The 120872-nt window shown below is 36.5% G+C and overlaps 3 protein-coding genes across 5 annotated transcripts; 1 reads left to right on the top strand and 2 right to left on the bottom strand.

Annotated features, from left to right (window-relative positions):
• Positions 1 to 10122: 10122 nt before the first annotated feature.
• sybl1 (synaptobrevin-like 1) lies at positions 10123 to 22901 on the top strand. Its single transcript, XM_067390902.1, has 8 exons — positions 10123 to 10343; positions 13064 to 13234; positions 13320 to 13377; positions 13454 to 13591; positions 18294 to 18384; positions 18465 to 18532; positions 18624 to 18716; positions 22684 to 22901. Exons 2-8 carry the CDS (start codon positions 13089 to 13091, stop codon positions 22750 to 22752), a joined length of 663 nt encoding a protein of 220 aa, XP_067247003.1. The 5' UTR covers positions 10123 to 10343; positions 13064 to 13088; the 3' UTR covers positions 22753 to 22901.
• A 5998-nt stretch (positions 22902 to 28899) lies between these two features.
• si:ch211-274f20.2 (calnexin) lies at positions 28900 to 43982 on the bottom strand. The gene is made up of 13 exons (XM_067382490.1): positions 43733 to 43982; positions 43539 to 43612; positions 38763 to 38821; positions 38357 to 38498; positions 38191 to 38272; positions 37574 to 37766; positions 37196 to 37379; positions 33562 to 33694; positions 33327 to 33482; positions 31738 to 31857; positions 31547 to 31646; positions 31387 to 31465; positions 28900 to 29327 (listed from the first exon to the last, which is right to left on the bottom strand). The coding sequence occupies exons 1-12, from the start codon at positions 43796 to 43798 to the stop codon at positions 31389 to 31391; spliced, it is 1386 nt and encodes a 461-aa protein (XP_067238591.1). The 5' UTR covers positions 43799 to 43982; the 3' UTR covers positions 28900 to 29327; positions 31387 to 31388.
• A 1738-nt stretch (positions 43983 to 45720) lies between these two features.
• rps6kal (ribosomal protein S6 kinase a, like) lies at positions 45721 to 99858 on the bottom strand. 3 transcript variants are annotated; one of them, XM_067390877.1, is made up of 22 exons: positions 99610 to 99858; positions 84261 to 84317; positions 83402 to 83518; positions 68135 to 68216; positions 67962 to 68042; positions 67117 to 67196; positions 65422 to 65528; positions 65132 to 65169; positions 62157 to 62299; positions 60988 to 61058; positions 57507 to 57595; positions 57324 to 57388; positions 54743 to 54845; positions 54493 to 54617; positions 53594 to 53716; positions 53365 to 53454; positions 53066 to 53224; positions 52517 to 52696; positions 52365 to 52441; positions 49441 to 49558; positions 47063 to 47203; positions 45721 to 46982 (listed from the first exon to the last, which is right to left on the bottom strand). In XM_067390877.1, the coding sequence occupies exons 1-22, from the start codon at positions 99673 to 99675 to the stop codon at positions 46854 to 46856; spliced, it is 2241 nt and encodes a 746-aa protein (XP_067246978.1). In that variant the 5' UTR covers positions 99676 to 99858; the 3' UTR covers positions 45721 to 46853. The 3 variants fall into 3 exon arrangements, with proteins under 3 accessions (XP_067246978.1, XP_067246993.1, XP_067246985.1); XM_067390884.1 differs by having other exon boundaries at positions 45728 to 46982; positions 52517 to 52678; XM_067390892.1 differs by lacking the exon at positions 99610 to 99858 and having other exon boundaries at positions 45722 to 46982; positions 82869 to 83518; positions 84261 to 84292.
• Between the last annotated feature and the right edge of the window lie 21014 nt (positions 99859 to 120872).

The following is a 120872-nucleotide window of genomic DNA, read 5'->3' as shown; positions in this document are numbered from 1 at the left end:
TTTTAATTAAATAAATGTGGCCTTGGTGAGCAGACGAAACTTCTTTTAAAAACATTACAAATCTTAGTGGTTCCAAACTTTTGGACTGTACTGTATATAATATAATAATAATAATCCTTACATTTATATAGCGCTTTTCTGGGCACTCAAAGCGCTTTACATATTGAAGGGGGAATCTCCTCAACCACCACTAATGTGCAGCATCCACCTGGATGATGCGACGGCAGCCATATTGCGCCAGTACGCCCACCACACACCAGCTTATTGGTAGAGAGGAGACAGAGTGAGGAAGCCAATCAGTGTATAGGGATGATTAGGAGGTCATGATGGACAGAGGCCAATGGGCAAGTTTGGCCAGGATGTCGGGGTTACACCCCTACTCTTTTTCGAAGGACATCCTGGGATTTTTAATGACCACAGAGAGTCAGGACCTCGGTTTAACGTCTCATCCGAAGGACAGTGCTTTTTGTCAGTATAGTGTCCCCATCACTATACTGGGGTGTTAGGACCCACACAGACCACAGGGTGAGCACCCCCTGCTGGCCTCACTAACACCTCTTCCAGCAGCAACCTAGTTTTCCCAGGAGGTCTCCCATCCAGGTACTAACCAGGCTCAGCCCTGCTTAGCTTCAGTGGGCAACAAGTCTTGGGCTACAGGGTGATATGGCTGCTGGCTATATATACTCGAATTTGTGTTGAATTTTCTTTAGCAGGCACCATGAAATCATCAAAAAACTCTGCCGATTGACAAGTCAGACAGTACATTTGTTGTGTTTAGAGTTTAAAGGATAGTATTTTATGTTAAATGTTTTAAGTGTTCCTGTAGTTCAGATGGTAAAGTGTGTCTCTATCAACACCAAGGTGATGAGTTTTTTGTAGGGATGCAAATGCATCAGGAATGAAAAAGGTTACAAAGATGTGGAACTTTGTTGAACTTGACAAAGATGTGGAACTTTGTTGAACTTGACAGAAATTCCTTAATTATAATGCCTTATGATTGTCCCAAAGCCTTGTTAATGTGAATAAAGTCTTCATCCTTGTCTTTAAAGGGATACTCCACCGTTTTTTTTTATATTAAACTATGTTATTCCCTTTACTAAGACGAGTTGATACATACCTCTCTCGTCTCAGTGCGTGCACTAAATCGCTCTTTCTTGCGGCGAAACTTTGTTAGCACTTAGCTTAGCCCAGTTCATTCAATAGGGGCCAAGCAGAGAAGCTACCAAACACCTCCACATTTTCCCTATTTAAATACAGTTACTCGAGTAGTGTAACTCGACCTAGGACGGTGACACAAAACAAAACGTTGCGCTTTTCTAAGCGTGTAAAATAGATAACTACATTGTATGGCGGAATACCATAGCAAGTGCTCGGGAGCACTTTGACTTGGCGCAGTAATATCTTCACTCGTGAAAAGTCTCCCGCTCCCTCTCCTGTAAAAGTCACGTTGGTTCTATTGACGAAAATGAGATGAGAGGGAGGAGGAGAGGGAGCGGGGGACCGGTGAGAGGACTTTTCACGAGTGAAGACTGCGCAACGTTTTGTTTTGTGTCACCGTCCTAGGTCGAGTAGTTTGGTAGCTTCTCTGCTTGGCCCCTATTGAATGAACTGGGCTAAGCTAAGTGCTAACAAAGTTTCGCCGCAAGACAGAGCGATTTAGTGCACGCACTGAGACGAGAGAGGTATGTATCAACTCGTTTTAGTTAAGGGAATAACATAGTTTAATATGAAAAAACGATGGAGTATCCCTTTAAGAATGTATATTTTAATATTAGAAACGGTGATAGTAGTATAAGATAGATGCCAAATATATATATAAAAAAAAAAATATATATATATATATATATATATATATATATATATATATACATATATATATATATATACATATATATATATATATATATATATATATACATATATATATATATATATATATAAATATATATATATATACATATATAGGCCGTGTGTCCACCAGAGCGTTTTTAGCCAGCTGAAAACGCTAGGCACTCTGCTTAAAACGCCCGTCTGTGAGCGCTTGAGAGCGCTTCTGCAGCGTAGCGTTTTTCCGTTGAGACGCTTTGTTGCCATGATACGGAATATCCGCATCACTGTTACTTATAACCATAGACTGTAAAAATTTGCAGGTAATTTGTTTCAGGCTAAAATGTGGAATTACTTGCTGTGTATGTTCGGAGACCAGCAATATTAATTTCTCATCCATTTAGTTTCTGTTTGTTGATGTCGTTGTACAGCAAGAATGTGACAGTTGGCCGGTGTAGTATTTGTCCCGCCCCTCCTCCACTCTGATTGGACGGCTGGCTAAAAAGTTCTTCAACTCGAGGCGACCAGTAAAAAACGCAGAGCTCTCAGCGCTTGAGCGTGAAAAAGACGCTCAGCGCCTCGTTAAGGCCCTTTCACACAGGACGCGGTATGCGTTGCGCTGCGCTATGAAACCCATTTGTTTCAATGGCTTGCGCCGCGCGAGAACTGCGTCGACCAAAGCGCAGACGCAGCGGAGCGCAGCTTGCGCGCACGCCGCGGTCAAAGTTCAAAATAGTTCAACTTTTGCCGCTGCGCTCTGTGACGATTACCCGCGCGACCAATAGCAACGGGCATCCAAACAATCGGAAAGCAAAATGGACGAACAGCTATTTACTGTGTTGGAATTTCCAGAGCTATACAATACAAGTTTGCTGGTCGTATATTTACATCGGGAGAAAAGCTGTGTCATGGAGACATGACAGACATTGTCAAGAGCTGCTTTCTTTCTTCTTCTTACAAGCAGGGCTATTGCTATTGCTCACTTCTTAACACGGCCCGGGACATATACTTTACTGCTGACCGAAAGGTGGAACAACAATCAAGTGACTATGTATAAAACTCCCGCTACATGTTTGGAAAATTCCGCCTACTGTGCTCTGGCCAGCGCAGCGCAAATCGCTTTGTATCTGAAGGGCTGCGCTGAACCCAGCGGCGAGCGCAGCGCATGCCGCGTCCTGTGTGAAAGGGCCTTTACGCTCCTGGCGTTTAAAAAACGCGGCGCTCCCATTGAAAACAATTGAAAAAGTACGCTCGGAGCTGAAAAAAACGCTTAGGTGGATACACGGCCTAGGTAACAGCATTGTAACGGGAGAAAAATTAATTTGTTTGATTACTCGTTACTGAAAAAAAGTTAGTAATGCCGTTTATTTATAACGCTATTATTCCCATCACTGCCTTTAACATAATACAAAGTTATTAATTTATTTGCAAATGTTTAACCTTAGTTAAACATCAATACGTAATGAACTTATTTTTGTCATATGCTACTGTTTTTAGGATTGTGATGAAGTCAGATGTCAATCACCATACTGTCCATCTCTGAGGACTCTAGAACCATATCTAACTTACTTCTTAACCATATATAACTATGCTTCTTGATGCCACATCTACTGCAATAATTTTGGAAGGTACAATTGTAGTGGACTACCTGGAAAATCTTCCCCAAGCCACGTGCCCGCTGTTTGGACTCATTTTTGTTATGAAATTAGAGTATCCTCCAGTACTTAAGGACACCTTTTTTTATTCAATGGCTGATTTTGTCACTAAAAATATAATCTAAAATACACCTAAAATACAATCGCTAAGAAATTGTCTAATTTAAAACATGTCATCATGGTGTAATGGAGCATTTTTCAGTGTAATTGTTCTTGATTGACTATTAATAATTTAGAAAATGTTAAATCACTACTGAATGATGTATTTCCTATTCTTATTTCCAAACTAGCAGTTTGCTTAACAAAGTTAAAGGGTAAGATCACCCAAAAATGAAAATTGTCATCATTTACTCACCCTCATCATCCCAAACCCATGAGACTTTTGAACTTTGGCACACATCCAAAATATTTTTAATGATGTCTGAGATTTCTGTTCTTCCGTTGAAAGTTTATTCACCCAAGACTGCTTCAATGCTTCATGCTTCAAAAACATTCATAAATAGGTAGTAAAATAAATCAATTTGAAAGGAGCTTTAATCCAAGTCTTTTAAAGAGACACAATCTTATATAATGAACTTTATATGATGAACAGATTGAATTTAGGCTTTTATTCACATAGAAACATTGATTAGCATATAAAGTGTACAGCATTCACTTTTGGTTAACAGAAGTTGAAGCATGCTTGCTTGATGCCTGAGAACTAAAGGGGTTCTTGTGTGTTACTCAGCACTTTTGAGCTTCCTTAAGAACAATGAGGTTTGCTTATGCACATCAAGCAAGTATGTTTAAGTATGTTTTCTGTTTATGTTTGCTGATGTTGTGGTTATCATAAAAGTAATCATGTCTCTTCATAAGGTATAGATTAAACGGCTCATTTCATATGGATTTATTTTATGATCTCTTTAAGAAAGTTTAAAGCATCAAGGTTTTTTTTTTTTTGTGTGAATAGACTTTCAATAGAAAGGAATCTCTCAGGCTTGATTAAAAATATCTTCATTTGTGTTCCTAAGATGAACAAAAAGTCTGAGAACAACGTGTGAGTAAAAGTAAGAGTAAGAGTTTTAGTCTCTAAGACATTTTTTTTTTAAATGAACACTCTACTTTTTTAAAAAATAGGCTAATTTTCCAACTCCCCTAGAGTTAAACAGTTGAGTTTAGCTGATCTCTAAACTCTAAACTTTCAGCTGATCTCCAGGGTAGGGTTGCACCAGCCGTTCTTAAGTTCTTTCTTAAATTGGAACGTAAAGTCCTCACTAGTGGCTTAGTAACTACTAGCTAGTTTGTAACTAACTCTGTACTTTATTCGGTTGCACCATTTGTTCTTAAGGCAGAACGTAGCTAGTAGCTCGTAAGGTCTCCGTAAAGTAATGCATAGTCGCATAATATGACGTTTACCTTCAGTGATCCTTCAAATACAGGAACAGAAGTTGTTGAAATTCCATGAATTTCAGTTTATCCTTCATTCTGACTTATTTTGCCTCACGTAGCTAACATTAAAAATAAGTTCCCATTAAATATAATAGCCTACTACTTAATCATAAATGTTTTTATATGTAAATAACATTCATAAACTGTATTTGAAACGAAATTAATAAGGATCAATAAATAAATACTGAAACAATAACAACAACAATAAAAACATAAGAAATTACATTTATTGATTATGATGACTGATTTTATTTGACATGCACAACACGGAGTGATAGGACCGATGCACACAGCGCGGTGCGCTGTTTAACGGGTTCGTGTTGAAGAGTGGCTAACAAAGTAATCTTTTCACATGATGTTCTCTCTCTTAAAATTTAAGAGGGTGTAAATGACGGCAGCATCATATATGTGTAAAGAATGAAGTCTGTCAGGCAAAACAAGAGCTTATTGATACAGTTCAGTCAGTCTGCTATTTTATTCCAACCGTTACTCCTAATAGGAGGCATCCGTAAATATTTAGTGTATACGTAGAGTTACGCTTCAACTAAGTTTAATGGTGCAACACAAAAATATTTAGTAGTGCGTAAGTTGTAACTTAGTGCCCATTTACGTCAAAACTAGTCTACGTTGTAACTTGCGCACAGCTGGTGCATCTGGCCCCAGGTCTGGTGGTACCACTTTTAGCTTAGCATAATTCATTGAATCTGATTAGACCATTAGCATCTCACTCAAAAATGACCAAAGAGTTTAAATATTTTTCCTATTTAAAACTTGACTCTTCTGTAGTTACATCGTGTATTAAGACCGACGGAAAATGAAAAGTTGCGATTTTCTAGGCCGATATGGCTAGGAACTATACTCTCATTCCGGCGTAATAATCAAGGAACTTTGCTGCCGTACCATGGGTGCAGCAGGCGCAATGATATTACGCACCACCTGTGACCCCCTGCTTGTACAGGGAGCGTGCCTTGCAACCATGGAGACATTTGTGAGAGACGCTGCATAATATCATAATATCATTTTAAATAGGAAAAATATCAAAACTCTTTGGTCATTTTTGAGCAAGATGCTAAAGGTCTAATCAGATTCAATGAACTATGCTAAGCTATGCTAAAAGTGGTACAGCCAGACCCGGAGATCTGCTGAATGGATTCAAAAACGGTAAAACTCATCTGTTTAACTCTAGGGGAGTTGGAAAATGAGACTATTTTTTTTTTTTTTTTTAAAAAGTGGAGTGTTCCTTTAAAGAGAACTTTCATTTTTAAGAGAACTAGGAAACTTGTTCTTTACTAAGAAAATTGTTAATAGAGTTTCTCTATTTCTGCATTTCAGCACTGAAAATTGCAAGTCCTCACTGCTTTTTGTGTGGCCAAGCAAATCTAGATTTACAAGATGTCAGAAAGGGGATACTTAATATTTTTTATTATTATTTCCAAATTGCAGCATGTGCAATTTTTCTTACTGTGTTAAATTGTTGATTTGATTGCATGCCTTAAAAGTAATGACTTGAAGTAACATTGTTTATGGAACAAATAAATGTCTTGTTGTGCCAACAATCCATTGTCTGTCTTTGTATTAAAGGATTAGTCCACTTTTAAATAAACTTTTCCTGATAATTTACTTACCCCCATGTCATCAAAGATGTCCATGTCTTTCTTTCTTCAGTTGAAAAGAAATTAAAGATTTTGATGAAAACATTCCAGGATTATTCTTCTTATAGTAGACTTCAATGGGCACCAAACAGTTGAAGGTCAAAATTAGTTTCACTGCAGCTTCAAATTGTTCAACATGATCCCAGATGAGAAATAAGGGTCTTATCTAGAGAAACCATCGCTCATTTTCTAAAAAAAATAGTTTTAACCAGTTTTAACCATCTTGAACTAGCTCACTTCTTCTTCTCCTCTATTTGAATTCCAGCAGTGTAGACACTGCTAAGCGTAATACTGCCCTCCACAGGTCAAAGTTTGAACTAATTGCTATATACTATTGAACTAGCATATTGCATATAAAAATTAGTTCAAACTTTGACCTGTGGAGGGCAGTAATACGTTTAGCAGTGTCTACACTGCTGGAATTCAAATAGAGAAGAAGTAAGCTAGTTCAAGATGAGCATTTCTGGTTAAAACGTATATAATTTTCAATTTTTTTTTCAGAAAATGAGTGATGGTTTCACTAGATAAGACCCTTAGGCCGGGTTCACACCGCAAGCGGCAGCAGAGCAGAAGCAGCGCATATTTTTTCGGCATCCATGTTAACAGATGAGAGCGTTCACACCGCACGCAGAGGCTGCACGGCAGCGCGGAGCAGGAGCAGAGCAGAAGCAGCAGTGCCACGATCGTTTCGGCGCTGGGTCTATTTTTGCTGCGCTGCTAACGCTCAATTAAAGTGAAAGTACACCTTTGATGGACAAAATAAATATGATTTCACACAAAAAGTGCGCAAAATGCACAGAATAAGCATATCTAGTGTGTTTTAACAAGAATCGAAGTATGTCATGAAAGAAAATCAATATTAAAAAATATTTATAGAAGATTTACTCATTTAAACTTGTTTTTAATTATTCAGTTTGGGCTAAAGTATGGTATATTATAGAAAACTAGCCAGAAAATATGATATATAAACATTATTTTATTTATTACACAGACAGCAATATTGCATACCCAAATCAAACCCGAGTTTGCTGTCTTTTTCGCAGAGTTTGCAGTCTTGTAAACATGTTCATGCGTCAGATGATGTAAAACACAAAGCTTACCTCTTGTGTGCAGCAATTGATGACACAAGGCTTTTATTTATTTATTTTTATTTATTTCATGTTTATGTGAGTGTTGTACACCTTGCATGTTAACAAACTTTCAAGACTATCAAGTTTAACAATGACCAATTATAAAATTAAATTTATAGCTGTCTTTGTAAAGAAATGCTCACTTTATATGTAGCTTCAAGCCGCTGCTGTGACGCTGTACAAATGCTTCCAGTGTGAATACTCTGCAGCTGCAGTTCACGCTCACGCGCTGCTTCCGCTCTGCTGCCGCTTGCGGTGTGAACCCGGCCTTATTTCTCATCTGGGATCGTGTTGAACAATTTGAAGCTTCAGTGAAACTAATTTTGACCTTCAACTGTTTGGTGCCCATTGAAGTCTACTATAATGAGAAAAATCTTGGAATGTTTTCATCAGAAACTTTAATTTATTTTCGACTGAAGAAAGAAAGACATGGACATCTTGGATGACATGGGGGTGAGTAAATTATCAGGAAAAGTTTATTTAAAAGTGGACTAATCCTTTAAGAACTTAAATTTGAGTACAACTTACTTTTGAAATTTAAGGCAATCAGTTTCCACACATTTTTCTACAACCTCAATTGCAGAAGAGTTGGGACATTTTGTAAAATGTGATAACCTTTTCAACTGACAAAAGTACAAAGAAAAGAATTCCAATGTTTTCACTGACCAGCATAATTGTATTTTATGAATATAAACAAATTTTAATTTTGATGGCTGCAACACACTCCAAAAAAGTAGGGAGGTACAGAGGCGAAATAAAAGTGAAAAGATTATCTCTAATGGTCTAAAAGACCTTGGAAATGTGTGCTGTGGTCAGATGAGTCCATGTTTTTGGAAAAAACTGACATTGAGTTCTCATTCCCAAATACAAGAGGGACCATCCAGACTTTCATTAGCGACAGGTGCAAAAGAAAACATCTGTCATGGTATAAGGGTGCATCAGTGTAAACGGCATGGGTGACTTGCATTTGTGTGAAAGTTGACATGGAGGCATATATTTGGATTGTACAGAGACATAAACTGCCATCTTTCCTGGCTAGCAATACAATGCCAGGGCTCATTCTGCACATGATACATCAGAGTGGTTTCTAGACTATGGAGTGAATATTGTGCCATAATTAAACAAACAAATCCAGCATTTTGCAAACAAAAACAATCTGCTTTGTGAGGGAAAACTCGACTCGCAAACAAACAAAAAGTGATGTGCAAATACAAAGGTCAGTTTGAGTGAAAACACAGAGGACTAACAAATATATGTATTGTGTTTTACAAATAAATAAATGAGCCTACATCATATTTCACAATGCAAATGCAGTTGAGCAACTTCCTCTTCCAAAACAGCAGATGGTGCATTGCAATGGGTCAATTTACGCTAGTCTCCAGAGAGAAGCCCCAAAATATGCGTTTATAATAACAATAATCATAATAATAATAATAATAAACTTTAAAAAATAAAAAGTGCCTTTAAAAGTTGCATCTCAAAGCACTTTACAAGAAAATACAAAAGGGGAAAAAATAAAAGATAGAAACATGCATCAAAACACATTGAAAGACATATATGGGCTATATATAAGCCTATATGTCTTTCAAAGTGTTTTGATGTAGGTTATGTTTCTATCTTTTATTTCCCCTATTCCATTGTATTTTATTTGTATTTTCTTATAAAGCTCTTTGAGATGCAACTTTTAAAGGTGCTATAAAAAAAAGTTTATTATTATTATTATTATTATTATTATTATAAATGCATGTTTCGGGGCTTCTCTCAGGAGACTAGCGTAAATTGACCCATTGCAGGCTGGTGTTTTACCAAAAGCCATCAGAGGCGGACTCTTCCATTCAGACAGGGGAGCCCCGAATTTAGTAATTCAAGTAGTCAGGCATAATATTTTTATTTCTTATGCATATGTTGTAATTATTTTATGATTATTTTAATTCATTTTCTATGTAAAGCACTTTGAATGAACATTGTGTATGAAATGTCCCATATTAATAAACTTGCTTTGGATAATCTGGTTTATTTCTGGTATTTTTGTGTTGGCTAGTAGAAGTTTTGAATGGTTGGTAACTTAAAAATTGAATAGCTAAATTGGCTGGTGAGTGAAACTTTTATTTTTTTTATTTTTGTTTATTTTTATTTATTTTATTTTTTTAAGATTTCCCAACAAAAGAAGATATTTTGAAGAATATGGGTATCCAAACAGTAGATGGGCCCAAATGACGTCCATAGTAAGGAAAAGAAAAACACTATAGAATTTAGCTGTTAGGATAACAACATTCTTCAAAATATTCTTTTGAGTTCAGCAGAATAAAGAAATTTGGAACAGGTTTGGGAAAAAAACTTGAGGGTAAGTAAATGATGACAGAATTGTCATTTTTGGGTTAACTATCCCTTTAAACCAAGAACCCCGCCCCGGGCGCGTGTGTGTGACGCATTACGGACATCTTTTCGTGGTCGCACGGTGTGACGTATCGCGGAAAACAGTGACGTTTGTTCATTTCTCTATTTACACAGACCGCTGTAATTTTTAATAGTAGCATTTATTTAAGATTTCAAGAATGTTTGTCAGGCAATGAAAGTACTGTTTATGCCACTACCGTTTAAAGACATCAAAGAGCGGAGCACGAGCGGCTGTTGGATCATCAGAATCTCAGGTAACTTACACAAATCATTACAATCGACCATGTCATCAGATCATCTTATCTAATCCACAATCATTTTCTTATCATACTAATCTCATACAGGAAATGGTATTTTATGATTTCTCATCGTTTTGATTCCCTCTAGTCCATAATAACTAGCCCTATGATTGACAGCACCTCTCAATGTAGTTCGGTTGCTAACTTCAGCAGATGAAAATAAGACACTTTCCCACATATGACATTTGAAATTTACACATGTCATGTCATTAACTGTCTCAGATAGATGTTAAGTCAGATAAAAGCTCACAAAGGCAGGTGGTACAAATCAAAACACTGTATATGTTTAATGTAACAGTAAATGAAACCGCGACGTAATACTCTAATCAACTTAGTAGTACAAATGTTATTCAATACAAAACACATCCAGAGTGAACCAACCTTTCCATTATGAAAATTGGCTTGAACAATAAAATCTGGCTATATGTAAACAGCAAAAAAGACAAAAAAAATTCTTTGAAAAACATATAGGCGTTTTATAATAAACTCCAAGCCCCAGAGAGACACTTTATTATGATTTAATAATGAAAACTGTGAAGTAGATAAATCAAAAAATTAAAAACTGATTGTTGAAAAGATTCTCTTAAGTACTTTGGCTTAATGTTTTCTAACTATTTTAAAGACATTTTTAAAAAACAAAACTACTTATAATATCTGGGGAAAAAACATTTGTCTAGGGCAGTCATTATTATTTTGAATTAAGTAATTGGTTGATTATTTTGACGATTAAATGAGTAATCTGATTTTTTTTTTTTTTTTTTGTAATAAGAATGACTTAAAATAAGAATGAGGAAATAATTGGCTCAAATATAGTATCAAAAGCAAGTAATCATATTGTTTTATTGAACAACACTTAAAATAACGTAATATACATAATATAAACAATAAACATTACATATTATAAAAAATGCCTGCAGAGGGTCATTGTTGTTGTTACAGTTTTTCAGCATGATCAAATCTTTGTTTAATATTCGCCAAACAACATTTAATTAAAATTTCCACTTAATCTTTAATATTTGGGCACTTATTTGCGATAGAAATGCTGCAGCTTATTTAACAAAAACATATGGACATCAAAACATGCAAACTCAGAGCGAGGGTTTAAACTTTTATTTTGAAATCACGATAAACAACACTTTGCATATTTAGAAACATTTTGATGTCTTCTCTTGTGTTGGGGTAGGTTTATAAATTATTTGCATTTCAAATTTTGTGAAATAGCGCACCTTGCATTCCCAGATGAATGTTATGAGCAACCCAAACTCTTTCTTAGAAGAAATCTTGTTTTTGTAATGTTTAATCTTAAAGTCGACATTAACCGGAATCTGCGACAATCTTTTCTTCCCTAATGTTACGTATATCCTTGTGAAACGGCTTCTGGAACAAGGACAAATGTAGAGAGGGTCTTGATTTTTTTCCATGGGGAATTGATTGGAAGGTTGTGGTTTGCTATTGGTGGATCTCATGTGAATGACAGGTTGTCCCACCCTCGTAAACAAGTCATAAGAGAAGAGAAGAGAAGAGAAGAGAAGAGAAGAGAAGAGAAGAGAAGAGAAGAGAAGAGAAGAGATATTACTGCAAGAGAGAGGGGAAGATATTTGGATCAAAGAGTGAGGCACATGTATTTCAAATATTATAAATGTGCACGGACATGTATTATAAATATTATAAATGTGCACAGGTAAATCATTTATAATAAATTCTTCAATATTATTGGTGACTTTAAGAATAAAAGTCTCAGGAACTGGAAAATCCTGAAGTATGTGCTTTTTTATCTGTCACTCGAGTGCACTCATTTGACAGGCACATTTAGTGTATGTAATATATATCCACCGGGTAATACTCCATATAGTCTGTTTGACCCAATACACTACATTCTTAAACAGAATTTATTGTCTGCAGGAAGTAAGATTATTCATAATTGTTTGTTGTCTTTCGGAAGACTCCCACATTTCAGCATGGGCCATATGAATATGATTTATGATTGTTTATTGTTTAATATGTGAGTTTCACAATGTCTGTAGAAAAAAATTCAAACAATTTAGTTTCAATTTAATTTTTTTTTTATTATGAATTAAAATTAATTTTAATTAATTTAATTTAATTCATATTACCTTATACACAGCAAACGTTATTTACAGCAGTGCCATCTTTTATTTTTAACAGGAATGAAAGTGAGGCTGTGAGGGATAGACATACATCTCTTCAGTGGGTTGTACTGTTATTTAATGTGTTTCTGCTGATGAAACACTGCAAAAATATTTTCCCAAGAAATGTCAGTAGACAAAAAAAAACCTCCACACAGCATGAGCTGTGGAAAATGAGTGATCTTGATAAGTGATCTTTATACATCTTTTACAAGTCTGTCCCTCACAGCCTCGCTTTCATACCTGTCATGGCGCTGCTCTGAATAAGGTCTGTTGTCTAGTCCTGCATGAATTCAGTTTGTTTGTTATTGGTCCTTTGATGTCAACACTTCCTGTCATTGCAAAGAATAATTCACAAATATATGGAGATATACTGTATTATAAAATGTAAATTCTGATGAAATGTGTTGTATTGAAATAGAAGCTCTCTCAGGAATGCTCTCTGTCTTTATCACTTTAACGGTATATCGTGTGCATTTGTGATGTTGTCCATGTTGTCTCACATCTGTTTGTTTGTGAACTGTTCAGTGTTCGATCAGGTTTATTTGCGGTGATGGCTATCCTGTTTGCCGTGGTGGCTCGAGGATCGACCGTTCTGGCTAAACATGCGTGTTTCTCTGGCAACTTTCTGGAGGTGACGGAACAGATTCTAGCTAAAATCCCATCGGAAAACAACAAACTCACATATTCCCATGGCAGGTACAACTGACATTGTGCTTTTCAGCTGTGTATGTTTAGTGAAGTTTGTCTGTACTGATGTTATGATGCGCTTCTTGATTTTCAGCTATCTGTTCCACTACATCTGCCACGAGAGGATCGTCTATCTGTGTATCACTGATGATGTGAGTATCTGCCACGTGAGCAAGTGAGTTTCTCTATGGCTCCACTCACATACTGAGCTGTCCGTCTCTCTTGCAGGAGTTTGAGCGCTCCCGTGCATTCGGCTTCCTGAATGAGGTGAAAAAGAGATTTCAGACCACTTATGGCTCACGAGCACAGACTGCGCTGCCCTACGCCATGAACAGTGAGTTTTCCAGCACGTTGGCTGCACAAATGGTACGTGCATCTGCCGCATTTGAACGTGTATTTGTAAACACAATTGCCTGTTCCATACTTCACTTTTATGTTTGTCTCTGTGGTAAGACACAAAATGAGGTTTGCTCAAAAATTATTTGATCACCAGGATTGCAAAGCTCTTTTCTCTGAAAAGCTCCAGAACCGCCCTCAAGTATTTCACAAAATCATCCCACATATACAGTTGTAAACAGATAAACAGAGCCATACAGGTGCATTAGTTAAGGCTGTAACTTTAATGTGTACTTAAAGAATGAATTTGCAGTATTTGCAAAAAGCTCTCTCATGGTGTTCTGAAGTACAACTTCTTGTTAACCAGTTTACTCTGAAAGGCTGCTTTTGATTTTCTCTGCCATCTGGATGCTATTGAAATGATCAAATGTGTTTAAGTTGTATTTAAATAAGTAACACTTTAGTATGGGAGACAATTCTCACTTTTAACTAGTTAGGGCCTGAGCACCGATGGAGTGAGGACCCTATTGTAATTACTCGATCTATTATTATTCTTCTCCGAAATTAATAGCTTTTTTGAGAGCCTAAACATGCTCGGAAACTCATGAAACTTCGCACACGTGTCAGAAGTGGTGAAAATTTACGTCTGAAATGGGTTTCAGAATTAGGTGTGGCAAAATGGCTCGATAGCGCCACCTACAAAATTTCAATTAAGCGTCCCGTCACACTATGTTTCACGTACAAGTATGAAATTCGGTAGATACATGTAACAGCCCAATACCTACAAAAAAGGCCCTGGGAGCAAAATCTGAAAACCCAACAGGAAGTGAGATATTTTGAATTTTTGCCATTTCCAGAAATTGTACTTTAACGAACTCCTCCTAGAGATTTTATCAGATAAACATAATATTCAGTCAGTCTAATCTAAAGGCCTTTGCGATTGTCAAATCTTGAATTTTCGCTGAAGGGTGTGTCCATGGTGCCCTGACAAAATTCGATGTTTTGCCATGAATGAGGAAGTTGTTTTAACTCAGGCATACAATGTCTGATCTGCCCCAAACTTCACATGTTTTAGTATAATCCTGGCCTGAAGACATCTACATGCCAATATTCAGTTACAGTCATTGCACCACCTGCGGGCAACAGAAAATGTCATGTTTTACACTGTGATTAACTCCTCATTGAGATTTAACCAGAACAATATCATATTTTGGTCAGTCTAATCTTAAGGTCTTAGCAATGTTAAATTGCAAAGATCTTGAGTTTTCGTCAAACGAAAATAAAGTCTGATGTTTCACCATGAAACAGGAAGCTGTTGTAAGTCAGGCATACAATGTCCAACCTGCCCCAAACTTTCCATGTTTAATAAGAGTCCTGACCTGAAGACTTCTACATGCAAATATTCAGTTAGTCATAGCGCCACCTGTTGGCAACAGAAAGTGACGTGTTTAACACTGTGATGCACTGCTAGCAACTAGGGCTGTCAATCGATTAAAAATTTTAATCTAATTAATTACATACTCTGTGATTAATTAATCTAAATTAATCGCATACATAATTTTTGCTGTGAAAGTATTAAATATTTCAATTCAAATGAATCAATGCAGGGTTTTTTTCTGGGTCAAAAATGGTCTTCGGTGGTGACATAAAGTACCCGTCACTCTCACTGTAATACTTTCTTGCCCTCTTTGCAAAAAAAAAGTGATATTATAGCTTTGTAAGAGAAGATGCTTTTTTGCCTAACCTAAAAGTATTAAAAAGTAGCATTTTATATTAACTAATTATATAATTTTCTACCATAAACAATTGAATGCACCTAGCTAACAAAAACTTGCTTTGTTCTGGTTTCACCTCACTCCAGTCTAAACTAACTGATTTTATAGGTAGGCCTAATTTACTACACATTGTCATTTAAATAACCTGAAAATATTGTGGATTATTAAGGCTAATTTTACTAACCACTCTTGCTAGATGGGGTAAGCACAATTATGTTCTCATTTCAGAGTTGTTTGAGTAAATGATTCATTATAGACCGTGTGAACCGATCCATAGACATCATAAGTTGTTGTCATGATTCATTAAAATTAATCTGTTCAAATTAGTAATTAGGTCGCGAATTGGACATTAGTGGACGTTGACGCGGTTGCGTGCGAATCGCGACTGTTATTAGATACTGATACTGATATCGCAAAAGATTTGTCAACACAGAAAACACTTCACCACTGGATAGGATTTTCTTTTTGTTTACTGAAAGTGTGGTTTATGTCAGTTGCACGTGCTGGGCGCCTGTCAGAGAAGATGAGGTGACGTTCTTTTGAGCACTATTCACACCCAGCGTTTATTCAGTTAAAACATTCTCCGAATGCGCCTCGTGAAACATGGATTCGGTTTTACGAACTTTTAGCATTGTGTCAGTTGATTTAGATTATTATGTGTGAGGTAGAGAGAGTGCGAAGACGGTGATTACTTTGAAGAAGAAGAGAGCTCGCGCGTCCGCGGGAGGAGCTCTGCTCGTTCTGTCCATCAGCGCAGCAGTCATCTCCCTCCTTCATTTTACAGTAGAATGGTGGCTAGAACGGCTCCAGGTTCAAAGGTCAATACGGAGCGGATTAATCTTCGTTATTTTTTTTAACGCGTTATTTTTTCTCAGATTAATTAATCGAAATTAACGCGTTATTTTGACAGTCCTACTAGCAACATAATAAAATATGCAATTGAGTGCTAAACATGCTAGTAGAAACATTCTAAAACATGCAATCAACTAAATGTGATTAAGCATGCTATTATCGTCATAAAACAGGAAGTTGTTGTAACTCAAGCATACAATGTCCAATCTGCCTCAGACTTCACACATTTGATAAGTGCCCTGGCCTAACATCTACATCTAGACATCTACATGGCAAAATCGATCTAGCTTACTGCAGTGTGCAACAAGTGTCTCACAGCAGCCGCAGAACAAACGCACAGAGTAACGCTATAACATCATTTTCAACACACTCAAATGTATCTAATAAGATAAACTAAGCTGTGTTACCTCATACTCATGACCAGAAAAGCAGAAGCAACGCAGCGACTGTGGCATAATAAAAGTTCCGCTGCTCGTGAGGCGTGTGTTGCGCAATCGCTCCAGCGGCTTCGTTCAGCTCCCACAACACTCGGTCCTGCTCTACTTCATACTACAGTAACGTTAATAATCACATCCATGACCATGATTTCTTCCCGTGTCCTAGGGCTGGGCAATATATCGAATGCTTTTGTCACGCGCATTTCGTCAGTAAAGCCAGTACCCTGATTGCCGCTAAATCGCCATCACCTGCTTTCAAATGAAGTGGCATTTAATAGACAGAGCCGTAGTTCACTGATAAGCCACACAATATCGCGTTCAATATCGACTGCGATTCATATCGATATTGAACGCGATATTGCGTGGCTTATCAGTGAACTACGGCTCTGTCTATTAAATGCCGCTTCATTTGAAAGCAGGTGATGGCGATTTAGCGGTAATCAGTGAACCGGCTTTACTGACGAAATGCGCGTGACAAAAGCATTCGATATATCGCCCAGCCCTACCGTGTCCTATGCCGATTATTTTCCACCAGCTGTGATGTGAAGACCACATGTCCCAAGATTCCACACTCAAACTTGGCGTCATCAAGCTTCGCCTTTGTTTTGAATAGGCCTCTAGCGACCTCTAGTGGACAGAATATCCTACATATTGCACCTTTAATAAGCAGTAAATCAAGAGTTTATTGAGGCAAAAGTCATAGTTAATAGTGAATATGTGTTCCCCATACCAAAGTGTTATATAAAGCCAAAACGTTTTGTTTTTTCAATTTAATTCTGTGTTTTCCATTTTCTGCATTATTTTTTAATAGTTTAGTCGGTGGTTGAATGGTTTGGTCTGCCCTATCACTTTTAGAAGAGAATGATGGTCCTTGGAAATTCTAACAATTACAATAGGGTTTGAGCCCCTAATTTTGTTTTTGTTTTGTTTTGTGTGTAAATCTTGCGACCCACTAGTTGAGAAACCCTGCCTTAGACTACAATACTGTTAATATGGGTCATATATGTTTAGGATTAAGAGGCCTGTGATGATGTTGAGCTTTAGCTTAGAGACTTTATTGAATGCTTTTCACATGACTGAGTTAAGTATTAATTAGAGAAAAGTGTAGCCTATGGAAAACATAGTATGCATCTAGCACACACTTTGAAACTTTCCACAATTCAACAGTGATTTTCAGTCGTCCTGGAGTAACCCAGCTTCAGTGGCATTAATCCGCTGCACTGATATAGAAACAAAGTTACTCTTCGTCATTTCGTCACAATTTGAGAAAATTCCAGCTTTTGCTACAACACAACATAAGCATCCATAGACTAGTGAGTCAGGATTAGTTGTGCTTTGGGAAATACACTTCACTGTATGTTTGTTTGATTTCGAACTGATCTGGCTCTTTCCACACTCTCGAAATGTAGTTTAGTCATTTCTATATCAGAGCATATTTCTATACCAGAGCATCCTTTTGTGTAGAGGTTCCATAAATGTCTTTCTCAAAGGCACAGTGTTGTTTGTCATCCCGGGTTTCTGGGTCCAAACACATTTTCAGATCCCATGTTTTTTTATGCATTTCTCTATCTTCTGCAGAACTCAAAATAATTCTCATTTTTGAGTAGCTATGCCCAAAACAATATTTATTTTACATGTATTGACATGCATGTGCTTTGCTGTTGTTAGAAACATCACTCAGATCCCAAAGGCTCAGACAGACTGACAGAAACACAGATGCACGTAGACGACTTGAAAGGCATTATGGTCCGGAACATTGGTGAGACTGAGTCACTTTAATCACTTATATTAATATCAGTGAACATTTAAGTGAATATGTGCTGCTTTGTACTACTGTAGATCTCGTAGCTCAGAGAGGAGAGAGGCTCGAGCTGCTCATTGATAAAACGGAGAACTTGATGGATTCTGTGAGTTTTGATACTATTTCCTGTTTGAAACATATTTGTTTATGTCACTGTATGGTATGTATGCTGATGAATATTCCTCTTGTATGTGCAGTCTGTCACCTTTAAAACAACAAGTCGTAACCTGGCCCATGCCATGTGTATGAAGAACCTGAAGTTAACAGTCATTATCGTAATAGCCGTTCTGGTAAGTTCTGGAGCTTACAGTAGGTTGAATGCCAGTACGTCACACTGCAGTAATGGACATGCCCAAAAGTGACACAGCAATAACTATATAGCAAAATACTATGTCTCAATCTGTATGTTTTTCTTTTGAAATTGTGCAGAAGATGTTTTCTGAGGTCAGGCACAAGTTTATAACTGAGAATAGGCAATCTCAAGACTATAAGCACATCTGCAGAGACCTTGATGTTCTTGTTTCCACTGTATGTGATGTTATCAAGACATTTAAGGCCTATAAAACTGCAGCCAAGTGCTTTCCTCATCTAACACTCCCAATTCAAGTCTTACAGTCTTGATTGATGAACTGAATCAGGTGTGTTAGATGATGGAGACATCAGAAATGTGCAGTGTTGGGACTCCTCCAGGACAGGATTGAGAAGCACTCCTGTAGCCAAACTCACTGGCTGCGTCCGAAAACTGGAAAATGCTGCCTTCTGAGGACACATTTCAAGGTAGTAAGGCATCAAGGCACGTCCGAATCCAATGTTAGCTTCACTTCCTGTCTCATGAGATACCTTCCTCAGATTGTTTTTTGAAGGAAGCATGGATGTATCCTTAGCTGCCTTTGATATCCCACAATCCTGTGCTTTCCATTCTGTGACAGTTGAGCTAGAAAAATAAAGATGGCGTCCGAAAGTTGCGTTTGCTGCTCATTTTGTGTATAAATGTACGATTTTGACCAACATATTTTAATTTTGATATAATTTCTATCAAGAAATTACTACTGTCATAATTAAATATTTGTTTAGTTCTCACCAAAGCTCGCGCTATATTGCTGTAGATCATTAAACTCTTACGCTGCCTCAGAAGTCTGTCCGAAATCAATTTCGTGAGGTACCTTCATGCACAAACGCTGCCGTACAAGTCATTCTCTTATAAGACAGCGAGGCAGCAAGACAGCTACCTAGGTTTTCGGATGCAGCTACTGAATGCAGCCACAAGAGAAAACTTTATGTAAGATACATACAAAAGTCCAACTGCTTTTGTAGAGACACAGAAAAACATGCCTGAGGACAGATGTTAGAGTGGACCAAATTAGTGTGTTTTTTTTTTTTGTGTGTTTTTGGTAAACCACACAATTTCTGTGTGTACAGAAAACAAAATTAAGCTTTCAAAGAAAGGAACACCTTCCCTGCAGCTAAACATGGAAGAAGGTTCAGTGATGTTTTGGGGTTGCTTTGCTGCCTCTGGCATTGGGTGCCTTGAACGTGTGCACGGCATAATGAAATCAGCTAAACATTACTAAGGAATTTTGGAGCACAATGATGGACCCAGTGTCAGAAGTTCATTGGTCTTCCAGCAGGACAATTACCCTAAACACACTTCAAAAAGCTTCCAAGAATGGCTGGAGATAAAACTCAAGATTGTTTTAATGTGACTAGGAAAAAAATCCCATTTAAAACAGCAGTTCTGATAAGACACTTTTTGGTAACGCTTTAGATTATAGCACGCAAAGTACTGCGTAATTAAAACAAATTTACAGCATAACTTTTGGTAATTATACTTATAAAGTACTTACGTGTAAGTATAAGGGAACAATATGTAAAGTTTTGGGAATAAAGGGGTAACAACCAGGAAAATTAACAAATTATTTATACTGTAAGTATTTTAGACGTACTTATACTTACGTAAATACTTTATAGGTACACTATAATTAAAGAAATGTATGCTATAATTTCATCTTAATTACGCAGTACTTTGCGGGCTGTAATCTACAGCATTACCCACTTTGCTAATATGTGAGAAATGATGCAGTTTGCACAAGAGGAGCAGAGGCAAAGAACCACTTGACGCAAAACTGGGCTTCCACAGAGTATTATCCTGAGAGATTTATCCTGTTTTTACCATGATCACTTGATAAGTTCAAGCTGTCACTGACTAAATGCTTAACTTTTGTTAGTTATTTTATCTATGAGGTGTTAGATGTGGAGTACAGAAGTAAAATAAAGTGGTGTGTAAGATTAAGTGTGTTTAAGTAAATTTGAATGAATTAGAGAAAGCGAGTGTATGTGAATTTCGTGCACCTTTTTGGTGTCTTAGATTTGTGTGAAGTGTGTGTGATATGGCTTCCTAAGTAGATCTAGACCCCATATTTAGACCCCCATTATTTGCCTTTATTTAGCGTCATCCAATTGTGATCCAGTAGACAAAAACACATCTTAATACCAGGTGTAAACAGGGCCTATGGTCCTCCATTGATGGATCATGGAGATAGTGGTATAAACGGACATGCTTTGGCAGAGTCACCTCAGAGTTGTTCATTTCCGGAGGCGTGCACAAAGTTACAAAAAATGCCATGCACACCACCACATGAAACATCAGCTAAACATCAACATCATGAAATCAGCTAAACATTACCAAGGAATTTTGGAGCACAATGATGGACCCAGTGTCAGAAGTTTATTGGTCTTCCAGCAGGACAATTACCCTAAACACACTTCAAAAAGCACCCAAGAATGGTTGGTTTGTGGCACTGGGCAATAATCATTAAGACAGCTCACCTTGTTTTTCTATGGCACAGATATGATGATGCTTTTAAAACAGTTGGGTACAGTTGAACTTTTTAAGGAGGTGTTAAAAATAACTGTGAAAATGGCAGCCAGTTGCACATTGGCTTGAATAGATCTAATCCATTAGAGTTTAGATTCGCTGCCATATCTGATGCATGTCTTGAAGTGCAATCAAACTGTTATTCAACTTTTGTAATGTAATAAATCACATTAATCTGTTTGGAACTATCTGTACATTAGTTTTAACACACCTTCCAGACAGTCACATCAGAAATAAAATTAAAAAAATTCTGAGTTTTGGTTAGAGATGGCTGAAATGGAGATGGCTGCATGGAGAGGTTCTCGAGACTCCTGAGACTCCAGCAGCTTCAAATAGCTGTCTGCTGCTCAACAGTAGCCTTTTAATACAGTTAATTTGTTTGACAGAAATGTTATCTGACTTTATTCTGTGCTCTACAATCACTATATCACAAACCTTTTGACAGTTCGATAATCTCTATTCAAGTTTTTGCAAAATATTACTTGTTTTCATACCTTTTGCAAGATATTGCACCATTTCATGCTTTTCAACTTCAGAAAGATTTTTCTAGGTTTTCCATTTACCTAAGTAGACCTGGCAAACTATTTAACAAACCTGTCTAAGATTGATACAATAAACAAACACTTTCTTTGAAAAACTAAAATATGAATGTTTATTGTACTGAATTCCTCCTGTATAATGGTGTAAAGGGTGCTCACAACAAATATTGATTTGATTTAGTTCATAGAAGTTAATTGTTAAAATCTATTTATGATATTATTTTGGAAAGCATCCTCACTTTACAGCATTTTTTTCACGACAGCCTACAATATTTCATCGTTCTATAACTGTGCAGGTAGACTAGATTTTTTTGGAGGTTGTGATATTGCATTTTTTTTATGATGTGTGTGTGTGAGTCAAGAAAAAATGTCATCATTTATCCATGCTCTGTTTTGCTGTTGCATTGAAGGATTGCAATTAATACTGTTAACTGTCCTCAGTAGTGCTCATTGGTATTTAGCGAACATTTTGACATCCTGTGGTGTCGTAAAGAGAACATTTTGTAATGTTTATTGTTCTCCAAAACAGACCTGGGGGAAAAACTTATTATTATTAGTATTATTATTATACATTTTATTTATAGGTGCCTTACAAACACAATAGAACAATCAACATTAAACAAATAATGTTTATTGGATACAAACATAAAAGTAATCACATAAAAGCTTGCCTAAAAAGATGGGTCTTTCACTGTTTTGCACATCCTGTGGCAGCAAGTTCCATAAATGAGCTGCATGACTAAAGGCCAGGGACCCCATAGAAGTATTTAACTGGCTACATGTAAGAAGGCCAGATGTACAGAAGACAGTGATTCTAAATAATATTTTGTCTTGTCCTCTCAGGTGGTGCTGTATTTTATCGTAACGGCCGCCTGTGGAGGACTCAGCTGGCCAAACTGTCGGAAGCAGTAGTGAACCTTTGATGCTCCCTTAGTATGCAAGACCACTCATCCTGCCCAACTCACCATGTCCTTATTGGACTACAGAGACTTACAAACACAGGACAACACTAAACTCCTGCAGTGTTTCCTGTACGGTTCCAAACGATACATCGTCTTTTCATGTTGTTGCTAATCGTATGGTTTTGATTCTTTCAGTTCTTTTCAAAGTGTTGTAATGCAGTTTAACAAGATGGAGAATTTAAGAGTAGTCCACCAATAAATGTATATTCTGTCAGCATTCTTTTTTCTTTTTCTTTTTTTTTTTGTTAAAGTATTAGTTCACCCAAAAAATGAAAATTATGTCATTTATTACTCTCAACCTCATGTTGTTTTACACCCGAACACAAATTAAGATATTTTTGATGAAATTCGATGGCTCAGTAAGGGACTCTATTGCCAGCAAGATAATTAACTTTCAGATGTCCAAAAGGGTAATAAAAACATATTTATAAAACAGATAGTTCCGGCCCTTGATTCTGATTGGCTAAGCAGCGTTCGAAGCCGTTGTAAAATTCCCGAAAACATACAGCTGACCGTAAGTATCGCTGGGTCACTGTATGTTGCTGCATCTGTCTTAGCAACCACTCTTAGCAATGTAAACATATGATTGTTCTCTATTGATTTTGTTAAGCTTACTGCATTATGCAGAAGAGTATTAGGAGAGAGATATTGACTGACTGAGTGTATTACCTGCATTCAAATTTTGCATTTTCCTTCAGGTCAGTCCTGTTCATAAAAAAAAAAAATCAGTTTGAATGTCCGCTGCGGTCTTGTCCTTTTAACATTTAATGGGTTCTCCCGTGCCCTGCTGACACTGACCGCGCTGCTCAAAGCATTTGCGTCTTATTCTGTGTTCACAAGAAGTTTCAATATAAAAGTCTTTGCAACTGCGTGACTCGCTCATTAAAACAATCTTTGCCACCATCTAATGGCATAATAAATGTAACTTCTGTTGCTGTTCACGGTCAGGGACTATTAATGATTTTACTTCATGAAAGTTGCATTGATACATATTTTTTGGCTTTAACATTTGTATTGTGTGGTATCCGTTAAGGGGGTTTTAGGCACTCCGCTCCACGTCGTGCTTAACAATGCCCCTTAGCTGTTATAAATTCCCTGCAAACCATGGCTTCTTGGGGCTTATTGCTTTATTAAAACAGTCCATGTAAGTACAGTGGTTCAACCTTAATATTATAAAGCGATGACAATACTTTTTTGTGTGCAAAAAACAAAGAAAATAATGACTTTTCAACAATATCTAATGATGGCTGATTTCAAAACACTGCTTTGAAGCTTACGAATCTTTTGTTTCGAATCAGTGGTTCGGAGCACCAAAGTTACATGATTTCAGTAAACGAGGCTTTGTTACGTCAAAAGTGTTTGAAAATTTCAATAGTTCACGTGACTTTGGCAGTTTGATGCGCGATCCAAACCAATGATTCGAAACAACAGATTCGTAAAGCTTCTAAGCGATGTTTTGAAATCGGCCGTCACTAGATATTGTTGAAAAGTCGTTATTTAGTTTTTTTGGCGCACATAAAGTATTCTCGTTGCTTTATAATATTAAGGTTGAACCACTGTACTCACATGAACTGTTTTAAGTGTTAACATCTGAAAGTGTTAATTATCTTCCTGCCAAAAGAGGCCTTACTGAGCCATCGGATTTTATCAAAAATATCTTCATTTGTGTTCCGAAGATGAACGAAGGTCTTGCAGGAGTAGAACGACATGAGGGTGAGTAATAAATGACAGAATTCTCATTTTTGGGCGAACTAACCCTTTAATTCATGCTGCTCATCTCCATACTATCAAACTAGAAGAGGATTTATTCTGTTAAGTTTTAAAAAGTGCCATAAAAGTATCATAAAAGTTGTCAATATCACTCATGCACCCCATATGCAGTGTTTTCTGAAGCCGTATAATCGCTTTGTGTGAGAACCAATATTGAAGTTGTCATTGACAGACTATCTTTCCCTCTATCGTAGCACTTAATTCTCATTTGCTGTTGCATCTTGAAGATATTTCACATCCCAAATCTGACACTTTACATGCAGGACACTTTATTAGTTAATTATGAGTAAATTAATTAAGCCAGTAGTTACCTACTCCATTCATGTCTTAAAGGAGAAGAGCATAACTGTGATTAAATAGAAATCCATGATTTTTAATTATGACTTGGCACATCTGTTTGATCTTTATTTTAATTATATTTGGATATATGCTGCCTGCAGTATCAGAATTTGTATGTTAATCTTTCACATTTATAGTTTATATTCTAAAAACTTAACTAATGTCAGTCACTAAGATGGCTTGTGTTTGTTTGATTGATTGAGTAGCATATTTGTTTTAAAGTCATCTTTATTATACAGTATCCATGTGTGATATTGTTCATGCAGCACAGAACTAGTCTAATTCACATCTTACATGTTTTTGGGTGAATCTCACAAAACCTGTCAATAACATGTTTCATGCCAACATTAAATAAAGATGAAACTATATTGTGCATAAAGAAAATGAATACGATTTTAGGACCATTATTATTTTGCATTATGACATTTTCCTAAAATTACCACAAGAAATAAAAATCATGTAGAAGCTTCCAGTACTTACATAAAAAACAACAGCTTCACAGAATAGTAAAATAACATGTATATAATACAGAATACCATAGACAGAAGACCTGTTATATACAGATACATGTGAGTATTGAATGTAATATGCAGAAGTGGCAAGAGTATGTACAGGCAGTGTAAATGCATTTGAATTTACATAATGTATTTAAGATTAAAGTGCTGTGAAAGTTTGTACACACCATAAAAAGTGGATTTGTTTTTTGTTTTGTTTTTCCCCAACATATTAGGACATACAAATGATACTTGGACTGTACATTTTGTAATTGTGTACAGCTTAAATAAACAGAAATGTTCATATCTTGTATGAAAAAATTAGTTCATCCTACATGAATTAACCCTTTAAACATCTTATTGATTTTTTTCCTTGTTGCCACAGTCACCGTTGTCTAAGTGCTCTTTGAAACAGCGTAGATTGTGAAAAGTGTTACACAAATAATTAAAATAGTCCATGTGACTACAGCGGTTCAACCTTAATGTTATGAAGCGATGTGCACAAAAAACAAACAAAAATAATGACTTGATTTAAATAATGACTTCTCTTCCATGTCAGTCTCCTATGCTGATCACATAGTAAACAGTGCAGCGCTTCCAGGTCGTAAGACTAATATGAAGCTATAAAATGCCCCAGCTTTACGAGTGCATCTATTCGCTCCCTCAAACTGCTTTTTGACTTTCATTCAGGGAGTGTGTTTAACCATTTTTACTGCCAACTGCCAATTGCCACTGCTTTGTTGACATTCACCCATGGTGTTCAGCTAGGTCCGGTAGCTCAGTGGTGCTGTGACGTAAGCGAGACACTCATGAAGACAGCAGCAAGACTGTCTGCTCTCTTCTGTCTGTTTCTCATATCCCTCTGCGCATTAAGGGTGATGGGAACAGAAATTGTCTTTGTGTTCCGACCAGCCTGTGCAGCACATTAGGTCGAGATATATCTATGCTTATATACATATGCAGACATATACATGTATACACTAAGAGCTTCAGAATGGGAGCTCCTCCTGCTGTTCCTCACTCTTAGTATGGCATCTCCCTGCCTTCAAGCAGCGAGTTGGCGAGTTGTCATAAAGTTCTTTGGCCTTGATCATGTTACATGGAAACGCTATCAAAGCATTCATTCAATCAGTGCATTGAAAAAGACTCTCGCACATGATTGGCCAAGGGACTGGATTATGTCAGTGGACCTGAAATATGTCTACCTTTTATCTCAGTAATGTGGTGTAGAACATGGGACAAAGGCCTGGTGGAAATTTGCCCTGTCAATAACTTTGTCTTTTATGCAAAAAAATACTAACTTGTGCTGAGCACTCCACTTGCCCAAAAAAAAAAAAAAAAAAAAAAAAACGCATAATGAGGCTTACACCTAGACATGGCTATGGACTTAAGTGCTCTCAATGCCATTCAGAAAGCTAAGAAAGGCTTTCCGATGTCAAAGCAGATGCTTTCTCATTGAATAGTAGAAGACATCTGTCTGGCCCAAAGGGTGAACTGCCCTATAGGTGTTTGTGCCCACTCCACTAGGGGTTTAAGTGCATCTTGGGCTTGGGCTTAGATATGTCTATTACAGGACATTTGCAAAATACCTTAATTCGATTCTACTGTATAACCTTGAGATCCCTTCTTTACACTGCATGTGCTCTCTTTGTAATGGGAGATGGGTGAGCCAGCTGAAAGAACTTGTGGCCACATCACAAGTTGGTGCAGAAGAAATTTTAAAGATGGGGCTAAGCTTGTTGTCGTTATCTCCGTTTCAGTTTTCAAACTCCCAAAAATTCACTTCATGCAGAACTTCCTTGTTTCTCGCTTGAGTCTTGAGAGAGCAACTTCACAACTCCATAATGTTTGACTTAGCTTAGTGCACCTTGGGACCAGAACCCTGAACCAGAACAGGAACTGGAGCCTGGAACCTGGAACCAGAACGGGAAACTGCGGCAACCCAGAAACTGGAACCATTCTCTGTCTCAGAGACAAGCCTGAGAAGGAGGGAAATGTATACTGGCACCTTTCAGATCTAGTGTTTTGGTTGGCTAGTGCTGTCAAAGGTGGCCTCTTGCATGAGGTTCATTTGCATAGCTTAAAGTTCATGTTTAGAAGAATGTCTAAGGTTTTTCCTGTGCATAATTCACTTTCCAAACCAATTTCAGATTAACATAGGCATTGTGCTAAAAACATAAAGACCAAACATCATTGGGTTATGTTGAACTTTTACCTATGCATTCATGTACAGTGCATGCAGAATTATTAGGAAAGTTGATTTTCTGATCATATTTTTTTTTTTTCACCAGGCACATCTTACCAATTCCAAACCACATTAATCTTAATAACTACTAATCTTAATAACTTCATTTTGTATATAATTATTTAAAAGTTATATATAATTGTTCATGAAGGCTGGAAATGAAAAACGCCTTAGGTGTGCATAGTTATTAGGTATGTTTTCTTTTCCAGACAAAATGAACCAAAAAAATACATTTAACTCAGACGGAGAAGTCAAAAATTATTAAATGCCCATGAGAAGGATGCAATACTAATGCAATACTGGAAAAGTGCAGTTAAGGCATGACCATTGGACAGTGAAATGTTCACTGGTTCAACAGGGTCAGACAAAAACAGGTGGAAAAGAAAAGACACGTTAATTTAAGTGAAGAATTAAGTATGAAACTATCAGGAACCCTTTAGTCTCCAGCGCCACCATTTTCCAGAATTGCAACCTACCTGTAGTCTCCAGAAGTGCAAGGTGTCAAGGATCTCAGAGACTTAGGTTAGGTAATTTGCTCTGTAATAACAGGATATGTTCCATATTTAAATTTCACGTTTAATAAATCACAATTTCAAGTAACATTTAAATTAAAGTCCTAGTGGCATAAATATTATTCAATACTATTTTAACTCAGTATTAAATCCTTGTTGGGAAGGGGATACCATTTGTAGGGGCCTTCCAAATGAAAGTGAAAAACTGAATCCCTTCACGAAGGGCATTTACACAAGTTGGTAAGGGAAGAAAATATGCAATGGTCACTTCAAGGAAGTAATTAAATCATTTATGGTCATGTGACAAGCTGACAAGTCCTTGCGATTTTTTTTTAAATCTTGCAAAGTGCATTGGAATTACCCATATTAGCACTGACATTCTTAAATTGTTTTTTTTGTTTTGTTTCCTTCATTGATTTTCTGTCTTTTCAGCAATGCACTTTTCACTGATTTTGCTTCCTGTCAATTTTGTCATTCATATGTTAAAATATATTTTAAAACAGATATGATCAAAAATGTTCTTGCACTGTCTTAGAAATACTATTAGTACAAAGCTCAAGTCCCTGAAGTGACTCAACAATACATGTAATGTCACAAAAATGTAAGGTTCTGTAACAACAGGAAACTTTCAGTGCAATGATACCACATTACAATTTAAATTCACTGCTTCAAATGAACCATTAATGGAATGAGAGAAAAATTTCATCAAATGTATACTTTATGAAGATAATGCATACAGTTAGTGTTGGCAGTTTGGTTCTGGTCTGGGCAAACTCCACATGCCTGTCCATGCAGCTATGCCTGGACAAAGCAGGGAGAGCAGCAAGTCAAACCCTACATATACATAACTACAATTCACAAAATTTAACACAAGTTGTTGTAAATAAGCCAAAATACATGAGGAAGGATGATTACAATGTAACTTAATGGTATTACTTGAAGACAATCACAAGACAGATATCAGATTAAATCACAGATCTCCAGGCTAGGCGGAGTTGGGAGTTAAATTTAATGTGCAGCCAAGCAATAAAAGAGTGGTTGAATGAATTAAGATTTAAATGATCTGGAATTGGTAAATGTCAGAAACAGCTGATTGTCAGCTGATGCAAGCTTGACATGTGGCCTGGCTGAAGTCACTGCTGAAGTTTGCCACTGACTCTGTGAACTGTGAAAATGAAAGAATAATGAAATATACATTTAGCCATTTTGACTGTCAGCATTTATGGAATGATAGAAATATCATGGGTCAAATCCCATGAAAACAAGTCTATATTTATTTGTCGTCCCAAAATCAAAGAATTTTTTTTTTAAATCATTAACAAAACAACATGATAATTTTCCTCTAAATTCACATTACTGTAATGACCACTTAAGTAAAAGTGACATGTAGCCAACTTTTGATCCTTCATCATTGTTTTTTTTTTTTGTGTGTTTATGTTTTTAAGTGACTAAGTGACTACCACTTAGTCACTTAAAAACATGAACACAAAGACGCTGAAGGATCAAAAGTACTTTAATATAACTCTTAGCTAACAGACACACAGGGTAACTTCCACAAAGCATAAACGAGGCAGGACATAATTGAACAGAAACAGAGAGAACTCAAGTACTGGCGATAATGGGGTGCACACAGCTGAACTAAATGACAAGTCAATAAACAACCATGACAACAAACTAAGGGAAACTAAAGTGAAAACAATTTCCAAATGGTGTGTGAGAGTGTGACACTGTCATTGCAGCACTTCCAGGTTTTGCGTCAGAACCCCGACACTCAGCCAGCATTCTGACATAAAATCTGGAAGCGCTGCAACATAAATAGCATAGGAGAATGACAGGGGAGAGATTAATTTGTTGAATAAAGTCGTTATTTTGGGGGGTTTTTTCGCGCACAAAAAGCATTCTTGTCGCTTCATAACATTAAGGTTGAATCACTGCAGACATGTTGACTTTTTGATAATTTTAACAATGTTTTTACTACTTTTCTGGACCTTGAATGTGATAATTCCGTTACTTTCTATGGAGGATAAAAAACCTAATATCTTCAATATCACAAATATCTTAATTTGTGTTAATTTGTTTGTAATTTGTGTCATCCGAAGGTCTTACGGGTGTGAAATGACATGAGGGTGAGTAATTAATGACAGAAATTTAATTTTTGGGTGAACTAACCATTTATGCTTTGAAACCGGGGGCATATGTGCCAAATTCTGCATTGAATACATAAGGGCCCAGTTTCACAGACAGGGCTTAGACTAAACCAGGATTAGGCTTTAGTTCAATTAGGATATTTAAGTAGCTTTTTATAAACATACCCTGGAAAAAAAAAAAAAAAAACATTACTGGTTTGCATCCTGAGACAAAACAATGGCACTGACATATTTTAAGATATGTCAGTTCATGTTTCTTTCAGTTAAAAGAGATCAAACATGCATTTTAGTCTAGGACTTGCTTAAGCCTTGTCTGTGAAACCAGGGTCAAGGGTGTTAAAATATAAAGTATAAAAAGGACAGGGAACTTCAAAATGTCTCTCAATTTTGATTATTTTGTTAATTGAGTATATGGCCAATTATTTTGATTATTAATAAAGTGATCAGATTTTTTTAGGAAGTGATACAAATAGAAATGCTACAGAAATTAACACCTATGAAATATACTGATGTATTCACATATTTATTTAACATAATGAGAGATAATTTTCCTTAATGTCTACTTTCCACTAAATGACGCACACTAAATTATTTATTTCTTAAATACACTGGTTTTAATTGAGAGGGTGAAATATAGCTTCATAACATTTAAATCTTCAATCCTAACATCCTACTATGTTTTGGTGTTATGAAGTCAGTCGGAATACAATCAGTTTCTGTGTTGGTCAATACAAACAAACAAAAGAGTTTTTTTATGAAGACCCCATAAATAGTATTGCAATGCAATTTTTAAATACATTTTGAAAAGTGAACTTAAGAATTTTTAAGGACCTGTGGTACCCTGTACATTTGAGTTTACTGTAATGCTCATTATTCTCAGTGGTGATTCTTAATGTGACAGTAATCAGCTCCCATTTAACAGTAATACAATGATTCTGACAGTATAAGGCAATAGCAAATACTACCATAATGTATTAATATTTTGCAGTTAAACTAGTCTGATGAAATGAGAATCAATCTTTTTTTTGGCGACAAGTGACCAGCACATGAGATTCACCCTGTCTGTATCATACTTACTGTTAACTTGTTATGTCTGAGTTTCTTAGAGCCCTCTTGACTGCTCTGCTTTTAGCCTCAATGCTTGTTTGATTTACACCTTAAAAAAAAAAAGACGTAGTGAATTTTATGACTACTACTAGCACAGTGCAGTTTTGCAGGTCCTGTAAACAACTCTCACCATCATTAGGAGTGATGTGGTCCTCCATGTCCTGATGTCTATCAGCCTGAGGCTCATCTGTTTTTTTATAGTAATAATCTTGATCTGGTGGACCAAACCGCTAAAAAATACACACACATACACAATACTGAGAGAGAGAAAAAAAAAAATCAAAGTAATATTACTTTCTGAATATGTATTTATTTACCTACCTTATTAGGCCACATGAAACTAACAAAGAGGATGATGGGAAGGCCCACAGTGAACACATAGACACCCCAGAGCCATGGCCGCTTGACTGTTGCCACCAATAGCTTTTCAATCATTCCAGGCTACAAGAGGACAATGTTAAATAGATGTGTTCAGTTTACTGTTAATTATTTAAAAACATAAAAATTGGTTCAAATTTCTTTGATTGTAAGTGAAAAAGTAACTTTTATCCTGGACTTGGTCACCATTTCTTCACATTTTGTCTTCACTAGATCATTTTAATTGGGTGTGTCAGAAGAAAATTCATGAATGCATGTGTTCTCAATAATGTGAGCTTATAAGAGCTGCACACATAAATATTAAGAAAGAAAATGAGAAATGCAGTTTTCAATAGCATGTCACCACTGCAGGACAACTCAGCTACCCAAATATCACAGATACTAGTTAGTTAAAGGATCATGGGACTGTTTAGCTGCTGCTTACTAGGGCTGGGAAAAAATGGATTCACCTAACTATCACAATTTTTTATTATTAATTATTATTTTAATTCCAGAATCAATATTAATTCATAATAAATTGTTTTATTTTAGGAGGTGGAGGAAAGTTACCTCTTTTATTTCAGCAGGGTGATATGTGTTGTATCAGTACTGGTACAACTGGTACTTGACTGGTACTCTTACTAGTGGACACAAGAAAGCGAAAAATGGCGGATGGAGAGACATCTACAGATATATACAGCATATACCATCACAGACGGAGTTTCACATTTGCGCTTGGGGGGTGACAGGCCACGAGCGCACCTGGGGGATTGGTTGTTGTAATATTTTGCATGTTCAATTCTTACTGATATCTGATATGTCGAAAACGCAAAACATTTCTTGGCTCGTCACATTCGGTTATGAGTTACCTGAATAAAATGTAAATTATACCATAATTTACATTCAAAACAGTGACATTTCTTAAAAAGTTGAGTTGCCTGCATCCCTGGATATTACTTGTCGGTTGTTCAGCATTCCTCTAGTAAAACAGTTAAATATCAATGTTTAGCTGCTACTTTCCATGCACTCTTTCAGAGGTAAACTAAAGCGTTGTACTTCTTCTGTAAACAGTAATACCCGCCTTCTTTGATTTGAATGGCCATCTCACTCATTTTGACACTGACACTGTTAGACTGTTGAGACAGAGCAACCTAAAAACTTTTAAAACTTTTTATCCAAATAACAAACAGAGCTGTGTGTAATGGAGTGCAGAGAAGCATCATATCAAATACTAAGGGACAATTTGGCCATTCCTAATTTTTGGGGAGACTTGTCCCTCTAAATGTCTATGGTGGCTATATATCTAACATATACTCTGCATTTCATACAGTTAAATATATCATATCTTCTACATTTCAGATTTATAATAAACGACTGATATACAAATAGTCAAAAACTCACATTCTACTCACTAAAATGTGAGTAGAATGTTATTCGCACAAAATTATAAATGGTTCTGGTATGGGGGGGCAAAAAGCAAATAAAAAACACCATACATAGCAATATCGAATTGAATTGAGAGATAGCTGTGTCATCCCAGCCCTAGTTCTTACTGGCTGGCGCCATGTGTCTTCTGTCCAACGCCTGGCTACTTCCAGACTATCACAGAGCAAGATGTTGTCAAACATCACATCTCCAGTGAGGGTCCACAGCTCAAATCCTACAGCAGCGACAGGGCTTATTGTGAACGGCTGCTCTCCTCTGCTGCCCTAACACAACAACCAAAGAAAGACAATGATGTACTGCACATGTCAAATGCAAATTAGATATTTAGGAGTGTGAGCCTACTTTTTCATTAGGGTTTCTGCTGGGTTGGTTCTTTGGCTTGGAAAAGGCTGGATTTGATAATGCAGGATGAGATAAGCGCTCACAGTCAGAGGCCTCAGTACAGTCATTCTGCTGTCCTTCCACGCCATCTGACCTGTTCAAAGGAGGAAACAAATACACATAAACATGACTATAGATTGATAAAGAATACTTTGGTTGCCCAGTGGCTTGTAATGGACAAACATAAGCTCAAGTCAAGTTTATTTATATAGCTCTTTTTAGCTTTACAAAATCAAGAATATGCATATGTTGAATATATTCAATGACTGACTAATGGTAATACACCATACTTATGTACTTATGGTTACTACACATATATTGAATACATTTTGGGTAAATCACAATATCTCAAATGTTATGATGTATATGATAATTAGTGTTCAAAGCATCTTATTGTATCAAATTTACACAACCATTCAAAAATTCCAAATTCACCAAGAATTTAAAAGAAAATTATTCTTTTGTTCACGAATGGACCCCTTTTCACAGATTATGCATTTCCACAGCTATCAACATAAAAAAAAAAAGTTAAAAAATAAAATAAAATATATATATATATATATATATATATATATATATATATATATATATATATATATATAGTGTGTGTATAATATATTTTTTTTTGTTTGTGTGTGTCCCTTTAATTGCAAATGAGCTAATGCTCCTGGCCCACTTTCAAGAAGACAATGATGCCTACAGAGCCAGAGAATATATGCTACTTGGAGACAGAACAGGTGTAGTTTAATTTAATTACGGTTATAAATTATGTTGTCATCTTGCTTTTATCCACTATTAGTACAAACCTGTTTTAGTGGACCCCATCCGAATGATGGCCAAAACTTTACTGATGAGTTTTATCAAGTTTATTGTACATCACACAAAAGATGAAGCATACGTTTTCACTCCAGAAAATCAAAATGTCTTGACCCCGCCCATCTTGTTACCCGATTATTGGTTCATTTGCCCTACCTGTCCTTCCTCATTACCTTTCTTGTTTGCTCTCCTATTTATTCTCCTTGTGTTTGCAGTCCTGTGCTGGATCTTTGTCATACATTGAGTGTTCCCTTGTGTGTTTCCTTGTTCTAGTCAAGTCTATTCTAGCTGCCTGTAATGTTTTCCCCTTCAGGGTAGTTTTTGTTTGTGTTTTGTTTTATTTTTTATTCTTAATAAAAGCAAATTATTTTGTGATTGAGTCCTCGCTTCATCACTTCACCCACATCCTTGACAGAACGATCCAGAAAAATGTTTTCCTCTTCCCATCTCCTTGCCCTTCTGCTCAGCAGATGGTGGATAAATGTGGATCAAGCTCCTTTCTCTTCGGCAAGGGGATGCCGGTGTGAAGGAGTCTGCTAACCAGTTTGTGTTTAGAGAGGAGGGGCTCAACATCAGCGATGCAGCGCTCAAGGACGTTTTTAACAGCAGCCTTAACGAGCCCGTCAGCGCCTGGGAGATGCGAATGCTGGGGATTTTGTCTTTCTGGCAGTTTGTGGGGTATGTATACAATCGGGGAGAAGAGGGTGCCCATCAACCTCTTGGCCTGCCTCCCATTCCCCTCACAAACTTCCAAGTTCCTAGCCCTCCGATGACCCCTTTGGGATAGGGAGGTGGAAAAACAGGTCTGCCTCATCTGCCACCTGCTCAGAGGTGGCTGAGCCCACTGCAGCCCTTCCAGTGATGGTTGTGACCTCTGCAGTTTCCGCTGAGGCCCCAGTGGTGACTGAAGATGCTGCAGCACCCCCCAAGGCGACCAAAGATGCTGCAGAGCCCCCAGACGAGACCACAGATGCTGAAGCGCCCCCAGAGGTGGTAAGCTCCTTACCACTGCCTCGCTCTCGCAAACGGAGGAAGAGGAAAAAGGCTTCCTCTGTTTCACCTGGTCAAGTGGTCCTGGAAAATGCACTCAGGTTCTTCTGACCAAGGACCAGTCTGCCAGCCTGAGTCCACTGCCAGAGGCCATCCCAGAGCCACCCGATCTCCCTGATATGGCCATGAAGGCCATCACCGAGCAGTCTGCTCTCCCTGATACAGTCACGGAGACTGTCACCGAGCAGCCCAATCTCCCTGATATGGCCACGCAGACCATTGAACCCACTCTCTCCTGCTATGGCTTTGCCCTTCTGTGTGTCTGGGCCACACACACATCCTTCCTGGCTTCCTCAGCTCCAGCCCTGAAGTCCCCAGAGTCAGTCACAGCCACAGAGACTGTCCCAGAGTCTGGTCTGGTCCTGTCCCAGAGTCTGGTCTGCCCAGTGCCCACTACATCAGCCGTGCCTCCCTTGGTGTAGTCTTCTTTGTGGGGCTCCCCTTCCTCACTCTGATTCCAGTCATGTCAGAGTCTGATCTACCTGTCCTGCCCAAGCCCTCTGCCCTGCCGACCCCACTCAAGTTTCCTGCTCTGCTAGCCCCACTCAAATTTCCTGTGCTGCCGGTCCCACTCAAGCTTCCTGCTCAGTCAGCCCCAGTCAAGCCCAAAGACTTACTGGCACCATCCTGGCCCATGGCCAGGACTTCAGATCTGCTGGAGCCCACCAGGTCTGTCCCTTCGGCCCCATCCTGGCCGTCTGCTGGGGATCCTGATTGGCAGGAGCCTCCTTGTTCTGTCCCTCTGGCTCTGTCCTCCGCTAGGACTCCAGACCTGCCTGAGCCTCCCTGGCTCAACCCTCCTGTCCCTCCCTGGTTCATTCTAAAGACTTCTTGTACTGTCATGCTGTACTGTCTCTGTTGTTTGACCCCTTCTGTCTTGTCATGTTAGTGTGCTAGTCGTGTGATGTTATGTTCCTGTTGGTGTTCCTCATTGGGGATGCCATATCTATAGAAAATGCAATCACAAAGGATATATAAAACTAAGAAATCATTCTAATTTGATTAGGAATTAGGCTTAAAGAATTATAAGTAACATTCTGCTGTTGAAGAGTGTTGTGACTGCAGTGCTCAGTGCATTAAATCATAAACTAGATCAACCATCGATCAACAAATTAAACTCATACTGTCAAAAATAACTAAAACGTCATTCGAATTTGACAAATAATCAATTTTCTTGTCCCTAACAATCAACATAATGCATGGGGAATCAAAATTAAATTTGATTGTGAATCTAATTGTTCTAAACTTGCAAAAGAAAAAAAAAAACTTTTGAATTCAATTAAAAACGTAATCTCAAATCAAATACGTTTACTTAAAGACTGCATGATCAGTATTAAGTTTCATTTCACATATGGCACGTTGATATACAAATTTTGCTGATGTAACTTCATTGTTCACTCAAAATTTGGAAGGTCTTGCAGCTGTTTTACTTTAACACTCCTAAATTAAAATAAATATTTCAAAAAGTAAGTCTAAAATGTGTCTAATATTATTCTAAATGCTCTCTGAAGAAAAGCTTTATCAGATTTTAGAGAACTGTCAGAGACAGCACCCTTGTTGAATGTTCAATGAGAGTAAATGTTGGTTTCCTCCCCAAGTGCAAATTAGGGACTTCATCTGTGACTGAAGATTGGTTAAACTGACTTAGGACTTAATAGGTTTCAAAACACTACTGCACAGCTATTACAACTCATCTCTCAGATTAGTTGTGTATAAATAATCTGCATACCTTTCATGTTCCAACTTTAGGTCGGAAGTTTGAAACCCATCCATTAAGGCAGCATTAGATGAGTATTCAGGTTCCTGTGTTTCGTGAGGAGATGCAACTAGTGGGTCCATATCTTCCAAAAGACTGCCCTTGTTAATAAGTGTCAGGTCAATGAAGATTTCAAAAGTGTTGTCAGGATATATGTCTGAAAAGAAAAAATTCACTAAAATAAAATTGCAACCAGGATGTCATTATGCAAGATTAGAAACTTTTCATACAAGATTTGATATTAAAAATTAAGCTGTCTAGTTTATTGGAATGTAAACTTACTTACTGCAAATAACAGTATTGATTTGAACATGAAGTCACTGAACATGTATTTCTTTAATGTCTACTCACTTAAAGTGTAGAGATGTGGACGCCGGTCAATAAAATATTCACTAAGATCCATTTCTGGTTGCCGAGCGTGTTTTTCCTCATATGTCCCTGTGATGGAATTGCGATGACTTAAGATGAAATGTACCTTGTGTGTGCTGCCACACTTGTCTGGACCAAACATAATTGTGTATGGGGTTGCATCACTGAACTGGCTCTAAAATGACAATGACAACACTATTATCATGGCAGTGTATTCTGTCTGTAGAAAAAGCTGGGTTTTTTTCTTGTTAAAATGTAAAGATTTGACTGTCTGTTGCTTTACTGTTTGTTTCATTTAATTAAACTGTTCTTTCCCCTGGTTTCACAGACAAGGCTTAAGCTAGTCCTAGACTAAAATTTTTGAGCTGTTTTAAGTAAAAGCAACTCGCACTGGCATATCTTAAAATATGTCACTGCCATTGTTTTGTCTCAAGATGCACATCAGTCATGTTTTTTCCAAAGTACGTTTATAAAAGCTACTTAAACAGCCTAATTAAACTAAGGCCTGTCTGTAAAACCGGGCCTTAGTGTTTTAAAACACTAAGCTAAACCTGTTCCAGTGCATAACAATATTATGTATAATGAAATGTAGGTATTACCAAACGGAGATCATCTGAATGAGAAAGCAACTTAATGTAGGCTCCACCACAATCAACCACCTTTTGGAAGAAAACTTCATACCTGCAAAAGTTTTCAAAAGAAGATTTAGTCAAGCAACTTAATTTGTGTTTTAAGGATAATGGCTGATTGATCAAAATATCTTACTGTAAGCAAAGAGGTTTGTCTTTAAAGTAATACACTTTCCGCAGGTATGCAGATATGGCGTGGTGTCTACCAGGGGATTTGAGGACTAGGCCTCTGTTTCCCAAAAATCTTGGTTCACTTGTTTCCTCTACAACCCACTCACCTGTATAAAATAAAGATTTTTCATATTGGCATGTATTTGGTACGTGGCATTGTAAAAAGAATGATAATAGACTATACAGTACAGTCAGCAGGTCTTTACTGCATAATAAACCCCTTGCTTCAGACCCCCATCTCGTCTGGATCATCCTTCAGGGGGTTATTTTGTTGTAATGAATAACTGACTGTATAACTCACATTTCAACACTGCTACATTGTTTTGTCATAAGTTTCAATATTCAAATTTATATTCACAAAATGCAAATACCATTATATTTGAGAAGTTTCAGTTGCTCATCTTTCACCACTTTGGACAAAACCCAGTTTCTTCAGTGCAAACAAGGAGACAGGGAATAGCATTTGATGTTAATGAGCAATCAACACTTAGTAACTAGACACAACAGTGATTAACACATCTAACGTAACAAATGTTTTATACTCTTAATATGGGTGCTTCTGCAACTATGGTCACTTTTGACTCTCCCAAATAAATAAATAAATAAATAAAAACGTTAAATTTTCATTTTAACCACCACAGTCTGTAATGCATTTAAAAATGTACACAAAATTGCATGTAGTCATTAAGACTTTCTGGAACATAATTTTCATCTCTTCTTACCATATGTCCTTACTGCAACATTACAATAACATTAATTTTATTCACTTTTCTTTTTTTAATTTCTATGAAAATGACAAAGACATTTAAATGGTTATTTTCAAGATTTGTGCATTTTTGTAAATACTGATATTAAAAATAATTTAAAATTAGATTTTACGATTTTCGTTATGCCATGGGAAATTTAAACAGTAGTCTTAGATATCAATTGTTTTCATACATGCAAAAGATAAAGTATTTTTTATTTTGTATCAGATATGTACAATAACAATTGTAAAAATAATAAAATGAAAAAAATAACATTACAATTTCTAGAATTCAATATCAATAGTACATTGATAACTCATTTAATGTGATAGTTTCAGTCTACTACTATATCTATAATGCAATATATTGTTAGTCCTGAGATTCTTCACATCACTGAATAAATAGATCACAATTAGTGTTTGGATTTCCAAATGGTCTGGTGGTAGAACTTTTGTTAAGCGTGTCAAAGGTTCCGGGTTCTAATCTGCCCTCGTATTTTTTCCTCATTCAAATCAAAGATGTTCATCAATGTTTGTATATCAAGAGCAGTTACAAGTTTGTGTGCATTTTGTTTTGATTTCCTAGATATATCCAAGAATGTTTAAATCCAGAGAAATAAGCAATTTTAACCAGGACATGGATCGTGTCCATGCGTCGCCTGCTATCAGTGACATCATACCTGATACTCGATTTGCAGTTTTATTTTGGTAAAAACCATGGAAACACCAAAGACGCTTTAATATATTACACATTTTATTAGACATGGAACAACTGTACACATTTATAGACAGAAAACTAATCATTGTTATATAGCTCAAAACGTTTAGTCTTTTTGTTTAAATCTCATTAAATCTCTTTTTCTTTTTTTTTTCCGTGAACATGATTTACCATGCCTCAGACAAAAACACTATTTTGTCAAGTGGCTAACATAGCATAATCAAATGCAGCTTTATTTTTTTTAGTAACAGTAATACAGAATTTTCTCTGTCATACAATATGTTTTAAAATGATTTGCATTCCACTTAGCAACACAAGCCATCCAGCATTTATTAATATGACATTCTAATATCAACCTAGCTTACTGCAGTGTGCAATTGTCTCATAGCAGCCGCAGAGCAAACGCACAGAGAAACGTTATTACATCATTTTAAACACACTCAAATGTATCTAATATGATAAAACAGCACTATTACCCCACATAGGCTTGACAGAAGAAGCTGATGTGGCGTCTGTGGCATAAAAAGTTCCAAACTCAATCTCGGTGTCATACGCCTTTGTTTTGAATAGGCGACCTCTAGTGGCAAAAAAATTACTTATTGTGTCTTTAGTATTTGCAATATACACTTGTCAGCCATAGGATTAAAACCACCGGCCTAATACAGGGCTCCAGACTTACAGTAGATTTGAGAGCAGTGGCACTGGTGCCACTAAGTTCTACAGAAGGTGGTAATTTAATCATATTAATATTGTTTTGAATTAATACATGCAGTTAATAATAATATCACATTTATTCATTGGAAATTTGACAGAAAAAGCACTGAGCTTGAATTGAGATGCAGGTAAAAATTAATTTATTTACAGTAACGTGCAAAAACATTTTTATTGGGAAAATGTAAATATTTTACTCTCAATAAATGTACTGAATCGACCTTCAGTGATTATAAAAGGAGCACTCTTTCCTTGCTTTCTGTGTAATTCTGGGTAATTTCATTTCTTTTTTTAAAGGTGCCCTAGAACGTTTTTTCACAAGATGTAATATAAGTCTAAGGTGTCCCCTGAACGTGTCTGTGACGTTTCAGCTCAAAATACCCCATAAATCTTTTTTAATTAATTTTTTTAACTGCTTATTTTGAGGCATAATTATAAATGCGCCGATTCAGGCCGCTGCCCCTTTAAATCCTCGCTTTCCCCGCCCCCGAGCTCACAACTACCTTAAACAGCAAAAATAAAGTTCACACAGCTAATATAACCCTCAAAATGGATCTTTACTAAATGTTTGTAATGCAGGCTGAATGCATACACATCGGATCATGTGAGTATAGTATTTATTTGGATGTTTATATTTGATTCTGAATGAGTTTGAGGCTGTGCTCCATGGCTAAAGCTAACATTACACACTGTTAGAGAGATTTATAAAAAATGAAGATGTGTTTATGAATTATACAGACTGCAAGTGTTTAAAAATGAAAATAACGATGGCTCTTGTCTCCGTGAATACAGTAAGAAACGATGGTAACTTTAACCACATTTAACAGTACATTAGCAACATGTTAACGAAACATTTAGAAAGACAATTTACAAATATCACTAAAAATATCATGTTATCATGGATCATGTCAGTTATTATTGCTCCATCTGCCATTTTTCGCCTGTTCTTCAGAGTTCTTTTAAACAAATGAGATTTACATAAGAAGGAGGAAAAAATGGTGTTTGAGACTCACTGTATGTCATTTCCATGTACTGAACTCTTGTTATTCAACTATGCCAAGGTAAATTCAATTTTCCATTCAATGGCACCTTTAAGTGTTTGTTTGCCTATAAGTGTTAGTTTTCCTTCATCTTTAAACTTTTAGTTTTACAAATCATTACATTAAAAATAACATTAAAATTGGATAATATTTAGAGTTTTTAAGAGCTGGAAAAAGTGTTAAGCACTTTAAAATGTCCTTTAAAAGTGCTTGAATTTCACTCTCAAAAGTTTGCATGAAGCCTGAATTTCTGCCACATTACAATGTTTCTCATATGAAACAAAAATATAAGCAGCTCTTATCAGTTGTTTGTCTTATCACAAAATTTAGTGGCACTGGCAGAAAAAAAGGTTGCAAAATGCGACCATTTAGTCGCAGTCTGGAGCCCTGTAATATCATGTAGGTTCCCGTCATGCTGCCAATTGCAGCTCTGATTCGTCCAGGCAAGGACTCCACAAGACCTCTGAATGTGTCCTGTGATATCAGTTTGCGAGGATGGGCCTTTTTCATCAAGCACATAGATGCTCAATCGGATTGAGATATGGGGAATTTTCAGGCTAAGGCAATGCCTTGAACTCTTTGTGGCAGCTATCTGGCAGCTAACAAGGTCTGATACATTTAGTTTTGACTTTTAGCACCTATACTGCACATATATATACACATGATGTATTCAACAGTAATATAAACTTATTTTTTAAATGTAGTTTAAAATACACAGTTGCTGTGCTGCATAGTAAGAACACACAATAATTACTTCAAAAGAAAAGATGATCTTTATCTTATTTTTCTGGATCTTGTGAGTGGCCTAATGTGGGTTGCCTAATCTGTCAACCATGTGCTCATGTGATAATTTCTGTTTCCATAGACACAAGATGTGTTTGGCGTCGAACAAATAAAAAAAAATCCAGTTGTGGTAGGGACTCAAAAGTATGGGACAGGTGTATTTAGATGAAAAAAAAAAAAAAAAGCTTATAAATAAATAATAAACAAACTCAACATTTCAAAATTAATTTGAAATAAAGTCATATTGTCAAAGAATTAGCTCATTTGCATATTTCAGCATTGCGAACACAGTTGTGGGACACTGTGTTTATATTTATCAATCATCATATGACAAATTTTAACCTAAATCTAAAATTTTACTGCTGGAACTTTAAAGTGCCCATAGTAGCAGAAACACCCATATATAGGGGAGACCGGGGAGTGTTGTAACATGGGATCAGTTGTAACACTGTCAGTTTACCAAGTCAGCATAGAGCGGTGATGTCACCAACATCATACACTTCCATCACCTTTTTGAGCTGACAGGGGAAGTTTCATGTGACTGTGAGTAACATTGTAGATTTGATGGAGAAAAAAAAAAAAAAAATTCAGGAAGGACAATTATTTGACTTACATAAAGTAGCGGTTTCTCTCAATTTGATGCTTTTCATTCATGCTAACTTTAAACCCACATGATAAAATGTGTGCTTTAAAGTCCAAATTTAAAGAAATACTATGTTTTTTGTTTGTTTGTTTTGTTTTTTTGTCACTTTTAATTGTTCACTTTATTCAAAAGTGATTATTCTTTGTTCTTCATAAATTCTTGCATAAATTAGTGTGGATCTTATTTCAGCATTGTGCTCTCATTGTTACATCTATCCCCAGCTTGTGTTACAACTCACCCCTGTAGTGGAATAGGTTGTAACATCTAGGCCTAATTCTTTGTATTTGACATTAACTCACATACTCTGTGATTCTGGAAGCCTACATGTCCAAGTGAGTTTTATTTGTAGTAGTCAAATATGGTTACCGTGTATCAAAGTTTGAGAGATCTAGCTCATACAACCACTGAGTTACTGATGCTTTTACAAAAAGTTTTACTTTCATCCCCGGTCTCCCCACTATAGTATGTATGTTGTCAGTCAGAGACTTTCGGGTTTCCGAAACCAACCTGTCTAGACTTCTTGCGTCAAATGGCTCAGCGAAATAAGCCTTGTCTGGTATTGCGACAGGTCTGTAAGCGTTCTGAATAGCAAAGTTAGTTTGAACAGGTTTGAAAGCAAAAGCAGCTGTAACAAGACTCTTTATATATGTGAATACGTGTTACGTTCATTGGTCACAATGCAATATAACCTTTATATTTACCTGTGATCCATTGATGTGAACGAAACACAAACAGAAGCCAAAGAACAAAGGCTGATATCGCATCATATCTGTATCTGTGTGCAGGAATCGTCTGAGAAAGGTTAGGCTTGATGAAAATCCTTATTTCTGTCTATCTACTGTAATTTTAACGATTTAGATTATATGCTTTACATCATCTTCCTGTATTCGTAAACTTGGACTTTGATCTCTGTCCTTTTGAACTCTTGTGCATTACCTATAAGATGGCCAAGGTGTGAAGTGTTTAAATAAGGAATCATTGACGAGGGACCGTTGATTTATTCACTGCACATGCGCGTGGAATTAAGAATTTTAGTTCCTGCTCCTTGTTTTTCAGCAGGTTTAATGGATTTTTTTTGTTTTACTAGTCGTAGGCCTACTACTATACAACATTGGTTTCATTTCTTTGGGCTTTTCCTTTGTACCTTGCAATGCTTTAAAACTGTATTTCATTAGTTATCATGTGCTGAATACGTCTGCCCGTAACATCTGAAATAAACCTGTAGCCTAAATAAATATGTTGTCCACAGATACATTTGTAACCTGTGCTGGTGTGTTGATCCATATAATCTGTTAACTTACCCTGTTGCGAGCCAGACTATTCAACATTCTCCATATTCGCTGGTTGTAAAAGGCATACAGTGCTGACAAAATGTTTTTCTTTTTTTTTTTTTTTTTACTTTTAACAAATATAAATTCACAATTTAAAATTATTACAAGGTTTAAGGATTCACCTGCACAGAACACCTGAATGATTTTAGATATACTGATTTCCAATAGCAGAGCAGACAAAGAATATTCTTAAAGACTCAATTAAATCTGCTCATCATATAAAGCAATCGTGTCTCTTCAGAAAATTTGGATTAAACTGCTCAATATTAATTATTTTACGAACTTATGAAATTTCTGAAGCGTCAGTGGTGGTTGCATAGTGGTCTGTGGAGGTACATAAATCAGATTTCATAAAAAAAAAAAAATCTTAATTTGTGTTCTGAAGATGAACGATAGCAAAGTCCATTTAAGACTAAGTGTTATTAATGATTAAGTGTTATTCTATAGTCTTTGACGATAGTCTTACAGGTTTGGAACAACATGAGGGCGAGTAAACAATGACATACTTTTCACAACCCTTTAACTTCTATAGGGGTGTGGGAAGGTCCGGTCATTGGTTCTTCACAGGATGACAGCAGTTGTAGGTGATTCCTTTGATTGTGCTGTTGTTGGAAAGACCAAAAGAGATTATTTCTCTTAAGTACCTCTTTCCAGTACTTAACTGGGCACACTGATTAAGCTTTGTGTTCATTTACAAACCAATTTCTTTTAGTTGAAACTAGTTTTTTTTTTTCCTTTACAATTAGTGCTACCCTATCTCCTTTTTTATGTAACTGTACTAGATTCAAAAAAGTTTTTACATGGATTTCGCTTTGTGCACAGTGTTGTCATGCTGGAATAAAACAGGACACTCTACAAAACTGCTGCGACAAAGTTGATAGCATACAATTCTCTAAAACAGGGATGAGCAACTCCAGTCCAGGAGGGCCAGTACCCAAGGACTATAATAACGTTATTGTATGGCGTAACATTAAATGGATAGTTCCAATCACTCACTCACTCACTCACCCACACACACGCCATCATTTACTCACCCATGTGCATGTTCCAAACCTTTATGACTTTCTTTGGTTAGATTTTTCAAGTGTTTGAATAGGGTTTGAGATCAACTCTGCAGGAAAGTGGCCTTTGAGGGACAGAGTTGTCCATCCCTGTAATAAGTGGTGTCCAAATACTCCTGGACATAGCGTGTCTCCTGGTTTTGTAATTATTTTAGTGTAATTGCATGTTTCTTGTTTGTCATAATTGTAGCCATTTTTGTACAAGAAAACAAACAAACAAAAAAATCTAACGCACCATGATTATTGGCCTCCATAAGAGACTTGCATCAGATGTTTGACAAATCAAAAGGTATTTCTACAAATTTCTGTTTGATCCCGTTTTTGGCTGAATTAACACACACGAAAAAAAACATCATGTCAATAATGTTCTTTAATGTCAATATGTACATCACCTGAAAGAAAAAATAAAATTTTAAAAATAAGTGAAATAAATACAATATGATACAATTTCCACAATGTCTTTAAAAAGTTGTATGGAATATTTTTTCCCTCCATCTGGAGCAGAGAGATGTGATTTCATGGATTCAATCTCATCTACATTCATTCACCTCATTCAATTTTATAAATATAGATTTATTTCTTCACCTTTTGCTCATGTACTACCCATTCAACAAAAGGCAAAGAGCGGTCTGAGACGGGAACAGATGGAGGGGGAGGAAACGTCTCACAGAAGCAACGACCTGCCAAGCCTCAGTGCAAATGTGCTCAAGGTTCCACACAAACGTAATGAATGAGTTTATAATACATCAAGCTAAAGAAACGCATAACACTGAGTGCGTCTGAGGTAATGCCATGTGGTTCGCAACACTAACAGGACAAAAAGTGGCTTAGAAATGGATAATGTGCAGGTCATCATTATATCTTGTATAAAGAAAACCAAGCCAGCTTTTAGGACCCTTAAGATGGTTTGCACAGTAACGTTCTTGACAATTAAGCACATTTAAGGTTCCTTTCCCCAATTCTCAGAAGAGAGAAACAAATCCTATCCCCTTCTCATACATTTAATGTGGAAATACAAGTTTCATTTCAACCTTAAAGTATTTAGAAGTACCACATATTTAATTTAATGAAAAACAAAAAAAACCCTGATGATATTCATTACTGTACACCAGTTATAGGAAGTCTGAGGAAAAGGGCTTGAATGTCATGAAATGTTCTTAATGGTCCTAAAAACAGGCGCTTGATGACCTAGACATTTCTTCATGAAATCTGTGTTTCCATTGGGCAAGAACATTCGAACGGCTAGCTAATGCGTGAAACACTTCAGACACTATGGAGAAATGGAGCTGGTGTTTTTCACTCTACCAGAGAGAAACAGAGGGGCTTTCGTGCGTTTCCTTCAAAATGTCGTGCACTCCCTGAAGCATCAAGTACAAGAACTCGAGAGGAAATCCCAACCGTTGGAGACAAGCATGGGCACATCACGCACTTCAGGACATGTCTGTAGACGTCAGCTTCTTCATGTTCCTGCGCTGAGCTAGACTGGAGGCAGCTACGGGTTCCAGAACCGGCTTACATGTCTTGTGGTTCAATGCAGAGTATGTGGCAGCCATCGCTCCCTACGAGAGACACCGTCAAACTCAAGCAGCACTTCAATCTAAAGACCGGGCATGGAATCAAAATGAAACTCAAGCCATACCTTGACCAAATGAGGTGCTTCGTGACGCGTGAGCTGAAAGTGTGGGTTCTGGTCCCGGCAGGCGATCCACGAGTGTTTCAGTACCTGTTCTGCTGAGTATCGCTGATGAGGGTCCACGTGCAGCATATGAGACAGCAGGTCCTGTGAACACACAATGTCTCAAAAGTTCCACTTGCTTAAAACACCCAGAGTGTGTCTAGATACTGATGGGATTTCTATACACTGCTCCTGAAAAGCACTCAAACGACCATACAAATGGTGAACGTGATTTTTCCTTGTAGAACCTGTTCCTGGATCAACAACCTTGTTGATCTTGCAACAACATTTCTAAACAACCGATCATATTAGGAATAGGTATAGGGATATGTTTACCGTTAAAGACCAGTTTAGGCTTACAACAAGGGTTAGGGGCTTCTACAACCATCAGGTTCAGGGGTAGGGACAGGGTTAGGACTATGATTCTGAACAGGAATGTTGTTCAAGGATCAACAAACTCAAGTTTATTCAGCAAATATTCTGGCCCTTATTAGCTTTAGTTTAAATGCATGTGCTCCTCTGAACTAGTGCTATTGACATCCAATCAATTGCAACCACTGTAGATTGTTATATTATGTACAATTATGTAGTTCAAGAAAACAACTGGATTGATGTGAACAAAATTTGACAACAATAGTGCCCAAAGATACCCTGCAGAAGAGAACATGTGATACTCTTTCCTTCTAATCTAGATCTTCAAGTAAAGTCTTGAGAAGTTGCATGCTGTGGAACAAAATGTGCAACATCAGTGAGGATACCTATATCTGCTCCAAGTTGAATAAATGTAACAAACGTTTCTGTTTGTATGCATTACGAATGTGTGTGTTGATTCAGGTCACAGTAGAAAGAAAGTAACAGACTCACAGTACAATAGTGGAGTACGTAAGGTTTATATGAACACCAGATTCAGCACCATCAGATCAAAATCATGTTCCAGCATACATGGTGTCATGAAGGCCTCTAAGCACCACAAATTTAGGTGGGCCAGACTCCTAAATTTGTAGACTTGTAGTACTTTTGACGTAGAACCCGGAAGCTTTGAACGTAAACAACATAGGATAATGACAGGGGAGAGATGAATTTGTTAAATAAAGTCGTTCCTTTTGTTTTGTTTTTGTGCACAAAAGTATTCTTGTCGCTTCATAACATAAAGGTTGAACCACTGTAATCACGTTGACTATTTTAACGATGTCTTTTCTACTTTTCTGGAGCTTGAATGACAGTAATTACGTTGCTTTCTATGGGGGATAAAAAAAACCCTCTTGGATTTCATCAAAAATATCTTAATTTTTGTTGTGAAGATTAGTGAAGGTCTTATGGGTTTGAAACGACATGAGGGTGAGTACTTAGTAACAGAAATTTCATTTTTGGGTTAACTAACACTTTAAGCTATTTGATTAATATATAATTAGGATTAAACATTTGTAAATATCACATTCAAATTGCTGAACACACAAATGCACTTTCTACACTTTTCAGCCTGAGGGTGTAGGTCTAATGTTGATTGACAGGCTCGACACATGCATAGAATGCTGTTTTAGAATGCATACCTTAATACAGAATTTATTGTGTTTGAATGTTCACTTAGAATGTTATGGTTTATGAAGGAAAGTGAATCCAAACATAACACAAACATAAAGGATTCACAGGCTATATTCACATAAGTATGTTTAATGTAAAGGATTTATACTTTTACTACTTTGCTACTTCACAAACCCCCTGTTAAAGAAGAACAGATGCTTGCACACTCTGACTTACTAGTTGCTGAAGTGAAGCAGGTTTAACTGAAGGTTTATTTAAGGTAACAAAAACAAGAAGGAAAGAATGAGTTTTTGCCCCAATGGCTCTCAATTAAGGCACGCTGCATTTCCATTTTTTTATGGACAAATTATATATAATGGATATCATAGAATATTGCGCTACTGTATTTTGTTATATATTTTATGTTGCATTTTATTTGATATTTTATATATATATTCTATACGCTTATGAAACTTTTCTTACTTGACTGTTGTGATTTCATAAAACAACCAAAATGGCAGGAGTTTTGCAGTATTACATTTCTGCTTGACAAGACATGTATAGGGTTCCCACACCTTTACCAAATGAATTTCAAACCTTTTCAAATCAAAGGTTTTCAAACCACTCATACTTACTAGTTAAGGACTTAAAAAACAACAAACATTGTAGAGATTGCATTTAAAGTAATTTCTAGTTCAAATATTCTATCTGTAATATAAATTTTAGACCAGAAAAAATTCTGAATCTTCATAATTCTGACATGAATGCATCCTAACTAAGAGAATGGGGCTAATTGTCCTTTTAAAGGATTCCTCTGCTACCTTTGAGGAGTCTGACACAGAATCCCAGTTTCCTCCACTCAGGGAGAATTTTCCACTGCCAATGCGCAACAGAATCTCCTCTGGTGTGTCATTGGGTCCGTTGGCGAAGGGTGTGTATCTACACAGAAAAATAAAAAGATCAAAGCAAAGACATTAATTAGGGTGTGACGAGATCTCGTGTCACAAGATCTCGCAAGACTAAAATGTTACGAGATTTCTCGTCGAGGCGAAAAGTAGTCTCGTGATATTGCCATGACAGAGTGTTAGGATGATTAGCAAAGAATATGCCACCGCTACATTTACATTACACCTCCACTGTCGTTTTGCTTTGTATTTAAATAAAAAACATTTAATTCAGTTGGATAACGGTTGCCGCCGCTCCATATTTACAGAGTACGTGCGATCGTGAAAGTGAAAGTAAACGCGAGCGTGCATTCAAACGCGATTTCAATACCCTGCATTTTGAAAGCGGCTCCCTGATGAATGCAAATATCTCTCAATATGAAAGCTATTTTAGGCTGGGCAGTGTAGTTGTAACCATCTCTTAGCTCGGTATCAAAGAAAAATTTGGTCTTATTGGCACTTTGAATATTGATAGAGTGCGATTATGGTTGCACTTATTGTAATGTGTTACCATAAAATGAATAACAGTTTTCTCTTAATCTTATTAAGCACAAACAATAAGGTTTCATTTCATAACATTAGTTAATGCACTGTGAACTATCATGAACTAACAATGAATTACTATTTTTATTAACTAACATAAAAAAAGATTAATAAATACTGTAGCACATATATTGCTCATTGTTAGTTGATGTTGGTTAATTAATGTTAAAAAAATGAGACCTTATTGTAAAGTGTTACCATTTTTTATTTATTTTTATACTGTTTTATTTCTCAGTTTGTGGAAAGGAGTTCAGTTAGGAGGTCAAAAGTTGTAGAAGCTCATAAATCATGTACAGTAAGGTCTGAAGAGACTGAAATCATACAGGAGAGAAGTCAGTCAGTTGAGTTAGTAGCAAAACCTTTTACAGTGCTTGAGTATTGTTGTCTTTTACTGCATATGATAATTCTCAGAAAGTAGAACTGAAATGACATTCATTACAAGATGATTAGTTAAAACATTTCATATACACCTGCAGAATATTTTTCTAGTCATGTATTTCATCACTGAGGATTTCAGTGTGTGTAAAAATCTTGTCTCGTCTCGTGAGATACCAGTCTCGTCACACCCCTAACATTAATGCATTTTTTTCATGAAAACGGAGAAGACTGTTCAGATGACTGCTTTAATGTGCCAGATTGTGTATTGATGCTGTGATAATTACATTGCTGTGGTATAAATAAGATTCGCCCCTCAAGCATCATTCATCCATGTTTTTGTAAGTTTTGCGATTTTATTTTTTTTTATTTCATAAAACTGCAAGTTAAAACGTTTAATTACATTCTGAATAGACAGTGATTGCTCTCATTTCAAAATGAATATTACCTAGCATAAATTATTTACATTTACAGTCTTATTAAAGTAAACCAGAAAAATAAAATGGCAGATACAACAGCACCCATTTCTGAATAGCCTATAGCAAAATCTATATGGTTTAATGTGAACGGTTATCATACAACACTATACATGTTTCGTATCATTTGAAATGTTAATTAATTTAAGATTTTAGAGATATTTTGCTTTCTGTAATGGGTGTGTCCACCTTCACAGGGTCTTTCATGCAAATGGCCTTCTGTCCCCAAAAGGTGTAAGCTACTCAGTCTAGGACCCTGATTAATGCAAATTCCCATTGTGAACTCATGTTTCCATTTGAAGGAAGTTTCTGTCTTAGTCTGAGTATTTAAAGAGATGTTGCAGGAGACTCAGGGCACGATTCTGTAATCAGATCAGCCCACATTGCTGAGTGTCCTTCAGACACTCAGACAATGTGCATTTTTCTAATGTCAGGTATTCATCTTTTACTTTTTACGTTTCTGAGCATTTGGTGTTTTGTATTGATCATCTTTGAATTGTTTATATAATTGGCATGATAATAAATTGTTACATTTGATTTTATTCAGAAATTATTGACTAATAGATTACGTTAAGTACATAACCCCACAAATCTACGCTCAGGTTAGTAACGGACTAAAATACAGTTTAGGTGGAGCAGTGGGGCACACCAACTGATATTTTAAAGCTCCGAATAACACGTTAGCATTAGTTATGTATACTTCGACTGTGTAGGCTAATAATGTTTATTTTCCTTTTAGAGCAACAGAGTGTTGCTAGATCAATCTAAACAGGGTGAGCCTCAACCTCTAGTTATGGTGAGATTATTCTAACTAAGTGTCTGTGGGTAAACCACTGTGTGATTATGTAAAGTTAACACTAGAGGTAGCTAAATTGGTCAGCCTGATTTTATGGTAATGGTCATGGCCTCTGGTTAAAAGTAATCTTACCTTAATTCGGTGTGTTCAGATCTATGGGGACTAAATAAACGTATTCTAGAATGAGCCAAGTGGGTATGGCCTCTAGAATATTAGTCATCACCTCTGTCTAATGACCAAGACTGACGAGATTGTGAGTATGAGATCGCATGACCAACCAGTGCGAGACTCAAAGCGTTATAGGAATCCGAATGAACGAGTACAATAAGAGTAAAGAGTTAAATAGAATAATCAAATGTCTAGATAAATTATCATATAAATGGTCAATAATAAATAGCCGTTCTACCCTAAATTTGAGGTCATAATAAAATGGAGTCAGATAAAAGTTACATTTTGAATGAAACTACTTTGCCACACTGAAAAGACCCAACGCGCAAGAAACCTTCCCCGTCCTGTGGGAAACCGCCGTTGGGCCAATTGGGCGGCTCAAAACTTTTTTTATGCATTTTCACTTTGTTCGATAACATCATAAAAAAGGGATAAAAACTGACCCCGCCAACATGGTGTAGAGCAGGACTCCCAGACTCCAGATATCACAGGCAGCATCATAACCCTGCCGCATCAGTACCTACAACACAACAGACAAAGCCTGTCAATTCAGTTAAGTGGACATTAAGTATATGTGTAGCAGTTGATTCCTCACTTCAGGAGCAACGAAGTTGGCGGTATAACAGGGTGTCAGCAGCAGTCCGTTGTCTCCTCTCAGCTGTTTGGCAAAGCCAAAGTCACAGATGCGTATGGAGTCAGGGTTTCCTGAATCGTCCATGTAGAGGATGTTGCTGGGCTTCAGGTCCCTATGCACCACCTGCATCAGGAACACAGCCTGTCACAACACCAGTTCATTCCAGTGGCTTCAAATGATTTAATCTTGTAAACAGGGCTGGGTGATATGGATCAATTACATTTTTAAGATAAAAAATGAAGAGGTCTAAAACCGTGGTCCTCAAACAGGGGGCCAGTGACAACTAGGGGACCTAATAAGTCTTAAAAACTTCAATATTTTCGTGCAATCAGGCTCACTAAAAGTGGCATTATTATCTGCCAAATAATAAAACTTGATTTCAACTTGAATTGAGTTATCAAAATGTCAAATCTGCTCTTTTTTCATAAAACGAAAACACATAATGGTGTAAACAAATAAAAAAAAATAAGAAGAAGTGCCAGGACTGTAGAATATGGGTCTGTGCCTCACCCCCTGGCAGTGCAAATAGTCCACAGTTTTGGTGATAGTGTACAGCACAGCGCTGGCCTCTCGCTCAGAGAAGAACTTCTGCCTAAGGATCTTATCCAGCAGCTCACCGCCTTTCATGAGCTCCGTCACTAGATACACGAAACGACCCTCGTCATACACCTGAGTGACACACACACACACACACACACACACACACACACACACACACACACACACACACACACACACACACACACCATGATGCCTTAGTTAGACTAACACAAAGCTGAAAAGTTTGAAATCAGAATCATGTCACTCACATCCTTCAGTGTGATGATGTTGGGATGCTGCCCATACCGCATTAGGATCTCAATCTCCTCCGATGGGTCTCGCTTACTTTTGTCAATAATCTATTACATCACAGCAAAAAAGTTACACCAGAACATAGCATGGACATACACGTTCATGTGAAAGTTGTGTTCAACAGTATCTTCTAGAACAGACTCATTAAGACATCAGAAATTATTATTTTGGGGTGTCATGTCTCACCTTCACAGCAAACTCCATGGCGGTGACCCTGTGTATGCAGCGTTTGCATATGGAGTATGAGCCCACGCCGATGTCTTCCTTCAACTCGTACATGTCACAAAACTGAGCTGAGCCACCATGCATCTGACACAGCACACAAATGCCTTAAAAATCTATATACATACATTTATACATACGCTACCAATCAAAATTTGATATCAGCATGATATATTTTTGTTTGTGATAGCAGATTATGATGTTCACCAAGGCTACATTTATTTTTTATTTTATTTTTTCCTGTGATGAAGTTCCATTTTCTCTGTCTTCACTGGTAATTGTTTTATTATGCTCAAGAAGCTTATTTTTATAATTACAGCTGAAAATGGTTATTGTAGCGTGAAAACCACAGTACAGTGTCTTTTTTTTCTATGCTTTGAAGAAAATTTACTTGAAACATTATAAATGTTATAATGTTTATAGTTATAAGTCTGAATATGTTTATAAATATATTATATATATATATATATATATATAGTTATAACTCTGAATATATAAATGTAAATCTGAATATATAGTTATAAACCTGAATATGTAAATTTAACTAAATATAGTTATAAATCTGAATATATAAATGTAAATCCTGAATATATCGTTAAAACTCTGAATATAAAAATATAATTTTGAATATACAGTTATAAGTCTGAATATGTTTATAAATCCTTAATATATAGTTATAACTCTGAATATATAAATATAAATCCTGAATATATAGTTAGAAGTCTGAATATATAAATGTAAATACTGAATATATAGATGTAAGTCTTGACAGGTACTGTATATACATCTATATACACTTACAAAAAATATAAACAATTCATATATACTGTATATCTAACTGAATTAGAAATACTGTGAATTACCTGTACTATAGGGAGAATGTTGACTAGTGGGGCACTTTTGCTTTCCTCCAGGGAGACTGGAGCAACAAAACTGAAGCCTTTAAAGAGCTGGTGAGCGTTTGCACTGGGGGGAATGCCTGGAGAATCTGCTCGCAAGAAACACACAAATACAACTCAAGTCATCATAGTACGGCTAGCAGATACATGTGTCACATGAGTCAGCACTGACTAGCTCCCATGTAATCTCTCTAGAACACATTCTCCATCATACCTTTGGGAGTTTTGGCTGTGAATTCTGGGTCGAAGCAGAAAGTGTCATCTGGTTTCCCTGCAGCAGGTTTGAATGGAGGCTGAAGTTCTCTTCTGTACAATTTCTACACAACAAAAAAAAATAAATAAATACATGCCACTCCAATAAAATATGTTCCACTTGACACACAAAAATGTAAAGCCTGATCCTTCAAATCATCTACTACTGCTAACCCTTCCTTTTCAAATCTATCCTTATTTGCTATTACTGATGTAATCTAATATACTGATACATTCATGTTAGTCATCAGAAATTACAATTTCAGAAAGGTTCCATTACTTACAACAGTAACTTAAACCAAAGCCACTCGATGACAAGCCTGCAACCATTAGCGTAATGCTGTGGCTGCCAGTACGCAGGAAAGGAGACCAGAGGTTTTTTTTTTTTTTAATCTTTTTTTAAATTGAAGTCATTGGAGAAGAGGCTTCACTATACTGAATAAACTGCTTTTGTGAGGAAACAGCTTATCATTTAATGAATCGACTGCCTGTCTGCTAATCTTCAACATGTTTTACGCTAAACAATACATTTGTTGGGAACGCTATGTAGATTTTACTATAATAAAAAGGTTATTTTATAAGAGAAGGCAGAGTAGGGAATGTCGTGACAGGTAGGACTCATTTACATCATTACCCCAGTATTTAATAGTAATACAGAGTGATATTGTAGTTTGTATAAAGAAAGTAAAAAATACCAATGTTTTCTTTGGCTTTCAGGTTTTACCAGTTATAATAAGACTTGAATGGTAATGACTATTATAACTGCATGTATGCACATGACACTGATATTATGCATTATACTGAATAAAGAAAAAAGGAATAATTTAATTATTGTGTTACACATTCGTGTTACACATACATATAATTAATGAATTAAATATGTATTAAATTAATTTTTTTCAGTACTCTTAAATGTGGTTTAATGTGCCCTACAGTGAACTTTGCAGCTAATAGAGATATTTGCACTTTTTTCCACTCAGTAAAGCACATTCCACAAACAATGCAGTCCTACTGTACATGGATATAACACCAAATATAAAACATTTATTCACTAGACCAGCGTGCTAATCCACAAGAAACTGTTTGACGTAAACTAACTGCCTGTCATAAAACTGAAAGGCAGGCACTGGTGTCAATACCATTATACGATAGGCTGAGAGGTGCCGCACGTGATCCAAGTTAGCAGTTATGCTTTCTCTAATGGTAAGAAATACAGACCCTCTCATCTGCCTATAATAATACAATCTCTGCTTACACTATATAGACAAAAGTATTGGGACACATCTCTTAATTATTGAATTCAGGCATTTTAATCAGACCCATTGCCACAGGTGTATAAAATCAAAAACCTAGCCATGCAGTCTGCATTTACAAACATTTGTGAAAAAAATTGGTCATTCTGAGGAGCACAGTGAATTAAAGAATGGTACTGTGATAGGATGCCACCTTTGCAATAAGTCATTTAGGAACAGCAGCAACAAAGCAGAAGACTATGTAAAAAATAAAAAAAAAATCACAGAGTGTGCTGAAGCACATTGGTGCATAAAAGTCGGCCATGATCTGCTGATTCCATAACTGATGAGTTCCAAACTTCCACTGGAATTAATAAAACTGTAGGAGCTTCATGGAATGGGTTTCCATGGCTGAGCAGCTGCATGAAAGCCTCACATCACCAAGTATAGTGCCAAGTGTCGGATGGAATGGAGTAAAGCACGCCACCACTGGACTCTGGAGCTGTTGAAAGATAATCTATCGAGTGACGAATCACACTTCTCCATTTGGCAGCCTGATGGATGAGTCTGTGTTTGGCGGATGCCAAGAGAACATTACCTGCGTTAGTGCATTGTGCCAAGTGTAAAGTTTGGTGGAGGAGGGATAATGTTATGGGGCTGTTTTTCAGGGGTTGAGCTAGGCCGCATACTTCCATTAAAGGGAAATGCTTCAGCATACCAAGACATTTTGGACAATGCTATGCTTCCAACTATAAGGGAACAGTTTGGGGAAGGCCCTTTTCTATTCCAGCATGACTGTGCCACAGTGCACAAAGTAAGGTCATGGTTGGATGAGTTGTGTGTGTCAGAACATGACTGGCCTGAACAGAGCCCTCAACCCCATCAAACACCATTGGGATGAAGTGGAACGGAGATTGCGTGCCAGGCCTTCTTATCCAATATCACTGACTGACCTCACAAATGCTCTACTGGAGGAATGTTCCCACAGAAACACTCCAAAATCTTGTGGACAACCTTCCCAGATGAGTGGAAGCCATTATAGCTGCAAAGGGGGGACCAACTACGTGTCAGTGTCTATGTATTTGGAATGTGACATCATTTTAGTTCCTTTTAGTGTAATGATCAGGTGTCCTAATACTTTTGTTTATGTGTAACCACTAAACAAACATAAATGATGTGATCAAGTGATCATTAGACATCATCAAACACAGCTTGATCTGGCACACCATCTGGCCGGCCAGCACACTCAAGCCAAGGAGAATTAGCACTTGGCTAAGAGTAGTGTGCTACTGTGGGTTAACTGAATCTTACATTCCAATCAATGGTGGAGAAAAATGTGTGTCGTTTGATCTCCTCCACTCCGTCAGGACCTGCTCCTGCAACAGACCAGTTATGATGATTACCGTACAGGTGACAGTTTGTTTCCATTAAAATTCAACAACCCATGGTCTAGTATGTTCTAGTCAACTGTTAGCAGAAACCGAGGTGACTTACCTAAACGATTTGATGGATTTCTTTTGAAGAGCATTCGTAAAAGACTTTGTGCTTCCAAACTTAAAAACTGTGGCATTCCGAGCTTAGCTCTGATGTACAGGAACAGAAAAAAGAAAAAAAAAAATTAGAAAAAAGTAACAATATTACAAGCATTTTATGTGCATGGTCGTTATGTCCACTAAAACAATAAACCGAAGTATTCCTTATAGGTTATTCAGTTTACCAGTCAATTACATTTTTCTATCTGGCAGCCTCAATAGAGATCGTTAAGACATGTGACCAACTGGGTGGCAACGTCATCAGAACGCAAAGAATTATGGGCATGTTTGGCCAGTTTACATGGGCTGGTATTGCAGGCTAGTGTTCTGGCATGAAAATAATTAAAAATTAGCGTGATAAACAGAATATAATCCTACAAAATGCAGCGGGCTGAAGAAAAAATTGTCGGACCATACCGCCTAAAACTAAATCCTAATGCAAAGACGAGATATGACGAGAAAATTAAGGGAATCAAAGGACTGGATCCTTAAGAGCAGCACGACTGGTCAACCGTCAAACTGTTGCCCAACTTCCAGCACCCATATATTTTTTATATATATATATATATATATATATATATATATATATATATATTATATATTATTTTAGAGAGAGAGAGAGATTTTAAGCCCTTTCATAAACACTAATTTGTCCTCCTTTTGGAGTTGCGCTGAATCAGCCTAAAAAACCCGCTCTAGAATCTTTATTAGGACGCTGCAGCATAGCGTTTAATGCCGTAAGATCTGGTCAAACAAACGATTGTCTGAAAGCGGTGTCAAATAAATATCTGATAGGTTAAAAACGTAAACAAGCCGGCTGGCTACGTCATATCATCACGTTTTGTATATGTATTTCTGTTATTTCCAGAAGTCCAGAAATTGTATGATTTCAGGCACTGTGCACTTTGCAAGACTTTTTTGAAACAGACATCACAATGTCTTAAATAAATACAAATACTGTGAACAAACACTTTTTGCCTCTTCTGTTACACATAGGGTGAATTGCCCTAAAGTGGGACACTGCCTAATGTGGGACACCTAAGGTTTAGTGTTTGTAGGTCCCGCATAAATACATGAATGTCAGTGAAACTATAGGTTATCTGAAGCTGTGGTGCCATGTGATCAAAATCACATAGCTTCTCAAATGTCCAGTCATATATGAGACTGTAGCAATCATCAAAAAGGAAGGACCTTGTGTGAAAGCCACCCAAAGGTCAGTGACATAGAGTTTTGACAAACTTGACATTAAGGAGTATAAATTAATTTTAAACAAAAAAAATTATGATATCTTTTGGCCTAATGTGCTTATGAAATGTATGTCCATCAAAAAATACTATAACAATGTATGTGTAAGCTATATATTTTATATTTTTATCAAATTTCCTACTGTCCCACTTTAGGAAATGTGGTTTCAAAAAGTGGGACAGTATGATTGCCTAATGTGGGACAGTACTTTAGTCAGTCAAAAATGTGTGGTGGGGCATGGTTTGTGGGACAAAAATGGTTATTTACAGTGTTTTAGTGTTGTTATGCAATAATAGAATGATTGTGTGTGTTTGTTGTTTAGTGAAATAGAAAACATTAGGCCAAATAAACATTTATGCAGTTCGCAGCACTCTTATGAATTTTGACTCAATGTTAAATCCAGCCTAAAGTATGTTCAAGGCTTTTTTTAATTTATTTTTTGCGGGTTGCAAGATTTTATATTTTGCCTTCAAATAAGCCTAAGCTATATGTTGAAGAGAACAGTAAAGAATTCTGACTGTGCATTTAATTATTTTCTATATATAACATAACATAGCCTATGAAAATAGTTCCCTAATGTCTTTACAATAAATGCATCAAAACTATCATATTGTATTATTTTTCTGATGATGTTCAATTATCAATCAATCCATCCATAACCAAGAAGAGAATTACTAACTTAAGAAGATTTTTACTATTCTGCATGAATCAAATGATTTTGGCCTTTTATAATAGACTTTGGCCTTTTCATAGACCTTTTATTATTATTATTATCATTATTATCATCATTATTATCATTATTCTTATTTTCATCATCAGATGTTGGCCTTTTATCATAGAATTTTCAGTGTCCCACATTAGGCACACAACTATCCCACATTAGGAAGCACCAGATTTTTTTAGACGACTTGCATTAAGAACACTAATATGTCTATAATTTATTTTATGAATGTGTTATCTCCATTTTCTCTTTTGATTTGATTAGAAGACATCCTGGGTTTTTAAAAATGGTATTGTGTGTGAATTTAATGTTTTGGCTACAAATTGCAATATGTCACAGAAGTCTGAAATGCAAAAAATGTCCCACATTAGGGCAATTCACCCTAGGTCTACATCAAATTGTCCGGCAATGAATTCTTTTTCAGAATCACTGTATCATGACACCATCGATATAATGGACAAAATTGTATTACGAGTACATTGTAGTCGCGAGTACATCAGAGTCCTATGCAATCATTCACTAAATGCCGCAAAGTGTCCTCCTTTTTGGTGTTATGGAAATGGCCACCATATATTATATATATATATATATAAATAATTTTACACACAAATGTATATTTACACACAACTACATGATAGTAAGTGTTAGTGCATACACACATGAAGTTTTCAGTAACTTCAAGTCGCTGCAACAGGCCCAAGTTTACAGATGGATGGGTCCAGAACCTGGAGATTGTAAAAGTGGGGCAGAAAATGGTCTTCCCTTCAAAGGTATGCTAATGTTTTTAGCACACACTCCTCGCTCTCTCTCATCTATCTGCGTGCAGTCAGAATTCAACAAACCATTGTGTGTGTGTGTGAGAGAGAGAGAGAGAGGCGCGGGCGCGTCGCGATCGAACAGTGGAAACATAAAAACATACTCCGTCATTTTGTTCATACAGGACATCTTTCAAACTGCAAAGTGTTTACTTATATTTGTGTACACACAATAAAACACAACATTGTGCTTTTGTCAAAATGTAAACTTGTCAAACTGTAACCTACAACTGTCACCCAACCAAAATCTCACACACACACGCTGGTTTGTTGAATTCTGACTGCATGCAGATAGATGAGAGAGTGAGGAGTGTGGTGCTTAAAACATTAGCATACATTTGAACGGACGACAGTTTTCTGCCCCACTTTTACAATATCCAGGTCCTGGACCCATCCATCTGTAAAAAAGACCTGTGCCTGCTGCAGCGACTTGAAGTTACTGTATAAAACAGCAGGTAGACGGCATCTTGAACACCGCGTTCTTCCCTCCATGCAAAGAAGTCTGGCGCCTTGTGTATGCGTGTGTATGTTTGTGCCGCGGATTCCCAAAATGCTTTGCGTTCACCACCGGGAATACGTCATGGTGACGACACATTAGCAATCTCTATAAGAAATTTGACCAATTAAGCATCACACTGGCATGATTTAGTAGCCACACTCACTTGAGAATCATGTTCATAGTCTCATTCCTGTCTTTTCCTTGGAACGGTAATGTGCCGGTCAGCATTTCAAACTGGAAAAAAATAAAAATAAATAAATAAATAAAATCAACTATCAAACATGCCGCAATTACTTGGGGTAAATGTTCTCTTTTAGTCAATTCACTCAGTAGAACAGATATCAAGGCCATATGTCACACTAAAGATGTCACAAATGTCTCAGTGTTTTTTGTTAAAACATAAAGACCAGCCTCCCTAAGACTTGAGCCCTACCTTACCAGACATTCAACTCTAGAAAAATGGCTCAGAAATGTAATATTTAAGTTTTGGCTTATGATTCTACAACCGTATAGGTCTAGAATGATTTTTTTTATTATTCTGAGTGAGAAACAAGTAGTTAGAAACAAAATGTACCCATTTTCATTTCAGCCCATAAAACATTTTCAGGATCATCCTAGGCCTTTACAGAGACTTTATAGAGTGCTTGACTCTTGCATTGTCAGTACAAGATCTTTACCAAAAATTGATGCACCTTCTTGATGGAAATAAATGTTGTGATGTTATTTCCATCAAGAGGTGCATCAATGACAGCAAGAGTCAAGCACTCTGTAAAGTCTACTCCAGCACATCCCAAAGACTTTAAGAATTTTAAGAATTTAAAAGGTCTGGAATCAGAGGTGCGGCAATTTGAGGCAGATGAATCTTGACATTGTCATCCTGGAATATGTGTCTTCCTACATGGTTGTTTAAGAAATGAACAACTACAAACTCCATCAATTGGGGTTAGAGGAACTGCTGCCAAACATATAACATGCTAGAAACATAATAAATCACTGCAATTATGATCCAATCATAGACTCTTAATCATTTGCCTATTTAAATCCAAACAGCAACTTTTTTGGACAGGCAGTGTATAATAGAGATGAAAAGGTGTGAAAATGTCGTAACCATGATCATTTTGGTCACTATAATCACGATCCAAATGATCACAGTTATCAATATTATCACGGTATTGTTAACATGTGATGGAAATGTTCAAAAACTACTAAAAAAAATAAATATTTATTTTATAGTTATTGTGTTTTATCGTCAAACCAATAACCTTTAATCCCCAAGATAATAACTTCACATTCTCATTTAGTCATTAAGGTCGTGATGTGATGAACTCCTACCATTAAGACGCCGAGAGACCACCAATCAGCACTCTGTGTGTGACCTCTCCTGTTGACCACCTCAGGGGCCATATATTCCACAGTGCCACAGAAAGAGTATGCTTTTCTGTCCTGATCTACAGATTCTTTACTGAGCCCAAAGTCTGCAAAAGGCACATCAGCACATTAGTCGTATTTGCATTAAGTCACAAAGCTAAAGCAGACTCTGCTCCTGGAGAGACACGTTCCTGCAGAGTTTCCTTGAAAATTGGTGTTAAAGGATTAGTTCACTTCAGAATGAAAATTTCCTGATAATTAACTCACCCCCATGTCACCCAAGACGTTTATGTCTTTCTTTCTTCAGTCAAAAAGAGATTAAGATTTTTGAGGAAAACATTCCAGGATTTTTCTCCATATATCAATGGGTTTAAGGTCTAAATTGCAGTTTCAGTGCAGCTTCAAAGGGCTCAACACGATCCCAGCTCAGGTCTTGTCTAGAGAAACGATAGGTCATTTTCTAAAAAAAAAAAAAAAAAAAAAATGTATATACTTTTTAACCACAAATTCTCATCTTGCACTAGTTCTGTGATGCGGCATGCATTATGTAATCACTTTGGAAAAGTCATGCCTGACATAGGCGGAAGTACCGCGGTAGGGCGAAAAACTCCATCTCATTTTCTCCTCCAACTTCAAAATCGTCCGACATCGTTGTTTTACCTTTTTTTGTAAAGCGGTGTTTGACTTAGTCTTTGCACGTTTGCTTTGTAGACAGTGGATCGGTACGCCCGCCTACATCACGCATGACCTTTCTAATGTAATTACATAATGCGTGGTGCATCACAGAGCTAGTGCAAGAGGAGCGTTTGTGGTTAAAAAGTATATAAATATATATATTTTTTTTTTAACCGATCATTTCGCTAGACAAGACCCTTATTCCTCGGCTGGGATCGTGTAGAGCCCTTTGAAGCTGCACTGAAACTGCAATTTGGACCTCAACCTGTTGTACCCCAGTGAAGTCCACTACACTGTGTTCCAAATTATTATGCAAGTGACATATCAGTAGGATTTCAGTACAATAAACATTCAGATTTTAGTTTTTCTAAGAAAGTGTTTATTTATCCATGTCTTTTTTAGATAACTGGTATCAATCTCAGACAAAATAGTTTGCCAGGTACTTAGGGAAATGGAAACCCTACTTAAAGATGTTGTTCCACATTATTAAGCAAGTCACAGTTCTCATGTAATATGGGGAGGAGGAAAGATCTTTCTGAAGCAAAACAAACATACTGTAAATGATTCTCTTTGTGAGGTTTGGTTAGTGGTGGCTGAAATGCATCTTTACGCACAACTGCCAGACTGCATGGAGAGGTTCTCAAGACTCCAGAGACACCAGCAGCTTCAAATACCTGTTCGACGCTTGCTTTTTTATAGCTGCCCTTTTAATACAATTAACTTGTTTGACAGAAACTTTCCTTAATAAGCCTTTATCTGACCGAGTTCTGCTGTGCTCTAAATGACTCACATTATGATAGTTCAATAATCTCCATTCAGTTTTCACAACATTGCACCATTTTATGCTTTTCATCTTCAGAAAGATCTTTCTTCCTCCCCATATTGCATGAGAACTGTGACTTGCTTAATAATGTGGAACAACATCTTTAAGTAGGGTTTCCATTTCCCTAAGTACCTGGCAAACTATTTTGTCTGAGATTGATACAAGTTATCTAAAAAGACATGGATAAATAAACACTTTCTTAGAAAAACTAAAATCTGAATGTTTATTAAGATAAGATAAGATAAGATAAGATAAACCTTTATTCGTCCCACAATGGGGAAATTTCTTTGTTACAGCAGCATGAAACAGAAAATAAAAAGATAAGTGCAAATATATAAAAGAATAAACAAATAAGACATACTATAATATTACAAATATATACACAACACAATATATAAATACAGATGAGGGAAAGTACGTATTGCAGGTTATATTGCACACAGGTGGTATTGCACATATTGCAGGTAATATTGCACATATTTCAAGTGATATTGCACATATTGCAAGTAATATTGCGCGAATTAAAGATATTTCACACAGTAGTATTATTAAATAATAAAACAGTAAAAGCAGTAACTATTTCACCATTGAACAGTAATAGCAGTATGTATTTTGGGTAATGGTTCACTGGGAGCAGCTTTTATTGTACAGTCTAATAGCAGCAGGGAGAAAAGACCTTCTGTATCGCTCCTTCAGACACTTAGGATGTAACAGTCTGTCACTGAAGGAGCTGCTCAATGAAGTAACAGTTTCATACAGGGGATGGGAGGCGTTCTGCAGTAATGATGATAGTTTTGCTACCATCCTCCTTTCTCCCACCTCTTGTACAGTGTCCAGGGGAATCCCCAGGACTGAGCTGGCCTTCCTGATCAGCTTGTCTAGTCTCTTCCTGTCTGCAGTAGAAATGCTGCTACCCCAGCAGACCACTCCATAGAATATGGCTGATGCCACAACAGAGTCAAAAAAGGTCTTCAGTAGCTCTCCCTGCACTCCAAAAGACCTTAGTCTCCTCAGCAGAAAGAGTCTGCACTGCCCTTTCTTATTATTGTACTGAAATTCTACTGATACGTCACATGCATAATAATTTGAAACAGTGTATATGGAGAAAAATCCTGGAATGTTTTTCGCAAAAACATTAATTTATTTTCGACTGAAGAAAGAAAGATATAAACATTTTGGATGACATGGGGGTGAGTAAATTATAAGGAAATTTTAATTCTGAAAGTGAACTAATCCTCTAAGTCTGCAGGATGGCGGTGCTCCAGCGGCCGAGTTTGAAAAGAACCCCATCTGACTATGAATCAAACACACCATACATGACTCAAATCATTCTTAATTCAGGATGAAACGCTAAAAGTACATGTAACACTACAAATTTGCCTCTACATGCACAAGTTCGACAGGCAGGGAAGTGATGTAATAAGGGGACAATGGTACGTACCTGTTAACTTGATATGTCCAGCTTCATCAAGCAAAATGCTGAAAATTAAGACCACATTTCTCCAATACAGATACAAAAATACATGAACTAAACAAGAGTCAACAAACAAAATCAGACGAAGAATTCAAAACCTCTCGATTATAATCTTGCACATTGGTTCTGTCAGATATATCCATCCTTACTTAATAAAAGATCAAAAAGAGAGGGCAGGTGAAAAGCCAGAAAGAGAGAGAGTATGGTTTCTACTCTAAATACAGAGAAATGCAAAGAGGTGAAGGGGGATACTTTACTTTTCAGGCTTCAGGTCTCTGTAAACAATGCCTAGGTTGTGTAGATGATCCAATGCAAGGGCCAGCTCTGCAAGGTAGAATTTCACATCCTCCTCTGTAAACATAACCTAGTAAGAACTGGACAAATTTACTCTCTCATCAAAATCAAACACACACAAGAATATAATACACAGCATCATAACGACAGAAAAAGATGGACATAAGCCATGATATTAATGTTGGGTAAACAATTACTGTATGCTATACAATCGGATTATTTTCCCTGTGTTACTTGAGGAATTTACAGAGTTATTTTATGTAATTAACATTACTTTTTCTATTTAAACAATGTATTTACTGCCAAATACAGCTGAAAACCGCATTTGAAAAGGGTGCACATGTTTGGCAAAGTCAGCTCTGTGCTGCCTCCACATTAGGCATGTTCACATTCACTAATTTTCCTCAATCCAAATGAATCCAATCCAATTTCATATTCTGAAAGTCCTGTTTATAAGAACCCAAAATGTTGCAATCCGATTTACATATTCATTTACGTGTGCATTACATATTCTGAACAAAACTTTATCGCATGCATAGAGCCCAGTCACTGCATTCAGCAGTCACTGGAGCTACCATCAGTATAACTGTTGTTTTTGCCTAGGTAACATCTAAATGAAAGCCGACATATATATGTCAGAAGAGCTATTTTAGAAAATATTCAGTCTACTCCACTAACCAGTTCGTAAGACATACATAAGAAATACATACAAACGTTCGCAAGTAAACTACACATCAGGGCACTGTGCAAGAAAGCCATTTTTTAATCTGATTAAGAAAATAGTCAGATTCAAGCGTTTTTTCTTATTTTCTTTAGACCAGATAATTTGATCACCAACTGCTGTGTTTAAAGGCTTTTCAATCTGATTAAGCCATCATTTTCAGATTGCTAATGTATTATTTGGTTGCATGGTTGCTAGATAAACCTAGCATTTCTGTGTAAAGATAAAATGCCACTCAGCTGCTATATTAAAATACACCTCATTTCCTAATATAAATGCTACATCAGAGCCACAGTAAACTCTGCCTCTTCATTCAGCATGTGATCTTATTTTTCTACCGATTATGCACATGAAAGTTAAGAAAGTACAGAAAATGTACAATAAATAAATAGACAAACAAATAAATATAAAAATTACTTGAAACACACAAAGGGCTGGAAATGCATACAGACTAAAGTCCTGTTAACAATGAATGCAAATTTTCACTGCGACAAGTTCTCATCTATGTACCCCATCACACCGACTGCAAAAGGGAATCAGTTTTTCCAAGTGGTAGAGTACAGTTTAACAATAGAGGTGTATTTTGTCAAATATAGTCAAATGAGTCCAGCATTCAAGCATGTAGATGAATGTAAGAATTTCACTCTGTATTCACTTATGTATAATTTTGGTGCAAAATTTGTAATTACTGTCATTTTCTGGTTGCATTGCTCTGGTTGAGAATAGGCCTCACATTTTTAACCTAAAGCTCTGCAAATGAACACAAGTGAAGATTTGGCAGAGGACATTTCCCTTTATAAGACATTTGGGCATTATTACAATCAGTTACTTTTTGTGTAAAAAATAACAATACAAAATAGTTATAAGAGTTAGTCTGTTAACATCAACATCACAAATCGAACAAAGAAATGGTTAGAGTAGATCACAGGATGCTTACCTCTTTGGATAAACGAGTAAATACATCCCCACCCCTGAGAAAATCCAAAATTAAATAGAGTTTCCCTTCTGTCTGAAAGGCTGCAAGTAAAAAAACAAAAATAAACAAAAGGGAGCAGACAATCACACCTAGATGTCAATCCTGGGGAATTCCATGGAAATGTCAGCCACACCAAGAAAAAAAATAAATAAATCAAAGGAACTCTCTCAACTGGTTCCTTTAAGACTATATTTACTGTATTGAACTAATTGAAGTGTTATATCATTTAAGGGATTTAAGTAAATTACAGTTTATTTTCACTACACATATACACACACTTTCAAAACAGCACTGCTTTCTGAAAAAGGTCACTGGGCTTCAGTGATGTGTCATACCCATAACGTTTATAATACAATATTCATACAAATAAGCTGAAACTTTTTATGCCAAGCATACAATCTGGAATGTTTAGTATTTGTTTTTCCCCACTACTCCCACAGAAATTGGCTCAAATGATCATTGGTCAGAGCGGCATACAGGGCTGACCAAACCAAAGTGAGGCTGAAATTAAGGCTTGTACCTCAACAAAGCTTTGGACTTTCAGTATGAAGTTTGGTCTACTGCTTTTTTTTAATATACTTTAGAAAAGTTTGTCCTAAAATCCTGATTTTGGGCTCTAAAACCACACAAAATTACCAACAAGTACATTTCATTTTTTTTTTATTGCAAATTGTCTGCAACATTAGAATTGCTCCCTACACTAAATGAAACAAAGCTACATCTTGTCAAACATGTTGGGAGTTGAGCAAACAACCCAAAAACTATTACTAAAAGGGTCTATCTAACACAAATAATCTGAGCCTTACCATAGTGCAACTTCACAATGAAAGGATGATTGACCTCCACCAAAATATCTCTTTCCATTTTAGTGCGAACTCTGTCCCTCACTGCAACACATTCAAACATACACATTCAAATGATGAATAAATGTGAGTATATCAGAAATGTGTAACTCGCACAAATAAAGACAATCACTGACCTTTTAAAGATGCCTTTTTGAGCACCTTCATTGCATAAAGCTGACCGGCATCCGGACCCATTAACTTCCGCACCAAAAACACCTGAGGTCAGGAGAGTTCACAGATCACTTTCCAGTTTACACAGACACAGAACTTGATTGTTCACAAAATGGAAAAATTTATGTTTTCACACTAAAATAAAAAAGGGGGATTATACTGTGGAATATTATATTGGAAATTTAAAATGAATATATTGATAAAATGAACAAAAGTCAAAGGGGTCCAAAACCACATCGGACAGCAGCACACTGGGACATCTTTTTTTAGTGTTCCACTGAAGAAAGAAAATCTTACAATGTTATAATTTAAGAATGTGATGCTGCATACAGTTAAATCTCTGGTCTGGTGCATACATTTGCACTGGAATGAATTTATTCAATGCATTTTCAAATAAATAGTAATGCACAAATCTCTGTTTTATCACTTATTTATAGACCAAAATGATTAAGGAGTAAAAGTGCAGGGCACTCCACAAAGAGAACAGTCAGGGAAGCCATGGATGCTGAAGAGTTGTTCCAAACATACATTCATACAGTACACACACACACACACACACACACACACACACTATTCACTAGAAATGTGTACTTTGGATATTATACAATTTGCATACATTTCAAAATTTGTGGAAAGAGACACTTTTTTCCCCAAGACGTTTACAAGTCTGACTTGGTAACAATTCTGTAGAATGGCCCATAATTTTATATTATATATAAAATAATGGGCCATTCTACAGAATTGTTACAAATTTCAATTACAATTGTTACATTTCTAGTAATTGTACAGTTAATTCTCTTATTGTATTTTTTTCAGAAAGTTTTGGAATATTTTCCTCTCCCCAAATTTGTCACTAACAAAAAATAATAAGAAAGGGTACACTGACCTATTAAGATTTAGCTTACATCTACCTTGTAAATATATATTTTTTTTTACTATTTACTATTATGACCACCTTCCTAATATTAGCCCCTGACCCGTCGAGGCATGGACTCCACTAGACCCCTGAAGGTGTGCTGTGGTATGTGGCACCAATGTTAGCAGCAGATCCTTAAGTCCTGTAAGTTGCGAAGTGGGGCCTCCATGCATCAGACTTGTTTGTTCAGCACATCCCACAGATGCTCGACTGGAATGAGATCTGGGGAATTTGGAGGCCAAGTCAACACCTTAAACTCATTGTTGTGCTCCTCAAACCATTCCTGAACCATTTTTGCTTTGTGGCAGGGTGCATTATCCTACTAGAGAGGCCACAGCCACCAGGGAATACCGTTTCCATGAAAGGGTGTACATGGTCTGCAACAATGCTTAGGTAGGTGGTACGTGTCAAAGTAACATCCACATAGATGGCAGAACCGAAGGTTTCCCAGCAGAACATTGCCCAAAGCATCACACTGCCTCTGCCGGCTTGCCTTGTTCCCGTAGTGCATCCTGGTGCAATGTGTTCCCCAGGTAAGCAACGCACACTAACCCGGCCATCCACGTGATGTAAAAGAAAACACGATTCATCGGCCACCTTCTTCTGTTGCTCCGTGTTCCAGTTCTGATGCTCACGTGCCCACTGTTGGTGCTTTCGTCGGTGGACAGGGGTCAGCATTGGTAACCTGACTGGTCTGCAGCTATGCAGCCCCATACGTAACAAACTGTGATGCACTGTGTATTCTGACAACTTTCTATCAGAACCATCATTAATTTCTTGAGCAATTTAAGCTACAGTAGCTCGTTTGTTGGATCGGACCACATGGGCCAGCCTTCGCTTCCCACATGCATCAATGAGCCTTGGCCGCCCATGACCCTGTATGTATATATATATATATATATATATATATATATATATATATATATATATATATAATATAATATATATACACACATACAGGGTCATATATATATATATATATACACACACACATATACATGGGCGGCATTAGCCCCTCCATAATTTTTCCCGATGTGAGCCGTCAGCTCATCCACTACAATTTGGAGCGGTTTATAATTTCCCGGGTAGGCTACGGCTCCATCGCTCCTTCTCGCGCACAGTTGAGCGCGAGCCTTTCAAAGATAGCCTACTCCGAGTCCTTTGCCCGTGAGCACGGAAAGACCGTGGTCACAAAAAACGCGGCCACTATTCAAAGAGTCAAAGCTAGTCCACCGTCTAGTAAACGTTTCTGAAAACACATGAGAAACATCAGATACAGGAGACATGCAGTACTGAACATTGGACGGTCCATGCATGTGGATTTGGATAAAACAGTTAACGTTAATCGCTTTGATGCCGTGCCCGAACGCCATTTATCCCTTCACAGTGGCGTATATAGGACGCCACTGTGAAGGGCTATTAAATTCTTATTATTATTATGCTACTTTTATTATTCAAATAATATTGTAATTAATTTGCCCCACAATATCATAGCGCATCACCGCATAACCAACGCGCTGTGAGTGAGGATAAAAGATTAGTTGAATACTCCTCATTTAAAAAAACAACTAATTTATTTTCGTATAACTTTACATTTTTTTTCCTCACTATGGACCACAAGACAAATAATATAGCTGCGAGCAGCGATGGCGGGCCCAAGCCCGGTGGCACCGCCACCCCGGTGGCTTCAGGGCAACTGTGCACAGCGGGCAATAGGCACTTAAAACGGTTAAACATCAAAGGACTATGTCAAATTCACTCCACATTTACTGCACTACAAGGTGCCGCTATAGAGCCCCTCCTCCCTGCCCATTTTCAAAGGATTACATGTGCCAAGTTTTAACATTATTCTGATGAATTTTGAAGCAAATCAGGTAAAAATAAGAGGGTGATCTCAATGTATGCTGAAAGTGACACATTTTCTGCTTCCAGTTGGTGGCGCTATGACTTTGAATCACAATAGTCAAATCCATGTGATCAGCCTTGTACAACGAAGACTAAGCCAAAGTTTCATCAAAATCAATTAATGTATGCAGAAGTTATAACACTTTGTTTCCCTTTTCTTGCCATAAATTTGTTGCCTCGCCACGGCCAAACCGTTTGAGATATCCAAAATCCGTTTGCAATTAAACAACTTCAATGTGTTAGCAACAAGTTAAAAAAAGCTTGGTGTAAATTGGATAAACCCTGTAGGAGTAGTAGTATAAAATTCATAGCCTGTTTTTTCAAAAAATTAACATTCAAACCAAAATAGCTGACTTCCTGTTGGTCGGAGCTAATGAATGTAAATTAGAAAATTGTCCGGCTTGATGAGAATAATATGTGTACCGAGTTTGGTGACTGTAGGAAAAACTAACCCCCACCTTTGTCAAAAGGTGGCGCTACTGAGCCCCTCCACCACGCCCATTTCTATGGCTTTGTCCATGTCTACTGGTTGACAATATTGATGTGTGTGTCGAGTTTCATGCAATTTGAAGCATGTTAAGAGCCTCAAAAACACTCAAGAATATTATTACAGTTTGACCTGTTGCCATGGCAACAATATTTCAAATATCAAAAATCCTGTCATAGGTCTACATCTGCTGTGTATTGACATTACACTGATGAAGTTTGAAGCAAATCAGGTAAAAATAAGAGGGTGATCTCAAAGCATTTTAAAAGTGATACACTTCTTGCTGCCATTTGGTGGCGCTATAACTTTGACTCACAATAGTTACATCCATGTGATCAGACTACTACAACCAACACACTCCTGAAGTTTCATAAACATCAATCAATGTATGCAGAAGTTATAACACATTTCCTGTTTCCCTTTTCTCGCCATAAATTTGTTGCCTCGCCACGGCCAAACCGTTTGAGATATCCAAAATCCGTTTGCAATTAAACAACTTCAATGTGTTCGCAACAAGTTAAAAAAAGCTTGGTGTAAATTGGATAAACCCTGTAGGAGTAGTAGTATAAAATTCATAGCCTGTTTTTTCAAAAAATTAACATTCAAACCAAAATAGCTGACTTCCTGTTGGTCGGAGCTAATGAATGTAAATTAGAAAATTGTCTGGCTTGATGAGAATAATATGTGTACCGAGTTTGGTGACTGTAGGAAAAACTAACCCCCACTTTTGTCAAAAGGTGGCGCTACTGAGCCCCTCCACCACGCCCATTTCTATGGCTTTGTCCATGTCTACTGGTTGACAATATTGATGTGTGTGTCGAGTTTCATGCAATTTGAAGCATGTTAAGAGCCTCAAAAACACTCAAGAATATTATTACAGTTTGACCTGTTGCCATGGCAACAATATTTCAAATATCAAAAATCCTGTCATAGGTCTACATCTGCTGTGTATTGACATTACACTGATGAAGTTTGAAGCAAATCAGGTAAAAATAAGAGGGTGATCTCAAAACATTTCAAAAAGTGATACACTTCCTGCTGCCAGTTGGTGGCGCTATAACTTTGACTCACAATAGTCACATCCATGTGATCAGACTCCTATAACGAACACACTCGTGAAGTTTCATAAAGATCAATATATGTATTAAGACGTTATAACACATTTCCTGTTTCCTTTTTCTCGCCATAAATTCGTTGCCTCGCCACGGCCAAACCGTTCGAGATATCAAAAATCCCCTGGCAATTTTTAATCATCAGTGTCTTGACTTCATGCTGACCGAGTTTGGTGGCGATCGGATTAATCGTCTAGGAGGAGTATATCAAATTCCAGAGCATGCGTTTTTCAAACAACCCTTAATAGCTGACTTCCTGTTGGCGTGGCGATTAACTTAGAGCGCGAAAGTTGTTCGGCCCGATGAGGTCTATATGTGTACCGAGTTTCATACTAATACGTGCAAGCATGTTTAATATATGGACCAAATTTTCAGACTTTTTTCAAGGGGGCGCTGTCGAGCCCCCCTGCCACGCCCGGATACCAGCCTCTGAGGCGTCCTAATGGCCGCAGATTCCAATGTGTGTGCCAATTTTCAAGAGTTTTTGAGCATGTTAAGGCCCCCAAAAAGCCCCGGAAGACGAAAAAAATAAATAAATAAATAAATAAATATAGCTGCGAGCAGCGATGGCGGGCCCAAGCCCGGTGGCACCGCCACCCCGGTGGCTTCAGGGCAACTGTGCACAGCGGGCAATAGGCACTTAAAACGGTTAAACATCAAAGGACTATGTCAAATTCACTCCACATTTACTGCACTACAAGGTGCCGTTATAGAGCCCCTCCTCCCTGCCCATTTTCAAAGGATTACATGTGCCAAGTTTTAACATTATTCTGATGAATTTTGAAGCAAATCAGGTAAAAATAAGAGGGTGATCTCAATGTATGCTGAAAGTGACACATTTTCTGCTTCCAGTTGGTGGCGCTATGACTTTGAATCACAATAGTCAAATCCATGTGATCAGCCTTGTACAACGAAGACTAAGCCAAAGTTTCATCAAAATCAATTAATGTATGCAGAAGTTATAACACTTTGTTTCCCTTTTCTTGCCATAAATTCGTTGCCTCGCCACAGCCAAACCGTTTGAGATATCCAAAATCCGTTTGCAATTAAACAACTTCAATGTGTTAGCAACAAGTTAAAAAAAGCTTGGTGTAAATTGGATAAACCCTGTAGGAGTAGTAGTATAAAATTCATAGCCTGTTTTTTCAAAAAATTAACATTCAAACCAAAATAGCTGACTTCCTGTTGGTCGGAGCTAATGAATGTAAATTAGAAAATTGTCCGGCTTGATGAGAACAATATGTGTACCGAGTTTGGTGACTGTAGGAAAAACTAACCCCCGCACTTTTGTCAAAAGGTGGCGCTACTGAGCCCCTCCACCACGCCCATTTCTATGGCTTTGTCCATGTCTACTGGTTGACAATATTGATGTGTGTGTCGAGTTTCATGCAATTTGAAGCATGTTAAGAGCCTCAAAAACACTCAAGAATATTATTACAGTTTGACCTGTTGCCATGGCAACAATATTTCAAATATCAAAAATCCTGTCATAGGTCTACATCTGCTGTGTATTGACATTACACTGATGAAGTTTGAAGCAAATCAGGTAAAAATAAGAGGGTGATCTCAAAGCATTTTAAAAGTGATACACTTCTTGCTGCCATTTGGTGGCGCTATAACTTTGACTCACAATAGTTACATCCATGTGATCAGACTACTACAACCAACACACTCCTGAAGTTTCATAAACATCAATCAATGTATGCAGAAGTTATAACACATTTCCTGTTTCCCTTTTCTCGCCATAAATTCGTTGCCTCGCCACGGCCAAACCGTTTGAGATATCCAAAATCCGTTTGCAATTAAACAACTTCAATGTGTTCGCAACAAGTTAAAAAAAGCTTGGTGTAAATTGGATAAACCCTGTAGGAGTAGTAGTATAAAATTCATAGCCTGTTTTTTCAAAAAAATTAACATTCAAATCAAAATAGCTGACTTCCTGTTGGTCGGAGCTAATGAATGTAAATTAGAAAATTGTCCGGCTTGATGAGAATAATATGTGTACCGAGTTTGGTGACTGTAGGAAAAACTAACCCCCCCACTTTTGTCAAAGGGTGGCGCTACTGAGCCCCTCCACCACGCCCATTTCTATGGCTTTGTCCATGTCTACTGGTTGACAATATTGATGTGTGTGTCGAGTTTCATGCAATTTGAAGCATGTTAAGAGCCTCAAAAACACTCAAGAATATTATTACAGTTTGACCTGTTGCCATGGCAACAATATTTCAAATATCAAAAATCCTGTCATAGGTCTACATCTGCTGTGTATTGACATTACACTGATGAAGTTTGAAGCAAATCAGGTAAAAATAAGAGGGTGATCTCAAAACATTTCAAAAAGTGATACACTTCCTGCTGCCAGTTGGTGGCGCTATAACTTTGACTCACAATAGTCACATCCATGTGATCAGACTCCTATAACGAACACACTCGTGAAGTTTCATAAAGATCAATATATGTATTAAGACGTTATAACACATTTCCTGTTTCCTTTTTCTCGCCATAAATTCGTTGCCTCGCCACGGCCAAACCGTTCGAGATATCAAAAATCCCCTGGCAATTTTTAATCATCAGTGTCTTGACTTCATGCTGACCGAGTTTGGTGGCGATCGGATTAATCGTCTAGGAGGAGTATATCAAATTCCAGAGCATGCGTTTTTCAAACAACCCTTAATAGCTGACTTCCTGTTGGCGTGGCGATTAACTTAGAGCGCGAAAGTTGTTCGGCCCGATGAGGTCTATATGTGTACCGAGTTTCATACTAATACGTGCAAGCATGTTTAATATATGGACCAAATTTTCAGACTTTTTTCAAGGGGGCGCTGTCGAGCCCCCCTGCCACGCCCAGGTACCAGCCTCTCCGGCGTCCTAATGGCCGCGGATTCCAATGTGTGTGCCAATTTTCAAGAGTTTTTGAGCATGTTAAGGCCCCCAAAAAGCCCCGGAAGACGGAAAAAAAAAAAAAAAAAAAAAAAAAAAAATCCTTAGAAGAACAAGAGGGCCCTGCGCGAATTTTCGCTTGGGCCCTAATAATCCTTAGAAGAACAAGAGGGCCCTGCGCGAATTTTCGCTTGGGCCCTAATAATAATCCTTAGAAGAACAAGAGGGCCCTGCGCGAATTTTCGCTTGGGCCCTAAAAATAATAATCCTTAGAAGAACAAGAGGGCCCTGCGCGAATTTTCGCTTGGGCCCTAATAATCCTTAGAAGAACAAGAGGGCCCTGCGCGAATTTTCGCTTGGGCCCTAATAATAATAATCCTTAGAAGAACAAGAGGGCCCTGCGCGAATTTTCGCTTGGGCCCTAATTAAGAAAATAAATGAATAGTCTCTAAGAGGATATGTGCCGACAGATGCCAAAAGCTCAGTTTTTACCACAGTCTATGGTTTTTACTTTCAGTTTCTGTACCAGCCGCGGCTCTGTATGGGCAGGTGGGGCAGAGCCTTAACAAAATATTAATCCTAAAATATAGGCCTACCCCTATGTACACTGAATTAATAATAAATTATAAATGTGTTCAGCATTCTGCAACAAATAATTTTCAGATTTTCTAGACTACTTTAAGTCGTAAAGTGAGCTGGATATATTAAATTGTAGTGCATGGATTCGACAGGCATGTCGTAATACTACCCACAGTAATACTAAGCGGGGAAGCCCCATCCCAGCTCTACAGCGCCACACAACTTTCCTATGTAAATCTGTGGTGAAAAATGGAATTGCAGCACCCTCTCATAGAGAGCCATTGTGGCAGATTTCTGGCTGCCCCGCTTATTTCCACGTTAAACACACCTCACGTACACCCCGCTCCAGACCAAGACGATATCAGTCTGCTTCAGATATGTGTCTGCATCAGGTCAGTAACTGTTTGGCATGTCTGTTCTTCCTATGTGGAGTAGCGTATAAAATTAATGAGGGTATAAACCCTTTAATTTAAATGTGCTCATGTCTCGAATTCCTACATAACTATTCTAAAACAATATTCTAAAACAAAATTCGGAAGCAATAAATACTACAATTCTAAGATTTTGTGTGTTGTGTGTACTAAAGTCTGTCAATCATCATTAGAGCACCACCCTCAGGCTGAATAATGCAAGGACATTCGAATTCTGCCAAAAGTATGTCTGATGTATTCAGCGATTAGAATATAAAGCTTGCAAAATGTTTATAATAAACTACACTCTAAAAAATGCTGGGTTAAAAAAACCCAAGCTGGGTAAAATATGGACAAACCCAGCAGGTTGGGTTAAAAGGCACCTATTATGCCCTCTTTCACATGATGTAATATAAGTCTCTGGTCTGGTCAAGTTTCAGCTTAAAATACCCCACAAATTTGCCCCTATTTGGGGGTGAGCAAAAACATGCCTTTTACTATATTAATATATTGCTGGCTAAAAAAATAAATCCAAAATTGGTTGAAAAAAATGGCTGGGTAAAAAGAACCCAATCCCTGGTTTTGTCCATATTTAACCCAGCAGTTTTTAGAGTGTAGCGTTAACACCCATAATCTGCCCTACCTATACCAAGGAGCCGCTACTGTTCTATAGTGAGACTTCATCCGCATAACTCTCACGCAAAGTTTGCTCATTGTTTGTGTGATATCAACTGCTTTGGCTTCATGGTTTAAAAGCGTAATATTTTCAATATTGCGACGTCAGATTTTTCTTTATCACCAGTTGCTCGCAAAATGATGAACTCTGATTCCAGATATCGTCCGCGTCATTTCCCGTGATAATAAAATTATGTGAATTATTAAATAAATAAGTAAAAAAAAGAACATGCAAACTTAAACTTGTTTGCTTAAAACTCCTGTGAATAATTTGCTAATGCAGGTACAAAAAGATGTTTACCTGCAAAAAAAAAAAAAAAAAATTCTTGCCCCCCCTAACTCGACAGTCAAATGTCACCCCTGCACATATACATACAGGGTCATTATATATATATATATACATATATATATATATATATATATATATATATATATATATATATATATATATATATATATATATATATACATATACATACACACACTAGGGCTGGGCGATATATCGCATGCGATTGTCACGCACATTTCGTCAGTAAAGCCGGTTCCCTGATTACCGCTAAATCGTCATCACCTGCTTTCAAATGGAGCGGCATTTAATAGACAGAGCCGTAGTTCACTGACAAGCTACGCTTTAGGCGATTCATCTGCGATAATGAACGTGATGCGTAGCTTGTCAGTGAACTACGGTTCGGTCTATTAATGGTTCTGTCTATTTCCAAATTAGCGATTTCTTTTCTTGAAAAGCCTGACTGAAATCTATCATAGTATTCCCATTTCCTTCTCTCAGTATGTTTAGTGCATTGTCTAAGTTTGTCTTGCATATTAATAATTAAGACCAACTTATCCAGATGAATGAATACACACATTTGATAGCCACCTGATTAATTAATTTTCCCACTGATTACATCAGGAATAAAGTGGTCTGTTTTCACAGCACTTGTTTTTATTTTTGAATTAGTGAAGCATAGTAGATCAGCTACAATCTTTTGAATCGATGTAGTTTTGATAATTTGGCTAATTTTTTTGTTAATTTTTTTGTGCACTGCATTGTGGTTTGTGGTAAATTTTTCATAAATGTAGAAATAAGTAGAAATGTAAATGTATTAAGAGTAGCATGAGTACAGACTGGTTTTACTTTTCACACATTGCAAAGTAATATGAGGAAAACAGGCATTATTCATGGTCTTGCCTGTACATAAAGCCGTATGAAAAGATGTAGCTGCAAGTAATTTTTTGACCCCTTTTCTACAGTATGATTTCCTTCTATTTTTGATGGTCCAGGAGTGAGAGAATAGCGTCAGTGAGTTTTACAAAAAAATGTTAATGTTGTTTATATGTCTATGTGGTGATTTTATAATGATTTAAGACCAACCATGTACAAATTCATAAGTCAGGACCATTGCTGAGTATTTTTCTGTTGATATGAAAAATCAGGTACATTTTGCAACATAGGCAGTGAACTATGTAAATGATGTATATTACGATGTTATGATAAACTATATGCCTTTCCCCACTGATGTTCTATGTTGTTCAAAGCATTTCTAAGGATACTGATTTTTAGAAGGCAGCTGCCTGACTCTAAGATGGTGAATGGGAACATGGTTTGTGTAACACATTATTAGCTGTTTGATAACATATTCAAGCCAAAGGCTAATCATATCAATTACCATTATGTGTCCAACGTTGTAGAGAGTGATAAAATGCATTCTGATACATCGACTTGTAGACGAGCCTGTATAATTCAATTTTCCTCTTCTTCTAATTTGCATATTAATGGATCCACATATGCTAAATGAAGCAAGCATGTAGAGTTACATTCAAGCTATTTTAAAGGGTTAGTTTACCCAAAAATAAATTCTGTCATTAATTACTTTTAATTTATTGTCAAAAACCTCTCAGATCTCATTAAAAATATTTTTATTTGTGTTCCGAATATGACTTGAAAGTGAGTAATTAATGATAGAATTTTCATTTTTGGTGAACTTAGGGCTAGGTGAGATGGCCAAAAAAAATATATATATATATATCTCTGTATTTTTTGGCTGAATGACAATATGCAGTATATCTCGGTATTTGCTCAATTTTTTCCATTTGTTTTTAGAAAAAAAAAAAATCTTATTTCATATCTTGCCCAATGTTGTCCTACAAGCAATGTTCATAATGTTCATAATAGTGAATGTAACCATGTAGTCTATGCTATAATTAATATATATATATATATATATATATATATATATATATATATATATATATATATATATATATATATATATATATATATATATATATATATATATATATATATATATATATATATATATATATATATATATATATACATACATACATACATACATACACACCATACATATATGTGCGAAAAAATTCAGATCACATTACATTGTCACACTGTAACATTAAAAACTAAAAATAAAAATGTTTTTTTTTTATTAAAGCAGAAGTTAGATTCACTAAACTAAAAATAAAAATAAATAAAAACAAATGCCTAATGAGAAGACTAATTATAGCCTACTAGGCTATTTTGATTATCCTATTATAACAGTCACTTAACTGTTACTGCTATCACAACAATACTCTTACTCTTAACCTTGTAGGTTTAAAATTCTACATATTTCACATTTATTGTTTGACAACAAATATTTTAGCAAAATGTATATTTTAGTCAGAACGACGGAGCTCATTCACTGAACTGTGAAGTTTAGCAGAAAGTAACTTGCTTGCATAAGGCACATCCACTCCTGACAGCAAAATGGAAATATTTCCATGACCTTCTAAAATGTACAGAAGGAGAAATGTGAAATGCAAGTTACACACTGAGGAAAACTCCACAAACGCATTAGTATTAAACAGCACAGGTATCTGTCAGCACTCAGCACATGATATATCTGTCAGAGCATCTGATGGGGAGATTTTCCATGTGACACAAATAGCACTTCTCAGGCAAAGTGCACAAAAGGCAGGACTATTCCTCCACCTGTTCATCTAAAGCAGAAATGCTTAGACCAGGGGTGGGGCAACTCCGTAGGACAGCTCCAATCCTGAATAAACATACCAGAACCAGTTAATCAAGGTCTTGAGGATTACTAGAAAATCCCAGGCAGGTGTGACTGGTTAAGGTTGGAGTTGAATTCTGCAGGACAGTGGACCTCAAGGGCCAGAGTTGCCCAGTGCTGACTTTCATTCAAACAGAAAAAGCGCTTACAGTGGTGGTCAGAATTATTGGCACCCTTGGTAAATATGATCAAAAATGACTGTAAAAATAAATCTGAATTGTTTATCCTTTTGATCTTTAATTCATAAAATTAGCAAAAATCTAACATTTCATTGAAGGAAAAGAATTGAAAGTGGGGGGAAAATCAGATTATGAAATAAATGTTTTTCTCCAAAACACTTTGGCCACAATTATTGGCACGCCTAGAATATTTTATGAATAAAATATCTCTGAAGTATATTCCCATTCATATTTACATTTTTTTAGCATACCAGGGTGATCATGAACATGAAATTGTCCAGCCGAGACTTCCTGTTCTGCGGGAGTGTAAACATGAGGAAACACAAAGGCCAAATTCCCTTAAACATTCATCACAATGAGTAAAACCAAACAATATAGCTCTGGGACTGTATTCACAAAACATTTTATCTTACCACTAAGAGTTCTCCTAAATAGCAGTAAAAGTTCTTAGCTAAGGGTTTTCTCTTAAAAACCTATTCGCAAAGCTGCTGAGACCAACTTTTACTAAGAAATAGAGAAAAGTCTTAAGCTAAGAGTAAGGGCGGGGTTGACCTCGTTGCTATGGATGATGTCAACACACTTACTAACTATGCCCACAGTGATTGGCTGATGGAGGAGAAGTCTCTGTCAGCGATTTAATCATAGGGATATTTTAGAATGAGATAACATGTTTCCATATTCAAATAAAGGTTTTAAAATACAAATGTGGCCATATTGAAATAAAGATTATAAGTGTCACAAATTAAACTAGTATATGTTCAGTTAATTGTGCGCCTCTTACATGTCTGCGTCTCGAGAGATTGCAGAATTCAAGTGACAAATTATGCTTTATAAACAAAATTTTGGAGGAGCGCGTTCAAACGGTCTATTTAATCAGCTCGAGTGGAGGTATATATACACAGACGAGAGCTGACTCGCCTTACCTCGACAGTTTTCTGCATCCCTCCGCCAACCCACTCCTCACTCTCAGCTGGGATGGGGTGAGCTCTGGGTTTGGGCTAAATAAATTCTAAGCTCGGAGTTTGGGAAAAATAAATTCCAAAAAAATTCCAAGATTGGAGCCCTCGATCCCCTTAGACAGCACGCCAAATACGCTTCTATCTATCTATCTATCTATCTATCTATCTATCTATCTATCTATCTATCTATCTATCTATCTATCTATCTATCTATCTATCTATCTATCTATCTATCTATCTATCTGTACACACACACACACACACATACATACACTCTATTCGATCATTTGTAAGTGTGAACCCGTGAAAACAACTGCTACATTATTTATATATTTATTGAAGATTTATTTTTGGCATTTTATTGTATTCCATAAATCAAAATATGTATTGCATTTATGAAGAAAAGGTGCAGCACCCAGCTTTATCACTATTGTCTCAATGGTGTACAGTGTCTTTGGATAGATTAGGATTGTTTGTGATTTGGTCTTAGTGACTTAGGAGTCCTCTTGACTACTCCTAACGTTTCACAGGTTTAGGAGCTATTTTTAGCTATTTTTAAAATACTTTGTGAAATACTCTTAGAGAAAAAATTTAGGAGTCCTAACTGACATGCCCATTATTTTTAAGAGTTTCTCCTAAATCTGTAAGTTAGGAGCTACGTTTAGCCTTAAGATGTTTTGTGAATACGGCCCCTGATGTGCAGCAAAAGATTGTTGAGCTTCACAAAATAGAAAGTGGCTGTAAAAAAAAATAGCTAAAGCACTTAAAATCCCCATTTCCACTATTAGGGCAATAATTGAGAAGTTCCAATTAACTAAAGATGTTACAAATCTGCCTGGAAGAGGACGAGTGTCTAAATTGAAGTAATGCATGGTGAGGAGGAAAGTTTGAGTGGCCAAAGACTCTCCAAGGATCACAGTTGGAGAATTGCAGAGATTAGTTGAGTCTTGAATCTCAGAGAGCCTAAAAAAATTTATCAAACAGCACCTACATCCCCACAAGTTGTTCGGGAGAGTTTCAAGAAAAATCCTCTGCTCTCATCCAGAAATAATCTCCAGAATATTCAGTTGTCAGTCAAGACTGGAACTTCAAACGGGACCAGCTTCTATGGTCAGATGAAACTAAAAGAAGAGCTTTTTGGCAGCAAACCCACCAGATGGGTTTGGTGCACACATGGATAAAAAGTACCCCATGCCCACGGTTAAATATACTGCTGGATCTTTATTGTTGTGGGCCTATTTTTCCACTGGAGGTCCTGGACATCTTGTTCAGATACATGGTATCATGGATTCTATCAAATACCAACAGATAAAAATTAAAAACCTGACCACTTCTGCTAAAAAACCAACAATGGGCCATGGTTGGATCTTCCATTAGGACAATGATCCAAAACAAACATCAAAACCAGCACAAAAATGTGTCACTGAGCCCAAAATGAAGCTTCTGCCATGGCCATCCCAGTCCCCTGACCTGAACCCTAAAGAAAATGAGTGGAGTGAACTGAAGAGAAGAAGCACTAACATGGAGCTGGGAATGTGAAGGATCTGGAGAGATTCTGCATGAAGGAATGGTCTCTGATCTCTTGTCAGGTGTTCTCCAAACTCATCAGGCATTATAGAAGAAGAGTGAGAGCTGTTTTCTTGGCAAAAGGAGGTTGCAAAAATTACTGAATAAAAGGGTGCCAATAGAATTAGAAACTTCAACAATAAGACTTGAAAATAACACTTTTATTTACTTTTTTTTATTCAAACAGTTTGTCATGTTCAAAAGAGCTTTGCTTATATGCTAGCACTCTCAGCCATAATGAAACAGAAATCTACACTACTAATGTCTTATTTTATTAGTTATTTTAGTGCTTATGTCAAATAGTTTAGTCAGAGGGATCACATGCATAGTCAAGTCATGCACAAATGAGCACCTTGTAGCCATTGGGTTTACAAAATAAATCATTTCAATACAGATTCTTTGTTCTCCTTGTTGTACCAAAATTCTAATTCAAATTTTTGTGTACCACTGCAGCCCTACTATTAAGATAAAGTAAAAGAACCAGAGACCTTCCCAAAGGAGCCTTGTCCCAAAACCTTCAGCAGCTCAAACTGGCTGGGATCGGCCTTCTCACAGCCCTCCTTCACATGATGAGTGATGGGGATCTCTTTATAAGCCCCCTCATCCTGCACACACAAACATACACAATTGTAGACATCATGACCAGAAGTGTCCAGAAGCCTCACAAAGAATAATTTTTCAGACATAAAACAAATCTAGATTATTTACTTTAGGTGCATGCTGCTGCACGATATTGATTACTATGAATTTTATTTGGTATATCATTCAAAAAACAACATGGATATTTTGTTATGTTGTTTAAGACTGCAAATACATTTTTAAATGTGGCTTAAGTTTCCAAATGCTTTTTCGGACCACTGTATTTGATATCTCACAATTCATCTTAAAGATAACAAATAACACATGCACCATTGCTGCAATAACAACTGAACATAACCATAAAAATTGAAAATTTCAGATAAATCACTTTGAAAAAAGAAAGGTACTTTGTAAGGGAAAAAAAAAATTGTAATTAAATTTGCAAAACTTTCAAAACATGCAAATGATAAACTTTCGTGGCACCAAAGCCAATCAAGCCAGTGATGATAATTCAGTCAACTGTCCTGAGCATCTTTCCCAAAATTTCATATCACAATTTTATAACAAACAATCGTCCTCTTTCTCGCTAGCCCTGGGCCATCACTCTCGTTGTTGAGCCCCGTTTTTAAATTAAATATTCTGATATCATTTAATATCAGCCATCAGTCACCCTGCTTTGTAAGGATAATTAAATCCCACATTGTTGGAATGTGGAGCAGTTCTGAGAGGTTCACAAGCCAAGCACTAGCATTGAACACAATTACTCACACAGTGAGTGTAGGACTCCTCCTCCATTGGCTCATCCATGATCTGATGCCCATTAACCTAAAATTAAAAACATAAATATCACATTATGGGTTTCACAAAACAGCAGCATGTAACAGTAATCTTTCATTCACATCAATTTAGGGCTACTATTAACGCTAATAGTTTTTTTTTTTTTTTTTTTCAGTTAGTTGATAATATTTAACAAGCATTGCTAAACTGATGAGGAGACACTCCACAACATCCTCTATTATGATCATGGGAGTTGAACCCACAAACCTTTAGAGTGTTCACCATTTATCACAGTGTGCCATGTAGAGGACTAGGGTTGGGAATCGAAAATATTTAAAAAAAAAAAAAAAAAAAAAAAAAAAAAAAAGGTTAAAAACGTAAATAAAATGTTTTAGTACACAGCTCCATCTGTCTCTAGTTGGGATCAACATCGATTTGATGTTTTTGATGAGTCTGATGTTTCTGAACTCCAGAACCAGAAAGAATATTTTTTTTTGCTTTGAATGCGTTCTTGGACACGTCAAACCATGACTGCATGTTCAAGGCATTAAAAACTGTTGCAGTAAGCAAAGACTGAATATGTCACTGCACCGTTTTTATGGACCCTAATTTTTTTTGAATACAGGACAAATGGGCTACTCTGTGTCCAAACCTGTGCTTCATCAAATAAAGGCAGTTAAGTCCTGTCAGACGAGCTGTTCCACTTTGCTGTCGTCTTCTTATATTTCCTATTAAATAACATTATATGTAAAAATACGCAGTATTTGTCTCATTACTCCATTACTCATTACATTTTATAAATATTTGGGATGCAAAAGACATGAATTTGCGATATATGCAAAATTATGTATGGAAACGTCTCAAGGGCAGATTTTTTTAGCGATACAAAAAAAAAACTTATGCGACATTGCATTTTTTTTTCTTTTTTTTTCTTTTTTTTTTTTAGGGATGACGTCATTACGCACACCATTTTAATTGGTAAAAGACCAACTGGATGGAAATCCTGGAGACAGCAATTTCGCAAATATTTTTTTGCACTTATTTTCTTTGTCAATATCAAAACAGAGTAAAAACTGGGTGGAAACTTGGCTACAGGCGAGCTCTTCAGACGAATAAGCCTTAACCCTGTTGAGGATACTCTCTATTTGTTATGGTGAAATCACAAAACAAAATGCATGCTCTTGATATACATTCACTGATGAACGCCTTTGGTTTTAATGAGAAAAAAAAAAAAAAAAAAAAAAAAAAAACAACTATACAGGGGCAGATTAGAACCCAGAACCTCTCTGTCACACTTAACAAAAATGCAACCACTAGACCATTAAGGAAAACAAGTATTCTGTGCGAGTCATATATTTATTCACTACAGTAAATGTAAGCATGAATCTCATCATGTTAAAACATGACTTCTGTGTCGATAAATTAAACTGAAATGTACTACTGAAATTAATTTCTGGACACTAATGTTTTTTTTTTTTTTGCAACTGTTATTGTACATAATGTTTATCCTATTATTTGTACATATCATCCACTTTTTAAAACAAAGTTACACACCACTGTTGAAACTTATTAAAAGTGGTTATAATGATGTTTAGGGCTGAATGATTAATTGCATAATTAATTTCCAACACCGCCACTGTATAAAACTATCAGTCTTTGCATTAATGTCGCAACAGTAACAATACTACTAATGGGGTTGTAATACTGTGCATATTGCAGACTTTAAGATGATGATTACAGGAAAATATGAGTGAATGAGATCACTGAATTATGAATCAGAAGATCAGGTCTGCAAGATAAGAAAGCTGCCAGCCAATCATTTCCCCAGCACTTCGCAAAAAACATTCTCTGCATCAATGTGGATACTATATCCACCCTAACCACCAAAAAGGGTTTTGAACATTACTAATGTCACATACTATTTAGGATGGATAGTATGTACATTGAGACGGCAGGTACTGTCTTTACAGCACATGGAGTGCGATAATGCACAGCCACGCCAAACAGACACAGAGAATATAACCAATTTAACCACCATCACTTCAAATTAGTTCTTAAATGTAGCTCTTAATGAGAGCTCTGTAGTAGGCATGTGACAGTATGAAATTTTCATGTTGCGATTAATTGATGAAGCTTTTATCACGGTATACGGTATTATCACGATATTAAAATAAGTTGCAAAACCATTTTTGTCATAGTTTAACAGGTTTAAGAACTCTTTTTGTAATAAAACAAAACAACTCTGACTGAAATTTTCAAACAGATTAAATGCAAACGAATTAGGCTATAAAGAACAACAGATAACACTTTACTCTATTTAATGCATTAACTAAGATTGAGCAATAGCTACATTTGTTACGGAAAGTGTTTTTTTTTTTTTTTTGTTAATAATAGTTTAGAAACACAACTGATCATTGTTAGTTTTATCTCAGGTCCATTAAATAAGTTATTTTGATTTTAGAAAATGTTATTAAATAGTAACTAAGAAATTAACATTAATTAATAATAATTAATACTTTATAAGTATTTTTATTGTCAGTTTAGTGATAATGAATTAACATGTTAACTAATGAAGCTGTATGTTTTCAAAGTTTTACTGAAAAATAACAAATAATCAGAACATTTCTAATCATTACGGCATGTTGTAGTCCACATTAAAATATAAAAATGTTTAGGTTTGAAAATAAATATCCTTTTAAGTCTTTAAGTATTCAGTATTTGGTGCTGTGATGAACAACACTGAGATTACAAAAAAATTAATGGCTGTTTGAAGCATTTTAAAAACTTCACTAGCGCAGTTACTTTGTTTGCACGGTTTCCGTGGTAACCGCTGCACGCTGCTGTTCCATCAGCGCCCTCTGCTGTCAGAGAGTGAGCACGCACTTTCATTCAGCTCGTCTCCTTCACTGGTTCCGCCATGTGCTTCTCGTGCACGTTGGGATTGTTTACATCTGAGCGCGTGTCCTTTTGACGCAGAATACAGCGGTGTTGTGCATTTTATACGATTGATGGGTAAAGTATTGTTAATTGCCTTATGAAAAATTAATAATTGGTAATAAATTATTATTTAAGGTATTCTGAAGTGCCGACGATTACAATATTGTGCATATTCATTATCGCGATTTATCGCATTACCGAATATCGGCACAAGTCTACTCTGTAGTCTCACCAATAAATCACCAAGGCCGCTCAAACATTTTCATGACATTTAATTCGTAAAAGCACTATGATTCCCGAACAGGTTCTTAGGCTCGGCTATCTATCTCTGTTAGTGGAAAAAAAAATTTACCCGGGCCATTCCAGAAGCCAAAAACACGGAAGTGCGAAAATGGCTAATTCTGATTGCTTTCAATTCCTCACACACATACACCACTCGAACATTCCGTAAAATAAACTTTCATAAAGTTCAGAAAGGTTGAAGTGAATTACGATGACATTCGCAGGGTTCATTGCACAGGATGTGCGCTGTGAGAAACGTGCTTTTTGCTTGATGTTATGCTTGCAGTGTACGATCTCGCACACCGCAACACTAGTATTTTCCTTTCAAATGCTCTACGAAGGCATCATTTTATGTCATTTGGTATGCTGTGCTCTTATATTAAAAATAGAAAACTCATTGACAGAAAGCTGATTCCAATTTTAAATGCTCACGTGTGCTTTATGAAGAGTGCTGAGTGTTCGTGCATGCTGTGTGAAACTGTGTATAAATTTACTTGCATCTGAAAATGCATTTATGATGCAAACTTTATGTAAACAGTCAGGCATGTCTTAATAATAAACAGACAGGACAAACCATATCTTATATTTCAAAAGAGATCTGTGCATTGATGTGAATGCAGTTTATTAGATGTCCCTCTGTCTAAGGAGTCATCAGTAATAAACAAGCTGAGAAAGAGAAAAATCACTCACAGCTCTTGAAAACGTTCAGATACCCTACTCCTAAATACCGAAAGCACTCTGTTTATTGCTTGTAATGTTTTTGTTCCTCTTTATTATTTAGCTTTAATGTTTTGAAGCTATATTTGATTATATACTTGAAATTCTTAACATGCAATAATTATTTTTTTTGTGTAATTATTTTTAAAAGTACTAATATATGCAATTAAATAAAGAAAAGATTTTACGTTTTATTTATATGATTACTTAACCCTCAGGGGTCTGAGGATTTTTGGGGCCCTAAAGAAGTTTTGACATGCCCTGACATTTGTGCTTTTTTCAGTTGTTCATAAACATATTAATGGAAAAAGTGTCATTACACTGTATTCAGCACAAACTAGGCTACAATAATATGTGAGGAACATGTATGTACATGTTTGTGTTTTTGAAGGAATAATGTTTATGCATGGTTATAGAAAAAACTAAAAACTTAAAGTCACTGAAATAAAGCCAAAAAATATATATTAAATCTGTGTTCACAAGACTTTTGGGTATTGGAGGTTGTACACTAGAGTTTTTGCTTCAAAATGAGGTAAAAATTATGCTGCTTGCTTGTTCAAATAAAATAAGAGAGATTTAAATTTTCTAAAACATCTTTGGTCAAGAAACACAGTATGTTTCATACTGAATCATCATGAATAATGGGTCATTTACACCTGAGAAGACAAAATAATTGCATAAAGAGCTCTAATGACCTGCATAAATAATGAACTCTTTCAGACAGGTAGGCTGTGAAAAAACCCTCTGTTGATCATGTCTCAATGTAAATCAAACATACAGAAAAAACAGCAATACTGTGAAATATTATTACAATTTAAAATAATGGTATTCTATTATATTCTTAAAATATAATGCATTTCTGTGATGCAAAGTGTCTGAACAATTATGTTACCTCTATGGCATTTCATATAGACTTTTAGCTTAAAAGCATACACATTTGGAGAAATATTGATGGATTCTCATGTTTATGTCTATACAGGAGTATTATTCAATATTTATTGTCATCGATATGAACGTTGGATACTGTTTTCAATTCATACTTGCAGCCGACGGGCGCTCTGTGCACCTTTAGTCCACAAATTAATGTATAGAAGAACAGGAACCAGGAACTAACGGCATGTCTTCCAGAGATCGCTAACCATGGCTTTAACACTCTGAGGTCTGAAAACGCACCAGCGCGTTTTGCAGGTTTCACATTGCAGCAAAACAGACTTAAAATACTCCGTCATTTTTTGTCATAGAGACATAAGTAATATATCAATTGAAACTATAGAATATCTTCTTTTATTTGTATACACTCAGAGTAAAAACAAAATGTTGTGCTTTTTGTAAAATAAAGAAAGCTAATATGATGCGTGATTTCTCCTCTCCCTCTGAACGAAGTCCAATCTGATAGTTCTCAGAAAATTAGTGAATACTAATCACAAAAAAATTACACTTATGTCTAAAAAAACGTTAAGATGTCATTTTAAATCATGTAAGTCAAATCGAAAACAAACCTTCTGTGTTTATGTAATCTGTATGAAAAGAGAGCCATGTCAGAAGTCTGTGATTCAGCTCATTATCCGCTAATGCGGCCACGCCCACGGAGCCAGCGCTATTCAGATGCAAATTCAGAGGCAATACATGCATTCATCATCTCAATCGTGTATTTATTGTCTTGAAAAGTGTTTATCTGGATGTAAAAGTCATGGTTAGCGAGCTCTAGAAGACATGCAGTTAGTTCCTGTTTTCTTTTCTTCTATAGATGAATTTTAAATGAGTGTTTGTTTCTTTAGCGCCCTCCTGCTGCTGTATGAATTGGAAACTCCATTCATGGAATAGCCTCTTCTTCTTTTAGATGAATTTGTGGACTAAAAAAGCACAGAGCGCCCTCCGACTTCAAGGATGAATTGAAAACACCAGCGCTCATAGTAATGACAGTGAATATTAAATAAAAATAACTCCTCTGTATAGAAAATTGACAAACATGAGAATCCAATATTTCTACAAATGTGCATGCTTTTAAACTAAAAGCCTATATTCAGACTCTTTGCATCACAGAAATACATTATATTTTAAAGTATAATATAAAACCATTACTTTATATTGTAATAATATTTTTCTGTATGTTTAATATATCATGATGAGCTTGAGACATCACAGAAGGTTTTTTTCAGAGCCTACCTGACTGAAATGCCTCATTAATATGCAAGTCATTTCAACTCATTACTATACAATTCTTTTGTCTTCTCAGGTGAGAATGGCCCATTTTTAGTGGTGATTCACGCCTCCTCGCATACAGTGTTTCTTGGCAAAAAGTGTCTTGAAAAAACTAAATCAATATATTGTTTTATATGAAGGAATAGGCAGCATAATGTTTACATAATTTTGAAGCAAAAACTCTAGTCTACAACCTCCAATACCCAGAAGTCTTGTAAACACAGATTTACTATACTTTTTTTGGCCTTATTTCAGTGACTTAAGTTTTTTGTTTTTTCAATAACCACGCATAAATGTTATTCCTTCAAAAACACAAACATGTACATACATGTTCCTCACATATTATTGTAGCCTAGTTTGTGCTGAATACAGTGTAATGACACTTTTGTCATTAATATGTTTATGAACAACAGAAAAAAAGCACAAATGTCAGGGCATGTCAAAACTTCTCCAAGCCCCAAATCAGCCTCAGACTCCAGAGGGTTAACATCCAGATAAACACTTTTCAAGACAATAAATACACGATTGAGACGATGAATGCATGCATTGCCTCAGAATTTGCCTCTGAATAGCGCTAGGTGTGGCCGCATTAGCGGATAATGAGCTGAATCACTGACTTCTGACATGGCTCTCTTTTCATACAGATTACATAAACACAGAATTTTTGTTTTCGATTTGACTTACACGATTTAAAACCTGACATTTCGATGTTTCTTTAGACAAAAGTCTATTTTTTTGTCATTAGTATTCTCTAAGTTACAGTTCATTTTCTGAGAACTATCAGATTGGACTTCGTTCAGAGGGAGACGAGAGATCACATATCATGTTAGTTTTCTTTATTTTACAAAAAGCACAACATTTTGTTTTTACTCTGAGCGTACACAAATAAAAGAAGATATTCCACAGATTAAAATGGTGTATAGCTCTTAATTGTATGTGCAACATTGACAGAGTATTTTGAGTCTCTTTCACACTGGTTAGAAAAACAAACCGTGGTGGTCACGCCGGTGTGACCGCTAACCAGAGGGAGTTAATAAGAAAACAAAGAAAATCAAGAATATTTTGGGAATTAGATTGTGACTCCCAGAATTGGAACCGGATTGGATCATGAGGTGACTAAAGATTCCCACCCCTAATATACAATGATTTATTGTTTGTCTTTGTTGAATAATACAGAAGATAAAGAGCTTAAAAATAATTCCATATTAAATCGCAATATTGGCTTAAAAAAAGAAATTAAATAAAAAGCGCAATTTGATTATTTTCCAAAATCGTTCAGCCCTAATGATGTTCTTGAGATGTTCTGAGTAATGAGACAATTGTATTTTAAACAGTTCAAAGTTTAGAGCTCCAACCCATATTCAGTGTGCAAATTAAACAAAGAAAAGAGTCTGTGCATTGACTTTGCTTGTACCTGAACTTTTGAACCTTTGGTCAAAAATACTACAAAAGGCAGTATCGTTCTCAACATCAGGGCTGGTTTTGCGACCATTTTTACTGCCGGTGCAAACAAAATTTATTAGCAGATTATTCGATTAATTGTGCAGCCCTAGTACTGTCATTGATGAAAAAATCTGTAACAAAGTAACCTGTTTTGCACTGTGTATATCTGCATGGTGGTGCAACTGGTAAACCGAGTGAGTTTGTGTGGTAACAACCCAGGTTCGAATCCAGTTTGTGGTGTTTCCTACATTCAATATAGGACTATCTGTTCCGGATGTTTTCCGGATAAGTGTGTTACTGGTTTACTGGGGGGTGTCTGTAAAATGTCAGTAAATGGCAAATTCTTAAGCTATGCCATTATTTATAAAGATTACTTTATTGTATTTGAACCACACAATAATGATGCCATTAGCACACTTCAAGTTACTACGAATGACATTGCAATGTGTTTTAAAATCACTAAAAGTAAAGGATAGTATGATCTCAGTTTGTTATCAGTATAATATTAATGTATGTTCAATATGGATGTGACGGGGGTCAGAGAGTGGGGGCAAACTAAAATTTGTTGTCCACTGTTAATGTTAGTTCATATAAAGTTCCTAATGATGCTACATAACTTTATTTTAATAGCCTTTAAAAATTGGCATTTGTAGAAATTTACATAAGCCAAACTTTCAAAAGGCTTTAAAAGTATTGTTAGTTCATGTTAATTGTGTAGGACAGTGTTAATGGCTATACAACCTTATTAAGGGTTCCAGGTACATTAAAACACAGTGTTTCCCGAAGGATTTTTGTGTAACTGTGGTGGGCAGACCTTGGTTTCTCTATGGGGTTCCCGAGGGCATGTTGCACATTTTAAAGTTAAATTCATCGATCTGGAGAACTTTGAGAATTCAACGTTTAGAACTCCAACCCATATTCAGCATGCAAATTAAACAAAGAAAAGAGTCTGTGCAATGACTTTGCTTGTACCTGAACTTTTGAGCCTTTTGTCAAAAATACTAGAAAAGGCAGTATCGTCTAAAACATATCAGGGTTCCAGACTGTGACTGTGCATTTTGCGACCATTTTTCCTGCTGCTGCGAACAAAATGTATTAGCAGTTGCGCTGGTGCGACCACCACAACGTTGCCCAACATCAAGGCAAACGTAATGAAAGTGGAATGAAACTGCAATACTCATTTGTGCTTCACGGACTGTTTATCAGTTTGGACTAGGGCTGTCAAACGATTAATCGCGATTAATCGCATACAAAATAAAAGTATGAGTTTGCCTAATATATGTGTGAGTACTGTGTGTAATTATTATGTATATATAAATACAAACAAATTAATGTATATAGTTAAGAGAAATATCTTATTTATGAACAAAATATTTTTATTTATATATAATATAAATTATATAAAAATATAAATACATATACTTGTAAATATTTCTCAAATATATACATGAATGTGTTTGTATTTATATATACATAATAATCACACACAGTACTCACACATATATTAGGCAAACTCAAACTTTTATTTTGTATGCGATTAATCACGATTAATCGTTTGACAGCCCTAGTTTGGACCAATGTCAGTGCAGCACGAGCTGCGAGCTACTCACTAGGCGATTTAGATCACACGATTTTATTCACGTTGAAAAAATAAATTATGTATACTAACTACTAGTGTAGATAATTCAATTTTCAGCAAATAAAACTGGAAAAACAAACAGGAAACTTGCAGTTTTGTACACTGGTAATTTTATCAATACAATTTAATAACATATAGGTGTAGTTTTATATATGAATGGGTTGATCGTCAACTGATGGAATGCCGTCGGAGATTCCAGTGTTGACAGCTTCGTAAAATATATAGGCTATTATATACTGCACCTATATACTGAAAAAAAGTCTACAATAGGCTACACAAATAATATTTTTAATTACTTGTGTTTCTGAACAAATAAAGTAGTAACTGATGCCATTATGATGGGGGGAATAAAAAAAAAAAAAAAAAAAAAATCACAAACATGATTCTTAGCATAAAATTATAATTTAATGAATAAATAATTGAATAATATATAGCCTATATACAGTTTATTATGTAATGTAATTTTATTTCAAATGAAGACAAAGTGAATTGAATTCAATGAGCTCTAAAAGAATTTTAGAGTCATTGTCTGAAGACAACATCCTCAACTGAAGGCACGCCACATGCACTCCTGTGCTGACGGCTCTACTGATGTAGCCCAGGGGTGTCCAATCCTGATCCTGGAGGGCCATTGTCCTGCAGAGCTTTGCTCCAACCCCAATTAAACACACCTAACCCAGTTAATCAAGATTTTTAGGCATACAGGAAACCAGAGATCGTATTATTATAGGGAGATAAGAGGGTCTGTATCTCTTACCATTGGAGAAAGCGTAACGGCTAACTTAATCACTTGCGGCACCTCTCATCGTAATGGCAGTGACATCAGTCGCAACATTCCCTAGTCTGCCTTCTCTTGAAAAAATAAATTTTTATCAAGCTAAAATCTACATATAGTTACCAAAGAAAGTACCATTTTTAGTGTAAAAAATGCTGAAGATTAGCAAACAGCCTTTTGATTAATTAAATGATTAGCTATTTCCCCACAAAAGCTGTTTAATCAGCATAGTGAAGCCACTCATCCATTGACATCCATTCAAAAAACAGCCTCTGGTCACCTTCCCATTGTACCACCGGGGGCAGAGCATTAGCCGTTACGCTTTGTTGGCTAAAGGTTGCAAGCTTGCCTTCCAGTGGCTTTGCAGAAAACTTCCAGGCAGGTGTATTGTGGTAAGTTGGAGCTAAACTCTGCAGGACAGAGGCCCTCCAGGAGTTTGGACACCCCTGCTGTAGCCTACAGTGGTTTTCAAACTTTTTTAAGAGCCACACTTTCTTCTTTTTAAATTGACGTGACCCATACAACCATTTACATGCAGTCAAGTCAAGCCAAGCATAAGAATGCTAATAGAACCGTTTGCAGACAATAACAGATTAATATTGGTTGCTGCATGATTAAAAACATTATAATGACAACATTAAAAATTAACATGTATTGGGCCAATACCGATATGGTGGTCGATATATCATGCATCCCTATTTATTTCATTAACACTTTATAAAATACAGATTGTTTCAAAGCAGCTTAATGGTAATAAACAGGAAAATAACAGAATCAATGTTGCAAACTTCAAATTCTGCTTTAAAGCAGTTCCATAAAGACATTAAGACAATATAGTGTCATTATTCAGATCATTTCAGTTCAGAGTTGATTTAGTTCAGTTCAGTTCAATAACTTTGTAAATTTCAACAATTAAGAAACAAGTTCAAGCTCCTCTACAGAAGACAATAGTGGCATTATTCACTATCATTTCAATGTTTATTCAATTCAGTTAATTAACTCGAATCACATATGAATCGGGATTTTGTCTTCCGCTGATTTAAAACGATTCACAAATTTTGAAAATCGATTTTCTAAAAATTGTATAAATGACGAGATGTTGTCGGGTCAAAGGAGGTGAAAGTCACCCGGGAGAGCAGTTCAGCAGCTGGACAGATTAGAAGAGCGCACGGGCTTGCAACTACTGGTGACACTCCACGACCGCGCTGGCGCGGTTGTCATGCCGACCATCACAGCCCTAACTGTTTAAAAAAGTAACCCTTTTGCATCTTATGGTTGAATGTTTAAATTGGCAAGGTTTAAATGAGTTTAGTTTAAACACAGATAGCAACGTGAGATATTCAGGTCTCACCTGCGCTCGCGCGCTATCAACACCTGGGTGATGACAGTGTAAATGACGGCTCATAGAGCAAACGGCTCTTGAACATTTGTTTATAGTGATTAAGGTAGTTTGCTCTGCATCTGATTTTCTATAACCAAACCAGTTCCAAATTGTGGAGGTAGCTCCTCGCTTAACAACAAGCTGCTCCTCAGCCTCACCTCCGCTTTCCGTCATGCTTGTTTTCACTCCGCACGTGAACAGTGAATCGGTCGCGCACAAAACTACGTCAACAACTAGACTTATAGTTATTACTCAGTAAAACGAAGATTCAAAATGTGTTTTTTATATTTATAACATGATACAGTTAAGCAACGTCACACGACCAAGAGTGCCGCCTTCCTGAATACCATCACGACTAAAAATGTGACACTGATTTCATACAAAATCAAGTAGTTAATATTAAGTCTAGGTTATGAATCAGTATATCGTGCAAATAAATGTGGCCGACTCCTTGATCAGTGCCCTGACTACTGAACTAGGGAGCTGACTGAGACCATACAGCATTTTTGAAACCTAAAGCCGGCCGCTGCCATCTTGGCAGCATGTCACTCCCAGATAACAGAAAATGGGCAAAGAGGCGGGACGTGGGTGGAGCTGAGGTCACATGACAGCAGCAGACAAACGTTAGTGGTGACAGCAGCGGCAATCCACCGGTCACTCAAGTCAGTATACGTTTTTTTATATGTTGCCATCTTGGCAGCGCGTCACTCCCAGAGAACTCTGCATGCTCAGTTTTGAATGAATCAGCCGTTGGAACGAATCTTTTGACTGAATGACTCAATGACTCACTTATTAAGACAGTCACTAGGCCAAAGCCCCTGGAAAGCAAGCCTGCAACCTTTAGCCAAAAAAGCGTAACAGCTAATGCTAACGCTCCGGCTGTGGCGCACAGGCAGTACTGGCGGTACACAGGAAAGGAGACCAGAGGCCATTACACGATAGGCTAAGAGATTAAGTTAGCCGTTACACTTTCTCCAATGGTAAGAGATACAGACCCTCTCATCTCCCTTTACAATCCCACTCTGACTAGGCCTTTATCACAGTATGTGTGTCACCACATCCAGCTTTGATTAGCGTAAAGGAATTTCCGCATGCATCATTGACAATAGACAGACGCCAGTTTTGAGAAGAAAATTATACTTGTTTAGTTTAACTTAACAATAAACCTCAATATTTAAAACTGTTTATTTATATTCTACCATGTATATCATCTTTCATTTTAATGTGTAACATTATCTGAGCAAGGCGATCATCAGTTCTACCAGTGTACTGACAGCATGATATTAAAGTCCCTGTGAACCGGAAGTTGCAAACAACATTTCTCCAGTGTTGTGACGCATTTCCAACTGAAACGTAATATTGAACAGAAAGCAGGGTTTTACTTTAGCGCTCCTCCTCTCCATCTATCGCTCATAGCAGACTAACGGTTGCAAGGGAGTGGTTTACGCGTTTTCAACCCAAGCCGTCAAACTGATGTCATCAGAGAAGGAACATCATTCCAGAACGGAAGTAACTTTTCAGATTTTGATTAAAGATTACCACAACAAAAAATGTTTATGTGTATAAACTTGCACAGATTAATTGTTCAACGCAAGACTAGTAATATGCACTAAAAAAGTAAATAGGCCAGAGGAATCATCAGACTGATTTAATTTTTATTTGTTATTTTATTTATTTTTGCATTATATAACCACCCATTGTTGTCTACAGTATAATGCTATCCAATCATTGCACTCAAACACAGAGAATATGATTCGTTTACAATAATCAAACCAGTTATTTCTGAATAGTCGTCTATGGGCTGGACATATTCCTTTATTTAAACCACTTCAATTTGATGCTAGCATTCATAAAGTAAGTCAATGAAAAAATGTGAACGTTGTTTAATATAATAAACTTCCCACAAATCTTTAATTTAATCCAACCAAAATAGACTTTAGTCGTAGTTAATATTTTAAGCTTTGTCTGATTAAAGCCCTTTAAGATATGTTGTTTGTATTCTGTTTTTGCAGTTCTGTGATAAAATAAGATGATAAGACACAAGTATTGCACATACACATACAGTATGGCTTAGGGCTGCACGATTAATCGCATGCTATTCTCACGCGCATTTCGTCAGTAAAGCCGGTTCCCTGATTACCGCTAAATCGCCATCACCTGCTTTCAAATGAAGCGGCATTTAATAGACAGAGCTGTAGATCACTGAAAAGCCACGCAATATCGCGTTCATATCGCAGATGAATCGCCTGCGATAATGAACGCGATATTGCGTGGCTTGTCTGTGAACTACGGCTCTGTCTATTAAAAGCCGCTTCATATGAAAGCAGGTGATGGCGATTTAGCGGTAATCAGGGAACCGGCTTTACTGACGAAATGCGCGTGAGAATAGCATGCGATTAATCGTGCAGCCTTAGTATGGCTTGTGTGCTCCCCTTTAAATAACGAAATATGTGTTGGATTATTATGATGCCTTTTTTCTTTGTTTCACAATACTCAATTAATGGTTGTAAACAGGGGTTGGGGTCTTTACAATAAGTATCTGTGCTGAATTTTACAAAAATAAATCACAATAATCCTGTTCTATGGGCACAGCCAATAATAAAAGCTGCAGCGGAAGTTTTTTTACGCTACTACTTTAAGCTTCCGCTTTTCTAGCGGAAGTGTGATAAAGACCTCTTGCCACCACCTACTGGCGATTTAATTTCATGTTTAAAAGTAGAATTTTCGCCCATCATTTCTTATTTGTATTTTCAAAAAATATTTAAAACAATCTCATAACATTTTTAATGCAGCTGTAATTTTTTTCAGTGTAAATGGTTTAATTTAATTGGTAACAGCCCTATAGTGTCTTATTCGAATTTATTGATCAAATTTAATAATTTAAAATGAAAGATGAATCATACATTTAAGATTAGGGGAAAAAACACCCTTTATAAAAAGGTTTTAAAAAAACGACTGGTAATATGCAGATTTTAATATGTCGAAGCTGCAATATTCGCAAAAGAATATTGATTCAGAATAAATAATATTTACACTAAAAAACAACAAGCAACTTTTCCACTCGGACAAGTGAATGACCGATTTGCTTGTCCGAAAAACAAGCACATGACAAAGCTTAATGTCGTGCCCTGACAGAGATGTTACAAAAAAAATGGTCAATTATGAAACGAAGTTGAATAAGCTATAAACAAGACATCACTTACCTCCAGCAATGTCTTAGCAGTTTAGCGAGACAAGGACTACATTTGATTTGAGTAACGATTACGTTTAACTGTTAACTTTAGTCTATAACCCAAGTGCACAATGATTTGCGTTTCGGAAACACATAATATGGGTACAATAACACAAAAAAGAAACCTTTTATGAGAATTAATATTTACGTATAGAAAATATCTTCAACAGACAGCTGAAGAAAAATAAACAGGCATATGGACACAGAGAGACCGACATATTAGTTAGTTTAACGAATAACCGACATAAAACCAGAAATATGGACGGATGCATAAACGGCAGATGAAATTATATACATCTTTTGTTTGATAGGAGATTTATGTTGACAGCTCACTCCGTGTGCAACTAACAGATGAAGCAGATGAGCCTCTGTGGTGTTATAGTGTATGCGCGTGCGTGCGCTTTAGTCATGACTCAGAAGGTGAATCCGATCAACAAAATCGTCATTATCGTCAAGTCATTACGTTCACACGCTCGTGTTTTACACACTTTAGAAACACGATGTCATTGATGGGAGCGTGATTTCATTTAATGTTTTGCAGGGATCATGAGTGGCATTATTATCTCATGCTAAATGCTCGAGCTAATGCTGTCGTCACGCAAGTCTCCACACTGCGCGCGCGCACCCGCACGACAGGGACACGCTCGCTCACATCACCAAAAACACACAAAGCTGTCATTAACATCACCGATTATCAATATTGGTCAATGAATGTTGTCATATGTGACATACCTCACTGCTGACACTCTGCACCTCCATTTTGAGCGAGGACTCCTGCGCGGGGCCAAAAGATATCATATGGTTGAACTAGAGGCTTATTCCGTGAGGCATTTCTGCGTCGTGAGTGACCATTAAATGCGCATGAAAATCAAGTGACGCAAGCGATTTGCAGGACCATACGAACCGCGCGGGCCGCTCCGCTAGCTTATTCCCACAAATATGGCCGTCTCTGTCCGTGCGAGCTCAAGACGGCAGCGCTGACGTCACTGTGACGCAACCTAGCGGAGGATTTCCCCATCGAAGGGAGCTCAAACCCTTTCAAGCAACATCCCAACAGCCAAAACTATGCTAAACTTGGAGATGAACACAAAGGAAGGAGGACAGTTATATGACCGCGCACATAACTCTCAAATAAAGGACACAAAATACTGCACGGCTGCACTGAAATTGAGTCTTTAGTATCTTATAATACTCAAAATGTGGTTGTGCGATCATGATAACGCCGATGAAGATTTTTTATCTTGACACTACATTAAGGCGGCCCGCGGCTCTGGGATTGGCTCCAGAATTCATGCGACCCTACAGACGACAAGCGGTTTGGAGAATTGGTAAATGGATGTCTCAGTGAACATTCAAAAGTTTCTCATTTGAATATTCTACAGTGTTAAAACAGGCACAACTTTATGAAAATCCAGAACATTTAAGCATTTTTTTTCCAGCAGTTTGTTCGTAAAATAGCCTATACAGGTATTGGTCATATAATTAGAATATCATCAAAAAGTTGATTTATTTCACTAATTCCATTCAACAACTCGCCTGACCTTAACCCATAGAAAAATCTATAGGGTATTGTGAAGAGGAAGATGCGATATGCCAGACCCAACAATGCAGAAGAGCTGAAGGCCACTATCAGAGCAACCTGGGCTCTCATAACTCCTGAGCAGTGCCACAGACTGATCGACTCCATGCCACGCCACATTGCTGCAGTAATTCAGGCAAAAGGAGCCCCAACTAAGTATTGAGTGCTGAACATGCTCATACTTTTCATGTTAATACTTTTCAGTTGGCCAAGATTTCTAGAAATCCTTTCTTTGTATTGGTCTTAAGTAATATTCTAATTTTCTGAGATACTGAATTTTGGATTTTCCTTAGTTGTCAGTTATAATCATCAAAATTAAAAGAAAATATAGCTGCAAGCAGCAATTCGGGGCCAAGCCCCAGTAGGGGCAGTAGCGCAATATGGAGCAGGAAGAGCAAAAACAGCAGAAATTGAATGTACATGCAAAACATCTGGTTCAGAAGGACAGGTGGAAATGAAATGAAAATCAATAGAAGTTCAGAGAACGAACACGGAATGAACTAAAATACTTGTATCTCATTGAAGAGGAATAAAGATTAGCACAATCCTTATTTGGATAAAAAAGGTATCAAAATGACTCATTACACACAATTGTATAAAGGAACCCCACACAAGATTCGAATCCACAACCTCCGGGTCCAAGGTCCATTTCTCATCTCATTGCACCACTGTGCAAGTGAATGATTCCACACCTGCCGAAGTTTATTAGTTCATGTGAAAATGAACTCAAAATGAAGAATTCTTATAAAGCTGCACTTTAGATCATTCTGCAGCTCATCATGCTGTAGTGCAATACAGAGCAGGAAGAGGAAAAACAGCAGAAAATGAACAAACATGAAACAGCTGGTTCAGAATTACGGGCAAGAATGAACTCAGAATGTACATAAGCTTAGATGAAAATGAACACAGCATGAAACAAAAAGCATTTATTTCTAATCCAAGAGGCAGTAAAGGAATCAAAACACACTATTTTATAAAACCGCTCCACCTGGGATTCAAACCCACTAACTTCGGATACAGGGCTCTTCAGATATCTGGCTTTACACATTGAGCTACTTGAGGATGCACATTCAACAGTCTGTGGAAGAAACCTTTTAGTCTAACAAAGAATTCACAAAAAAAGCATTACTTAGCATGCTATCCATATTAGCATGCTAAGCTAACTTAATGCTAATGAAGCTCATGGTTAACTTGATAACTGAAGAGCCACATTAAAGAGAATGACAACTGGTTAGCATGCTAAGCAATTAGCATGCTAAACTAACTAGCATAAGACAACAAACACAAGCAAGGTCACATTCAGAGATGAATATCTTGGGAATGGTAGCGAATATCAAAAATCCATTCAGTCATTTCTGTGCGGCTCGGTCCAAAGATCACCTGAACTGATTTTGGACAAAATTGGACAAAAATTGTAGGAGGAGTAGCGAAAAAACTGTTTTCCATTTATTTCAATATGGCGGACAGGTACATTTAAGGAAAATGACAAATGACACATCGTCGGAATCGGCATAAGCCAGGGAATAAAATGACATAAAGCATACATATTTTGGAAAGTGTTTTCAAAAGTTATAAGTGGTTTTGCAATAATCATTACATCTGTGGAACAGTAGGTGGCGCTGTGTTGAAACTTCTCAGGTACCTTCAGGACCTTCTAAAGGTCATACATACCAATTTGTGTGAAGATATGTCAAATTGTTTAAAAGTTATTGCAATTTATGACAAAATTCAAAATGGCGGACACGTGGTTCATCCGATGTTGACGAATTCGATATCCTCGGATTCGGCATGGCACAGGGAATCCATAGACACCAAGATCTTGATTTTCTAATAAAGTGTTCAAAAGTTATTGGCCAAAATAGCCATTTTTCAGATCTCATGACCTGTAGGTGGCGCTGTTCCCAAATTTGGCATGGAACCTCAGATCATGGTCTTGATCAAGTGTACCAATTTTAGTTTTGATTGCTCAAAGTTTGGCCGAGATACAGCCTCTATAGCAATTTTGGGTCAACCTCGTTAACTTCGTGACATCATAACTTTTGAACAAAGATGAATAAAAAAATCTGTTCAGTCATTTCTGTGCGGCTCAGACCAAAGATCACCTGATCAAAGTTTGGACAAAATTGGACAAATTTTGAAGGAGGAGTAGCGAAAAAACGGAATACTGTACTTTTCAAAATGGCCGCTACTGTAATGGGCGAAGACTTAATGTAAGAACTTTAATAGAATCAGCATGAAGAGACGAATCAGATGTACTAAATTGTATTTTTCTAGAGCAAATGGTTCAAAAGTTATAAACTTTAGAATGTTGAATTTTTGAACTGGTGGTGGCGCTATAGAGTTGGTCCTAGAGACTCCAAAATTGGTCAGATTTCTAGACATGACCATCACTACAAGTGTGCCAAATTTCATCATTTTCTCATGTTCCGTTGATAGGGCTGCCATAGACTCCCATTCGGGAGGAAGAATAATAATAATAAAAGGGAAAACGTACAATTACAATAGGGGCTACAGCCCCTTCGGGGCTTGGCCCCTAATAAACATTTGAAATATATCAGTCTGTGTTTAATGAATGAATATAATATACAAGTTTCACTTTTATAATGGAATTAGTGAAATCAACTTTTTGATGATATTCTAATTATATGACCAGCACCTGTAAACAGGGACCTGCTGAATAAACTGCTAAGACTATTCTTACAAGTTAATCATCTTTCCCAAGCTACTCATCCTCAAGCCATCCTAGCTGTATGACTCTCTACTTTCTGACAAACCCAATCGGAGATATATTAATAAATATCCTGGTGCATCTGAGCTTTATAATGTTAGTGAGCGGGATCAACGAGTATGAGCTGAAGAAAGTGCCTCCATTCACATCCATCATAAACGTACCTCACAAGGCTCCGGGGGGTTAATAAAGGCCTTCTGAAGCAAAGCGTTTAAAAAAAAAAAAAATTAAATCCATATTTAACAAGTTATGAAGTAAAATATCTAGCTTCTGCCAGACCGCCTTCCGTATTCAAATTATGAAAAAAAAAAACTGAACTCTCATCGCGTCATTTAGGCTTTTTTCTGTAAGTTGAATAGGGAAGGCGTAGGACGTAGCATTAGCTTTTTGAACTGTAAGAGTTTTACACTTTCTTTGTAATACGGAAGGCGGTCTGGTGGAAGCTATTTACACAAACACATTGCTTTGCTTTAGAAGGCCTTTATTAACCCCCCGAAGCCATGTGTAGTATGTTTATGATGATGGATGTGAATCTAGGCACTTTCTTCAACTCATACTCATTGAAGCTGGGATATTTCAGGATATTTATTAATATATCTATGACTGTGTTCATCAGAAAGAAGAATGTCATATACACCTTAGGATGGCTTGAAGGTGAGTAAAGCTTTGGATAATTTTCATTTGAAAGTGAACTAATCCTTTAAGTCAGTTACAAAACATATTGGTCTAATTTACCGAAAAGTAAGACTGATTACTCTAGTTCTTTACAGTCTTAACATAATGGCTTATGCAACTGGCCCCTTGTTATACGCAAAGAATACAGAAAGAATAAACTAAGTTAAATGTGTCTCCCTTATCTGACCCATATATTTCTGAGCTGATGAGTTGAATCAGGTGTGTTTGATTAGGAAGAGTTCGATAATGTGTAGTGTTGCCTCCAAGAACAGTGTTGGGAAACAATGGTCTTGTCTATGTAATAGTACAATATTTATTTCTATAATACAAATTAAATACTATAGGTGGCAGCCTTGCACAAACGTAATGACACGAGGTAAAGGCTGACTTCTGCATCGGACCTATGCCGAAGCCTCTGCAGCGTAGGCAATGTGTCTGTTTTCATTTATACTTCTGGGTCGTTGTTCGCGTCGACGTGCAACATGCAGACTGCTAATAGGCAGTGTCCACCTATGTGGTCATGTTGAGTATCAAGGCAAAAGTCGAAGAGACCATAGGGTGTCCCATTCATCATTTTAGGTTTCAGAAGGGTGCTTGTGAGAAGGGTGCTCACAGCCTATGCCATAGCTATGGTGTACACTTGACGCAGAAGTATGAATCAGCCTTAAACCATACTCTTACAAAAACCTGGGTTCTAAAATAAAATAAGAATAAAATAAATAATAAAGAATAATAAAAGAATAATAAAAGAAAAAAAAAAAGTTGGGCGGACTGGATTTTGTCCAGTCCAGATGATTGAATCATAGTAAGTTAGGTGATGCTAACTAAATGGAGGCAGATCTGAATGTCAGTTATGCTTGTGGAGGATATTTATGCTGCCTTCACATGCTTTTGGAATTACCGTAAATACAAGTGTCCTAGGTAAAAATTGCACATGAACACCCTCTTGTTACAAAAGAGACACGGAGGCAGAGATAAAAGCAATCCAGGTAAGTTTTATTTAACAAACAGCAGAGCACAGGGTGATGGTAAGCAGTTATGCAGTTCTTGAATGATGGAGAGAGTATAATACTGTTCTGATATTGTCTTGCAGATGCAGATGGAGAGATGCGTTGGAAGGAGATGGCTGAGACACACACACAGGCAGGTAGGCACACGAGGAGAACAGGAGACGAGGGAGATGGAGGAGACAACTGGAGCAGGTAAGTATGGCGTTTGGAGTCCTTAAGGTAAGCATACATAAGTCGTAGTGCAAACGAGACCGGACAGTGAGTGTGTGTGAGTGTGGTGGTTATATGGTGCTGGTGATTACTGAGTTAATGACGTGCAGGTGGCGGTGATCAGAACTCTGGTGATTGAGTGCGTGGATACTGCAGGGAGGTGGAACCTGATGCGTCTGTTACACCTCTGATGACGTGTTTACCACTGGGAAGTTCGGAAATTATTTTGATACCCATGTTCCCGAGATGGGCGTGCCATAAACTTTACACATGGTGGAGGGAAGAACTACTGCTGCAGTAGTAGTTCTTCCCTCTGGACTGCTACAGATGCAGTAGTCCAGCGGTGCGGCTACATGTTGCCATGTTATAAAAAAGACAACATCTCTATTGCAAACCCCTCTTATATACAAATAAACATAAATGAACATAGCCTTAGGCAGCTGACTTGTTACCTCACTGCCTTAAGCAGTACTTAGTTTTTTTTTACGTGTATACTAGTGTATGCGCACAGACTCATCAACACGACAACCAGTGGCACAGTTCCTCAACAACCATCCATACCGGCGTGATGAATATGATCCATCAACTGGATGGAATTTAAATAAATACTTTGAATGTTGTGTTCCTATCGAACTTATGATAGCAACCTGAATCGTAACAAAGCGCTGTTCACCAGAGGAGAACTGGCCCCCCGACTAAGCCTGGTTTCTCCCAAGGATTTTTTCTCCATTTAACACCTATTTGCCACTTGTTTGCCACCTGATATCACCTGTTGGAGTTTGGGTTCCTTGCCGCTGTCGCCTTTGTTAGTTGGGGACACTTGACATTTGTAGCGTCTGGACCATTCAGGCACACAAAATTATTCAATATATTTATTGAATTACCTATGACCTCACTTTATCAAAGTTTTGTGAACCCATCCCCCTAAAACTGCAGCCAGCACACAGGCCAACCTAGGTGTCCTGTTACAGATATATGGTACTTTTATGATCCGGAAGAATGCTGTAGAGACTAATGACTCATTCTTCCTGAGAAGGACAAATAAACTCTCTTAATCCTATGGATTTTCTATATAACCACTTGGGAAATGTATAAACATGTATCCAATTTTCCCATATCATGACTTTCCTTTTATAGGCTTTATTCTATGTATCAATTCTCTCTTTTGAACTATTTTGGTATTAATGTTCCATAGTTTCAAATGTATAGTTGACTGAGATCACATTGGCAGCATGTTTGGTATCTATGGACTCCAACTTTCATTTCCTATTTGGTAATTTATGTTACATGTTACTATATGTGACACATTAGTATTATAAGAATCTATAGGGTTCTTTTCTCATTCATCCAATCCAGTGTCTTATGCTAATATCTTGCTACAGAACAAAGACTCGTAAAACTTCCCTCCGAGGGGGCAACTCCTTATTGGCTCAGACACCTTAAGAGGGTGTGACATCTTCACCCCTTATATTCACTGATCACAAGATCAAACCCTCCTCTTCCTGCTCTTCCTCCTCTTCTTCCCTTCTACTGACAAATGCTGAACTTCAAGCTTGTGCCAGGCCTCGGCCTAGACCTTCCATTCACCAAAAATCCTCTGAATCCAACTGGTTCTCTTTCATCAAGACAATATCAGCAAAGATTCAACGGAAGCCTCCACAAATTGCATCAGGACAGTTTTAATTCAACTTGGAGAGACATGCAAGTATCAATCTTAGTCTCATTATTTGATACATTGAGTATCCTTACCCCTTTTAAAGAAGGTCCTGTTAAAACTAAACTGATGGTTTGCTCAAGGCTGCTGAATGTCCAACAATGCTGCGACTTCTTGCTTTACTGTACTCTGCTTTTCTCTCTCTCTCTCTCTTGGTAAACTGTATGCATGTATGTGTGTGAATGTTTGAGTAGTTTAAGTGTTTAGTCTAGTTAGTCTAGTCTAAAGTCTTGTTCATGTCACACATAAAGTTGTCTGTGTTTTGCGCTCATATACTGGAATCCCTATTCATGTTGATCATGACTACAGGCTTTTAGTAGTATTGTACATTAAGATTGTTATTTCCCATAAACTGGAAATGAACATTTCTTAGAATTAATAAACAATTAACACTGTGCGTTCATTGGACAACAGGATAATTGATTGTAATATTAATTTTATTACATTAAGTTAATTTTATTAACTGATTCAAATATTAATAATTAATTATAACTAGTTATGATTAATTATTCATATTTATTTTTAGCTAATTTGCTACACATTTGACTTGACATTTGATATTCAACAGTGCTTTGATCTGCCTGTATTGACAGTATTCTTTAAGAGCTGCTGTGCAGCCAAAATTATGTATCAATGTAAAGCTGCTTTGACACAATCTACATTGTAAAAAGCGCTATATAAATAAAGGTTACTTGACTTGACAGTCGAACACACAGCCTTGCAAAGTATACTTCATTTGACTCTTAATCATAAACAGACATTCAACGCAGTTTTGAGCAATCTCTCACCACAAGTTACAACCCATGTAAACATCTTTGTATTCTTTCATGCTAGAGTTGTACAAATGAGGGTACAAACTCTTTGCACAATCTCTCGTCTATGTAGGCCTCCATTGTCACTATAGCTTGCATGCGTTCCATACGGTGGCTGAGAGAGCTCAACGTGCTGCAGATTAAGAAAACACATGCAAATAAAGGAAACATCTTCATCAGTTTGACAGCACATGCGCTGCAAATTCCACAACACTTACAAATAGACAAACGCGCTGCAAATAAAGAAAACATCTTCATCAGTTTGACAACACATGCGCTGTAAATTCCACAACACTTACAAATAGACAAACGCGCTGCAAATAAAGAAAACATCTTCATCAGTTTGACAACACATGCGCTGCAAATTCCACAACACTTACAAATAGACAAAGGCGCTGCAAATAGCACATACCAGGCCCAGCGATCTCAAGTCCTTCTGCGATGATCTGAATGATGATGATGACGGTGACGATAATGATTAGGCTACTTTTAGAATTAAAATAATTTAATTTGCCCCGCAATAATTTATAGTGCATCATGCATAACCGACGCAATGAGATTAGCTAATTAGAAAAACTCAGCTAAAGTGAAAGTAAAAACTCAGCGATGAGAGCTCTACTTCAACATGTTCTGATAACTATTTAACCTTAATTTATTTCTTAATTTCTCTTGTGGCCCATACGTATTAAAAAAAAATTAGAAGAGATATATAGGTGTTAAATAAATTAAGGTTAAATAGTCTAACAAAAAGACCATGTTGTATCACACTTTGGCAGTATTAGATTTTATGTGTGCTGAAAAAAAAGGAAGCGGCGAAAAACAAGGGAAAAGAGCTTGAGGTAAACTGTTAAGTTTTAGTGTCATGTCGCATTGATTTCATGTTGCATTTTTATTGGCTTGTCAGTAGACGTAGGTCATAGCAGCAGATGCACTGTGTGATGATCATGCTGAATTTCTGACGCTATCGATTAAGAGCCGATTAACGATGGCAATCTTTCATCTGGGACAGCCAAAAATCGTGCAGTGTATTCCGGGCTTTAAACCTAAATGAAATGGAAAAAGACTGGAAGGCCAAGAAAATTTGATAAGAAGTTCCTCAGATTTTCTTCTTTAAGAAAATGGAAGTCCAGGAGGTCGCACTAAATACTGATTTTTGCTTAAAGAGGTGATATACAAGATGTAATATAAGTCTCTGGTGTCCCCAGAATGTGTCTGTGAAGTTTCAGCTCAAAATACCCCACACATAATTTATTGTATAGCTTGTCAAATTTGCCCCTATTTGGTTATGAGCAAAAACACACCATTTTGGGTGTGTCTGAAGTATCTTGACGATTTTCAGTAACTGTGTTTAGCCTTACATTTTTCAAACCAGAGTCGGAGTCTTGCAGCTTATAGAATGTATCTGGATGTTTCTGAACAGTTAGTGGATAAATTTATATAGTTTCTGTGGAGTTGATTCAACTCATCGACTAGCATGTGCCGTCATGTTAATTTTTCTAAAGTTCTGTCAAGACAACTCTTGGGATATTGGTATGGTAATTGAGATTAGCATGATAATGGATATGACAATGTTAATGTATTTGTTCTTCACAGGTGGAGCTGGGGAAGGAGGAGGGTTCTGAAAGTACCCTGCACACTGCTCACAGCCATCAATGCCAAATATTTGAATGTCTGAGCAGCAAGCTCATTGGCTGCTGATGCAACAGCAACCAATCAGCTGTGCTGTGTAGATAATGATGTGATTGCTACCAAATGAATTAAAGACCCATCAGCCTGCATCATCAGATTTTCTTGTCAGAACTATGTAATTAAAAAAGTGAAATCATATTCAACCACCCCTATAAAGAAGCCATTTTGTTGTTGTTGTTGTTTTTTAAAAAACATATTTCCTGTGTTTTCTGTTTGAATTGTAATAAAGACCAAAAAAATAAATATGGATGGTCATTAAATCATTGCTAAAACAAACAAACAAACAAACAAAAAATACTCACCCTGGTATATTCATAACGAGAATTCACAGCACATTCTTAATCTCAGACTTTACTCAAAAAATGAATTGTGGATTTACTTAAAAAGAAGTGTCAAGTGGTTCCACGCAACTATATTGAGTATTTTGTACAAAAAACAATTTAGTTGAATGAACAAAAGAAATTCAAGTAAAGCTAACAAAATTTATTTGAGTAAATACAAATCATTTGAATATCACTGTTACATAATATTTATATTTGCAGTTTACTTAATAATGTTATGTTGATTATGTAAGGTGAACACTTTTTTTTGTGAACATTTTTTTTATTGAATAATCATTTAAATAAAAAAGTATACAACATATCAGAATGCAGCCCCTCACCCACCCACCAGGTAGACTTATACTGTGCTGAGAAATTTCAAGACATTGCAGTGACAAAAGTATAAGGTGAACATGTTTATTGACTTAATTTACATTATTAAATGAACTATTTTCTCTACAAAATGCACTCAAAAAATAACTCATTGAATAACTCATTGAACAAACTTAATTGAGGAGGAGGGAGGGTCTAGCTAGCCTCTGTTTTGTTTGACAACACTTCGAACGTCAACAGGAAGTTACTCCACCCAGGATCCCTTAGAGCACCTTTAACTTGAAAAATGGTGTGTATTTACGTTTTTCTGCATTTAAATAACATTCCTTCTCATGTTCATTCATGTTTATTTGATGCTATAAATTAACTAGTAGGAAGAGATGATTGGTTCACGAACCGTTTGAGCTGAGGCGCTACAGCAATCTGTCATGACACATTAAAGAGCCACAAAATGGTTTTTATGTTCAAATTTCAAAAAAAAAAAAAAAAAAAAAAAAAAAAAAACACAATTTGAAAGCTGGGACTTTGTTTAATATCATAAGTAACCTGCTCTGTGTTGTCTGTCGACGTGTTGTCAGTATCCTCTTTGCTATGCAATGTGTGGTGTGACCGCACCAGGGCTTGTCGGACAAAGCAACAGTAACTAAGGGGGGAGGCGGGTCTTTGCGAAGGGTCAGTTGAATCGAGAGCAGGAATTTCATCCTTTAAACATGCATATATGAGTGTGCACAGCCTAAACACAGGCGACACTCTTCTGCATAATGGTTACCACAAAATTCAAAAACATTACAGAAACTACTCTAAATGTCCAACATAACTGAACATTAAACACTAACATATATTAACAACATGTTTCCCTTTACTGAAAAACATAAAATAACACTTATCCCTAAAATTTTCAATTATCACAATCCCTAAATTTACTCTCCTAATGCAGTCCCTTGCAAAGCATGCTGGGAACTACGGATCCACTGCACAGTTATGTCAACAATAATTTGTGCGTTTCATTCAGCAATGTTAAGTTGACTGAACAAACACTTACTAAGTAAAGCTGACAATACTCATTTTTAGTACAAACCCAATTCCAAAAAAGTTGGGACACTGTACAAATTGTGAAAAAAAAAGGAATGCAATCATTTACAAATCTCATAAACTTATATTTTATTCACAATAGAATATAGATAACATATCAAATGTTGAAAGTGAGACATTTTGAAATGTCATGCCAAATATTGGCTCTTTTTGGATTTCATGAGAGCTACACATTCCAAAAAAGTTGGGACAGGTAGGAAAAGTTAAATGTACATATAAGGAACAGTTGGAGGACCAATTTGCAACTTATTAGGTCAATTGGCAACATGATTGGGTATAAAAAGAGCCTCTCAGAGTGGCAGTGTCTCTCAGAAGTCAAGATTGGCAGAGGATCACCAATTCCTCCAATGCTGCGGCAAAAAATAGTGGAGCAATATCAGAAAGGAGTTTCTCAGAGAAAAATTGCAAAGAGTTTGAAGTTATCATCATCTACAGTGCATAATATCATCCAAAGATACAGAGAATCTGGAACAATGTCTGCAAGTAAGGGTCAAGGCCGGAAAACCATACTGGATAGCCGTGATCTTCAGGCCCTTAGACGGCACTGCATCACATACAGGAATGCTACTGTAATGGAAATCACAACATGGGCTCAGGAATACTTCCAGAAAACATTTCGCATTCCTCACCTTTGCGATGCCATCAGTTCCAAAAACATTTATCTTGGTCTCATCACTCCAGAGTATAGAGTCCCAGTGGTCTTCATCTTTGTCAGCATGGGCCCTGGCAAACTCTAGGCTGGCTTTTTTTGTGCCTGGGCTTTAGGAGAGGCTTCTTTCGTGGATGGCACCCATGCATTCCTCTGCAGTGTACGCCATATTGTGTCATGGGAAATAGTCACCCCAGTTTGGCTTTCTACTTTTTTAGATAACTGCAGTGAACTTGCATGTCGATTTTCTTCAGCCCTTCTCATCAGAAGACGCTCCTGTCAAGGTGTTAACTTCCTGTGAGATGGTTGCAGTTCCATCTTTTTAAAATTTTTGTACCACTTTTGCTACAGTATTCTGACTGATAAGTAAAGCTTTGCTGATCTTATTTTAGCCTTCACTTTCTGGTGAAAAGAAATTATTTTCTTTCTCAGGTCTTGTGACATTTCTCTTCCATGTGGTGCCATTGCTGACAGTATGAAATGGGAAGGCTGTTAACCTTTTATAGTTAACTGTCGGCTGGACACCTGTGTACTGAATAATTAGACTCACCTGTGGTTGAATTCTTGTTAAATTAGACATTTGTAGTCTAAAATTTAGCTTTGCTCCAGAGACTTTCAGTAGGATGTACTCATTTTTGCATCACCCTAATTTGAGTAAAACTGAAAATTTTGTTCTCTAAGTTATATTATTAACTTACTTTCATGTTATAAGTTACTTTCATGTTATACGTTACTTTCATGTTATAAGTTAAACCGATGTTATATAAAACTTTGTCAACATTTGTGACCCGATCTGGCGAAATGAGTCAGAAGTCGCAACGTTCTATTTTAAGATATGGGCCAATAATGTGGAAAAACAATGAAAAAATAAAAAAAATTTTTAAGCTAATTTCAAAGAACAGACTTTCAAAAATAATCTCCCAAAGTTTCGTAGTCCAGATAATTGAGTAAAGGTATTTAAATGGCTATTAAATTTGACATGGTTTTACTAAATTCGCTGGACGCCCCTAACTTCTCAACTCCTCTCATCACTTATGAGCATTTCCCGGTATCCCCTGAAACGTCACCCCAGCTAACACAGTTACGTTGTGACGACGTAACTGGACCGGACCATATTCGTTGTAGCGACGTACCAAATAACGTTCTAGGGACGTAACTTTGTGATTCCCATATTCGTCGTGGCGACGTTATAGTGGTACGTCTCTGTAACGTGAGGAGTACGTCTCAACGACCAAACTGGCATGTTGTAAAAACGTAACCAGATTGGCTCATATTAGTTGCAATGACGTCCCGAATAATGTTCCAGCGACGTAACTTTGTGATTCCCATATTCGTCGAGGCGACGTTATAGCGGTACGTCGCTGGAACGTGACAGGTACGTCTCAACGACCAAACTGGCACGTTGTGAAAACATAACTGGATCGGCTCATATTAGTTGCAACGACGTCCCAAATAACGTTCCAGCGAAGTAAATTTGTGATTCCCATATTCGTCGTGGCGACGTTATAGTGGTACATTGCTGGAACGTGACAGGTACGTCCTAAAGACCAAAATACCACCTCGACCTTCATCCAGGCCTGGACTGGTAATCTGGCATACCGGGCAAATGCCCGGTGGGCCGACGCACTTGAGGGCGGGGCCGCTATATGATATGATTTTTTTTTAATAAACATAAAATTGACCAACGACCGGCCCATAAAGCAGGGACAGCGACCCATTGGTTCATTTTCCATACTGACACTGGGCTGGCCCAATCACATCTCTTAACAGACTCCACCCCGTCCCCTCTGTTTCGCCAGAACATCCGTGGATTAGGAGGATGGAGAAACAAAAGTGCAAGTGCAAGACTGCGGTCACGCCATCTGCACTTCGGAGAAACGTGGTCACGCCATCTATGCTTTAAAATGTATGGCGCGTCTACATGAGGTTGCGTGGTAGGTGTTTCGTGGCGGTAAAAATATTTTTAAAATTCATTAAAAAAATAAATAAAATCAAACTGTTTACTGCAAACTTCACATGATTCTTGTTATACATGTTCCCAAGAACCACTGTGGTGATTGTCATGTTCTTTTACTGTTTTATTATTTAATAATTACATGCCAAATTTATGACATATATGGTTTACGTTGCTATACAGACACATTTTAAAAATTAATAAAAATGTGAAATCAATTTGTTTTCTGCAAACTCCACCTGATTCTTGTTCTACATCTCCCTAAGAGCCACTGTGGTGATTTTCATGTTATTTTACTGTTTTATTATTTAATAATTACATGCCAAATTTATGACAAATATGGTTTATGTTGCTATACAGACACATTTTAAAAATTAATAAAAATATGAAATCAATTTGTTTTCTGCAAACTCCACCTGATTCTTGTTCTACATCTCCACAAGAACCACTGTGGTGATTGTCATGTTCTTTTACTGTTTTATTATTTAATAATTACATGCCAAAGTTATGACAAATATGGTTTATGTTGCTATACAGACACATTTTAAAAATTCATAAAAATATGAAATCAATTTGTTTTCTGCAAACTCCACCTGATTCTTGTTCTACATCTCCACAAGAACCACTGTGGTGATTGTCATGTTCTTTTACTGTTTTATTATTTAATAATTACATGCCAAAGTTATGACAAATATGGTTTATGTTGCTATACAGACACATTTTAAAAATTCATAAAAATATGAAATCAATTTGTTTTCTGCAAACTTCACATGATTCTTGTTCTACATCTTCCCAAGAACCACTGTGGTGATTTTCATGTTCTTTTACTGTTTTATTATTTAATAATTACATGCCAAATTTATGACATATATGGTTTGCGTTGCTATACAGACATTTAAAATATTCATAAAAATATGAAATCAATTTGTTTTCTGCAAACTTCACATGATTCTTGTTCTACATCTCCCCAAGAACCACTGTGATGATTTTCATGTTCTTTTACTGTTTTATTATTTAATAATTACATGCCAAAGTTATGACAAATATGGTTTATGTTGCTATACAGACATTTTAAAAATTCATAAAAATATGAAATCAATTTGTTTTCTGCAAACTCCACCTGATTCTTGTTCTACATCTCCCCAAGAACCACTGTTGTGATTTTCATGTTCTTTTACTGTTTTATTATTTAATAATTACATGCCAAATTTATGACAAATATGGTTTATGTTGCTATACAGACACATTTAAAAAATTAATAAAAATGTGAAATCAATTTGTTTTCTGCAAACTCCACCTGATTCTTGTTCTACATCTCCCCAAGAGCCACTGTGGAAATTTTCATGTTATTTTACTGTTTTATTATTTAATAATTACATGCCAAATTTATGACAAATATGGTTTATGTTGCTATACAGGCACATTTTAAAAATTAATAAAAATATGAAATAAATTTGTTTTCTGCAAACTCCACCTGATTCTTGTTCTACATCTCCCCAAGAACCACTGTGGTGATTTTCATGTTCTTTTACTGTTTTATTATTTAATAATTACATGCCAAAGTTATGACATATATGGTTTATGTTGCTATACAGACACAATTTAAAAATTCATAAAAATATGAAATCAATTTGTTTTCTGCAAACTCCACCTCATTCTTGTTCTACATCTCCCCAAGAACCACTGTGGTGATTTTCATGTTCTTTTACTGTTTTATTATTTAATAATTACATGCCAAATTTATGACAAATATGGTTTACGTTGCTATACAGACACATTTAAAAAAAAAAAAAAGAAAAATGTGAAATCAATTTGTTTTCTGCAAACTCCACCTGATTCTTGTTCTACATCTCCCCAAGAACCACTGTTGTCATTTTCATGTTCTTACAAAGGAGATTTAAAGGCTCAGTGATCTTCTGTGCTGTTCTCTAATGTTTTAAAGTTACTACTGAGGTAGTTTTGACACTGTGAAATATTTTATTACATTATTAATGTTTTATAAAAACATTATTTGTTGTATTTTGGCACTCCTGTAATCCAGTGTTGGCACTGGTAAATCTTTATTCAGCAACGTTTACACTTTACAGAAAGTAATTTTATATCAGATTGCATAGGCTTAGTACTGTACAGTTATGTTTTCTGGAGGAGTACAGGGATTTTTATTTACTGTGAAATTGCAGAGGTTTACTTTTAATTTTATATCAAGTTACGCATCGTAAAGTTTCATTTTTTTCCCCCTTGAAATAAATATGTTCATGTATCCTTTAAATCTCCTTTGTAAAGCTTTACGGGGCATAAATAGTTCTCACTTTAGATGAGCTCACAAAAATAGTTAACTGAACACTTCTAAATGTTTAATAACTACCTAAATTAATCATGAATTACAGTTAGAAAATATGTGTTAATAAAGCATTTATTAACACACTGAGTAACTATTACTATATATGCATAAATGTAAGATGCATAAATGTAAATGTAAGATGCATAAATGTACATTTAAATTGTTTATTAATCATTTACTTACAATTTATAAATGATCTTATGAATCACTGACAATTCCTAAATAACTGGTTTGTGTATAATGTAATACTTCAGAAGTGATAAATTGATCATTCATAAAGTATGAACATACAATTGTTAAACTCATTATAGATATGATTATAAATCAAGAACAAAGCATTTATAGGTGTATTTGAAAAAAAAAAAACTGCTTACTAATGTTCATTAATGCTTTATAAATTATGAATTAACTATTTACTAACTCTTAATCCTTCATAGTGTGAGTTATTCTACAGTGTTACCATATATATATATTTATATATATATATAAATTCCTCTATACATTTTTGGGGTGACAGTACAATATGTTTTGTTGACTTGAAAGGGGTCATAATGAAATATCTTTTCCATACAGATGTCAGAGATCATGTCTGTATGGCGAGGTAGTACTATACAATGAAAAAGTTAAACAACATGAAAATCACCACAGTTGTTCTTGGGGAGATGTAGAACAAGAATCATGTGAAGTTTGCAGAAAACAAATTTATTTCATATTTTTTGAATTTTTAAAATGTGTCTGTATAGCAACATAAACCATATTTGTCATAAATTTGGCATGTAATTATTAAATAATAAAACAGTAAAAGAACATGAAAATCATCACAGTGGTTCTTGGGGAGATGTAGAACAAGAATCATGTGAAGTTTGCAGAAAACAAATTTATTTCATATTTTTTGAATTTTTAAAATGTGTCTGTATAGCAACATAAACCATATTTGTCATAAATTTGGCATGCAATTATTAAATAATAAAACAGTAAAAGAACATGAAAATCATCACAGTGCTTTTTGGGGAGATGTAGAACAAGAATCAGGTGGAGTTTGCATAAAACAAATTGATTTCATATTTTTATTAATTTTTAAATGTGTCTGTATAGCAAACCATATTTGTCATATCTTTGACATGTAATTATTAAATAATAAAACAGTAAAAGAACATGAAAATCATCACAGTGGTTCTTGGGGAGATGCAGAACAAGAATCATGTGAAGTTTGCAGAAAACAAATTGATTTCATATTTTTATGAATTTTTAAAATGTGTCTGTATAGCAACTTAAACCATATTTGTCATAACTTTGGCATGTAATTATTAAATAATAAAACAGTAAAAGAACATGAAAATCATCACAGTGGTTCCTGGGGAGATGTAGAACAAGAATCAGGTGGAGTTTTCAGAAAACAAATTGATTTCATATTTTTATGAATTTTTAAAATGTCTGTATAGCAACATAAACCATATTTTATCATAATTTTGGCATGTAATTATTAAATAATAAAACAGTAAAAGAACATGAAAATCATCACAGTGGTTCTTGGGGAGATGTAGAACAAGAATCAGGTGGAATTTGCAGAAAACAAATTGATTTCATATTTTTATGAATTTTTAAAATGTGTCTGTATAGCAACGTATACCATATTTGTCATAACTTTGGCATGTAATTATTACATAATACAACAGTAAAAGAACATGAAAATCACAACAGTGGTTCTTGGGGAGATGTAGAACAAGAATCAGATTGAGTTTGCAGAAAAAAAAATGATTTCATATTTTTATTAATTTTTTAAATGTCTGTATAGCAACATAAACCATATTTTATCATCATTTTGGCATGTAATTATTAAATAATAAAACAGTAAAAGAACATGAAAATCACCACAGTGGTTCTTGGGGAGATGTAGAACAAGAATCAGGTGGAGTTTGCAGAAAACAAATTGATTTCATATTTTAATTAATTTTTTAAATGTCTGTATAGCAACATAAACCATATTGTTACGGTTTGCTGCAGGAAGGAGCACAGACGAGGAGTAGAAATCCAAATAATATAGTTTAATGACGTAATCCACAGGTTAACAGGCATAAGAAAGCAACACAATTTACAACAACGGTGAACGGACAAGGACTGAGTGAACAGGGGCAAACTAAATAGCAAACATAACAAGGATGGATTAACTAGACACAGGTGATACAGATTAACTAGTGATTAAGGCGGGAAACAGAACATGTGATCACAGAACGAAAACAAAGTCCATAAACTGAAACTGAAACTAAACAGACTTTGACACATATTTTATCATAATTTTGGCATGTAATTATTAAATAATAAAACAGTAAAAGAACATGAAAATCACCACAGTGGTTCTTGGGGAGATGTAGAACAAGAATCAGGTGGAATTTGCAGAAAACAAATTGATTTCATATTTTTATGAATTTTTAAAATGTGTCTGTATAGCAACGTAAACCATATTTGTCATAACTTTGGCATGTAATTATTAAATAATACAACAGTAAAAGAACATGAAAATCACCACAGTGGTTCTTGGGGAGATGTAGAACAAGAATCAGGTGGAGTTTGCAGAAAACAATTGATTTCATATTTTTAATGAATTTTCAATTTGTGTCTGTATAGCAACATAAACCATATTTGTCATAACTTTGGCATGTAATTATTAAATAATAAAACAGTAAAAGAACATGAAAATCATCACAGTGGTTCTTGGGGAGATGTAGAACAAGAATCATGTGAAGTTTGCAGAAAACAAATTGATTTCATATTTTTATGAATTTTTAAAATGTGTCTGTATTGCAACATAAACCATATTTGTCATAAATTTGGCATGTAATTATTAAATAATTAAACAGTAAAAGAACATGAAAATCACCACAGTGGTTCTTGGGGAGATGTAGAACAAGAATCAGGTGGAATTTGCAGAAAACAAATTGATTCCACATTTTTATGAATTTTTAAAATGTGTCTGTATAGCAACGTAAACCATATTTGTCATAACTTTGGCATGTAATTATTAAATAATAAAACAGTAAAAGAACATGAAAATCACAACAGTGGTTCTTGGGGAGATGTAGAACAAGAATCAGGTGGAGATTGCAGAAAACAAATTGATTTCATATTTTTATTAATTTTTTAAATGTCTGTATAGCAACATAAACCATATTTGTCATAATTTTGGCATGTAATTATTAAATAATAAAACAGTAAAACAACATGAAAATCACCACAGTGGTAGTCTGTGAGATGTAGAACAAGAATCTGGTGGAGTTTGCAGAAAACAATTTGATTTGCATTTTTTATGAATTTTTAAAATGTGTCTGTATAGCAAGGTATACCATATATGTCAACTTTGGCATGTAATTATTAAATAATAAAACAGTAAAAGAACATGAAAATCACCACAGTGGTTCTTGGGAACATGTATAACAAGAATCATGTGAAGTTTGCAGTAAACAGTTTTATTTTATCTATTTTTTTAATGAATTTTAAAAATATTTTTACCGACACGAAACACCTACCACGCAACCTCATGTAGACTCGCAATACATTTTAAAGCATAGATGGCGTGATCGCGTTTCTCCGAAGTGCAGATGGCGTGACCGCAGTCTTAAACCTTACCTTATTGTATGTGTGATATAGATCTGAAATTTGGAGTTTAGAGACAAGACAGCAGACTGGGGTTACAGCTCTCACTCATTCAAGCACTCGTTCAAACGGGCCGTGCCGCGCGCTGCATACGTCACACAAACACTGAGGGGTTTAATAATCTGATCAATAAAAATGACTTGATATGTGCTCCAAATTGAGATTTAACTGTCCGCATTCTCCACCATTACTGCAGGGAAAACACCCTAGGGAGTAAAATTAGCTCAAATGAAATATTTATAGGGAATTATAAAGAGTTGTTTAGATTACGACTGAGCAACATTCGTCCAGCGTTCATTTGCTCGAGCCGTAATAAGCTCTTGTAACGGATATAAATATCCAACAATCGTGAAAACACTGATTAGAGCACGGTAACTAAATCGATAGTTTAAGACATTAAGTTTTAGAATCACATAATACAAGACACTTTCTTTTTAAAATCTACAAGAGATTTTATTTATTCTAACACAAACTAATCTAACACAAACACACGCACATACACACACACATACATTCATACGCGTTGCAGTAAGAAGGAAATGAGAGAGAGTTTTGAAAGAGAGAGAGAGAGAGAGAGATATGATTAACAGAATTCCTATCAATGCGCTTCAAATACCCGAACGAACCATGAATCATTCATTTAAATGCACCAGTTCAGTTTTCATCTGGAGGTACTTGCTTGCGTTGACTTAAAGGTGAATTTCCCTCGTCATGCAGAGAAGGGTTTCCCAAGTCGATGATTGTTCCAGGTCAGGTACGTGTGGAACAATGAAAGGAAGTCTCTTTGTCACTGGAGTTGAAGCGGCAAAAGTCGTTGTTTGAACTTTGCGGCGAAACTTAGGACACAAAACTTTCAGCGGTAAAGGAAAATTAAGTAAAAGAAAAGAAAATTGAGTGAAGGTTGGATGGCTTGAATGAGCGGCTTGTCTGTTCTTCTTGTTACTCCATTGTTCTTGGTACTTGTCTTGGCTTCTTTTCCCAGAACTAACCAACTAGATCACTATCTTGCAATATGACCATTTAAACTTAGTTGTTTGTCACACCTCAGAGGAGTTCAAGAGGGCCTTCCTCTGCCCCCAATAAAACATAGGTGTTACATCCCGGTCTGTCTCTGCTTTAGCAGAGTGCCATTTTAACATAATTTCTATTAACTGGAATATGATACATTTTAAACAGATTTCATTCAAGCCATAATTTAAGAAAGATGAAAAGAAATAAATCAAGTCCAAATAAGGCAT

Source organism: Chanodichthys erythropterus, chromosome 1 (genome assembly GCF_024489055.1).
Source record: "Chanodichthys erythropterus isolate Z2021 chromosome 1, ASM2448905v1, whole genome shotgun sequence".
Classification (NCBI taxonomy): domain Eukaryota; kingdom Metazoa; phylum Chordata; class Actinopteri; order Cypriniformes; family Xenocyprididae; genus Chanodichthys; species Chanodichthys erythropterus.
Note: the sequence above shows the minus strand (reverse complement) of the source record. Positions and strands in the feature narration are given on the sequence as shown.

Excerpts from the sequence above, each read along its gene's own strand:
- sybl1 (XM_067390902.1), top strand. The coding sequence starts at position 13,089 with ATGGCTATCCTGTTTGCCGTGGTGGCTCGAGGATCGACCGTTCTGGCT. Across the intron at positions 13,378-13,453 it reads ATCTGTGTATCACTGATGAT|GAGTTTGAGCGCTCCCGTGC; the intron begins GTGAGTATCTGC and ends TCTCTCTTGCAG. Across the intron at positions 13,592-18,293 it reads GCACGTTGGCTGCACAAATG|AAACATCACTCAGATCCCAA; the intron begins GTACGTGCATCT and ends TGCTGTTGTTAG.
- si:ch211-274f20.2 (XM_067382490.1), bottom strand. The coding sequence starts at position 43,798 with ATGATGCGATATCAGCCTTTGTTCTTTGGCTTCTGTTTGTGTTTCGTT. Across the intron at positions 33,695-37,195 it reads CTAAAGTTGGAACATGAAAG|GTCAGATGGCGTGGAAGGAC; the intron begins GTATGCAGATTA and ends TCCTTTGAACAG. Across the intron at positions 31,858-33,326 it reads AAGACACATGGCGCCAGCCA|CCTGGAATGATTGAAAAGCT; the intron begins GTAAGAACTAGG and ends GTCCTCTTGTAG.
- rps6kal (XM_067390877.1), bottom strand. The coding sequence starts at position 99,675 with ATGATATCTTTTGGCCCCGCGCAGGAGTCCTCGCTCAAAATGGAGGTG. Across the intron at positions 62,300-65,131 it reads TGGACATATCAAGTTAACAG|ACTTTGGGCTCAGTAAAGAA; the intron begins GTACGTACCATT and ends TGCCTTTTGCAG. Across the intron at positions 54,618-54,742 it reads CACAGCCAAAACTCCCAAAG|ATTCTCCAGGCATTCCCCCC; the intron begins GTATGATGGAGA and ends TCTTGCGAGCAG.